The 144,179-nt window shown below is 37.7% G+C and overlaps 1 pseudogene; it reads right to left on the bottom strand.

Moving 5' to 3' along the window:
• Positions 1–24,873: 24,873 nt before the first annotated feature.
• Positions 24,874–123,816, bottom strand: LOC119536908 (annotated as a pseudogene).
• Positions 123,817–144,179: the final 20,363 nt, after the last annotated feature.

Genomic DNA, 144,179 nt, shown 5'->3' with positions numbered 1-144,179 from the left:
GATAGTCCAGAAGGTGGCAGGGACATTAATATAAGCAGACGCATTTAGAAATGCTCCAGTGCCCATATAGGCTTCGGGGGGATGATAGACTCCAAGGGCTGCGTCTTGCTCACTTTGCTTAGCTGCTTCCGCCTGGAAGTGAGCACGCCAGTCAACAAACTGACCGGGGTTAAGAATGGAACGGGCAAGCGAGGCCCAGTCTTGGGGGATGCAATAGTCCATGCCGAGATCCTGCAGTATTTGGGAAGCGTATGGGCTACCTAACCCGTCCTCCTTGACGGCCCTGCGAAGCTGCTTGATAGTATCTGAGTCAATGGGATACCAGTCATACAGTTTCTGTGGGGTGGGGGCAAGGTTAAGAGGAAAGCAGCGAAAAGCACGAGAGAAAGGAGGACGCGCTTGCAGAGGGCTTGGCGCGGGAGTGGGGGTAGGGGGAGCGTTGCCCCAAGGGTTGCCTTGAGGTGTAGAAGGCAGCCAGGGGTTGTTAGTCGGTGGGGTGGGAGGAGCGGCGGCAGCTGCCGGTAGCGGCTCCGAGGGGGAGCTCGCCGAAGGGGGAGGTGGGAGTGGGAGGCCCCAAGCGTCGCAAGATGGCGGCGCGGTGGGCGTGGCTAAGACACAAGATGGTGGATCAGCCCCGCCCTGTGAAAGGGCGGGGTTCAAGGCATAAGATGACGGACTAGCTCCGCCCTGTGGAAGGGCGGGGTAAAGCGTATGCGGTTTCCGGCTCAGCTTAGGGCTGATGTCATCGCCGGAGCATTTCCTCCCCTCGATGGAAGAAGAAGGAGGAAGTTCGCCATCTTGGCGTGGCGCAGTGTTATTTTGCTTTTTGGGAGTCACCTCGAGCGCGTTGTTAATCTGCTCGACTAAGGACTCCGTGTCCGAGTCATGATTTGAATTAGTATCGCTGTCTGAATCTGTTGGCTGGGTTGATAGGGCCTCCTTGGATTTAACGGGGCCTCTATCAGGGGGGAGGGAGCCCTGAAGGCAGGAGCGGATGGTTATCAAGGTGGGGAGCAAGCCGGGAGGGAAGCGCTTGCTCTCATGTTCCATGGCGTTAGTGACTCGATCAATAAGACGATCATAAGTAACAGGGTCCCAAAGATGGCAAGTGGTGAGCCATGGGTTAAAGGGCAGCAGGAGGTCCCAGTATACTTGCAGCTGCCGAACAGACACTTTGTAGCGATGAGTGTCTAGGAGACCCGCTAGAGCACGAACTTGAGGTGCCTGGCACATAGACAGACGATTACCCATAGCTGAGGGGGGAGGAGGGGGGGTTGTTTACCGAGCAGAGAGAATGAGATAACTGTGGCCTTGAGGCCGAAGGAGACGGCGAGAGCGGAAAGCAGGGCCCTTTGGCAACGGGAGCAGTCAGGGGGGGCGGTTGCAAAGAGGCACACGGCGCCAAATGAGGAAATAAAGATACAAAGAACTACAGCAAAGTAATGGAGGGGAAGAGGGAGAGCGTTAGGAGGAACGGGGGTCATAGAAGTGCGCATACAAGAGGACGAAGAGAGCGTGGGGGATACTCCTACTGGATGAAGAGAGCGTGGGGGAAGGGAGGAGCGGCCTCGGAGCGGTGAACCTCACACGGCTCCGGAAGCGGCGAAGGAGAGGCGGCCCTTACCTTGCAGGCGAGGAAACGGGAAGCTGGAGAGGTGTCCGGGCGAGCGAGCGACCTGCCAAACTGTTGTGTGGAGACGTCCCTCACACGGGGCACCAGTTGCGGTCGCGGTTACTGCTTCTAGGGGGAGGGGCGGCCGGTAGCTGAGCCCTCAGCTCTCGGGGCTGCTTAAAGGGTACCGGCGGCGGGGGGCTCTTTCCCGGAGGCGAGGGCGAGGCGGAGGACTTGGCCGGGTCCTCGGCGGGAGGCGTGCAAGGTGAGGAGGGCGGCGATAAGGACAAGACACTCTTCATCCAGTAGGAGTATGCGCCAAAGAGATTTATTCAGGGGTGATTACAGGTTATATAGGCTGGTAAGAAGGGCAGGGCTGGAAAGGAGGTGAAGCAGCCTTAAATGGCAATACTGAAGGGAGAGGGGCTAGGATTGGTTCTGAGAGGACGCAGGAGCCATTGCAGCGGGCGGGGGTTGTTCTGGCCACGGTGCATGCGCGCTGGCGGTGGCAGGAGTGGCCTTGGCACCAGGGAGTGAGTGGGTAAGATAAGGAAGTGGAGAAAGGGCGGTTGGAAGAAAGGCGTTTTCCTCCGGCAAGCCTCCCCTGCCCGTGACATTTTGGGTGAGGAAAAGGGAGCTGCCTTGACCTCGCTCCCCAGGCTCGGGGGGGCTGCAGAGGGCACTCACGCCCGTACCTACTACCCTCCCCAGGGGGTGATCAGGTCCCCTGGCCCAGGCCTGGCAAGCCGAGGTACAAGCTCAGTCACCCGCAATTCCCCTTTCTTTTCTAATTAGAGGAAGAGGCTTTACCGGAGAGGCCCACTACGGGTGAGGGAAGGGGGAGGTTAGGGAAGGGAAAATGGGGTTGATGGTGGCTCAGCGAGGCTGGAGCTCAGTGTTGGTATGGTGCCCGGGCGCTCGACAATGGCTTCGCTGCAGCGGGCTGGGCGAAGGTGAGGGGTTTAAAGTTCAGGGGTTCAGAGAAGCTGGAACTCGAGGTGAGAGCGATGTTCAGGTGATTGAGAAGGGCCTCGCGGTTGGCGAGTCGACCGGTGGCGTTGAGGTCGCGGAGGGTTGGCTGTCATCTTGGAGTGGGGGGCGTCAGAGGTGGCGAGTCGCTGATACTGGATTTGCACGAACGAGGAAAAAATGGCATCCGTTTGTTTTCTTACAAGCTGGACAATTTTGCGGATGATGCAGGGTCCTAAGATGAGAGCTAGAATAATTATTAATAGGGGGCCAAGAAAAGGAAGGATGTATGGGAGGATGGGAGTGAAAAAACTGGACCAATAACTGGTGGCTTCACGATCTCTTTTACGCTTTTCCAGTCCCTCTCGGACCCTTTTCAGGCTGTCCTCGACGAGACCTGTGGAATTGGCATAAACACAGCACTCTTCTCCTAGGGCGGCGCAGAGGCCTCCTTCTTTGAGGAGGAGAAGGTCAAGACCTCGGCGGTTTTGGAGCACTACCTCAGAGAGGGAATTGACAGAATTTTTTAGATGGTAAATAGCGTTTTGTAAGTGACGAATGTCCTCGTCAACAGCCGCCCTGAGGTGAGTTAGGGCGGAGTCTTGACTGGCTAGTGCAGCGATTCCGGTGCCAGCGCCGGCAAGACCTAGGAGGGAGGCAATTGTGAGGACGGTGATGGGCTCTCGCTTTTGCAGAAGGGCAGGAGCTGCAGTTCTTTCCAGACGGAGGAAGAAGTCTTCTTCGCTGTGGTATAAGACCCTAGGGATAAGGACAATTAGGAGGCAAGTTTCTTTATATTCACTGATGATATTCGTGCTGAGACAGGGGGTAAGTCCTGTAGAGGAGCAGAGCCATTGGGAGGAGTTATGAGGAATGAGAAATTTTGCCGAGCTGCTGGGAGATGAGTAGCTGGCACAGGCAGTGAGGTTGGGAGAGTTAATGGAGCGAGGGCGGACGCACTTTCCCGTATAGGAGACTGAATGAAAGGTCAGGGGGACGGCAGAGGTATTCCAAATGCATTCCAAGGGGCTGTTTTCTGTGCTTTCTGAAAAGGAGAGGTTGGAGGCAACGGGCTCGTACAGTGAGGAAGAGGTGGAGAGGCAGAGCCAGCAGGATGAGGTAAAATTGGGGTTGGAGGAATTTACTGAGGTGAAGGCCGCTTGGATAAGGCCGAGGAGGGGAGAGGAATAATGAGAAGGGGGCAGAGGAAGCTGGGGTGGTGGGGTTGGCGATACGTTGTTTGCAGCTGAGGTGCGGCTGGTTGGAGTTGAGGTGAGGCTGGAGAGCTGTGGAAAAAGGGGGTTAATGACTTTATTGGGACCTATGCCAGAGGGTGTTTTTAATGTAGTATTTTGGCCTGGTTGGTTTACAGCCTCCTTTTTTATAAGAATAAGTGATCCTCGGTCGGTTTCTTTTTTATAGATTCTGAAGCCTCAAGTTTGACCGAGTAACCAGGAGGGATTAGTGGGGAGCTGCACTGTAAGATTAAGATGTGTGCAGGATCTCTCACTTTCTTGGCCGAGCCAGTTAACAGTAGGGAGTTTGCACCCTGTAGGGGCCCACTTTAGGGTAAGGTAATGATCAGGAACAGGAGGCTTCCAATTAGTGGTTAGTGTTTCACACCCCCAGTATGCACAGTAGTACTCGTTGGGGGAATTACAGTACGATTTTCCAGGATTTGAGGATGGGCACATGTAATATTGGGCCTGGGGATCACTTACCTTTCGAGCGCAGGTTTCTTCGACTCTGGAGACAAAGGTGGCGAAAGGCTTACTCGGCTCCTGGAAGAGCTTGGTGAATTTATTAGGCCGACAGGCAGAGCAATTGGCAAACGCGCGTAAGGCGATGCCTCTGAGGATAGTCCAGAAGGTGGCAGGGACATTAATATAAGCAGACGCATTTAGAAATGCTCCAGTGCCCATATAGGCTTCGGGGGGATGATAGACTCCAAGGGCTGCGTCTTGCTCACTTTGCTTAGCTGCTTCCGCCTGGAAGTGAGCACGCCAGTCAACAAACTGACCGGGGTTAAGAATGGAACGGGCAAGCGAGGCCCAGTCTTGGGGGATGCAATAGTCCATGCCGAGATCCTGCAGTATTTGGGAAGCGTATGGGCTACCTAACCCGTCCTCCTTGACGGCCCTGCGAAGCTGCTTGATAGTATCTGAGTCAATGGGATACCAGTCATACGGTTTCTGTGGGGTGGGGGCAAGGTTAAGAGGAAAGCAGCGAAAAGCACGAGAGAAAGGAGGACGCGCTTGCAGAGGGCTTGGCGCGGGAGTGGGGGTTGGGGGAGCGTTGCCCCATGGGTGGCCTTGCGGTGTAGACGGCAGCCTGGGGTTGTTCGCCGGTGGGGGGGGGAGGCGCGGCGGCAGCTGCCGGTAGCGGCTCCGCGGGGGAGCTCGCCGAAGGGGGAGGTGGGAGTGGGAGGCCCCAAGCGTCGCAAGATGGCGGCGCGGTGGGCGTGGCTAAGACACAAGATGGTGGATCAGCCCCGCCCTGTGAAAGGGCGGGGTTCAAGGCATAAGATGACGGACTAGCTCCGCCCTGTGGAAGGGCGGGGTAAAGCGTATGCGGTTTCCGGCTCAGCTTAGGGCTGATGTCATCGCCGGAGCATTTCCTCCCCTCGATGGAAGAAGAAGGAGGAAGTTCGCCATCTTGGCGTGGCGCAGTGTTATTTTGCTTTTTGGGAGTCACCTCGAGCGCGTTGTTAATCTGCTCGACTAAGGACTCCGTGTCCGAGTCATGATTTGAATTAGTATCGCTGTCTGAATCTGTTGGCTGGGTTGATAGGGCCTCCTTGGATTTAACGGGGCCTCTATCAGGGGGGAGGGAGCCCTGAAGGCAGGAGCGGATGGTTATCAAGGTGGGGAGCAAGCCGGGAGGGAAGCGCTTGCTCTCATGTTCCATGGCGTTAGTGACTCGATCAATAAGACGATCATAAGTAACAGGGTCCCAAAGATGGCAAGTGGTGAGCCATGGGTTAAAGGGCAGCAGGAGGTCCCAGTATACTTGCAGCTGCCGAACAGACACTTTGTAGCGATGAGTGTCTAGGAGACCCGCTAGAGCACGAACTTGAGGTGCCTGGCACATAGACAGACGATTACCCATAGCTGAGGGGGGAGGAGGGGGGGTTGTTTACCGAGCAGAGAGAATGAGATAAACTGTGGCCTTGAGGCCGAAGGAGACGGCGAGAGCGGAAAGCAGTGCCCTTTGGCAACGGGAGCAGTCAGGGGGGGCGGTTGCAAAGAGGCACACGGCGCCAAATGAGGAAATAAAGATACAAAGAACTACAGCAAAGTAATGGAGGGGAAGAGGGAGAGCGTTAGGAGGAACGGGGGTCATAGAAGTGCGCATACAAGAGGACGAAGAGAGCGTGGGGGATACTCCTACTGGATGAAGAGAGCGTGGGGGAAGGGAGGAGCGGCCTCGGAGCGGTGAACCTCACACGGCTCCGGAAGCGGCGAAGGAGAGGCGGCCCTTACCTTGCAGGCGAGGAAACGGGAAGCTGGAGAGGCGTCCGGGCGAGCGGGCGACCTGCCAAACTGTTGTGCGGAGACGTCCCTCACACGGGGCACCAGTTGCGGTCGCGGTTACTGCTTCTAGGGGGAGGGGCGGCCGGTAGCTGAGCCCTCAGCTCTCGGGGCTGCTTAAAGGGTACCGGCGGCGGGGGCTCTTTCCCGGAGGCGAGGGCGAGGCGGAGGACTTGGCCGGGTCCTCGGCGGGAGGCGTGCAAGGTGAGGAGGGCGGCGATAAGGACAAGACACTCTTCATCCAGTAGGAGTATGCGCCAAAGAGATTTATTCAGGGGTGATTACAGGTTATATAGGCTGGTAAGAAGGGCAGGGCTGGAAAGGAGGTGAAGCAGCCTTAAATGGCAATACTGAAGGGAGAGGGGCTAGGATTGGTTCTGAGAGGACGCAGGAGCCATTGCAGCGGGCGGGGGTTGTTCTGGCCACGGTGCATGTGCGCTGGCGGTGGCAGGAGTGGCCTTGGCACCAGGGAGTGAGTGGGTAAGATAAGGAAGTGGAGAAAGGGCGGTTGGAAGAAAGGCGTTTTCCTCCGGCAAGCCTCCCCTGCCCGTGACATTTTGGGTGAGGAAAAGGGAGCTGCCTTGACCTCGCTCCCCAGGCTCGGGGGGGCTGCAGAGGGCACTCACGCCCGTACCTACTACCCTCCCCAGGGGGTGATCAGGTCCCCTGGCCCAGGCCTGGCAAGCCGAGGTACAAGCTCAGTCACCCGCAGTGTTAAAAATGGGGTGGTATTGGGGAAAAACAATCAATGCAAACTAGAAAGTATAGTTAACAGAAACATTGTGTTATGCTTCCTTTAATGTAACAAAGACAATATATCAAAGCTAAATGCCTGTAAGAAGAAGATATAAGGAGGGGTATGGGACTCTCGGCATTGGTGACGTTGTCTGACTCTTATTTTATTGTACTTTAGTTTAATTCTATCTTTCCTTTTGCTGCTTTTTAGCTGTCAGTTTTTTTCTTTCTTTTTCTTTTTCTTTTGTCTATCTACTTCTTTGATTCTTCTTCCTTCTTTGTGGAAGAAATGGAGATGTCCTTATATAGATAGTGGTGATGGTGGTAAATGGATAAATACTTGACTATATAGGGAACCATCAATTGTTTACTTAGGATGGAATGTATGGTAGGTGAACAAAATCATCTTAAAAAAAAACAGGTTGATGAAGAAACTTTGAGGGCACTATATTGAGTGAAATAAGTCAGATATATAAGGACAAATATTGTATGGTCTCACTGATATGAACAAATCATAATATGTAATCTCATAGACATGAAATATAAGTTACCAGGATGTATAATGAGGCTAAAGAATGGGGAGTGGTTGCTTATTATGAGCAAAATATTTAACTAGTTTGAACTTAAATGTTTGGAAATGGACAGAGGTGATGGTAGCACATTACTGTCAGAATAACTAACAGTGCTGAATGGTGAGTGAATGTGGTGGAAAGGGGAAGCTTAGAGTCACAAATGTCGCCTGAAGGAAAGTTGGAGGTTAAAATATGGGAATGTATAAAACAGTGAATCTTGTGGTGGATAATGGCTGTGATTACAAATATTCAAAATCTCTTTCATGAACTAGAATAAATGTATGGCACTATGACTAGAAGATAATAATAGAGGGGTATGTAGGGGAAAAATATACTCCTTGCAAACTACATACTACAGTTAGTAATACTTTAACATTCTTTTATCAACAGTAACAAATGTACTATATCAATACTATGAGTCAGTAATAGAGGGGGGTGGTTAAGGGTATGGGAGGATTTGAATTTTCTTTTTTTCTCTTTATTTCTTTTCCAGAGTAATGAAAATATTCTAAAAATTGAAAAAAAAATTACTGTGGTGATGGATGCACAGCTGTATGATAGTACTGTGGACAAATCATTGTGCACTTTGTATCTTTGGATGATTGTATGGTGTGTGAACAATCTCAATAAAATTAAAAAAAAAAGCAAAACAGTTATCAGAGATTAAGAAGGAAACTATATATTAATAAAAGAGGCAATCTGCCAAGAAGAAATAACAATCACAAAGTATTTAGGCACTTAACCACAGTGCCCCAAAATACATGAGACAAACACTGGCAACACAGAAGGGTGAAAAAGACACCTCTACAATGATAGTTGGAGACTTCAAAACACAACTCTCAACAATAGATAGAACATCTAGACAGAAGATCAATAAAGGTACAGAGAAATTGAATAATATGATAAATCATCTAGACCTAACATGTATATTCAGAACATTACAGGATATACATTCTTCTCAAGTGCACCTGGATCATTCTCCAGGGTAGATAATATGTTGTGTCACAAAATAGGTCTCAATAAATTTTAAAAGATTTAAATTATACACAGCATCTTCTCTACTGTGGAATGAAGCTGAAAATCAATAAAAGGCAGAGAACTAGAAAACTCATAAATATATGAAAGTTAAATAACACATGATAAAACAATCAGTAGGCCAAAGAAAAAAATTGCAAGAGAAATCAGTAAATATTTTGAGATGAATGGAAATAGGAATAGAATATTTCAAAACTATGGGGTTCAGCAATGGCAGTGCAGAGAAGGAAATTTATTGCCCTAAATGATTACATTAAATAAGAAGAAAGAGCTAAAATCAAAGGCCTAACTGCATACTTGAAGGAAACAGAAAAAGAACAAACTAATCCCAAAGCAAGCTGAAGAGGGGGTGGGGGGGAGATTAGAGAAGAAATAATTGAAATTGAGAATAAAAAGCTATGGAAAGAATTAACAAAATCAAAGTTGGTTCTCTGAAAAAAATCAATATAATTGACAAACACTTAGCTAGACTGAAAAGAAAAAAAGAGAGAAGAGACAAACAAGTAAAAACAGAAATGAGAGGTGGAACATTACTAGTGACTCTACAGAAATAAGAAGGATCAAAGAGGATACCATGAACAACTGTATACCAACAAATTAGAAAACTGAGATAAAATAGATAAATTCCCAGGAACATGCAAATAGCCTTCACTGACTCTAGAAGATATAGAAGGCCTCAACATATCAATTACAAATAACTAGATTGAATCAGTCATCAAAAACCTCCCAGCAAAGGTAAGCCCAAGACTAGACAGTTTCACAGATGAATTCTACCAATCATTTCAAACAATAATTAATACCAATCAATCCTGTTCAAAATCTTCTAAAATTTAAGAGGAGGGAACACTATCTAACTTATTCCAAGAGGCCAGCAACACCCTAATACCAAAGCCAGATAAAGATACTACAAGAAAAGAAAATTACAGACAAATTTCTGCAATGACTATAGGTGAAAAAATCCTCAACAAAATAATGCATCTCAAATCCAACAGCACATTAAAAAAATTATACACCATGATCAGGTGAGTTTTATCCCAGGTATTGTTACCATCAGAAATCATGGTCCTAAACAGTCAGGCCCACCTGATCCCACATCAAACAGAGAAATAAATCTCTTTGCTTTGGTGAGAAGGTGAGATTATTGATGATACATCACCAAGGAACTGGAGGGAAAAATAAAACAAAAACAAAAGGTTTCCAAAACCAGTTCAGAGTGGGAAGAGTGGTTTGGGCTTTTATAATGCCAAGGAGAGGAAGGAATGGCTAGGATCCAGAAAGCTGAAGGGAAAAAAAAAAACAGAAGAGAAAAAGCTGTTTGGTCAAAATCTCCTGTTATCTTGAAATGCTCCCCTCATTCAGGCTTGTTTTTCAAGAAGACACTGGTTATCAAACTATATGGTGCCTTTCCTTGCATTCTCCTGCAGGCAATGCTGGAAAAGTTCCTGGGAACAGAGAGTAAGTTTTTGTTGTTGTAGAGATTATTTTAACAAGGGCTTTTTACACTTAGAATAACTCAGTGGTGTTTGGGTGAAGTGATCTTAACGTAGGTTTTATGTTTGTTTGTTTTCTGTTTTTGTTTTGTTTTGTTTTTTTTGTTTTTTTTTTTTTTTAGGTACTGAAGACTATACTAAGCATTTTCCAGCCAAAGAATTATATTGCATATTTTTTCTACTTATCCTGCTATCAAATCCATCTTTTAATGTGATATTTTCTTATTCTTAAGAAGTGGTATCTTGTGACCATATCTTATACAAGGGAAAGTGAGTGAGACAAGTCTACCTGGTGTAACTGCTTCCTACTGAGCAAGGGCGAAGAGGTTGTTACGCTAATCTGGAAGATGCTCTGGACATAAACCCACGGATACAATACAGGCAACAATAAGACAAACGTACGGCAAGCAGAATAAAAGCCATGCCAATAAGGGCTATTTTCCATTTCATATGTAAATTAATTAACCGCTCAGAAAATGAGCCCAGTTTACTACAATCTTTACCATGATCAATATTATCCTGCATATGATTTAATACTGAAGAGATATTGTTATATTCATCTGGTATATATGTGCAGCACTTAATGCTAATGAACACACAAGTTTTTTCCTGAGCTGCATTGCATATTAAACTTACAATACTATGCATGCTGACCCCCATAGGAGCAGGCCTTAGTGTTAATTATGTATTTAGGTTTCAACCACATCACTCTGGTAATTATAGCTCCAGGAGGTATGTTCTTTGTACAGCTGTAGCATAACATCATTGGTACTCTGGAAAACAGAATGATGGGCTCCAAGGTTCCATCAGACTATTTCATAGTGCTCTCTGGCACCATGTAACAGAGCCAGTCTGGAGGCAGTGTTCCCTAAAGAGCCAAAGTGACTGAGTATTTTCTGGTGGGCAGAGTCAAAGGAGTCCATAGTAAAAGGTGTTTTCAGTAACAGCATGTTCCCATCTACTTCTGGAGCATGTCCATGTGATGTGGTTGAAACTATCATAGTTCTACGGACCAAAGAAACAGGTATGGCCAATAACTCAGATGGGGTGATACCATGCACAGTACAAGGAGCTTGGTTTTAACATGCGAGCACTTCAGTTAAAACAGAGGCTTAATTTTTTCTTTACATTTTTACTAGGGTTATGTTAGTTAATGGGTAGAACATAATTTATATACTTGCCTTGCTTCTTTTTAAAATTCTTTTTCATTGTTGTCAAAGATGAAGTTCTGACTTGTAGCTAACTGCAAGCACTTTCAGAGAAGCATCAGAGTAAATGTAACTGACAAGGAAATTTGGCTGTTTCTTTTAAAATAACTAAAACCATAACTAGCAGCAGTATGTTGTTGCTTAATGTTGTGCAGATTAGTAACCAACAGAAGGTCAGAATTTTTTTTAATTTTTATAAGACTGTCTAAACATTTCTTATGCAATTTAAAACATCAAATGAACTTAATCATTTTCAGCACTTCACTTTTTCAAGGTGAAAGAACAAATCCTTTGCTTACTGTTGGGAATAAAAAGATATCTTTTAGGGCCTGACCTTGAGAAAGCAAAACGTTAAACATTGTCAGGTTTGAAATAATATTTGGTTTTATATGTAACTAAAGTTAAGGAAAAGATTTAGCTCTTTCAAAAGTGAGAAGATTTAATAACCTTAAACTACCACCGGCATGAGAAAATTAACATAGAATACTAGAAGCTATCTTGATAAAACACAGATTTTCTGCCTTTTATACAGATTATTCAGAAAAAACAACTTTATACAACCTCTTCCTAAATCAGATTAATAATCCAAGGAAACTTTTTTTACTTTTAAAGAAAGAAAACTAAATTTTTGTTTCATTAAGTCTTAAAAATTTTTTAAGATGGACCCATCAAATCTTTCCTAGACAAAATTACTTTTTTTTTCTATCAATAAAAACACATTGTTAATATTTTATATTAAAAGTTACCAAAATGATTTTGGAAAACTTTTTCCAAGCAAAATTTCTTACAATGTACAATTACCATTAAAACAAACTTGTCAAAACAAGATAAATATTTAAAACACTTTTGTCAATGAATTTTCAAGCAGTAATAAACAATCTTTTGACAAAGATTAATGGAACATATAGGTATTACATTGTTCCTTCCCCAAAAAAACACAATGGTTTAATTTTGTATGAATTTTGAAATTCATGAAAGTATTCTGTCCTCACAGTTTTGTTAAATTCTTTAGACGCATATTGGCTGTATGTATATGTCCACTACTATAGGGTACTGAATGAGGGTGAAGCCAGGCATAGGCTTCACAGTCTTGTATAATGATTATTAAATTAGAGTATTTGAGGGGGATTCCTAATGTTCTTGTTACTTGCCACCCCATGGCTGTTCCTCTGTGCCCACCTTTTTTACGTATCCCAAGGCAGCCTCCTCAGCAGGTGTGGAACATATTAGGAGGATATGGGCTAAAGTATTTGCTTCTTGGTTATTAGGAGAAGTTTTCCCAATTTAATTAATTACCCAGCAGAGTATTCTTTTACTTTTTTAAATGTAGTTTGCTAATTTAATAGTAATTTAAACATTTGAGGTTTGTCGACAAATTGAAGTGAAGAAACTCAGTTTTTTTCCATATGCTCAAGGTTTACCACAGTAATTACCAAGTAATTGATGGATACATCTATTTGAGGCATGGATTGCTTAGAAAACAAATAATACCTTTATACACTCACAAAGTCTCATCTAATATACAATAAGTATACATAGAATAGATATATAGATGTTTAAACAATAGATAAAATTCAAAGAGGGATATATATAATGTTTACAGACTCTCACACAAGGGGGTAGTGTCATTAACTTTTTTAAATGACCAATTAACGGTGAAGAAATGAAATGATAACCTGTATCCACTCCTTTTGTAAGAGTATTCTCTTATAACCATAGTTTTATTTACTAGCCAAACAGAGCTGCTAAAGGGATTTTCTGCCAGTGTCATGGGTTTGTCTCTTTACACCTCAAACCTGTGATCTCCATTAGAAAAGGCCTGAGCCTTATCAGTTCATGGTTCAGCCAGTTTGGGCTTCATCAAGTATCCTCTCACTCAAATGAGAGTATAGAGACAGACAATAGTCTAAAAGTAAAGAGAACTCAAGACAAGAATTCAAATTCAACACATATTACTGAAAGAGCACTTAAGGTAAAAGGAAAAAGTTAACACTGCAAAAATAAACTGATACATTTCCAAGCCTGGGGACTTCTGTCCCTTCCAGATGTAGTTGGATATGAGACCAGAAGACCCTTCCTGTTAGTTATAGAGTATTTATAGAGCCTTGATTTAGGGTGCATTCAATTAAACCATATTCTATATTTAATGTTTGAACCATGGGTGATGAATTACATGTGGTGAACCACAGGTGAGTCAAAAATAAAGGAGGATACAATGGAATATTGAGCAAATATGAGAAGGAGTGACGCTGTGAGACACACAACGAGGTAAATGGATCCTGTACACAGTATTTGTGTGAAGTACGCCAGAAATAAAGGCAAACACGATAATGCCTCACCATATGGACTAACTACAATGTGTAAACTCAGAATTGAATCTTAGAACATAGCCTAACATGATTATTGTAATAGTCCCTAGATTGTAAGCTCTTACAGCAATCAACTCTATTCCTGAATTGTAATGCCTATCTCTAAACTTTGAGATGCTGATCCCTTAGGGTATGACCTGATTGGTCTCTGGAACAATGCGTACCTCTGAGACACCTGAAAATCAGAGCTAGAGCTCAGCAGATATGAATGTCAGTGTTAGCGCATACAGCAACTGTCAAAAAAAAAAAAAAAAAGCTGAAGAAGAGCCAAGACTTCAATTAGTGATATGAATGAAGCAGATCTGGTTAAGAATAGGGCAAACTGGGCCAAAGGGTAAAGGCCAAAACTGACTGTGTTTTAAAACTTCAACTTCCATGTGAGACCAAGGGAAGAGATGTCTATTTGGTGCAGGATCTATATTTTCTAAACAGTATGACTCTACAGTCGGTTTGTTCAAACACCACAATTACATGGAACTTTGAATAGGAAGTGAGATACAGTAGGTTAGTATAGGTTAGAGTGAAATAGTGACACATCCCAAAGTAATTTGGGCAGAGAATAAAAAATATATTTACAGCCTCTCACCACCACCCCCACACCGAGGAGCTGGGGGAAGGTGCAGAAGTGTTGGACTTCCTCACCTGGACTGGTGTTGATGTTGTCACAAACATTGGGACCGGCGGTATGATGTGCCGAGCCCTCTATCATGGGACTTGCCCTTATGAAGCTCGTTACTGCAAAGGAGAGGCTAAACTTGCATATAATTGTGCCTAAGAGTCTCCCCTTGAGTACCTCTTTGTTGCTCAGATATGGCCCTCTCTCCCTCTAACTGAGCCACCTCAGCAGGTGAACTTACTGCCCTCCCCACTATCTGGGACCTGACTCCCAGGGGTGTAAATCTCCCTGGCAACGCAGGATATGACTCCCGGGGATGAATCTGGACCTGGCATCGCGGGATTGAGAATATCTTCTTGACCAAAAGGGGGATGCAAAATGAGACAAAATAGTTTCAGTAGCTGAGAGATTTCAAATGGAGTCAAGAGGTCACTCCGGTGGTCATTCTTATGCACTATACAGATAACACCTCTTAGGTTTTAATGCATTGGAATAGCTAGAAGTATATACCTGAAACTACCAAACTCCAACCCAGTAGTCTGGACTCCTGAAGACAATTGTATAATAATGTAGATTACAAGGGGTGACAGTGTGATTGTGAAAACCTTGTAGATCACACACCCTTTATCTAGTGTATGGATGGATGAGTAGAAAAACGGAGATAAAAACTATATGACAAATAAGAGTGGGATGGGGGGATGGTTTGGGTGTTCTTTTTTTACCTTTATTTTTTTTACTCTTATTCTGATTCTTTCTGATGTAAGGAAAATGTTCAGAAATAGATTATGGTGATGAATGCATAACTATATGATCATACTGTGAACAGCTGATTGTATACCATGGATGATTGTATGGTATGTGAATATATTTCAATAAAACTGAATTTAAAAAATAAATAAATAAATAAAGGAGGGTATTTGCAGTGTTATCAGAGATTCAAACAAAGATTCAAACCTTGAATGTGTCGAAAACTTCACAGAAAACATATCTACTAATTAAGCCATAACTTCTGTAAGAGCAAAATAATACAACTTTTACTTATCTAAAAACTAAAATTTAGAATAGAGATTACTGTTACTTATTTCTAACTTATTAGTATAATTTTCTTATTTCATTATAATTATTTTAACCATTGCATTATGTTGATAAGTATACATTTGATCAAAACTGTATTCAGCCTTGTTTCATTACTTGTGATTTATTTATGATTGAAGTAATAGCTACAGCCCTGTTCTGTTTTGTTTTTTTTTTTTTTTTTCTTGACACAGAGGACAAGATGGTTACTTGTTATCTATAGGTAAGAAGGTTAAGAGGGGCTTTTTGCTTCCCCGAAAATATTCACAGCTTTTAACTGTTTAACTTCTCCCTCAGTACAATCTTCTAATACAGGACTCGAAGGATATGAATCATCCATCCCATTTATTATAGTAAGGCTTTTTGCTTTCTATCATTTGGAAATGGTAGTTGAGTGTTTCGGGGTAAAATTCTGTTAAATATGCTTCCATATCAGAAGGAATAACTGGTTTTTCACAATCAGAATAAAAAGCATCCGGTGGTATATAAGAGCAGCAAGGCTCCTCAGTTGTCTGATTCCTATCGAGAGAAGTAGTCAGCATTCTCATTTTCCAGTTCTTCAGTAGAGATATTATCCTGTGACACTGGTTTGACAATTTTCAGTTTTGTTAAATTTTAAATTTTAACAGTTACTTCTTGATGTCCTCATAGGGGTTTCAGGTTTTGGGAAGGACCCCTGTACTTAATTTATATTGTGGCCACATAGAGTTGCAATAATGTATTAACAGTTTCTTTTTTTAAATGAAGCTTTCTAAATTTAGACTAATTATTAAAAATAGTTCCCAAGGGAGATGTAGCCAGCACACATTGAGAGTTTCCCATGGCTGGGTAATACCAACAGAATTCACAAAGATAGCATATCACAGTAGGAGCTCCTCAAATACAACTGGCTCCCCACACAAATGCAAACTACTCATACTACACACATTCAAAAGGAGAACCACAAATCTGGGGTCACAGATACTGGGCTCAAACCCCCCAACTCTGCATGCACAACCCCTGGATCAACTGAATTAGCCTTTTCACACCACAGGCTAACTGAAACAAAAGATCACACACTTACCCAGCACAGGGAAAGTCTTAATTGCAAAGTCACCTTCACCCAAATGCGCCTGGGCACTGCCACGTGGATCCTCCAGTCCCGTTCCTCCAGGAAAAATTCCTGGGCAGCTACTAGGCACAGAGCCAAGGGGTCCAGGGGAGCCCTGCAGCTGATGAGACATGGATCAGGGCTGCATTAAAGGCAGTGGATGTCCTATCTGGGTCACCAATTGTTACCATCAGAAAATGTGGTCCTAAATAGGCCCACCTGGTCCTGCATCAAATTGAGAAACAACTCTCTTTGCTTTGGTGAGAATGAGTTTACTGAAGACACATCAAAAAGGAACTGGAGGGAAAACAACAAACAAAAAACAAAAACAAACAAACAAGCAAAAAACCTTTCCAAGATCAGTTCAGAGTGAGAAAAGCTTTTTTTTTTTTTTTTTTAATCCCCTTGCCTGGTGGTTCTCTCACCACTGCTGGCCCTGGAGGCCATCCTGGCTGAACAAATTCACCCTGTCCCTGAGGCACACTTCCTCTGCATTTTTGTCCGTGTCCCTACCATGGTTCCCTCTATGGCTGGTCACACCCTGAATCCATGGTCCCAGGCATCCTCTGGCCCCTCTCTAGTTTTCTTCAATGAGGAGAAGCCCACTCTGCCTCGCCGAATCTCCCATTTTCTCAGAAGTCTAATTTTAAGTATTTTAAAGCAAGCAGGACATGCAGTATAACCTTCATATCTAATGGAGCTTGGTATACCAGCAAAAGGTAGTGCCCACATGTGTTTAACCAATACCCATTTTAAACATAGGCTCTTCCTCCTTCTCCTCCAGGCTTTCTAAAGTGAAAGGCCATTTTTGGCACATCTTAAGCATACTTCCACCTATTTCTGAATTTTCTATTCTCAAGAGTGGTTTTTATAACCCCAAGCAGACAAAGGAATGGCTAGTACCAAGAAGAAAGCAGAAAGGGGGAAAAAAAAAAAATAGAAGAGAAAAAGATGTTTGGTCAGGATCTCCTGTTTTCTTGAAGTACTCCCCTCATTCAGGCTTGTTTTTCAAGAAGATATTGGTTATCAAACTATACGGTGATATCCCTTTTATTCTCCTGCAGGCAATGCTGGGGAAAGTTCTTGGGAATAGAGAGTAATTTTTTTTTTTTTGCAACAGCAAGTTACTTTAACAAGGGGTTTTTATGCTTAGAATAACTCAATGCTGTTTGAGCAAAGTAATCCTAACAAATATTTCTTTCTTTTTTTTCTTTTTTCTTTTTTCTTTTTTTTTGTTTGTTTGTTTGTTTTTTGCTACTGAAGAATATACTATGCATTTTCCAGCCCAAGAACTATAATGGGTATTTTTTTTCTACTTATCCTGCTGTCAGTATGCAAGGGTAGTTCAACATAAGAAAATTAATTAATGTAATACACCATATTTAAAAATGAAGAAAAAAACTACATATTCATCTCCATAGATGCAGAAAAGGCATGTGACAAAACCCAGCATCCTTTCTTGATAAAAATGCTTAGAAAAATAGGAATAGAAGGAAACTTTCTCAACATGATAAAGGGCATATATGAAAAAACCACAGCTAAAATCATACTGAATAGTGCAAAACTGAAAGCTTTTCCTCTAAGATACAGAACAAGACATGGATGCCCACTCTCATCACTGCTATTCAACACTGTACTGGAAAGTCTAGCCAGAGCAGTTAGGCAAGAAAAAGAATTAAAAGGCATTCATATTGGAAAGGAAGAAGTAAAACTTTCACTATTTGTAGATATATATAGAAAGTCCTGAAAAACTGCAAGTTCCATACTATCAACAGAAATTCCTGAAAAAAATCTACAACAAAGCTACTAGAGCAAATAAAATGAATTTGGCAGTGGCAGGATACAAGATTAGCAAACAAAAATCAGTGATGTTTCTTTATACTATAGTGAGCAATATGAGGAGGAAAACAAGAAAAAATTCCGTTTACAATAGGAACTAAAAGAATGAAATCTCTAGGCATAAATTTAACCAAGAATGCAAAGGATTTGTACACAGAAAACTACAAAACATTGCTAAAAGAAATCAAAGAAGGCCTAAATAGATGGAAGTACATTCCGTGTTCATGGACTGGAACTAAATATCATTAAGATGTCAATTCTACCCAAATTGATTTACAGATTCAATGCAATCCCAATCAAAATTCCAACAGCCTACTTTTCATAAATGGAAAATCCAATTACTGAATTCATTTTGAAAGGTAAGATGCCCCAAATAGCAAAACAATTTGAAAAAGAAAAAAAAAAGTTGGAGGACTTATGCTTTCTGATTTTAAAGTATATTACAAAGCTACAGTGTTCAAAACAGCATGCTACTGGCATAAGGACAGATATATTGACCAATGGAATCAAGCAGACTTCAGAAATAGATTCTCACATCCTTGGCCAATTGATTTTTGACAAGCTTGTCAAGTCCACTCAATTGGAAAAAAAAAAAAAAAAAAAGGTGTCTTTGACAAATAGTGCTGGCAGAATTGGATATCTGTATATGAAAAAGAATGAAAGAAGACATCTATCTCATACCATATAAAAATTAACTCAAAAGGTATTAAAGACCTAAATATAAGAACCAGGACTATAAATCTCCTAGAAGAAAATGTAGGGAAGCATCTTTAGAATCATGTGTTAGGCAATGGTTTCTTAAACTTTATACCAAAAGCACAATCAACAAAAGAATAAATATTTAAATGGGACCTCCTCATTATTAAAACTTCTGTGCATTAAGACTTTGTCATGGAAGTGAAAAGACAACCTACTCAATGAGAGAAGGTGTTTGGAAACCACATATCTAATAAAGGTTTAATATCCAGAATATATAACAAAATCCTACAGCTCAACAATAAAAAGAAAAACAACCCAATTAAAAAATGGGCTAAAGACTTGAACAGACATTGCTCCAAAGAGGATATACAGGTGGCTTAAAAACACATGAAAAGATGCTCAATATCACTTGCATTAGGGAAATGCAAATCAAAACCATGATGAGATATAATTTCACACCAACTAGAATGACTACTATTAAAAAAGACAGAAAACTGAAAGTGTTGGATTGCATGTGGAGAAACGGAAACACTCATTCATTGCCAGTGGCGATGTACAATGTGGCGGTTGCTGTGGAAAACACTTTGGCAGTTCCTCAGGAAGCTAAGTATAGAATTACCATAAGACCCCCTATTCCCTCTATGAGGTATATAGCCAGAAGAATTGAAAGCAGGGACTCATACAGATATTTGTACGCCAGTGTTCATAGTGTCATTATTTGCAATTGCCAAAAGAAGAAAGCATCCAAGTGTCCATCAACCAATGAGAAGGTAAACAAAATGTGGTATATGAATACAATGGCATATTATTTTGTTGTAAAAAGGAATAAATTCCTGATGCATGTGACAACATGGATGAACCTTGTTGAGTGAAACAAGTCAGACCCAAAAGGACAAATGTTGAATAATGTCACTGATAGGAACTAATTATAATAAGCAAACTCATAGGGTTAAAATCTAGAATATAGGTTCCCAGTTGATAGAATGGGGTTCAAGAATGGGGAGTTGATGCTTAATTTCTATTTAGGTTGATTGTAAATGTTTGGAAATTGATAGTGGTGATGGTAGTGCATTATTGTGAGTGTAATTTACCACACTGAATTATATAGGTGAATGTGATTAAAAGGGGAGAGTTTAGTTCATATATGTTACTAGCATAAAAATTAAAAGCATAGGACTTTATAACACAGTAAACCTATTGTAGATTGTGTTAATTAGGGTTCTCTAGGGAAACAGAACCAACAACAGATATCTGTAAATATAAGATTTTTAAAAAGTGTCTCATAGAACTGTGGAGATATTTGAGTGCAAATTCTGTAAGGCAGGATGCATGAGTCCAAATTCCATCGAGTAGGTAGTGAGTTGGCAACTTTGATGAAGGTCCTCAATGAACTACACAGGAGAGAATGGCTGGCTGCAGAAGAAGTAAAAGTTCTCTCTCTTCTCCCTTAAAATTCTTCAACTGATTGGATTAAATCCACCTGATTGCAGAAGACACTCCCTTTGTTGATGTAATCAGCCACAGATGTAGTCAATTGACTGATGATTTAATAAACCAGCCTTCTGATTTGTTAAGCAGCCACAAATGTCCTTGCAGTAACGGTTAAGCCAGTACTTGCTTGACCAGACATCTGGACACCATCACCTGGCCATGCTGACACATGAGCCTAACCGTCACATAGATGATGGGATATAGTTTATAGTACAATTATAAGAAAGTCCTTTCATGAATTATGACAAATGTATGACACTAATACAAGGTGTTAATAATCGGGTGGTATACATAAAAAATAAACCTAACGTAAACTACAGGTGATAGTTAATAGTACTATTTTAATAATTTTTCATCATTTGTAACAAAGGTAACTACTGTTAAAAAATTAGTCCTATTACAAAGAAGCACTATCATCAATTGTAACAAATGTTCCACACCAATACAAGGTCTTGGTGGTGGGGTGTGTATGGTAATCCTGTGTTTTATATATGATTGGTCTGTACACCCACAACTTCTCTAATCATTTTTTTAGTCATATCATCTAAACTTAACAATTGGTAAATTTTATTGTATATAAATTGGATCTCAATAAAACTGATTGAAAATTAATAAATAAAATAAAATTCAGTGCAACAATAGAGATACATGGTGTTAAAGGTTTTCAAATTTCTAATATTATCCAAAAAGTAGCAAATATAATTAATTTCTATTAGATTATAGTAAGTCAAGGATTCATGTCATAAGTCCTACCATTTATCACCTAAAGTATCATAAAAGATTTTATACTTAGCAAGTTAATTAAGCTAAATGGAGTAATAATATTTGATTAATACAAAAGCATGCAAAAGTGGTAAAACAAAGAATATAAAATTGGTTGGTCAAGTAGAAGAGAAATAGAGATAGTGGATATAAACTGTGTTAGTCCAGGTTTTCAGTCCTCTGAAAATCAATCGCTAAAACAGGATTAACTATGCAAGAAGTGTATTAAGAGTAATACCTGTGAGAGAAATTGGGGTAATGGGAGCTTGGAGAGTTTGTGAGAGTAACCAGCTCATGTAGCAAGCCTGATCCCAAGCGAAGAAGAAAGAGAAGGATAAAACTGCATCTATTGGGAAGCATCTTAGACTGAAAGTTGGGCAAGGCCATCAAGGAGTTCTCCAGCCAAGTCAATTGACACAGGAGTCCCACATCTCCCATGATTGGACCTGACTTAATATTTTTTCCAAACTCAGTCACTGGTCTGGAAAAGCTCATGGGAAATATGGGCTCAATGCAAACATGGCAAGTTCAGAGCACAGCAGCTGGGGCCTCGGTCAATTACACTCCCTAAAGTCAGAGTACTGAGAGGCATATTTTCATGGCCATGACATAAATTCAACTAAAACAGTTATTAATTAAATTTAAATTCATTAAGTGCTCCAATTAAAAGGCCAAGATTGTCAGTCTTATAATCAGATAAAATAGGACTATTTGATGCTTGTTCTAGTTTGCTAATGCTGCTGGAATGCAAAACACCAGAGATGGATTGGCTTTTATAAAAAGGGGGTTTATTTGGCTACAGAGTTACAGTCTTAAGGCCATATAGTGTCCAAGGTAACACATCAGTAATCAGGTACCTTCACTGGAGGATGGCCAATGGTGTCTGGAAAACCTCTGTTAGCTGGGAAGGCATATTGCTGGCATCTGCTCCAAAGTTCTGGTTTCAAAATGGCTTTCTCCCAGGATGTTCCTCTCTAGCAAGCTTGCTCCTCTTCAAAATGTCACTCACAGCTGCACTGAGTTCCCTCTCTTTGAGTCAGCTCATTTATATGGCTCCACTGATCAAGGCCCACCCTGAATGGGTGGGGCCATGCCTCCACGGGAATATCTCATCAGAGTCATCACCCACAGCTGGGTGGGGCACATTCCAAGCAAATCTAATCAGCACCAAAACATCTGCCCCACAAGACTCCATCAAAGATAATGGCGTTTGGGGGACACAATACATTCAAACTGGCACAATGCTTATGATAAATATACCTTAAATATTAGGACACACAGATGGTGAAAGTAACAGTAATGATAGTGATATACTATTCACAAACTAACCAAGAAAAAAGTTGGCATAGCAATATTTGACAAAACAGATATTAAGGCAAAATAATTAGAGAATTTCTAAGGACTTGACAGGATTACATAACATTGCCTTCATTTGCAGATAAGCATTATTGTATAAGTGGAAAACTTAAAATAATCAAAAACACACTATTAGAATTAACATGATTATAGCAATATCATTGGATAAAAGGTCCATGTAAAATAATTGTATGTTTATAAATTACTATTGCAAAAATAAGAAATATTTTATAAAAGTATCTAAATTATAATTATAAAATTATCTAAATTATCTAAATTACCTAATTATAAAATTAGCGAATGCCTAGGAATAAAACTAACAAAAATATGATAATTTTTCACTGAAAACTATGGTCACTTTAGAATTAAATTTAAAAAGGTATCAATGAATGGGATACATCATGTTTATGAATAGGAGTCTCAATATTATATCAATTTTCTCCAAATTTGTTTATGCATTCAACGTTAATACCTTTAGAATACCAGCAAATTTTGTAAATGTGTATGTGTACAAATTGACACAATGATTATAAAATTTATATGGAAATACAGAGGATCAAGAACAGCCAAAACAATATTGGAAAAAAAGCCAAACTGGAGGATTTATACACCATTTAACGAGATATATTTCAAATCTGTAATTATTAAGTCACTGAAGTATTGGCACAAGTGTAAAAAATACAATTTTGGAACAGAAGAAAGAATCCAGAAACAGATCTCCACACATATGCTTACCTTTTTCATTTTAATACAAGTCATACTTCAGTATGTATAAAGAATAGTTAATTGTAATTGAATGAGGCTGGGTCAATTGACTATCCATATGGTAGAAAATTTAAAATGAATCTAGAGCCTTATTTCATACCACACATAAAAATCAATGTCAGGTGGATTGTAGACCTAAATATAAAAGGTAAAATTATAAATCCCCTAGTATAAATCATAGGATGATATCTTCATGAACTTGGTCTAAGAAGAGACTTCTTAAACTTTTGTTTAACTGTTAAACGAGTAATTAAAGGAAAAGAAATTTTTAAAAACTGAACTACATCAAAATTAAGAATTTCTGTTAATAAAAAGATACAGTTGACATGATGTGGCATATTGTATTATTGTTCCCAATCCTTCATTTATCATGTGACTTTACATTTTCTCCTCTTAATAGCAAAATGTATTTCCAACACCATTAAAGCTAAACTTGACCTTTGACTTTTTTGCTAATTAAATGAGGTCATATGGGACACATCATTTACTCTCTTGCATTTCTGCCTCTGCCCTGAGAAGAGCAAGACCCAGGATTCCCCATGGTTCCCAAAAAATGATAGAAATTTGGAGCAAACCTAAGCCAATGTGAATCTTGAACACAAGCCTAGTAAAACCCTAGTTAGATACTTGAACTGCCAGCTGACCCAGTCATATGAGTAAGAATATATTGTTTTAAGCCCAGAATTTTGATTAGTTTCTTATGCAACATAATTACAGAAATATTAAGAAATGTGTGCCTGGAAGCATGATACTACCATAACAAAAAATACATAGCAATGGGCTTCGGGTTCAGGTGAGAGGTTGTACAGATACCACTACTGGGGTCTGGGAAAACAGAAAGCAACCTTTTATAAAAAGTACACAAACTTGAGACCCATGTTATTTAAAGAAAATCCATTTATAACTCTTGTCTGTGATAACTTGGAAGGCAGGCAATTTGCCTAATAAACTCATGATATTGTTCAAGGAGCGTTCTAACCAGAATGTCAAAAGTGTGAGATTTTGACCAAAATGTGTCTGCTAGCTATGATGAGGTGTTTAAAAATGAGAGAAGCTCAGAAAGCTAGTGGTTTGTAAACATAAGTAAGTGTCCACAGAGAGCCAAGAATTCCATGGACTTGCTAGGTTGGAAAATAAAATTGTTTCTCATCTCCGGGCTCTACAGACAGTGAGATTCTGAAAGTAAGATACATCCTAGGGTGGGAGATCAAATCAAAGGCATACCAGCTAAGATACAGCATGGGAGCATAAACCAGGCAAGGCCATGGCAATCACATCTTTTATTAACACTTCTGAGAGAATAAAGGCAGAACCTAGTAGATTTTCTCCAACAGGAAGATAAAGAGAAGCCTGATATTTCTGAAGTACCCTAAATGAATCCAAACAGAGGGGCATGATTTAATAATAACTGTAGATATAGTGTTTTTCTTTGTTTGTTTGTTTTTTTTTTTTTTTGCTTTGTTTTGTTTTGTTTTGCTTTTGGCTGGGTGTGCTTTATTGATGATACATGACAGAGTAGGGCTCTCAGGGAGTCTGGGATGCAAGCCGTGGAGGACAGATGACGCTTGGTGTCAGGGGATCGATTTGGGGCCAGAACTCCCCAGCAGCTGACAGCCTCTCTTCCTCTCATGCTGTCGCTGGGGCTGGTGGTCCAGGAGCTCTTACTCCTTGGAGGCCATGTGGACCATAAGGTCCACCACCCTGTTGCTGTAGACAAATTCATTGTCATACCAGGAAATGAGCTTGACAAAGTGGTCGTTGAGGGCAATGCCAGCCCCAGCATCAAAAGTGGAGGAGTGAGTGTCATTGTTAAATTCACAGGAGACAACCTGGTCCTCAGTGTAGCCCAGGATGACCTTCAGGGGGCCCTCTGATGCCTGCTTCACCACCTTCTTGATGTCATCGTATTTGGCCACTTTCTCCAGCTGGCAGGGCAGATCCACAATGGACACATTGGGGGTGGGGACACGGAAGGCCATGACAGAGAGCTTCCCATTCAGCTCTGGAATGACCTTGCCCACTGCCTTGGCAGCTCTGGTAGATGCAAGGATGATGTTCTGGGCAGCCCCATGGCTGTCACACCACAGTTTCCCAGAGGGGCCATCCACAGTCTCCTGGGTGTCAGTGATGGCATGGACGGTGGTCATGAGTCCCTTCACGATGCCAAAGTTGTCATAGATGACCTTGGCCAAGGGGGGCAGGCAGTTGGTGGTGCAGGAAGCATTGCTGATGATCTTGAGGGAGTTGTCATACTTCTCATGGTTCATGCCCACCACAAACATGGGGGCACTGGCTGAAGGGGCAGAGATGACTCTCTTAGCACCACACTTCAAGTGAGCCCCAGCCTTCTCCATGGTTCTGAAGACACCAGTGGACTCCACAACATATTCAGCACCAGCACCACCCCATTTGATGTTGGTGGGATCTCGCTCCTGGAAGATAGTAATTGGATTCCCATTGATGACAAGCTTCCTGTTCTCAACCTTGATGATGCCTTTGAATTTGCCAGGGTGGAATCGTACTGGAACATGTAGACCATGTAGTTGAGGTCAATGAAGGGATCGTTTATGGCCACAACCTGCACTTTGCTGGAGGTTATAGCAGCCCTGGTGACCAGGCACCCAAAACGGCCAAATCCATTTATTCCAACCTTCACCACTGTGTCTTAGAGATGTGGTTGGCACTGCATGAAAAGATGCGGCTGTCTGGCGAGCAGGCAGGAGCAGAGAGCTGTGGATGTAGTTTTGACATGTAAGTTGACTGGATTCAAATGTATAGAAACTACACAAATATTTTGAAAGAGTTTATTGGCAAAAGCATCCCTACTTTGGACTAAAAAAACTAAAGCCACTCAAGTTCTAAAAACACCTGTTGCCCCAAAATTTCTATAGGCAGGAAACAGCCTGAGAAACCATCTCAGCCTTCAAGAATAATATTTTCTATTGTGCCTATTCAGAGATGGCCAAGAGAAATGATGGGGGATGGGGGGGTTAAAAAAAAAAAAGATAAAAACGATCTCCAAGAGGTAGATCCAAGAGTCAAGGAGAACAATGGACTTGGGAACCACTCCGTATGAGCAAATCCAAAGCCCAATCAAGGAACATTCCATATCCCAAAAGAGCCAGACCTGACAACATTTGCCCACTGAGACCATAATTTCTAAGAAAGTGTGATTATAATGGGTCCCTTATGCGTCACTCTTCTCAATGGGAGTTTTTATTGTGATTATCCTGTCCCTGGTTAGGGATTTATGGTACAGACTTGTCTTTTTTTCTCAAAGATTTCAAACAAGAGAAAGAAAATCCTACTCTGACATATAATTCTTGTCTTTGAGCCTAATACCATAGTAGATAAGACTTCTGGAGCATCTTTGGGCATGAGTGTATTTTGTGTGTATGAGTGATATAAATAATTTTGATAAATGGTGCAAAGTGTGCTAGCTTGCATGTTCTTCCCAATTCTTCACTGCTCTCTGTATCCATGTTTGTCATGTGATTGCGTAGTTTTTTTCCATTAAAGATGCAGCATATAATGATGTTGGGCTTGACCATGTGACTTCATTTGTCCAGAGAAATATGGACGTGACAATGTACCAGTTCCTAGCCAAAGTCTTAAGAAACAACGTGTGTTTTTATTTTCCTCTCTTGCTCCTCTTCCATTATCATGAGAAAAAAAATGCTGTTGGGAGCCCACTGATCCAATAAGGAAGAAATATATGTACAACAAATCGGGACCAAACATTTAGCAACTGGAAATCTCAAAACTGTTGTTGCAAATGTAAATTGGTTCAACCACTTTTGAATGTCAGTATCTAATAACACTTACCATATGTATGCATAATATTTCTATTTCTAGGTTTAGTTCTCACAAATACAATGTTGAGCAAAAAATCCAAACTCAAGATAATTCATAATGAATAATTCCAAAAAGCTCAAAACAGGCAAAACTAATCTATGTTAATAGAAATAAGGGTAATGGTTACCCTTGGGGATATGACTGTAAGGAGAAGTGAGGGACTGCTGGTTTGCTTTGTTTTTTTTTTAATTCAGTTTTATTGAGATATATTCACATACCATATGATCATCCATGATGTTCAACCAATTGCTCACAATATCATCATATAGTTGTGCATTCATCATCAAAATCACTTTCTAAACATTTTCATTGTCCCCGAAAAAACATAAAAATAAGAATACAAGTAAAAAAGAACACACAAAACATCCCATCACCCCCATCCCCTATTATTCATTTAATTTTTGTTCCCGTTTATCTACTTATCTGTTCACACACTGGATAGAGGGAGCGTGAGCCACAAGGTTTTCACAATCAGTCACACCATGTAAGCTACATCATTATACAATCAACTTCAAGAATCAAGGCTACTGGGTTGCAGTTCAACAGCCTCAGGTGCTTCCTTCTAGATATTCCAATACACTAAAAACTAAAAAGGGATATCTATGTAATACATAAGAATAACCTCCAGAATGGCCTCTCGACTCCATTTGAAATCTCTCAGCCACTGAAACTGTAATTTGTTTAATTTCTTTTCCCCCTTTTGGTCAAGAAGACTTTCTCAATCCCACAGTGCCGGGTCCGGGCTCACCCCTGGGAGTCATGTCCCATGTTGCCAGAGAAATTTACACCCCAGAAGTCATGTCCCATGTAGGGGGAAGGGTGGTGAGTTTACCTAAGGCAATATTTCTTAATCTGGATCCTGATTTCTTGGTGTGTTCACTCTATGAAAATTCAATGAGCTGCAGACCTAGGATTTAATTATTTTCTGTATGTGTACAAGTCATAAAAAATTTTACAGTCAAAGTCTTGTGGGATGATTAGACACTTTATTTCATATGCTATCTCCCCTTTTGTTGCTACAATATATATTTTTACCTATACACTTTTAAAACAAATGGATTAGACCATTTTGTTTATTCTTGTGAAGAGCAAAGATTTGATACAGGTATCACATAGTTTACATGTGTGTTGAGCTTTGTAGGTAAGTCAGTGTTCATCTGATGTGGAGGTGGTACAGGAGAGAGGTGAAAGAGAACTTTTCTGAAAGAGAGGCAGCATTAGAAAAGATAAATTCTAAAACATATGTAATAAATAAGCATGATGGTATATGTGGCCGAAGTAGATTACACAAAGCCTGGAAATATAATGGCAATTAAAGATTTCATGAATGAATTAACAAATAATCAGTAGGAGATAAGTATGGTAAACCTTATTTGAGTCAGATTTAGGAGTTTCTACTTTACCAATCAGATGGTGGTGTGTTTCTGCAACTTTTAAAACCGATCACATCTTTGCTTTAGAAAGCTACCTCTGCCTGCCTAGAGGAGGAACTTTAGAGTAAAGAGATCAGAGGCACACAAACTAGTTAGATTATTGTAAATCATTAAGGCAAGGAATGTCAAATCCTATTCTTGATCAACTGAAGATAATTTTGTATGGTAGCTCTTTTAACACTCCTAAAACCATGTTATGCAACTATCTAGCCAAATCCACCTATTCATAGGACCAACCTTTACTAATAATTTATTAGAAAATAAAAGCAAATATATAATGTTTCCCTTTACTATATCATAGTAACTATAGTGTTGTTCAAACACTAGATAGACTCAGAGCCTCCATATGGGGTCAAAATGCCCTCCCTCTTAACATGGGCTTTCCTATGCTATCCAGTTTCTGCCACCACCCACCTCAGAGTAGAGTTCACTCAACAACAGATGCCCTACCATTAGGACTGTGATGGAGCAAAGCCTCTGGATATGGCCCACTGTAATAAAATCCCAGTTCTATTCCGTTTATGGAGTGTCACTTAGAAATGCTATTTTTTTTCCAAGAAGAAAAACTGAGCACATCTAGTCCTCTTAAAAAAAATGCTTAAAGTTAGTCTAGCAATTTACTTATATCTTTTCTATATAGCATGACAATTTAGGAAAAGATAAATATCACCTTTTTATCTATGGTATGAGGCATGTTGGTAAACTGTATAAATACATAGAAATCCATTTATAGACTTCTTGCTGGTCAGTTGGAATAGATACTTAGTTCATTAAAAGAGAATTACAGAAGCAAAGAATTGCTTTCAGTTCTTTCAATTCAAAGGACTTAGGGGCTATTTATTCAACACTTATATTTTACAGATGAGGAAAGTCAGGAATGTAAATTTTTTCCCTTACAATTTTACTGAGACATAGTCACATACCATCCAATGATCCAAAGTGTACAATCAATGTTGACAGTATCATCACATAGTTGTGAATTCAACACCACATTCAATTTTTGACCATTTTAATTACTCCAAAAAATAATAAAAATTAAAATAAGAATAAAAATAAAAGTAAAAAAGAACACCCAAAACAACCCATCTCCCCTATTATTCATTTACTTTTTTGTCCCCATTTTTCTACTCATCTGTCCACACACTGGATAAATGCAGTGTGAACCACAAGGTTTTCTACAATCACATGGTCACACAGTATAAGCTATACAATTATACACTTGTCTTCAAGAAACAAGGTACTGGATTGCAGTTCAACAAGGAATGGAAATTTTTATTTGTTCCAGATCACTCTGCTACTGATTAGCATCCTTTTGGTGTCAGAATCATTTTTTGAAATTAATTTAATTAGGCATTTGAGTATTCTCAGAGTCTTATATTACAAAGATCTAAGTCTTGGCTTTTTTACTTAGCAGCATGTATATAAATAATTGCATCACCAATGTGTGACTCCATAAGTTTTTTGGCATATACTTTTTTGGGGGTTGGCATGACAACATTAGTGAAAAATAAAAATAAAATACTGTTGCTTATAAATACCCATATATATTTGCAAACATATTTCAGCTATAAGGAGCAGGTAAGGTATATATTTAGTCAATTTAATATCTAGTTAATTATGAACTCTCTTATTAAAACCAGTACCTGGTGGAATAAATATAATTGCTGGGGTTCTGCCAAAAGGTTTGAGACCTCTGAAAAGTGTTCGAAGTTTATTAGCAATAAATGAGAAAACCTTTCTCAAGAAATTGTGTAGTGAAGAGTGTGACAGTGGAGTGTGATGGTGATGAAAGAGGTATAAAGAGAGGTACGAGGGTCACCTTCAAGGAAACACTTAGCTGCTTAAAAACACATGTTTCTAGGACTTGCTCAAAATTAGATACTCTGAAGTTGAACTGAAAATCTGTGCTACTTGTAAGATTCTCTATGATTCTTTTGAACAATAAAGTTTGAGAACTTCTATTTTAGAGGGTAGCCAGGATCAATCAAAGGAAGGTCTCACGTGGCTTAACCTAGCGTTTTGTCCTTGACCTCATTCTATTTAAAATGTTCTGAAATAAATTAAAAAGTAAGTAGACAATAATAAAATGTGCTTTGAATGACACTAACCTTTGATAGAAAAGACTAAATCAAGAGCTTTTTAAAATTAATAAAATAACCCCTAACCTTTGATAGAAAAGGCTAAATCAAGAGCTTTTTAAAATTAATAAAATAACCCTTCAAGACATGAAAGGCAACAAGAACATATGTAAACATCTGGATTTGCCCTTTAAAAATATTTCAAAATTTAGAACAGTGAAGAGTTTACTTGATGTAATTTATGTGACAAAAATCTAGTGGCTGAGATATTTGTTACTGGTACCAGGACTCCTTTTGGTAGACATGGGACTTAATTTTGGTAGACATGGCCTTGAAGTCAACAGATACTGAAATGAAAATTACAATCAATGACAAACAGAAATTGGTGTATTTATTGCCTTCATGAAAGTAATGTGCCACGTGGCAGCACAGCAATGTGACAACCAAATTTTGTCACAAAGTAGAACATTTCTGTCCAAAACTTAGAGAAGTTATAGAAATCCTACCACAAGGTAAAATTTTATGATCATCTGAAAATTTCAGCTCCCACCTAAATTATTAACATTATTTGTGCGAATATGAGTGAGACTGCATGTGTGCAAGTCTATTTTCATGGGTCGAGGATGGGTGTCCATACATTATGAAGGAAAACTAGAATTCACTCCTAATTCTAAGAGAGTTTTCCTCAGAAATCTTTTCCTGGTCTTTCCTTTAGGCTACTTTAAAAAAAAAAAAAATTTACATCTGCCCAAATGTCTTATGAAATTTGGACTTTACTAGTTGTGCCTGTTTGGATATATTATGTCCCCCAAAAGCCATGTTCTTTAATGCAATCTTGTGGGGGTAGATTGATTAATCTTTTTGATTAGGGTGTAACCTCTTGATTGAATGTTTCCATGGAGAATTGGCCCCACCCATTCAGCATAGATCTTGATTTGTTTAATGGAGTCCTTTAAAAAGAGCCTACACAGGCCCAGAAGCTTGCTGACACTTGGAGATCCTTAGAGATACTTGAAGATGTGGACAGAAGGATGTTTGGAGATGCTAACCTAAGAGATGAAGCCCAGAGTTTGCTCCAGAGAAGCTAAGAGAGGACAGAACGCCCCAAGAGCAGCTGAGAGAGACATGTTGGAGAGAAGCTAAGAGCTTACACTGAAACTGACACTTGGAGATGCTAGCCCAGAGTTTGCTCCAGAGAAGCTAAGAGAGACAAGCCCAGAGACATTTTGGAGAATGCCACTTTGAAACACAACCCAGGAGCAAAGGTTCAGCAGAAGCTAGCCATGTGCCTTCCCAGCTAACAAAGGTGTTCCAGATGCCATTGGCCATTCTTCAGTGAATGTATCCTCTTGTTGATGCCTTAGTCTGGAAACTTATGGCCTTGGAACTTTAAATTTGTACTTGAATAAATCCCCTTTATAAAAGTGAATCCATTTCTGGTATTTTGCGTAATGACAGCATTAGAAACCTTGAAGCACTAGGGTTCTTGGTGCTGCAGTTATAGCTTGGATTCTCAGTCCTATCCTGCATCAGTAGAAAAGATCAACAAATGTGTGTGTGTGTGTGTGTGTGTGTGTGTGTGTGTTTAGCAACTCATGGGAAATGGAAAACCATTCTAAGACCAACAGGGAGTTCAGATCATGTCTCTAGTCATGAGATCAGGAATGACAGAGGGGTAGAACTTCACTTAAAGAGAAATGGCCAGAAGCTCTAACATCTAATTCTGAATGAAGGGAGAGATATTTTAACCAGAGTTGATTTGAGTGCACATTTCTGCTTCTGAGGAAAATCCAAAACCAATCTATTTAATTTCTATCTATCTATCTATCTATCTATCTATCTATCTACCTATCTATCTATCTGCATAGGTATGTGTATGTGTGTTTGTGTGCATGCAAATCCAATATATACAAAACATAAGTCAATCCTGTGAAATGGTTACAAAATCAAGAAGACTGGACACTGCCTCTTTGGAGAAACTGGACCAGAGGAACTCTAAACTTTGGAATACCAGGCATTAGCAAGGGGTGGGGATCCATAGAGAAAACAAGGATATTAAAATTATGTTTATTAAACTGGGAAATCACATGTCCTTTCCTCTACTGAACTCAGATTCCAGAAGATTGGCAACCAAATTTTCATCCCTGAAGTGGGAAATTCAATATTTTTATCCAGGAAAGATGATCATCCCATGAAAAAGACTGGACATTAGGTAAGAAGCAAGAGAACACCATACCTTGAAGCGAATCACTCAACTTTTAAAGTGCAAAATGAATTTTATGAATAGTCAGTGATGGATCATTTAACATTTGAGGAAAAGCATCAAACACGAAGCAAACATCAAAACAAACAAATGTAAGCAATTTGGGGGCAACACAAACACTTCAGAACTGGGGGAGAAACTCCTCAGAAAAGTCATCATTAGCACTCTCATAAAGGCGAGATAAGATTGCTTCCATGTAAGCAAGAATAGGATACTAAATAAAAGAGATTCTCTGAATGTTCCTTTTATATAATATTCAGTGCTTGGAGACTCACTTTGTGGTAACTTGGGGAGATCCCTTATAGAGCTGCTTCTGGTCCTAGTCTCAGAGCATGCTATCTGGATAGGCAGATAATTTTTCAAGTTATTAATTGCTGGTTTCCTTGTGCTTAACAGTTCAATCCTCAGCTTATCCCTTTCATCTCCATTTGCTATAAGTTGCATGGAGAAACCAGCTGCACCTTCCAAACTTAGCTTGGAAATCTCCTCAGCTAATTATTCAAGTTCATCAGTTTAAAGCTCCACTTTTAATCCAACATCAGAACACAATTTTGTCAAGTTTTCTGGCCACTGTATAGCAAGGATCACCTTTCTTCTAATATCCAAGAACATAGTCATCATTTCCTTCTAAGGCCTCCTCAGAAATCCTTTAACATCCATATTTCAACCAACAATCTTTTCAATGAAATCTAGGCTTTTTTTTATGAAGTATCTCACAATTCTTCTAGCCTCTAACCTTTGACCAATTGCAAAACCGTTTCCACATCTGTACATATTGGTAATAGCAGCACTCCTACTTTCCAGTACAAAAATCTGTTTTAGTTTCCCATCTGCTAGTATAAAGATCACACAATGGATTAGCTTAAACAGGAATTTACTGGCTCACAGTTTTGAGACTAGGGGAAGTCCAAAATCAAAGTCTCATCAAGGCAATCATTTCTCCCTGAAGACTGTGACATTCTGGGACTGGCTACTTTGGTCTTTGGATTTTCCACTACATGGCAGTATATACAGCAGCATCGTCTCCTTTTCTCTTCCAGGTCCCATTGACTTCCAACTTCTAGCAGCTCCCTGTGGCTTTTCCATCTGATTGTTGATCTTCTTATAAAGGACACCAGATTAAAGCCCAACCTGATTTAGTTGGGCAATACCTTAACTGAAGTAACACCTTGAAGAGGTCTTATTTATGATGTCTCAAAGACAATTGTATAAAAATGTAGCTTATGAGGGGTGACAATGGGATTGGGAAAGCCATAAGGACCACACTCCACTTTGTCTAGTTTATGGATGGATGAGTAGAAAAATAGGGGAAGAAAACAAACAAACAAACAGACAAAGGTACCCAGTGTTCTTTTTTACTTCAATTGCTCTTTTTCACTTTAATTATTATTCTTGTTATTTGCGTGTGTGTGCTAATGAAGGTGTCAGGGATTGATTTAGGTGATGAATGTACAACTATGTAATGGTACTGTGAACAATCGAATGTACGATTTGTTTTGTATGACTGCGTGGTATGTGAATATATCTCAATGAAATGAAGATTAAAAAAAAAAAATTTCAGCTAAAATTTTAATGAATTGCCAAAGGTTTGCATGGTATTATAAAACTCATAGTTGGCACAAACACAAGTTTACATGCACCTGCAGGTCTTCTCCACAGAACTTCATCTGGCACTCTGGGGTCAGGGAGAGAGACCAGAGAAAGTGTCCCATGGTGATGGAGACATGGAGGAAGAGAGAGGACACTCCTGCAGGAAAGGCAGATATGAATTGGTCTCCCCTAGAAAACAGAAACCTTAGACTGCTGCAGAAAGGAGAGCAAGCCCTGTTGCTCCCAGGGCACAAGGGAAAACCCTTTATAGCTGGGAAAAGAAAACAAAAATCTTCTACTTCTAGAGGAGGTGCAGGAAATCATCCTGGTCCTAGAAGCCTCCTGCTGCTGGGCAAGGGGAAGATCACGCTGTGTCTCATTGCCAGGACACAGGGACATAGGCTCTGCCTAAGACTAAGGATGGTCCAGGATAAAACAGAACTTCCCTGCTCCAGGCTAGCACGTAATGAATAACAAATGACAGAAGTCTACAGTTGAGGTAAGGGCAAGGATGTGGAAAGGGCAGACAGGGAAGGAATAAATCTGAGAGTTGAAAAATATTCAGAAAATCTTTCTAGTAAACTAGCCACCAATGTAAGCAAACAAACAAACAAGCACAAAAAGCTAGAAGTATCTAAATGGTAGTGCACTGGAAAGTAACCATTGCAACAACAATATAACCAACACAGCTTGACTCCTGATTAGGTCAGCTAAATCTCCACAGTGATGATCCATCAGAAAAGTTATGTCCTTTTCCAAGGATAAACACTATTTACATCAGTCTTTACTGTCCTATATAAAAGGTACATCAATCAATAAAATAATTACAAGATATACATACATATATATATGATTTTATATACATATATAATACACATAGACACACACACACACACACACACACACACCATGTTATCAAGAGAAAAAGCAGTCAACAGAAAAAGACTTAGAGATTACCCAGATATTGAAACTAACAGACAATTTAAGTTACTTTGGTTATTATGTTAAACATGTTAAGGGCCCTAGTGGAAAAGGAGGAAAACATGCATGAACAGATGAGGAATTTCAGCAGAGAAATGAAAATGACAATAATTAGGTGAAACAAAAATGCCTGAAACAAAGAACATGGTAGGAGAGATGGATGCTGCCTTTTAGAGTCTTATCAGTAGAGCCAACACAGCAGAGCCAAGAATCGCTTAACTTGAAGATAGGTCAAGGGAATTTACCCAAACTAAAACACAAGAGCAAAAAAGAATGAAAGAAAATAACAGTACATCAAAGAGTTTAACAAAAACATCAAACAGTCAAAAATGTACTTGTAAGTGGAATTACAGCAGCAGCAGCAGCAGAAGAAATCAAGAATAGGGAAAAAGAAATATGTGAAGAAATGATGGTCGAGCGTTTTCCCAAAATAATGGACCACTTCAAACCAAAATTCAAGAAGCTCAGAGAACCCCAAGAAGTATAAATACTAAAAACACACACATATGTCCCTAGACATTTCCTATTTGAACTGCTTTCAACAAAATATAAAGAAAAAATATTGAAGGAAGCCAAGAAATAAAATATATTATATAGAGTAGAACAAAGATAAGACTTAAAGTTGATTTCTTCTTGGAAACTTCATAAGCAAGAAGTCAATGGATTGGCATTGCTAAAATATTGCAAGAAAAAAATTTATCAACCCAAACTTTATAATTAGTCACAATATACTGTAAAAATTAAAGAAAAGTTTCAATTAATAAAAGAATCCATTATCAAGAAATCTGCACTATGAAATGCAAATGAAATTTTCACAGGCAGAAATAAAATATCAGACAGAAACATGATTCTATAGAAAGAAATGAATATCTATGAAAATGGTTAAATTAAGGTAAATATAAAAACTTTCCTTCTTATCTTTAATTGCTCCAAAAGATACTGACTATCTAAAGCAAAAAGATTAAAAATGCAACAGCCTCACAAAAGATGGGAAGGAGTATTTGGCAGTATGTTGTACATTTCTTAAATAACATCTGAAGCAGCATACAATTATTTGAAGGTAAGAATAAAGACAACAGAATTTACAGTAACTTCAAAAAATGGAAATACTTAGGTATACATCTAACAAAAGCTGTAAAATACCCGAATTGATGCTGAAAACTACAAAACACTTATGAAAGAATTCAAAGATCTAAATAAATGGAAGACCTAATATAGCAAAGTTTCTATTCTCTCCAAATTTTTCTAAAATTTGGGATTAGAATCAATGGAATTCCAAACAAAATCTCAGCAGATCTTTTTATTAAAATTGGCAAGTTAATTCTAAAATATATACAGAAAAGTAAATGAAGTAAATTAGCCAAAACAAAGTAGAAAAAGAAAACTAAAGTTAGACAACTCACATTACTTGATTTCAGTACTTACTGTAAAACTAAGTAATTAATACCTTATGGCTTATTGATGAAAGGATAGCACACTGATTAATGGAGTATAACAGAATATCCAGAAATAGACCCAGAAAAAAAAAATATATATATATATTCAACTGATTTTCAACCAAGATTCAAAAGCAACTCAGTGGAGGAAGGAAAATCTTTTTAACAAACAGTGTTGAAAGAATTGGATGTCCATGTGTCCATGCACACAAAAAAATAAATTTCAACACAAACTTCATAAAGTATACAAAAACTAATTCAAAATGGATTATGGATCTAAATATAAAACCTAAAACTAAAAACTGAAAGTATAATTTCATAGCTGAAAACTAAAAACTAAAACTTTAAACACAAGAAGCAATCTTCATGATTTGGAGTTCAGCAAAGATTTCTTAGATAAGACACCAAATACATACTCCATCTTACAAAAAAATAAAAAATTAGACTTCATCAGAATTCAAAACTTTTCTTCAAAGGCATTGTTATAATGAAATCTCAACAGGTTTTTGCTAAAGACATAATTGGTAAAGGATTTGTAACCAGAATATATAAAGAACTTTTAAAACTCAACAATTAGAAAACATACTTGAACAAACATTTCACCAAAGAAAATATATAGGTATTAATTAAGCTCAGTATCACTATTCATTAGTGAAATACAGGTTAAAACCCTAATGAAATGAAGGAGATAAACAATCTAACTAACAGAACCAAGTACTGGGAAGGATCCAAATCTCAGAGGGAAGGACAGGGTCAAGGAATCTGCTGTTTTAAACAGCTTCCCAGGAGAGGTTCACTTCTTTTGTTTCATTTCTCTGTATTCCCTGACTCCTTATAGAATGGCCCCATTGGATTCCTAACAAATTAACTAGCTTTTAACCAAGTCTGTTTTTTTTCTCTCTACCACATACAGGGCCAGTAGTGTTTTTGCTGGTGTTGAATGTTTGTTTTCCTTTCACCTAAGGATCTCTTTTGCCGACATCCTTCTCTAGAGTTTTTTTTGTAAGTTCTCCCAATGTGAGCAATATGCATATTCTGCATCTGCCAACATCATTCATTGCTCAATTTTGACCAACTTTATTTGTCTAAGATGAACAATCCCACCCCGGAGATACTCTTTTAATATCTAGCCCATGGCTGGACTCCACCTATCATCTTGTTTGTGTCCTCTAAAGTATACCTCATCTTTGCTGTGCTTTCCATTAAGGCACTAATTTGTTACATTCATTTCTGGAGCATTTTCCCTCAGAGCACAATCGGCTCTACCACTATCTTCACCTACAAAGGTGGTATTGTACTGAATCTCTCAAAGTCATTCTTTGGGTTCTCATCTCAGTGGCCATCCTGTTTCCAAAACTACCTGGATTTTTCCTGCCTGTAGTGCTATATGAATCTGTGGGAAGTGATTTTTAATGATTCTTACTATAGAATCTCAATCTGCATCCTTAAAAAGACATCTCAAAATAGATTTCTGGTTCTTGGCTGCCTCTGAGCATTGCTTCTCCTTTGTTTGCCTGCAGTCACTGTGTCAGATCTAGTATCAGATCAGATCTAGTCCTGCCCTCATCTACTCTCCATTTCAGGAAGAGTTTAACTTGGGTGGTGCTTCTTTTTCCATGTGTATCTGTACATACAGGACTTTAAGTTCTCATTTCCCCCCTAAAATAGGTCTTATCTACCCACGAAATTTCTCACCGATCTTCTAAGGAAAATTTTCTCTTCAGTTTTATAAACCTGTCTTTGCTTTATTTGCACTCTCCCACTTTCCAGTTCCGATAGTAAAACAAATGACACTATTTTAAAAAAATTATAATTTCTGCTTAACATCTTGAGCAAACTCAATTCCTAGAGAAAAAATGATCCATGCATAGGACATCTTAGTTTCCCTTTTAGCTTTGTAGTAATTTTGGAGGTTTTTTGTTTTGGGTTTTTTTTTGTTTTGTTTTGTTTTGCTTTCCTGTTTCAACCAAAGAAAAGGCCATATCATCTTAACAATTTGTGGAATAATAAATACTCAAAATATTTTCTTTGTTCATTAATAAAATCTACCTACCTTCTGTGGATGAAACCACAATTTCAGTGTGAGAATTCTAAATATGTCAGAGCATTTATATCCAAACTGAGGCTGTGAATGACTCTTGAGCCTCCTGCAAACTACATGAATTTAAGGTTGGTTATTCCAAAGTTTACTTCCAAGGCTCTGACGGCAGTTCTGAATAACATTAAATATGAACAAAATTTTGAGCATACTCTTGTTGCCTTTCTAGGCCTGGAATCAACAATTTCCTGCAGAATTGGCTGGCAGACACCATAAGAACAGCCAGAGGTTTGTAAATGACCAGAGTTTCAAGTAAATTCTGCCTTTAGCCACTCAAGCTCAGAAAAAGCTGGGCCTGTATAATAAGCTGCAGCAGCCTGCTTCCTGAGGCAGCCTGTGCCTGATAAATGCCTTCTATTCTGTGCATTTGCAGAGTCTGTGTAGCTGGCTTGTGCTTATTAAACTCCTATCCACCTCTTCCAGGGTCCAAGCACCCCCTCACATTTGCCAAGGCCACCCAGCATGGTTTTACCAATGCCCGAGCAACTCTACGAAAGGCTCAACCTTCAGTTAAGTTCCCACTTCTACAAAAGCAGTTAATTGCCTTTGCACATAGATACCATATGCTGTACTTATTCACAAAGTTCACAATGTCTGGTGAACTTAAGCCTTAAATCCTCTTTATCACCATCAGATCCCCAAATGAAAGGCTGACTCTTTTATGCTTCCAACAACCACCACTAACACAAAACCCTGTTCACACAATGAAGTATGTGGAGGGCATCCAGCCACGAGTTAAGGTGAACTTAGTAGAAGGGGTCTGAAGATAAAGAAAAATGGTCAGATTTAAAATAAATGTTGAACAGTGAGAGCTAAGAAGAAGCAGAATATGATATAAAGAAAGGATTCATCAGGGTTTCCAGGTTTTGGACTTGAGCATTTACGTGAACGGAAATGACATTTATTGAGATGGGAAGACTAGGAGAACAGTTTTGAAGGATGGGAGGGAAGGATCAAAAGCTCACTTCTGGACATATTTGATGTTTAAATGTCTATTAAGTAGGGAATTTAGAGGCAAAATTGAGACTAAATACATAAGTTTATGAGGCATTAGCAGTAAGATGACATTGGCATGTGTAAAGGGTTGAATTATGTAGCCCCACAAATATATATGTTACTATGTATTCCTAAGAGTGTGACCCCTTAGAAAATAGAACATTTTTAGTTAAGGTATGATGAACTGAACCAGGATGGGCCTTAATACAGATTCCTGGAAGCTTTATAAAGAGAACTGAGAAGTCACAGAAGCAAGAAATGAGAAATCATTGCAATGTGATGGGAAGCAGATACACAAGCTAAGGATCCCCAAGGATTGCCAGTAGCTAGTACCAGAATGCTAGTCTTTGGAGAGAAAGCAAGGCTTGCCACTATCTTGATTTCAGACTTCTTTTAGCCTAAAACTGTAAGCCAATAAATTCTCATTGTTTAAAGCAAACCATTGTGTAGTACTTGTAATAGCAGCTCTGGCAGACTAAAACAGTATATAAAAATATGAGAATGGATGAGTTCACGTAGGGTAGACAGTTATTGTAGCTACAAATGAGGTTATGTACTAAGCCCTAGGTCAGTGATTCCTGACTTTGATGTGCACACAAAATGAGCATCTTGCTAAAACAGATTCTCACACAGTAGGTCTGAGGTAGGGCCTGGGATCCTGCACTTCTATCAAGTTTCCTGCAGCTGCTGCTGCTGCTACTGGAACACACTTCCAGTACAACTCTCTTTGGCATTCCAACCTTTAAAAGTAGGACAGAAGAGAAGGAGACAAGAAAACTGGGGAGGAAAGATGATGAGTTAAAAGAAAACCTTTACTTGATACAATTAGTTATTTTAATAGATCTTGATATTCCTGAAATAAATCCTTTGTCATAGTGTATATAATTATTTTGATAGTCTGCTGATTCTGTTCACTAATTTTTTAAAAATCATATTTGCATCTCAATTCACAAATGAGAAAAGTCTATGGCATTCATTTATCATTTCATCCTTATTGATTTTAGTATTAAATTTATATTGAACTTGTAAAAATTAATATTTTTATCTTTTTATATTCTGGAGGAGTTTAAGCTACATCTAAGTCTTCTTTCTTTAAAGCTTACCTAGAATTCAGCTAAGCCCATCAGTTTCAGCAACTTTTATATATAACAGTAGGAGCTTTTTAAAGTCAACTTTGTCAATTTATACTTTTTCTATGAAAGCACAAATTTCTAGATGATTTTCAAACATATTACTATACTGCTTCATATCTTTTGTTTCATAATATTGGTATCTTTCCATTTATCAAAATTGGTACAAACTTTCTTTAGTTTTGTTTTTTAAAATTTATCTTCAGTAAGGTTATACAATTGCTACTGAGTACAGTTGTTGCTAGGAACCATAGTTTGGCTGTAAAGTGTTTGTGTTTGTTTTTTTTTTCCTATTTTTTCTAGATAGCTTGAAATTTATCTTTTTAAATATGCTTTAATTCAGGGATTTCTGGGAACATATTTTTTAATTAAAATGGTTCAATTGTATTTTAAACTTTATTTGTTTATACTAATTATTTATATTTCTATTGGATTGTAACAGAATATGGCCTTTAAAATTTTCTACTGTTTTAAGCTCTACTCTATGGCCTAAAATGTATACAACTTTTGTGGAAATATGAGAAAAAATGTTAAATATCCAAGGGATGCAAATTCAAGTGTATTGATTGAGTTATTCAATGATTTTATTCAATTTAAAAGAAAAACAGTTTTATTCACACACCCTACAATCCATCTAAAATGTACAATCAATGGCCATCAGTGTAATCACAAAGTTGTGCATTCATTACCACAATCAATTTGAGAACATTCTCATTGTTCCGAATAAAAAAAAAAGGTCCCATACTCCTTAAGCCCCCTATTGTTGAGACTTAGCATAGTACTTGAGGTATAGTTACAATTCATGCAAGAATAATATAATGTTACTGTTAACTGTAGTCCATAGTTTGCATTAGTTGTATTTTTTCCCATGTAGCAGCCTTTTATTAACACCCTGTAATAGGGATGTGCATTTGTTCTAGTTCATGTAAAAATATTCTTATATTCGTACAATTAACCACAGTCATCAACCACAAGGTTCACTGTTTTATACAGTCCCATGTTTTATCTTCTAGCTTTCCTTCTAGTGGCACACACAACCCTAAACTTCCCCTTACAAACCATAATCACACCCATAATTCAGAACTGTAAATTACCCTTATAGTAATGTGCTACCATCACCTCTATCCCTTTCCAAGAATTTACAATAAACCTTATTAAAAATTCTGTACAAATTAAGCATTAGCTCCCCATTCTCTACCCTCTTTCTATCTCCTGGTAACCTATACTGTAGATTTTAGCTCCAAGAATTTGCTCATTGTAATTAATTCACATTAGTGAGACCATACAATATTTATCCTTCTGTGCCTGCCTTATTTCATCCAACATTATGTCCTCAAGGTTCATCCATTTTGCCACATGCAAAGAGGACTTCATTTCTTCTTCCAGCTGAATAATATTCCATTGTATGCATATGTATATACCACATTTTGTTTATCCAAACAAAATGGATATGTGGCTTCCAAATATTTTCTCCCGTTGAATAGGTTGGCTTTTCACTTTCTGGACAAAGTCCTTTGAAGCATAAAAGCATTCAGTTTTGAGGAGGTACCATTTATCTATTGCTTCTTTCATTGTTTGTGCTTAGGGTATAAAGTTAAGAAACCAACTCCAATCATCAGATCTTGAAGATGCTTCCCTATATTTTCTTCCAGGTTTTTATGGTCCTCAGTCTTATATTTAGGTCTTTGAGTTGATTTTTTTATAAAGTGTGGGAGAGGGGTCCTTTTTCATTCTTTTGGCTATGGCTGTCCAGTTTTCCCAACACCATATGTTGAAGAGAACGTGCCATCCCAGTTGAGGGGTTTGGCAGCCTTGTCAAAAATCAATTGATGATAGATGAGGGTCTACTTCTGAACTCTCAACTTAAATCCATTGGTCATTATAGCTATCTTTATGCCAGTTCCATGCTGTTTTAATGTAATAAAGTCAGGACATGTGAGTCCATTGACTTCATTTCTCTTTCTCAAGATATTTTCAGCTATTCAGGGCCACTTACCATTCCAAACAAATCTGATGATTGGCTATTCTATTTCTGCAAAGTAGGCTTTTGGAATTTTGACTGGGATTGTGTTGAATCTATAAATCAATTTGGGCTGAACTTACATCTTAACTATATTTAGTCTTCCAATCCATGAACATGAAATATTCTTCAATTTATTTAGATCTTGTTTGATTTCTTTTAGCAATGTTTTGTAATTTTCTGTGTATAGGTCCTCTATACCTGTATTAGTTAGGGTTCTCTAGGAAAACAGAACCAACAGGAGATATCTGTAAAGATGAGATTTTATAAAAGTGTCTCATGCAACTGTGGGGATACATGAGTCCAAATTCTGTAGGGCAGGCTGCAAGATGGGAACTCCCATGGAGGCTCCAATGAAGGTTTTCAAAAAACTCCCCAGGAAAGGCTGGCTGGCTGAAGCAGAGATGAAAATTTTCTCTTCTGCCTGCTGAAATCATCACCTCTATCTTTAAAGCCTTCAACTGATTGGATTAAATCTCTCACTGTGGAAGACACTCCCCTTCGCTGATTGTAGATGTAATCAGCCATAGATGCAATCAACTTACTGATGATTTAAGTCTATGAAATATCTTTGCAGTAGCAGCCAGGCCAGTGATTGCTTGACAAGACAACTGGGCACCAATACTGGCCAAGTTGACACATGAACCTGACCATCATAACACCCTTGGTTAAATTTATTCCTAGATGTTTGATTCTTTTAGTTGCTATTATAAATGGAATGCTTTTCTTGATTTCTTCCTCAGATTGCTCCTTATTAGTGTATAGAAATATTATTCCTTTTTGCATGTTGATCTTGTGTACTATCATTTTGCTGAACTCAATTATTAGATAAAGTAGCTTGGTTGTAGTTCTTCAGGACTTTCTATATATAGGATCATATCATCTGCAAATAGTGAAAGTTTTACTTCTCGCTTTCCAATATGGTTGCCTTTTATTTCTTTTTCTTCTCTTACTGCTCTAGCTAGAATTTGTAGCACAATGTTGAATAACAGTGGTAAAAGAGTGAGCATCCTTGTTTTGTCCCAGATCTGAGAGAAAAAGCTTTGTCATTCACCATTGAATGTAATGTTATCTGTGGGTTTTTCATACATGCCCTTTATGATGTTGAGGAAGTTTGCTTCTATTTCTAACTTTCAAAGTGTTTTTATCAAGAAAGGATGCTGGCTATTGTCACAGGCCTTTTCTGCATCAATTGAGATGATCATGTGGTTTTTTCCCCTTTTATTTGATATTGCGGTGTATTATATTAATTGATTTTCCTGTGTTGAACCACCCATGCAAACCTGGGATAAAACAAATTATGGTTTATATTTCTTTTAATGTGTTCTTGGATTTGATTTGCAAGTATTTTGTTGAGAATTTTTGCTTATATATTCATTAGAGAAATTGGCCGATCATTTTCTTTTCGTGTAGTATCTTTATTAGGCTTTGATAATAGGTGACTTTGGCTTCATAGAATGAGTCAGGTAGCTCCCCTCCTCTTCAATTTTTGGAAGAGTTTGACTCTCCTTGGATTTTTTTGGTAAACTTTATCTCTGTTTCCATCTTGTCCTGGGCTTTTACTAGTTGGGAATATTTGATGACCATTTCAATCCCTTTACTTGTGATTGGTTTGTTGAGGTCTTCTATTTCTTCAAGAGTCAGTGTAGGATTGTTCATGTGTATCTAGGAAGTAGTCCACTTAATTTAACTTGTCTAGATTGTTGGCATACAGTTCTTCATAGTATCCTCTTATGCTCTTTTTTTAAATTCTGTGGGATTGGTATAATTGACCCCTTTCATTTCTGATTTTATTTATTTGCATCTTGTCTCATTTGTTCTCTGATAGTCAAGATAACAGTTTGCCAATTTTATTGATTTTCTCAAAGAACCAACTTTTGGTTTTGTTGATACTCTCTATTGTTTTTTTTTTTAATTCTCAATTTAATTCTGCTCTTTATTTTTTCTTTCCTTCTTATTGCTTTGGGGTGAGTTTGCTGTTCTTTTTTCTAATTCCTCTAAGGGTAAAGTTAGGTCTTTGATTTTAGTTTTTTCTTCTTTTTTAATGTAGACATTTAGGGCTATCCATTTCATTCCCAGCATTGCATTCACTGCATCTCCTAAGTTTTGATATATTGTGTTGTTGTTTCAATTCATCTCCATGTCTCTACTTCTCCATTTCTTAGGAAAATGATGGACAACATGAAGCAAACAAATATGAGTCATTTGTTTCCCAGAAAAAGAAGAGAAGAGAAAAGGGCTAGGGAAGATTATTTGAGGAAATAGTCAGGGAAAACTTCCCAACCCTTATAAAAGATATAAATATGCAAGTCAAAGAAGCCCAATGAACTCCAAACAGAATAAATCCAAATAGTCCCACTCTGAGACACATACTAATCAGATTGTCAAGTGCTGAAGAGCAAAGGAGAAAGTCCTGAAAGCAGCAAGAAAGAAGCAATTCACCATATACAAGGAAAACCATATAAGACAAAGTACTGACTACTCAGTGGGCACCCTGCAGGAGAGAAGGCAATGGTGTGACATATTTAAGATTCCGAAAAAGAAAAATTGCCAGCCAAGAATTTGTATCCAGAAAAACTCTCCTTCAAAAGTGAGGAAGAGTTTAAAATTTTCACAAACAAATGCTGAGCAAATTTATTAACAAGTGACCTGCCCTGCAAGAAATACTAAAGGGAATTCTCCTGGCTGAGAAAAAAAGGAGAGAGAGGTCTGTAGAAGAGCACAGAATGGGAGAGTATTAGTAAGGGTAACTTAAAGGAAAAAAAAAAAAAAAAGAGAGAGAGAGTGGGGAAAAATAGACAGGACAAATAAAAACCAAAGGATAAGATAGTTGGTTCAAGAACTGCCTTTGCAGTAATAACTCTGAATGTGAATGGATTAACCTTGCCAATTAAAAATTACAGACTAGCAGAATGGATTAAAAAGTATGATCCAGTGATATGCTGTTTTCAAGAGACTCATATTAGGCCCTGTTCTAGTTTGCTAACACTGCCAAGATGCAAAACACCAGAAATGGGTTGGCTTTTATAAAAGGGGGTTTATTTGGTTACACAGTTACAGTCTTAAGGCCATAAAGTGTCTAAGGTAATACATCAGCAATCAGGTACCTTCATTGGAGGATGGCCAATAGGGTCTGGAAAACCTCTGTGAGCTGGGAAGGCATGTGGCTGGGGTCTGCTCTAAAGTTCTGGGTTCAAAATGACTTTCTCCGAGGACTTTCCTCTTTAGGCTGCAGTTCCTCAAAAAAAAAAAAAAAAAAAAAAACTCTCAGTTGCTCTTGGGGCATTTGTTCTCTCTTAGCTTCTCTGGAGCAAGAGTCTGTTTTTAATCATAGTCTTCAAAATGTCTTTGTAAGCTGAAGCTCCTCTCTCAGTTCCAGTGAATTCTTCAAAGTGTCCCTCTTGGCTGTAGCTCCTCTTCAAAATGTCACTCTCAGCTGCACTGAGTTCCTTCTGTTTCTCAGCTCATTTATATGGCTCCAGTGATTTAATTTAGACCCACCCTGAATGGGCAGGGGAACACCTCCATGGAAATTATCCAATCAGAGTCATCACCCACAGCTGGGTGGGGCACATCTCCATGGAAACACTCAAAGAATTACAATCTAATCAACACTGTTACCTCCACCCACACATGATTACATCAGAGATAATGGCATTTTGGGGGAAATAATACGTTCAAACCGACACAGACCCTGTGACACAAAGAGACTGAGAATGAAAGTATAGAAAAAAATATTCCACATATGCTGCAGCCAAAAGAAAGCAGGGATAGCTATACCTATATCAGAGAAAATAGACTTTAAATACAAAGATATCATAAGAGACAAAGAAGGACACTACATATTAATAAAAGGAACAATGCATCAAGAAGAAATAGCAATCATAAATGTTTATGCACCCAGTAAAGGAGCTCCTAAATACATGAGACAAACATAGGCAAAACTGAAGGGTACATATGATGGCATACTATGCAGCAGTAAGAAGGAACATCCTCCTGAAACATGACAACATGGACGAACATTGAGGACATAATACTGAATGAAATAATAGGAGAGAGATTATATATTATCACTAATATGAACTCCCTCAATAATGTGCCAGTACCATGTTGTTTTGACCACTGTAGCTTTTTAGTGGGCTTTAAAGTCAGGAAGTGTAAGTCTTCCCACTTTGTTCCTTTTTAGAACATTTTTGGCAACTTGAGGCCCCTTTCCCTTCCAAATAAATTTGATAACTGGCTTTTCTAAGTCTGCAAAGTAGGTTGCTGGAATTTTGATTGAAATTGCATTGAATCTGTAGATGATTTTAGGTAGAACTGACATCTTAATGTCATTTAGCCTTCCTATGCATGCACATGATGCATTTTTCCACCTATGTAGGTCCTCTTTGATTTCTTTTACTAAAGTTTTGTAATTTTATGTGTAGAAGTCTTTTACCTCCTTGGTTAAGTTTATTCCTAGATAACTGATTCTTTTAGTTGCTATTGTGAGTGGAACGTTTTCTTTTTTTGACTGCCCCTTCAGTTAGATCATTACTAGAGTATAGCAACATTACTGACTTCTGTTCATTAATCTTGAATTCCACCACTTTGTTGAAGTTTTCATCTGTTTCTCAGGATTTTCTAAATACAGGGCCATATCATCTGCAAATAATGGCAGTTTTACTTCTTTCTTTCCAATTTTGATGCCTTTTATTTCTTTTTCTTACCTTATCGCTCTAGCTAGAACTTCTAGCACAATGTTGAGTAATAATGCTGACAGTGGGCATCCTTGTCTCATTCCTGATCTTACAGGGAAGGCTTTCAGTCTCTCACCATTGAGTACTATGCTGGATATGGGTTTTTCATATATGCCTATTATCATATTGAGGAAGTTTCCTTCAATTCCTACCTTTTGAATGTTTTTATGAAAATAGGATGTTGAATTTTGTCAAATGCTTTTTCAGCATCCATCAAGATGATCATTTGATTTTTCCCTTTTGATTTGTTAATGTTTTGTATTACACTGATTGATTTTCTTGTGTTGAACCACCTTTGCATGCCAGGAATGAACCCCTCTTAGTCATGATGTATGACTTTTTTAATGTGTGTTTGGATTCAATTTGCAAGTATTTCACTGAGAATTTGTGCATCTATATTTGTTAGGGAGTTTGGGCTCTAGTTTTCCTTTCTTTAGTATCTTTATCTGGTTTTAGTATTATAGTGATGTTAGCTCATAAAATGGTTTGGTAGTGTTCCTCTTTCTTCACGTTTTGAAAGAGTTTAAGCAGGAATGGTGTCAGTTCCTTTTGGAATGTTTAGTTAAATTTCTGTGTGAAGCCATCTGGCCCTGGGTTTCTCTTTGTAGGAAGCTTTTAGATGACTGATTAGATCTCTTTGCTTGTAATTGGTTTGTTGAGGTCTTTTATTTCTTCTCAGGTTAGTCTAGGTTGTTCATGTTTTTCCAGGAAATTGTCCATTTCCTCTAAGTTGTCCGGTTTGTTGGCATACAGTTGTTCATAGTATCATCCTACAATTTTTTAAATTTCTTTGAGATCCATAGTAATGACACCCCTCCCCATTTCTGATTTTGTTTATTTGGGTCTTTTCCTTTTTTTACTTTTCAGTTTAGCTAAGGGTTTGTCAATCTTGCTGATCTTCTCAAAGAATCAATTTTTTTTTTTTAATTTTCTCTCTTGTTTATTTGTTCTCCAGGTCATTTATTTCTGCTTTAATCTTTGCTATTTCTTTTCTTCTCCTTACTGTAGCATTAGTTTGCTGTTCATTCTGTAGCTTCTTCAGTTGTTCAGTTAGGTCTTCAGTTTTGGTTATTTCTTCCATTTTAATGTTTGCATTTGGCAGTATAAATTTATTCTTCGGTGGTTACTGATTTCTAGCTGCTTTCAATTATGGTCATAGAATGTATTTTGAATAGTTGATATTTTTAAAATTTATTGAGACTTGTTTTGTGCCCCAGATGCGATCTATCCTGGAGAACATTCCATGAGTTCTTGAGAAGAATGTATCCTGGTGATTTGGGATATAACAATCTACATATGTCTGTTAAGTCTAATTCATTTATCACATTGTTTAGGTCTTAATTCCTTACTGGTCCTCTGTCTAGTTGTTCTATCTATAGAAGAGAGTAGTGTACTGAAGTCTCCCATTATTATTGTAGAAATGTCTATTGCTCCCCTCAATAATGTAAAATCAGTGTCTTAAAATGTAGAATATAGGGGTTTTAGAGACAGGCAGAAGCTAGAGAAGAGGGAATGATTACCAAGTATCTGCAGAACTGATAACAAGGTTGAACTTAAAAGTGTGGGAATGGACAGGGGTGATGGTAGTTCGTTAATGGGATTATAAGTTATCCGTGCCATATGATTAAAAGGGGTTGTTTAAAGACATGTATCACACAGATTAGCACTGCAAATATAAATAAGTACTTGCATGATCTATTTCTAAGATATGACACTGGTACAAAGAGTAAACAACAGAGTGGTATACGGGAAAAACTACCTATTGCATATCATGGACTACACTTAATGGGAATATCTTACTAATCCCACATGAATACTACGGATAAACAATTAGAGGGTGATAAGAGGGTTGGGGTGTTTTGGGTTATGACAGCTATTTAAAACTGAGAGTGATGACGATTGTACAACAAAGTGAAGATAATGTAAGGCATTGTTTGCTTATCTTGGACAGACATATGATATGTGAAATTAGAAACCCCCTACTTAATAATTTAAGACCTTGATCTCAAGGAATTGCTCTTGTGAAACTTTTAATTATAGGTGGGAGGCTAAGCCCACCTATAATTATGCCTATGAGTCACCTCCAGAGAACCTCCTTTGTTGCTCAGATGTGGCCTTTCTCTCTCTAAATCCAACTCTGCAAATAAATGCATTACCCTCCTCCTCTGTGGGACATGATTCCCAGGAGAGTGAGTCTCCCTCACGACATGGGACACAACTCCCAGGAATGAACATGCCCCTTGCATTGAGGGATTCAGAGTGCCTTCTTGATCAAAAGGAGGGAAAGAAAGGTGACAAAATAAGATTTTGGTGACTGAGATATTTCAAATAGAGTTCAGAGGTTATCCTGGAAGTTACTCTTATGCAAGCTTCAGCTAGGTATTCAAGATGGCCACAGAATGCCAAACCCCAATCAACAGATGTCCCAAGAATCATAAAGAATACCCATGTCCCTATCTGAAACTCTATAAAAGCTTCACTTACTTAGTTTAAGTTTATTTTTCAGAAACTTATATACTCCAGAGTGTTCCTAGGCCAGATTAGTCCCAAAACCCAGAGGCAACAGCCTCTTCAAGAACATCAATGAGATGAATCCCCCTTCCCCATAATGTCAACACCCCTTTTCAATATGAGCAAGCTAGGGTGGTCACTGCCCAGATATCCCTAAAGATAGAGACAGTGATCAAACGAGGGGGAGGAGTAGGAACAGACAAAATAGGATTTGACAAAAGATTATGTATATATTTGTATAAATATATATTTTTAAGTCTCTAGGGTACTAGAACAACTAGAAGGAAATAACTGAAATGCTGGAACTGTAACTCATAACATTCTTTGAAATTTGCTAAATAATTAGCAAATAGCTGTTTGGCTTTACCATTATTGTAATGAACACAATTAATTCAATAGGTAGACAGCAAGAAAACTAGGAATGAGGAATTAAGGAACACAACTTCTTTGGCTTAATAGTTAACAAAAAGTATGTGTATATTCCATGTATCTTTCTAATTAAGGAGTATTAAACTTTCTTTTATCAGAACTTTTTCTTCAAATGGCATCTGTGCTGGTTTGAGGTTGTTATGTACCCCAGAAAATGCCATGTTATTTTAATCCATTCCTGTGGGTAAAGACCTGTTATGGGTGGGACCTTTTGATTAGGTTGTTTCAATTGAGATGTGACCCACCCAATTCAAGGTGGGTCTTAATCTTTTACTGCAGTCCTTTATGAGAAGATAAAAGACAGAAAAAGCTGAGAGTGCTCAGAGAGAGAAAAACAGCCAGAGAGCTTGGAGAGAAATTCCCCTGAGGAGTTGACAGTGGGAGCTACTGAAGCCAAAAGCTGAAAGTAATGGAACCTGTGAAAGAAGGACTAGCAGACGCTGGCCATGTGCCTTGCTATCTGACAGAGGAACCCTGGATGCCAGCAGCCTGTCTTTAGAGTCCAGGTATCATCCTGTTGATGCCCTATTTGGAACATTTTCATGGCCTTAAAACTGTAAATTTGAAGTTAATAAATCCCCATTGTAAAAGCCAATCCATTTCTGGCATATTGCTTTCCAGCAGCTTTAGCAAACCAAAACAGCATCCTAACTCAGAAAGCCAATACAGAGAACCAATAAAAATAGGCCGGATTCAGTTGAATGAGGGAAAGGCCAAGCATAGCTGAACCCAAACCCACCTCAGCCCCCAAAACAACTACTAAAATGCCCCTGAGACCCTCTCATCTGCCTCAGCACAGTTTAAAAATAACTATTTAACACATTTTTTTAAACATTTAACTATTACACATTTTTACATATATGCATGGTATACCATTGCATGGGAAAATCATAGTTTCTTTTAATAATATGATGTTTTTGGACATTTCATTTGTTTTCACTTTTTCATTAAAGTAAGCAATATGGTGCTTAGCATTACAGCTAGGTCTGTGTGTGCATCTTTGACAATTTCTTCAGGGATATTTCCTAAAAAGAAAAGATTTTTAAATAATTATGTTAACACATTATGCTAAATTTTACACACACACACACGCACACACACACACACACCCCTAAAAAATTGTCTCAATTTATTCTTTTCCCAGTTTCATGTCATTTACCGCTTGGATTTTAGCTGTTTTATCACAGAACTCTATCTGTGAACTCCTGCATTTCAAGGTAGTGTCAGATGATTCTAAATGATTTTTATGTGAAAGAACCCCTACCCCATATGCAGAGCCCTTTCATACTTAAAATAGGATTGAGACAAGAAAGATTAAGCAGGAAAAGAGCCTCTAAGCATTGGACATGCTTGTTTGTTTGTTTTGTCTTGTTTTAAATTCTTTCAGTATGATAGTTGTACTTCTGTGGAGCCACAAGATGCTACTGATGTGTCTATCTCTACAAAGTTCATAGTTTGACTTATCATACAACACTGAAGTTACCAATGCCAATTCCCTCCTATCTATATGAAAAGCAATGATGATATAATCATCCATAAATTTAATTTTTTTCCAGCTTATAAATAATTAGGTGGTAAATGTATAGCTAAGGATGCAATGCATTGAAGAATATTGAGTTAATGACATTGAAACAAGAGTCTTCCCTCAAATAGTTTTGGGCACACACTTGGAAAAACAATGGGAGTGTTTGTGAACATCTGTAGCTGGTCTTAAGAATTACTGAAACATAAACTGGATAAGTAGGTGATAGTTTATAATCCACATCAAAGCTTACTTTTTTTTTTTTTTAAGAGATCACCAATATAATCTAGTCTGATGAACTGATCATTGGGCATCTGTGAGTAGATAATTGCATCTCCAATCCATCAACAATAATGATGAAGCACAGACTCTGGAATAAATTTTGAGGATCAATTAAGAAAGAAGGAATATCTTAACTCACCGAAGTCTTATGATATAATGTGAACAGTGAGAATAAAACAAACATGTATGTATATGTTACTGGGTTATCAAATAGGCTCTACTCAAAAGAGTTTAAACAGTTTAAAATAACTTCATTCTTTCTTTCATAGGCCCTTAAAATTCATTCTAGTTATTTTTGTTCTTGTGGATGAAATTTTGGGGTGGTTCGCAAGCTTTTCTGGTGTTTAGCTAATAAATAAATTGCCCTTTTATTTTGTTATATATGTTAGAAATGTTTAAATAAATGCCTGTTACTGGTAGAAACTAGTTTTGGCCCACTTCCTTTGCAAGGTCTTAATGGATGTTCTAGAACATCACTGTGGAATGCGTGAAATTGGCACGTGTTGTTTCGTTGATCTTTCATGTGTCCGTAAAAACCACAGAAAAGTTATATTTAGCATTCTGTGACTAATGCAGTAGAAACAAATACAAAACATACAGCATTTCTAAATGAAAAAGTGTTTTAAAGTAGAGAATCTACCTAGATTCAGTTAGACTAATAATGAAATAATATTCTATAAAGCACAGAGAATATACACTACATCTTTTAATCCTCACAATCCTATAAAAATTTAAAATAGAATTTATAATAAGTAATACTGCCTATGTTCAATTCCCTATCACAATTCACTTTCTGACCTTGGGAAAGTATTGAGTTTCTCTGATATTCATGTGTACAGTTTCTCTTTTGTAAAATGGAGATCATGATAATAATACTTAAGAAATCAATCTATGCCAGGCACTGTTTTATGTATTTTACATAGATTGTATAATTTAAAACTCACAATAACCTTATAACATAGATACAACCATAGTCACATCAACCTTGCTAATGACAGAAACAGATTAAGGTGGAAACGTAAGTAGTTGCCAAGATCTTAAAGATATTTGAACCTCAACAGTTTGCTTCTAGAACTCACAATCTTAAATATTATAACATATTCCTCACTGACCATGGGTGAGATGAAATGTGATAACACTTATAAAGAAATTGGGGCATAATAACTTCTTAATTAATAGCTATATTTAAGAATAGTGGTAGCAATAGTCAACCATAGCAAAATACAGGAAGACTGAAGAGTTCTCTTTAAGGAAAGATGACTGATTTATTTCCCATATTATCTTTTCCAAATCTTTTTCATACCAGCATGTGCCAGTTTGTATATATTATGTCCTCCAGAAAAAGCCGTATTCTTTAATGCAATCTTGTAAGGGCAGACGTAGTAGTGTTAAGTTGGAATCTTTGGATTAGGTTGTTTCCATGGAGACGTGACCCACCCAACTATAGGTGACTACTCTGATTAGATAATTTCCATGAAGCCATAGCCTTGCCCATTCAGCATGGGCCTTGATTAGTTTACTAGCATCCTATATAAGAAGCTCAGACAGAAGTTCAAAGCTGCAGCTGAGACAGACATTTAAAGACGGCCATTGAAGTTGATGCAGACATTTTGGAGAATGCCATTTTGAAACACAACCTGGGAGCAATCAGACACCAGCCATGTGCCTTCCCCGCTAACAGAGGTTTTCCGGATGCCAGTGGCCTTTCTCCAGTGAAGGTACCCTATTGTTGATGCCTTACCTTGGACACTTAATGGCCTTAAGACTGTAACTTTGTAACCAAATAAACCCCCTTTATAAAAGCCAATCCATTTCTAGTATTTTGCATTCCGGCAACATTAGCAAACTGGAACACAGTGTATGACAACCACTCTAGGTCATCAAATGACCTCTTTTTAGAGCAATGCATCTGTAGCCCCATCCCCTAAGAGTTGGATATTAATAGCCAAAGGAAGGAAATGTTCTCCCTGCTCCATCCTCAGTCCCCTTTGGAATTGGAAAATAGGCCTTGGGGTCAGCAGACCCAATCCCATGTGGTCTTTCCTAACAGCCATGCTATTTAAACTTGGTTTCTTTTGCTTTTAATGAGAGGAAACTCCTTCCTAATTTGAACGGCAGTTCTCCATTGGTCCTGCCTGCCAAGCAATGACAGCTAGACCTCACTCCAACTAGAAATGAGGAGCTAGCTGCCAGTGAAATTTCTGAGGGCTCTCAAGGTTATATTGGCATTGAGATTTAAAATGGTCACTGGCCTCCACTCTATAAAAAACGTAGGGTCCTTCGGGGAAAGCAGGGGGTTATGAGAAAGAGGGTAATCATTTTCACATGGTTTCTTATCCGTGAAACCAGCACTGATACGTGTTGATCCAACCACAGGAAGTCCCTGAGTCCATTTCTGAGAAATTACAACACCTTGGTTTTCAAAACCAAAAACTGTTATTCTCATACAAGCGATACAGCTTGACTAGGGAAAAATGTGGAAGAAAAGGTGTGTGCATATTATTGTATGATATGTCCTGTAGGTAAAATTAGAGATTTCTTATTCATACACTAAATGCTAAATAAGAGTAGAAATTTAAAATAGTGAGTTAATGTAAGACATTCAAGCACTGTAAAAGAATTTGGAATCATGACTGTAAAAAGAGACAATTTTGCGGTTATAGAACTTTTAATCAAGGTAATTCGGACACTAGCTGCCTTACAAATTGGTAGGCTAGGAATAAAGTTCTGAAAAATGGCGTTGTTTAGTCAGTCTGTAGTGTAAATGTATGTGTGTGCACACAGACATCAACACAAACCCAAGTTTAATGTACAGAAGCTGAGGCAGCTAAATTCTAAATACTGAATTTAGAATTAGAAGGCTTTGTTTGAGAATCAGTTTTATTCCTTATTATTAGCACTCAGAAAAAGCACTTAGTTATACAAGCCCTGTTGTATGTCAGATGGAGATTATATTGCCTACTTTGTTGTAATCAGTTCTACGAAATCAAAGACATAAAAGTACCTCATGTAGTATCTGGTTCACTGCGATGCTAATTAGTTTCCATATCCTTCCCTTGGAAAACAAGGGCCTGTGATCTATGAAGTCCTAAAAGACAAAAGAGGTCAAAGATTCATTGCAAATAAAAATCATTTCTTGAAAATTAGGAAAAAATAGGAAAACATAACAGACTGCACGGTGTGGTGGTTAAAATGTTTTGTGGACAATTCTTTGAAACCTTAACAACGTCTAACACTTATACAGCCCTCATGGCCTTGCAGGCAATATTCTAAGCCCTTCAAGTACATTCAACCCATAAAGTAACTTGGTGTCAATATATTCTTTTTATGGATCAAGGACACTGAGTCCTGAAGAGATAGAGTAACTTGCTCCCACCTAAGACCAGTCATGAGATCTTCCTCAGATCCTCAGAGTGTCTGTGAACTGGGTATAATAATAATAACAGCCCCATCTTCTAGGTGAAGAATAAATGAGAAAGTATATCTAAATTGTGTGGCATATGGTAAGCATTTAATAAGTATTAACACTTTTTACCAATTTTTAATATTATAAAAATAGCCAGAGGCTAGATTAGAATATCAATCTGAGATTATATTTGGCTGCAAGAAACAGAAACCTTTACCAATGACTGTTAAACAGTTGCTTTCTTTTTCCCGTATAATGAGGAGATCTGCAGCAAGTAGTCCAGGGCTGATGTGAAATTCAAGAAGTGAGGAACCAGAAGCCTGCCATTCTTCTTTCAGGGTGTGCTTTTCATCTCATGGTCACAAGATATCTACTAGGGTTCCAGGCATCAAGTTTTAAGTTCTGGGTAGGAAGAAGGAAACGATATGACACCTGGGCATGCCACATGTTTAAGATTTCCCAGAAGTCAAGTCTGTCTTCATTTTATTAATCAAAACTTTGTTGCAAGGCTAATACGTGATTCCATGAGTATGGAGGGGAGAGTGGTTATTGTTCAGGCAATGAGCAGTTACTGTCACTCAAAGTTAAAGGAATCAGTTTCAAAGTAAATTGCTAGTGAATGCCTCTCTAAAGTCAGTGGCATTAATATTACCCCAAATTTACAGGTTCCTTTAAAAATGTAAAGTCAAATTATTGATCAATGAATTTATTAGCATATATACATAATGAAAATATTGTAAAGTGCATCAATCATAATAAATTCCCTAAACATGTGTTTCAATCATAATATATTAAAAGAGAAGTCCCTATTTGCCAAGCATAGTTCTTTGGGCAGAAGTTTCAAAGACAAGTCAACTATAAACCCAAATGTGGGATAAGTATGCAAATTCCTTATTTCAATATAATATTAAAGACATTGGGATAGGAGTCAGCATATTTAGCACCAATGTGTCTAGTCTTTGAGTTTAGAAAAGATTCTGTGAATGAAACCTGTATTTGTTTCCTAGGTCTGCTATAACAAATTACCAAAACTGGGTGGCTTATGCCCAAAGAAATTTATCCTCTCACATTTTTGGAAGCCAGAAATCTGAAATCAAGGTGTCAGCAAGGTTGGCTCCTTCTGAAACTCTGAAAGAGAATTCATTCCATGCCATTCCCCTAGCTTCTGCTGGGAGCTGGCAATCTTTCTCATTGCTTGGCTTATAGATGTATCACTTCAATCTGTGCCAGAGTTTTCACATGGCCTTCCCTTCTGTGTCTTCTCCTATTCTGTCTCTTATAAGGACACCCATCACTGGACTTAGGGCCCACCCTAAATTCAGGATGATCTCATTGTGAAATCCTACATTTTCAATAACTCTTTTTCTAAATAAGGTCACATTCACAGGTACTGGGGTTAGGACTTGGACTGTCTTTTAGAGGCCACTATTCATACCAACACAAAGCCAATGGTCAGGGTGAAAGGGTGTTGGTCACATGCATAGAAAATCAAGATATAAATATCACAGACTGGAATAGTGTAGGGGTAGAGCAAAAGAAAAAAGGACACAAATCCACTGATAAGCAACATCTGGCAAAAACATTGTTTATACAACTCCTTCCAAGACAGAATATCTTATATCATTCCCCAAAGGACTGAAGGCTCAGTTGCCTACCAAGAGATTATGAGTTTTGTAGTTTGTTCAAGACCAGCAGAAACAGTGAACATCCATTTGTGTATTTTTTTTTTCCTTTCAGAAAAGTACTAAGCAGGCCTTGGCATCACCCCCTCAACATATCACTCGATTTTAGAAACTGTTTTGATAGAAACAATGAAGAAAATGTAATTATTATTTTTGGTTATATTTTTCTTTCCAATTGACAAATTCTTGTGGGATTCTGTACTAGGTGTTTGCAAATACAGTTGTTTAGAGGGACCAATGAAATGAGCTTTGCATAAAAAGCCAATGGCCTCCTCCATTTAATTTTTATTTTCTCATTTCTGATAGAAACATTGGTTCAAGAACTATTTGTATTTCCTCTTAAATGAACCAAAAGAGAAGCAATAGCCAAGTTCTATGAAAAAATGGCAAACCTATCCTAACCATTAGTGTCCCTGAGCTGATGGAGAGTAAGGGAATGTGACAAACTGTAAAGCCCTGTGCCTGTTCTAAGAAGGCAGGTATAACTCAGCTTCTGTTGATAATTGTCCTAAAGTAATGAGGGTTCTGAATAGCTAGAACTTTTAAATGTTTTTTCACCAGTAGCCAGAAATCTTAATTTTTATGTGATAATTTTCAATTCTAAAATATTGGCACTTAATTAAAAATACTTTCTATTTTAATGATCATTAAGCAGATTAACACTGTGCCAACCAAACAAAATATAATCAATTTGTAATCTTTGCACACACACTTACAAGTGAGTACACACAGACAAGTGTTTCTGGTAAAAGATCATAACTCTAAATTATAAACCTAGGCACATATACCTCAAGAGAAAATGGTATCACTTTCTTTAAGGAAACCTACGGCTTTGCATCTTTCTAAATTCTGCATAGCAAAGCCATTTCTTGCCAAAGTAGTATTTTTATTATCCTATCTTGCATGTTGATTTGTTTATAAGTGCCTTGTTGTTAGGTGTTTGCTTTAGAATTTTCTTTCACATCTGCAGTTTGATATTAAAATGAGTTGCATAAATCAGCCTGGGTGTTATTAAAGTTGCTTTGAAGGGCTTTCCTTATATTTTATATATTTTGTTGAAAAAACATTGCTATTGTCAAAGCCTCTAAGACTGAGTACAAGACCAAAGTTTTAAACAAGACTTCCTTTCATGTCCAACAAAGTTCCACACTCTATTTGGGGTCTCAGTGATGATATATTTTTCTTTGAATATTAGCCGACCCAAATTTTGGTGGTACAAATTTTCTCCTATGTCCAGAGTAAAATTTCTCACATTCCTTGTCAAAGTATTTGGACCTGTTTTGATTACCTTGAGGAAATGAAGAAAAACAATTCAAACTTTTTAAATCATAGTAAAATCTTACACTTGTGCCCGGTATTAAGAAGACGAATCTGCAATTCACCAACAAACAATGTTTTTATTGAATGACTAAGCCGTGTTCCGCTTGATGCTAGAGTCTAAGACATCATTTCTATTGTCAACTCTCAAGCTTCAAACCCTTGAGAGAGTATTTGAGAATTTCCCTGTTGGATCACGTGTTCCTCAGGGGTCTCTATTTACAACCTTATCACAATTTACCACAGAATTCAACATTCCCATCTCACTAACTCTGAATCCCTATACTTGCAAATTCTACAATTTAAACCCAAAGACCAGGGAAGATTGGTAGCTCCAAAAAGATCCTAGCCTGATGGTGCCCATGTCAGTTCAAACTTTTCAGAACTTTTCACATATACATTTGCATAGATGGCATGAAATTATTTTAAAGAAACAAACAGAATAGAACTCCATCACAACACTTGTTTAAGGGGCTAAAGGATTATCCACATTTATGAAGGAAGTTTGGAATTGGGATACTAGTAGAGGATATTACAGTAAGAAAGACTGGAAGGTCCAGATTCGTGCCCTGGGCTGTCTTGCTCCTCTCCCTCTTGAGGCTCCCAAGGAAGATAAAACACAAGAAATTAGAGCAAATGAATGTAAATTCACAAGTTGCCTTTCAACCCCATAAAAAACAATGCAAGGTTCCAGTGAACCAGATTAGACTAAGTAAATAAGCCTCAGGACAAAATCCAAATTTGAATCCAAGCATATCTACATGCCAGCTCCAGCAGAGGAAGATGCACAAACAGAAATCTCCTATTATGCACTTACCCTTTATAACCCAGTGAACTCAGACTTTCATAAACACAGCCTCAACAATTTCCTGGACTCACTCCCATCAAAATAGTGTGTGCTCCTCTTGAAGAGAAATGAAGACAGAATACATAAGGGAGAAATCTTGAAAGCACTTCGCTTCTTAGATATGAAAATCACTTCATAGACTTTCTAAGCTTTTCTAAGATATAAGATAAATGTACTATGTATACATATGCACATAATAAACATATACATGTATACATAATGGTCACATAGACTGTATATTCTAGGAAAGTCTAAATGTCATATAATTTTACTAATTATACTTTTTAATAAGAATGAGTCATGCAACATATGATTTCATGGGATTTCATATTTAAAAGCTGTACTTTTTTTCCTCAAAGAATCAAATGTTTAAATTTGACAAATCAATGTGCTTTTCAATAGAACACATATATAAATTTAAGAAAATGTGTTTCCCTAGGTATATGAGCAAATAATTTTACCACTGTGCCATCAGTGTAGGAACAGGGAAGTATTCAAATAAAGCAGCAGCACAGACGGAGGGATTAATTCTATGGACTGCGCAGAGGAGCCAATCCCAGCAGATCTCACTGAGAAGGCTCTATTTAGTTTGAAGGATAAAGAGGAATTCAGAAGAGAGATGAGAGAACAGAAAGGCTTTTCTGGCAGAGGAAACAACATGCTCAAAGGCTTAGAAGGGTACAACAGCATGATATATTTAGGTGAGAGCAAGTAGTTAATATATGTGACTTTATATCTTGATAAATGTGGGGAAGGAGGAGAGGGATTTATATAGTTCTATTGGAGAGCAAACCAAAGATTGTATATAGTACCTTCACAAAAATCTGTTTATTATATCATCTCTGCTCTGTACAATGATTTGCTTCTCCAAATACTCAGAAATGATTAGAAAGCAATGTCTTTCACGTGAGTACCTGATATTTTTGAATCAATTAACAACCTGCTTTTCATTGGAGAATATTCTTACAGGAACCAGTGAGGCTTAATCACCAGCAGGAGGGTGTTCTGTGGGTGGCTTACGCCTGCAGCTTTGCCATACTGAAAAGAAAGCGTATTGGGAAGTTAATTACTGGAAGGTAAGAAGTGACCAAGAGGCCCTGAGGCATGAAATGGAACCATGTTTGAACCACGTTTAGGTTCTTGGGGACAGTAGGAATCGCTCATCATTCATTATAGTTTGTTCCACCAGAATTTGCCCAGCACAGCTTGGTAGTGCTAACACTGAACATCAGGGGAACCAAACAAGCAGAATATATTAAGATGGCTACGATTATTACAATTCAGAACAAGTGTAAAGTCACCCCAGAACATTTTGCAATGTGTACCTTCTCCATGCACAAGATTAAAACAAATACCTTCCTTAGTCAGAGGAATTTTGGCATTAGATTTAGCACACTAAATATAGTAGCAATCAGATTATTATTCTACAACTTTTAAGTACTGATCCTATATCATAGAACATACATTTATTTTTGCTGCTATTGCAGTAGGTCATAATCTTTATTACTTGTTATTTTTAATTGAATTTTATTTGGCTGTTTCCAAAAGAAAACAGGAAACTGAAATGCAAGGATTCTTGTTCTCACCCATATGCTCTCCCTACATGTTTTTGTTTCTTGTGTATCCTTCCAGGTGTATTTTATGCATATATGAACAGTTAAAACTGCACATTCTTTTTTTCTCTTTTTATACAAATACTGGAATACTAAGTACACTTCTGTGAGACTTCTTTTTTCACTCAAAAATAGATGTTGCAGTAACAATACATAAAGAGCTTCATAATTTTTCATAGCTGTATAATATTCCATTCCAGCAATATAAAAAATGTACTTAACCTTTCTTATTGATAGTCATTTAAGATGTTTCCAAATTTTTGCCTTTACTAATAATGCTATAAGTAACTTTGTTCATATGTAATTTTGAATCTGTGCAAGTTCATCTACAGGATAAATTTAAGGAGTCTGACTATATGGTCAAGAGGGTTGTATGATTGCAAATTTAATAAATCTTTCCAGATTAACTCAATTTTTTTAAGGTAAAGTTATAGTCCTACTGTCAGTGAATGATGTGTCGACTTTGCAACACCTTATATCTCCAAATCTGGTAGGCAAAAATTGGTAATCCTTTTTCTTAATGCATTTCTCAATCAGAAGATAAAGGACAACTCTCTCATGCTCCCAGTGAAACCAAAATATACCACTTTAATATCAAAAAGTAAGTAACAGGTAGGCAGGGAAAAAGTCACAGTGAAACAACTGAGAGCAATTGTTGCATTATTGAGTTTTGAGAGACATTTCAGTTTCAGGTGATTGATTTCAAACCAATTATTAATCAAATAGATGTGCTAGAGACCCGCTGAACATTTCTAGAGCTTCCAACAACTTAGCTCCAGCAGGCCAAAACATCTCTTTAAGAATTTTCAAAAATAAGAAAAAAACTCTAATACTTACTTATTTTTCTTGTTCGTTTTTTATCTATGGGGAATAATGTTACCTGGGGTTCAGAATTCTGAATGTCAATTTGCATATTAGTCACTGAGTCAAAATGGAGATTTTGACTCAGTGAGTCTGGGCTGGGGCCAGAGATTCTGCTGTTTCAACCAACTCCCAGGTGCTGCTGCTGCTGCTGCTAATTTGTGAACCAAACTTACATAGCAAAGATTTAGAGGAGAGAAATATGACCCAAACTGGTAATAATTCAATCCCCGTCAAACTCCAAGTTTCTTTTTTTTTGCATACATATCCCCAGCCAGTTAAACCATAATCTGTGCCATTTTCATAAAAACAGCAGATAAAAGAAAAACACACTACATTACCGGGAAAACATCAGAAGAGAAAATGCAACATATCTTCCTACATAAAGGGCAAAACGTGATGGAGTTTTTCCCTAACTCTAACTTTTACCTGTAAAATGGAAAATTATACTATTGAGACAATGACCTAATCACATTTAGTAGGCATGGACAGAGAAGCAGGCATCATTCCACCAGATGATAATTATAAGGAGATATATTACTTATTTAGAATAAATATTGAAATAACCTGATCATTGGCAGGAAATGTAGCCAGGGGCAATCTAAGTGCATGAAAGTATAAACATGAGTTACATTTTTTTCATTAAGCCTCCATTAATCACTAGGTCTGTAACTTTTCACAAATTACTTAAATGCCTTAAGACTTAAACTCAGTCTGTAAAATGAGGTAAAATATTTTCTCAAAGGGTAGCCTGAGGCTTAAATTACCCAGTGTGGTAGATTGTATTATTGATCTCAATTGTACTAGTTGGGGTATAGCCAAGAGACAAAAACCACACCTGTAACTTGAACAGGGAAAATTTAGTAGACAAAACTGTACACTAGTAAAAGGTGGTTATAAAAAAGGGTAAAAGAGTACTCTTAAGGAGCACAGAAGTAACAAACGTGGGAAGCAGCCATTAACTCTATGGAAATGAGCATAAGAAGTAAAAATGCTTAAAAGAGACACATATGCATGCACATACACACACATACACACACACATCCTCCCAAGGCAGAGATTCAAACCTCTTTGGAGAGGGTGTGGTTGCCACAGGAATGTGCAACTTGCCGATGATGAAGAAGCCTGCCAGAGGGTCTGGTCTGGAGCTGATATGTAGAAAGGGCCCACCAGAGTGTAGAACAATTTGCCGGAAGGGAAAAACTGCAGCTGGCCGGTGACAGCCTCTGATGTGAAGGCTACCAGGCCTCCACACACTGGTCCTCTAACCACTGCCCCCCAAAAAAGATGCTCACTGGAACCAGGATAACTTGCCATACCAAATGCAAGATGACCAGTGAAATCTGAATTTCAGATACACAATGAATAATTTTGTAGTATAAGTATGTCCCCTGCCAATATTTGGTACATATTTAATCTAAAATAATTATTCATTGTTTATCTAGATTTCAAATTTCACTGGAGATCCTGTATTTTCTACTCTATTGCAGGGTTCAGAAAACTTTCTTGGGGAAGGGTCAGATAGTAAATATTTTAGGCTTTGTGGGACATACAAGGTCCCTGTCACAATTATTAAACTGTATTACAGTCATGCAAAAGAGAAATAGATAGTACAGAAATGCATAAGCATGGCTATGTTCCCATCAACTTTTATTTTCAAAAACAGGAGATTGGCTGCATTTGACCAGTAGGCCATTTTTGCTGATTCCTGCTCTAGTGGAACTGCTTCTGTTCTTACCCCTTGAGAAGCAATTCTCTACAGAAAAATCAGAGTAATCTATTTAAAATGTAAAACAGATCATGGCATTACCCTGATTAATAACTCCAATGTCTTTCCAACAAACTTAGACTAAAATCTCCATGTTGTACCATGGCCTCCAAGGTTCCACAAATTCTGCCCTTGCTTGATTTTCCTAAGCCATCCTGAATGTGATTCTCGCTGTAGTAAGTGACTTATACACCATTTCCAATATTTTTGGTCAGTTGTTCTCGCCACCAATGTGGATTCAAGCTGTCAGTGGGTCCTGACCGATTCACACAGGCCCCCAGTGTACCTCCCGACTCCTGCCCTGGGGCTTCTCCACTGATGCTGAAGCTTTGGAAGACAACACACCCACTTCATACCCAAATACACCCATCTCAGAAGTGCAGGGTATAAAACCCTGTGATACAGACCTTCTGACCAATGGGAAATGGAAGCTGGTGGGTCATAGTTCTCCCTTTCTCTCCTTGAGACAGAGTTTACATGACTTCTCAGAGATTATTCCTCAATAACAAGCCGTGACTCTGAGCAGCAGCCAGCCAGCTTGATAACATATCCTCACACTGGCTCTCCTGTCTTCTGTGCCCCACTTGCCTCCTGCTTCACATCTGCTGTCTGGGTTTGCATTTGTTAATAAATAAGGAGCACATAAACCTTTGCCACAGGGTTTGGTATTTGGAGAATAAAGGCTGAGGCACATCATCTCACTTACTCTTCTCCAGGCATACTTCCCTTTTATTTGTTGTTACAACTGCAAACCTGTTCCTATCCAAGGACATTTTCATCTGCTATTCTATCTGATCCCAGTTATTTTCACGAATTACTCTTTCATGTCATTCAGACTTCAGCTCAATATTATCACTTCAAAAAGGCCTCTTTTGATTACTTAATCTCAACAAATCCCCTATCACTCTGTACTATATTACCCAGTTTAATTTTTTTCATAGCACTAATAAGTGTATGGAAAATTCAAATTGTTGTAGTCAATTGTTTTTGTTTTTTTTTTCTTTAATCTCTCTTTCCCCACTGTCTCTTATCAACCTCAGGAGAATGTAAGTTTAATGGAAGTGGATGCACCCCTGCACCTGGAACAGTACTTGGCACCTAAAACATACCCAGTACATACTGTTTAATGAATAAGTACAGATACAAACTAGAGGAAAGCACTGTGGGTTGAAATCCTAGTACACTGGAAATGGGGAGAATCCTAGGCAAATAAAGCATATAAAATAGGTAGAAAATGAAGTTTAGCTTTGGAAAGCAGAACCATTATCTCTGAGAGTGGCACAAGTGCAGCTAAACCTAGGCAAAGCCCCCCAAAATGGCCAAAGAATATTTGGATTCCTAAATGATACGTGACTTTTTTTTAAAAAAAGTGGTTTTAAAGGGACTTGAGTCACCCATTGGAATTCCAATTTGTAAAGTTCATAACAGAAGGGGGGTCCATTGTGGTAAGGCTTCTGGAATTGAGTGAACAAAATAAACAGGGTAGGAGAAGGAGCTAAAATGTAACTCATTAAAGCTCTCTGGATCAATTAAAGATGTCCTGGTTTTTATACCTGCGAATATTGGATAAATGGTTGTAAAACTGACTCAAGCATTTGATCACTTTCAGAGAAGCACTGTAAGAACTTAATGCATTGCAGAGCACACATCCCTCTCCCTTTGAAAATGGTTGAGGTATGGACATACGCTTGTCAGGGCTTTGGTAAATGAAGTTTTAAAAAAGTGAGGATGATTAATTGCAACTCAGAATGGCAGAAGGGAATTTCCCCCTAAATCTGCTGCAGGATCACATACTTTATCCAAGATTTAGGCAGTGAAGGATGAGAGAGACACAACAGGTTGCCTACAAGTTTCAAGAACTAGGCAAAATAAAATCCAATGGAAATCAAAATCTTTAAATATATAGCTCCAGGCTGATTTAAAATAGTTTATATCAGAAACATTGGAGAATTGTCCCAGGAAATCACAACTATTATCAACAATAATATTCCTTTATTATCCTTGCTTCTTTATTTCCATCAAATCATACTGTCTTTACTCATAATTAGCTCCAGGTCTAGGATAGCATCTGGTACACAGTAGGCATTTAACAAATGTTTGTAAAATCAGGAATTAATTATCCAGTCAAAGATTTGATGTATCTCTTCTACCAAGGGACAGTTTGGGGATTGGCATGCTAATCCCCTCCCATAATATCATCTTTATGCATCACAGTACTATTTTAACTTCTTTCCAAAGACACATAAATGATTCCCTATAGCAAGGAATAAGCATATGACCATTTATGCACCAAAACATAAGCTTTTTGATTGCAGCTGTTACTGTGTCTTTTAAACGCCTTGAGATACTGAGAAGCCCTCTTTATTGCACACTGTATCACAAGTCCATCTGCTCTTAAAGACAATAGCAACCTGCCCAGAATCAAAGCTCAGTTTTATTAGCTGAGCTATCTACAGGACGTGAATCCATTGGAGAAATCCTGGAGACCACCCTTATTTATAAGAGACATTTTCCCCTCCTCTTTCTCCCTACTTTTTCTGACACTATTTAAACAGGATGTACATAAAAAATAAAAGATCTTTAAAGTATGAAGGTAGCGAAGGCTGTACTGAAAAGACTGTTTAGGTTCCAGAAACAGAGAAGTCATTTCCCAGCTAAGATCTCATTTCTGGTAACTCTGAGGGCAGGAAAGAACTTAGAACATGCAGAAAAAAACATCCTTTCCTGATATTTGGCCCTAATCTATCAAGATGCCAAAAAACTGTAAAGAAAGGGGGATGAATCAGTCATAATGCCCTTAAAAACTCTATCAGCTTTGAAAGTGAAAAAAAAGGCCATCTGAACCTAAACTCTTGAATGAAACTTGGCCGAGTTATAATGACCCAGCACAGCATGTGCTAAAAGCTAAAGCCCAAGATGGTCTCACACTAGAAACTGAAGAAAACGCTTCTGCCAAAATGCAGGAGTCATTCTTGGGTGTCACATTCTTTCTCCTCTAATAAATTCACATTGCCCCTTAAAGCAGAAACTTCATTTAACTTGCTGTCATGAGCACCCTGGCACCAGCTAGTTAAATAATGCCACCAGTCTTTCTTGCTAAAACTCTCTGTCACTGTGGAGAACTAGTCACTGAGATCAGTAGAGAAGTTTAATTAATTCCTAAATAATAAATCAACTTTGTGTGCCCTTTGTAATCTCAATGTAACACATTGCAATTCAAAGCCATTACACTACATTTATCTTTAATGAATAATAAATGGTACATTGGTATTGACTGAACAAGCGATTAAATATTCCATCAGTAGCAGAACACAGAAATATTTTTAAATAATTAATAAACCACAAGCTTTGCTTGTCAGGTACAATCATCTTTTGGTAGGGACAACTTATTCTCTTTATTATTATCATAAACAAGTGCCATCAAATGTAATGTCAAACCACTTCTGGTTGATGCTACAGTATAGGATCAACAACTTCTAGCCTCACATTTTATCAGTCATAAAGCACAATAGGTTTGGCAAAAGAACTATAAATATGTAGGAGGTGTCCAGTGGCGTTCAAGTAAAAAGCCAAGAAAGAGGATTAAAAACAGAATTATACCCTCTGATTTCCCTATACTGATCACAAAAAGTAAGTGTAAAAGGTAATTTTGAAATGTCATAAGGAGGCAAGTACAAAAAAACTACCAAGATTTAGAAAATAGGCTTATAATATACATGGAAGAGTTTATCCTGGTCAAAAGAAGAGAAATTAAAACCAGGAACTGAATATGGTGGCAAGCTTTTAAGAGAATGTAAGAGAAGAGAAAATATGATAACACTTGAGAAATATGATAAAAGTCACCCAATCAAACAGAACAGAACAGAAGGTCAACCATTTCCTAAGGTAATTGCCAGAGTTCAGATCTAACAGTGATGTGGCCACTTAGGAAGACATTCATTTGACACATATTTATTAAACTCCATTGGACTTTCAATACCTTAGAAGTATCAGACCATATGCTAGGAATTTTGTGATTTATAAAGATGAACAAGACACAGACTTTGCCCTCAAGTTTTTATAGTAATTTGGAAAGGAAAAAAAAAAGCATACAAATAACAACTAAATTATGAAATACATCTTTAGGTAAAATGAACTTGGTATATTCGTATTTGCATCTCTGTCATCTAACATAATAGATGTAACACAGTAAGAGAATATAAGTTTATTCCTTGAAGAAAAATTTACTAAATAGCTATTATATATTTCAGCAAAATACCACACATGCAAAGATAAATAAAATGTTGTTCTTGATATAAACTCACAGTCTAACAGAGGAATGAGAAGGTGAAGAAGGCAGGTTTCCAAAGTGCCCCTTGCATAATCACAACTCCTCAACTGAGAGCCCAGCACACTGGTGCAAATGGGTGATGACTGTTCTGATATATTGTTTGCCTCATTCCTTGGGACAGCCAAGCAGGGCCAAAGGCTATTTACTGACAAGCAGCCTATTCAGTTTATCCCAGGATGCCTTACACATATTATTACTTATGATGCTCTGTGATGGGCAAAAGATAGGTTAAACCCTTCAATAAATGGCATTCTAATTTTGGTCCCTGGGAAACTCCTGCAAGGATTATTAATTCCAGAGTCTGCACGTAATTGGGTAATAGATGAATGACCACTAAGGGTCAGCAAACATTCACTGGGAATGCTCACTCCCAAACAAATGGTTTCCTTTTGTTTTAACATTTAAATCAGAGACCTCAGATCAATTCTCCAGTAATATAATAGAGGTCAAGATGAGACAATAATCTCTAAATCTTAATGTAAGAGACCTAGATAAATTAATTAAACCTACATAGTATTTGTTAGTAAGTAAAGGTCAAGAAGTTGCATTCATTCTTTCAATCAACATTTTTTGAGCATTTAAAATATGCTGGTCATTGTTTCAGCTTCTGAGAGTATAGACCGTACTGCCTCTCATGGTGTGCACGCCTCTTCTGTGAAATACAAAATTTAAACATAATATCTTTCATAAGGCATCTTGCAATCAAGTAAAGAAAATAATATATGAACCCAATTAATTAAATTGTGAAGTAACATTAAAAAGTTATAAATGGCATACTGTGGGTATTCAGAGGTAAAGAAATTTCATCTGGTTGGGAAAAGAACTAGGTCATTTTTCAGGGAAGTGGCATTTGAACAGAGCCATAAGGAAGAAATAAGATTCCCCCATGTGGAGCTAGGAGAACACTCCAGGTAGTACTGCTCATGTCATTCACGGCATTTTCCTTTCAGAGGAAGCACATGCTTACCTGAGCCTGGGAAGTACCAGATCCTGCAGGGTTGAGAACCAAGTGATAAGGTCCGGTCAGCATTAGAAGCTGGGAAGACAAAATTGCTGCCTAGCTAGGGATTCGATTTAGTTCTGGTTCCTTGCGTGAAGAGGATGTGCCAGAACTTGTAGATTCACAGAATGAATGAGTACTAGACCCTGCTCCAAAGGCACCTCATCCATAAGCATTTAGATGACCCATAAGGCTGGCTTGCCAGGAAAGGTTCTAAACTGGCTCCCTCTGAGACATGATTTAGCAAATACAGAAAGGATGCACCAAATGGGAATGAGAGGACACAGTGGTGGACACTGAATCCAGAATTGAGGCAGAGATGGAGAGAGCAGTTTGATTTATAATGGTTTTTCCATTTCACTAAAGTCAAACTGAATCCATCAATTTATCTCCTTTTCATAAGATGGTTAAAGTAAGTTGCCACTTCTTGTAAGGGAAAGACCTACCTAACTCATAGAGGAAGAGAGCAATGCTAAGACAGAGAAAGGAAGGCTCCTGTGTACAGAGCAAAACATGCAGTTTAGCCTAAGCAGTGGGTAGGGATGCAATGTTCTGGTGGGCTATGGGTCACACACAAAAACATTCAGGAACATATGTATTTGCAGCAATACATTATAAGGTTGGATTTAGCTCCAAATATGTTTAACCAAGAATCCAAAATTTTGGAAGCAAAGAATCTACAAAGGCACGGCAGAAGCAGAAGCAGCAATGATCTCAGACAAACTTCCCTTGTTCTCCAAAGTTCCAAATGGAGACATGCAGCTGCTGGTGACACTATCCAGGAAAGGTAAATCTCCCCCCCCCCCACCCCCTGGATTGCTCAATACCTACTACAGCCCTGGTCTTTTATACCTAAAGATGACCATACTGTTCTGGAAAATCAGTAGTAGTTAAGAGCGGGGGCTGTACTAGTCCTTACTAGCTGTGTGAACATGCATGAGTTTCTTAATCTAGATCTGCCTGAGTTTCTTCATTCACAAAATAAGGAAAACACTAGTATCTACCTGATAAAAAATCTTCAAGTAGAAATGAGTATAAGCAAATGCTTATGGTAGTGTTTATAATATAATGAGTATACCATTAATATCTACATTTTAATAACACCAAAAAAATCCGTGTATTTCCTTCTAACGAAAGGTTGACTAACTTTGGACTCTCCATTGTAAACAAATATCACGTTAGTAAGGCCACATCCTTATCTGAAGGGACAAAACAGAGTCAAACTCCCTGGAGTTCCTGAAGAACATCTCCGCCAGAGCTATGAAAATTGTCAGGAGTCAAAAAAAAAAAAAAAAAAATCAAAAAAAAAAAAAAAAAAAAGCTGGGGGAAGCTGCAGGCTAGAAACAGCTGGTGCTAAGGCAATGTGTATTGCTGAGGTGCTGGGATGATGTTGCCAGGGACAAAGACAAAGGAAGGAGCAAGTCCTTTCTGCCCCCTCCTGCCTTCCAATTTCCTACTGGTGCTCCCTGTTGGCAGAAGCTTTAAGTAAGCCAGTTGGCAAAGGAGAAGTCCCAGGATCACCAAAATTGAGAGCTGGGAGACAATGGCTTAATAACTGACCCAACCTTGCATCTACCCTATACTTTTTAAAACAGAGACAAACATAAGCTTACATTTACTTTGTTCCCCAATGTTCATTTCAATTCTGACCTTTTTTTCTTCCTTAAATTGAAATGGCACTTTCACATATTTTGCCATATTGTTGCTCATAAGCAAACTGTAACACAGATATTATCCCCAGTACATGGATGAGGAATATGTAACTTGGAACGGTGCTTCTAATGCAAATAAATCACCTGAGAATCTTATTAATATGCAGATTCTTACTCAGTGGGTCTGTGTCGAGATCCGAGAGTTTGTATTTCTAACAATCCCAGAAACATCAATGTATCTGGGCTGCTGACTCAAGGGCTACACTTTGGATGAAATATGTAAAGAATAAGTGAATCACTCTCAGATCTTCTGATAATATGTAGCATTTGCTCTTCACAATAAATCACCATTCAGTTCACTTACTTATGCATACCACAAATTTTCATTAAAACAATCATTCTGTAATATTATTTTCTTAGACTCTATTTTAAGTAGCGTTGGGCATACAAATTTGAACAGCACATGGTCAATAACTTTTAGGAGCTTTTTATATACTATATACATGTAGTTCCTAGGCTCCTCTTTTATAGATAAAATAAGAGTTAATTTAAAGTTCATTGTCAGGTAACCATGGGATTTATGGATGCAACATCTTTTCTTAATATTTCCCTGTGGTTTTGATTCTCAGTTTTGACCTATGCTTAGAGAGCAGAAAGTTATGTCATTAAAATGCAGTTACGGTCTCAAAAGGGCCACTCTCCTATTTGTTCCAAAGTGGAGGTTAGTGCCACAATTGATGACTTTATCTACAAAAATACATTGTGATCCTGCTAGCTTTGCAAATTATAAAGAAAAATGGGATGGTTTCACTGAATTCCTTTCTGCATTAGAACTGTCATCAGAGTTCTGATGGCTGAATCTCTGCAGTCTGACCAAAGATTCCACATTGGTCAACTCCACTGTGAATTTGGGATCATGTGACTTAGGAAGACTAATTTTTTTTTTTTATTGCAAACTCTGCTCATTAAGGGTAGATGGATGCTTCTGATTAGATATAAACAGAGTCTATGTCATCATTTTTATTTGGATTTTTTAAGGCCAGAAAATGCATTTAAACACACATTTTAAAGTGATCAGTTACAATCTTTATTTAGCACTATCTAATGTAAATAATTTAGTGCATCGTGTTTATGCATTGTTAATTTGACTGCTGCCAATATAAGAAGCTTAGATAATTGGTTCATACTCCTTCTTATGGTTCAACATTGATACAAAATGGTATCAATAGGGTTATGTCCCTTTTTAGTTTTACATAATAAACAGAAAGTTCAAAACATTGCTTGTTGGCACAGCAGGTTTTACCAATATTCAACATTCTAAGGTAAATTAATTTGAAAACTATCAAGGATATCGGATAGCTGATCTTTATTCTTATTTTCAGATTTATATTTTCTAATAAAACATATCAAACTTATCTCTTCTAGTTTCCTGCTACTTGATGCCTGTTGCTATAGTATGTATTATTTCAGAAAAGAGGCCACTCCACATTCTCCAAATTTTAATCTGAAATCACTCTCTAGAATTATATCTCAAGCCATCATCTCATCTCACTCTTTTTATTCCATCCTGCCTTTCAAATCCTTTCCAAAATATCAACTTCTCTTTGACTCTATTTCGGAATGCCCTGTTGTGCCAGATATGTTTTCCATATCTTTTTTACTTTTTAAAAAAGTAACTTTTTCATTTTGACATAGTTATAGATTCACATGAAATTTCATGAAATAATACAGAGAGATCCTATATGCCCTTTACCGAGCTCCCCCAGTGATAACATCTTGCAAAATGATAGTGCAGTATCACGACCTATCACGTCAGAATATTGACATTAATATAGTCAAGATACAGAACATTTCCATCAGCACATGGACCCCACACACTGCCCTTTTATAACAATGCCTATTCCCCCCTTAAACCCTGGCAACCACCCATTGGTTCCCCATTGCTAAAGATTACAGCACTTCAAGAATGTTAAATACACTGATTCCCACAGTATGCAATCTTTTGGTATTGATTTTTTTTTTACCCCAAATAATTCTCTGGAAACTCATCCAAGTTTTGGCGTTTATCAATAGCTTGGTCCTTTTAATTGCTGAGTAGTAGTACCCCATGGTATATACCAAAATTTGTTTAAACAGTCACCAAAGGATGTCTGGGCTGTTTCCAGTTTTGGGCTATCAGGAATAAAGCTGCTATGACAGTGTGTACAAGTATTTGTGAGAATGTAAGTTTTCATGTCTCTGGGATATATGATCAGCAGTGCAATTGCTAGATCATATCATAGTTACATTTATAGTTTAAGAAACTGCCAAATGGTTTTTGCAAAGTGCCTGTACTATTTAAAATGCAGAAGTATCCAGTATCTCTCTATCCTCACCAGAATTTGGTGTTATTACCATTTTTTTTTTTTTATTTTAGCCACTCTGATAGCTGTTTATATAGTGATCCTATTGTGATTTTTAATTTGCATTTCCCTACTGGCTAAATGATTTTGACATCTTTCCATGTGAATTTTGGCCGTCTGTATATATTCTTTGGTGAAATATCTGTCCATGTCTTTGCCCATTTTCTGATTGGATTGTTTGCTTTTTTTTATTTTTGAGTTTTGAGAGTCCTTTATATATTCTATACACTAACTTCTTGTTAGATATGTGGTTTGCAAATATTTTCTCTGGGTCTATGGCAGGTCTTTAAATCCTCTAAACAGCTGTTCAAAGAGCAAAGTGTTAAATTTTTATGAAGTCCAATTTATCATTTTTTTCCTTTTATGGATCACGTTTTGGTATTAAATCTAAATTTCTTTTATAGTTTCCTTTTTTTTGTTTAGAAAACTTCATTTAGACATTCTTTAAATTAGGCCTGCTGATGATAAATTCTCTCAAGTTTTCCTTCACTTAAGAATGTCTTGATTTACCTTTCATACCTGAAGGATATTTTGCTGAATATAGAATTCTGGGCTAAGAATGTCTGAGTCGAAATTAAGCACTGGGTTCTTTAAGCACTTGAAAAATGTTTTTCCATTTCCTTCTGGTCTCCATGATTTATAATGAGAAATTTGGTGTCACTTGAACTTTTTCTCCCTACAAGTAAGGTATCATTTCTCTCTTGCTGCTTTAAAGATTATTTCTTTGTTTTATTGTTCAGAAGTTAGTCTATGATGTCTTACTGTGGATTTCTTTGGGTTTATCATATTTGGGGCTTGCCCAGCTTCTTTAATCTTTATGATTTTGTCTTTTGCCAAATTTTGAAAGTTTCTAGCCACTATTTCTTCAAGTTATTTTTCAGCTTCATCCTCCTTCTCTCTCAGAACTCTAGCAATACAAATGTTAGATCTTTTGTTATATTCCTACAAGACCCTCTGTTCCTTTTTATTTTCCTGTTTATTTTCTCTCTATTTTTCCAGTGGGTAATTCCTATTTTTCTATCTTCAAGTTCACTGATTCTTTCCGATGGCCCCTCCAGTCTGCTCTTGTGCCCATCCATCGCGTTATTTATTTTGGCAATTGTATTTTTTCAGTTCTAAATGTTCCATTTAGTTCTTCTACATATCATCTCTTTCTTTGCAGAGATTTTCCACTTATTTACCAGGTTTTTGTAATCTTGAATATGTTTCAAGTATGTTGATTATGGTTCAGTGAAGCATGTTTATGACAACTGTCTTTCTGGCATGCTTTTGTTGGGCATTGTTCTCTGTCACTATTTGTGCCATTTCTGGCTTCCAGCTTCTTCAGCTCCAAGTATGGGGTATATGAAACAGAAAGAAAACATAGGGAATTTACCACTGTGTCATTTCTTGGGTCCCAATTTCCCTTTCTATTCCCCTTTCAGACTATTCTTATGCTTGTTTTATATGTAATTGTAACATTGTCTAGGGTTTTCAGCTATACTTGGTGGGAGGAATATGGTAAAAGACATCTATTCCATCTTCCTGGAAGGAAAAGTCTCTATTTCCTGATATTTTAAGACTTGAATGTAAAGCCACTTCCTTTATGAAACTTCCCAACTGTGCCAATTTTAATGTATTATGTCCCCCAGAAAAAGCCATATTCTTTGATGCAATCTTGTGGGGCAGACATAATAGTGGGGATTAAGTTGGAATGTTTGGATTAGGTTGTTTGCATGGAGATGCGCCCCACCCAACTGTAGATGATAACTGATGGGATATTTCCATGGAGGCGTGGCCCCACCCATTCAGGGTGGGCCTTGATCAGTGGAGCCATATAAATGAGCTGACTCAAAGAGAAGGAACTCAGTGCAGCTGTGAGTGACGTTTTGAAGAAGAGCAAGCTTGCTAGAGAGGAACGTCCTGGGAGAAAGCCATTTTGAAACAAGAACTTTGGAGCAGACACCAGCCACGTGCCTTCCCAGCTAACAGAGGTTTTCTGGATGCCACTGGCCATCCTCCAGTGAAGGTACCCAATTACTGATGTGTTACCTTGGACACTTTATGGCCTTAAGACTGTAACTGTGTAGTCAAATAAGCCCCCTTTTTATAAAAGCCAATCCGTCTCTGGTTTTGCATTCTGCAGCATTAGCAAACTAGAACACCAACCAACCCACTTCCCTTGATGGAGGTGCTCATTTATCTGTAGACTCCCAGGATTTTTATTATAATTTATTTTGCTTTCATGGTTGTCTCCCTAAACCTAGCAAATTAGGTTAAGTAACTCCTGAGGTAAATTATTTGCTTTATTATTTTCTATGTTCTCCTGTGATTAACACAATGCTTTGCACATAGCAGCCAATGTCTCTTACATTAATGAAAGGATGATAGTATTCTTTAAGCTCTCAAGATTATTTTAAGACTTGGGCCCAACCCTTTCCAGAGAGCCTCCTATAAAATCTATAAACTGAGATAATACCCTACATAAAATACTCTCATGGTCTCTTATATCCCTCTAGCATTGTATCAGATAGTCATCTTTGTATTTGCTTCCCCAAGTAGACAGTGAAGACCAAACCCTCTCAAGTTTTTGGTGGAGACCCTTGGTCAGAGATTATAAATATGATGGAATTAGGGGACTGCTGGCTTTGACTCACAGCTCACAGGGCATTTAGCATAGCCCTCAAGTAAATAATAGATATGAAAAAATATTTTTTGAATAAATATACAAATAAAAATGAATAAAAAGATAATAGGGCCTAGAAATAAACCCACACAAATATGGTCAACCAATCTTTGACAAAGGAGCAAAGGCATTTCAATGAAGAAAGGGTAATCTTTTCAACAATGGTGTTGGAACAACTGCAAAAAATGAATCTAGACACAGCTGTTACACCTCTCACAAAAATCAACTCAAAATGGATCACAGACCTAAATTTAAACTGCAAAACCATAAAACTTCTAGAAGATAGCATAGGGTAAATTCTAGGTGACCTTGGGTTTGGCACAACCACAAAAGCATGACCCATGAAAGAAAAATATTAAGTTGGACTTCATTAAAATTAAAAACTTTTGCTCTGTGAAGGATATTCTTAAGAAAATGGAAAGACAAGCCACAGACTGGGGAAAATATTTGCAAAACACATATCTGACAAAGGACTTGTATCCTAAATATATAAAGAACTCTTAAAAATCAATAAGTGTGCCTAAGAGCCTCCTCTCGAATGCCTTTTGTTGCTCAGATGTGGCCCTCTCTATGGCAGGTGAAATCACTGTCCTCCCCACTACGTGGGATCAGACACCCAGGGGAGTGAATCTCCCTGGCAATGTGGAATATGACTCCTGGGGAGGAATTTAGACCCGGCATTGTGGAATGAAGAACATCTTCTTGACCAAAAGGGGGATGTGAAAGGAAATGAAATAAGCTTCAGTGGCAGAGAGATTCCAAAAGGAGCCGAGAGGTCACTCTGGTGGGTACTCTGACACACAATATAGACAGCCCTTTTTAGGTTCTAATGAATTGGAGTAGCTAGCAGTAAATACCTGAAACTATCAAACTACAACCCAGAGCCCATGAATCTTGAAGACGATTGTATAAAAATGTAGCCTATGATGGGTGACAATATGATTGGGAAAGCCATAAGGACCACACTCCACTTTGTCTAGTTTATGGATGGATGAGTAGATAAATGAGGGAAGGAAAACAAACAAACAAACAAAAAAAGGCATCCAGTGTTCTTTTTTACTTTAATTGCTTTTTTTCACTTTAATTTTTATTCTTGTTATTTTTGTGTGTGTGGTAATAAAGGTGTCAGCGATTGATTTCGGTGATGAATGCACAACTGTGGTGGTACTGTGAACAACTGAATGTATGCTTTATTTTGTATGACTGTATGGTATGTGAACATATCTCAATAAAATGAATAAAAAATAAAAAATATATAAAGGGATCATATTCAAATCATATTACTATCTGGTCTTCTAATTTTTCAATGTAACAATACCAGCATTTACTTGGGATGAAATACAGTGGAAGAACATCTTAAATTTTTCTTTTCCTCAGTTTAGGTATTTCAAAATGGATTATGATCTTTAATATTCTTGGCATGTATATAATATCTTTGCTTAGATGTATATATAATGAGTAAGGGATGTTTCATTTAGCACAATATGCTGAAAATATATTCAATATTAAATGAACTCACAATTAACCCAATAATTAATGAAAGGCATATAATAAGTAGTAAAGAAAGAAAATTAAAAGTAACTATGCTAAGCGATTAAAAAAAAAAAAACATACTATACTTTTCAGCCCTGTAATAACATTGGTGGGTGTATTAGAGTTCACTAGGGAAAAAAAAAAAATCAATAAGAAAACAAACCCAATTTAAAATGGCAGCAGATGTGAACACACATCACCAAAGAAGATATAGAGATAGCAAATAAGCATGTGCAAAGATGCTCAACATCATACATCATTACAGGAATACAAATTAAAACAATAGTGAGATACCACTGCATACCTATTGGAATGGCTAAATTCAATATACTGACAATACCAAATACTGGTGAAGATGTGGAGCAACAGGAAACTTCATTCATTGCTGGGTGGAATGCAAAATAGTACAGTCACTTTGCAAGATGGTTTTGGCAGCTTCTTACAAAGCTAAACATAGGTTTACCATATAATCTAGCAATTGTGCCCCTAGGTAATACCCAAAGAAGTTGGAAATTTATGTCTCCACAAAAACCTACATGTGAATGTTTATAGCAACTATATGTACAGTTGCCAAACTAAATGCAACCAAGATACTCTTCCATAGGTGAATGGGAAAACAAACTGTGGCATATCAATAAATGGACTATTATTCACTGATAAAAAGAAACAAACTATCAAGCCCTGAAAATCATGGAGGAGCCACAATTGCATAGTGCTAAGTGAAGGAAACCAGTCTTCTAAGGCTATATCCTATGTGATTCCACCTAGAAGACACTGTGGGAAAAGCAAAATTATATGGGTAGTAAAAAGATCAGTGGTTTCCACAGATTCAGGTGAGGTTGGGGGAAGGAACGAGTGTGTGGAGCACAAGGCATTTTTCGGTCAGTGAAAGGATTCTATATGATATAGTGGTGATGGATACATGAAATGTGGATTTGTAAAAACTCACAGAGTTGTACATACAAACAGCATACCCTAATGTAAACTGCAGACTTTAGTTATTGATAATGTATCAACATTAGTCCATCAATTATAATAAATGTACCACACTAATAAAAGATGTTAATAATAGGAGAAACTGTGTGTGAATGGGTATGTATGGGAGCTCTCTGTACCTTCTGTGCTATTTTTTGTAAACCCTAAAACTTGGTCTAAAAATACAGTTCATGATTTTAAAAATAGATAGTAGAGACTCAACATATTGTGAATGATTGCATGAATATGTTTCATACGTTACATGAAACATCTATCCAATTTGCCTTCCTAGAAATGTCAAACTTGTCTCTTTGGATCTCAACATTTATGAATTAGACATTTTTCTAATTATATTAACATTACTTTTGAGACACAAACATCTTCTAAACTATTTTGGAAACTGAAGGATAAACTCTGTGAGTTACCTACTTAAGGCTTTTTCTAAATGCCCTAAAGAACTTTATTGTGCATCTGTAATAATTTATGAGACAGCAAGCAATGGAAAGGGAGATAGCTTTTTCATGCACTAAGTGTCAGTAAACTGCACCTGAAGCACTCCATTGGAGTACAATCTGGATATATGGCTTTACTTACTATTCCTATAAAGGGACAAATCTATTGTTATTCTCTTAGTAACTCAATAACACTTCATAAATGACCTCTCAGTACTTTATCTTCAAGTCTGAAATTCATATCTAAAGCTCCAAATCTACACTAGTAAAAATATTCTAGAAGAGCTATTTTAAATGTTGTAAGATTCCCACATGAACACTCATTTTGCATAGTTACATTATTTAACCTCTTCTTTGCAAAACAGTTTGCTAAGTGTGGCTGACAAAGAGGCCACATGAGCTGCATGGCATGAATATGTTATCCTTACACAGACACACGCAGGAGAGACAGGGAATGATAAAATGTTGCAGAAGGAGAGGAAAAAGAGTTCTCTGAAATCACAGTCACAAAAATAGACACAAATTCTATTCCCCTAACGTAATCCATTGACAGTCATCCCATTATATGAAATTGAGGTTAGGCCTTGGTGTTTGGCATCTGCTCTGGAGGTTATATTTTAGAAACTCTAACTTAAACTCATAGGATGGGTGAAATATAGATGCCTTGATATTCCGTAATCTTTATAAAACCGATATCCTAGGGGGTTCCATGAATTTGAGAAGTATGAATCATATGTGATAAAAATGGCATCCCTCAATGAATCATTTATACAGAAGTAACATTCTATGTGAAATACAAAAGTTTATAGGAAAAAGGAGAAAGAAAGAAGAACTGTCTTGAAATTTATATTTTATGAGGACTGATGTGTAAAAGAATTGATGAAGAATGTCATCTAGCATTTAACAAGCAGAAACTATAGTCATAGCTTATATTCTGTAATGAAGACAAACACAAGGAAATTGAAACAAACTATTCTAAGCCAAACTATGTTGTTTACCTGTTTTTCAGTGGATCACGACTGCTTCTAATTGAAAGAACTGACAAGGACTACCAGTCCCTAATATATAAGTATCCTTTATATTATTCGTATTACAGTAAGTCCTTATTTGTTGACAGTTGCCTGTTAAAGGTAGCATGTTTTTCTACAAATAGTACACAGAATACTCAAGGGTGATTTAAAATGTATTCACCATGTATTTACCATCTTGAAATTGCAGCTTAAAGCTATAAACAAACAGGTACATGCATCACACTCATACCTCTGATAAAAGTGTGTACTACAACATGCTATAATCTTCTTGAGGCCCAGAGCCCTGTTTTATCCATTAATGGAATTCCCATATCTGACTCAGTACCAGGCAAAAAGTTGTTGCTCAATGAAAGCATTCTTAGTTGAACTAAATCACCACATATGGCTCTCTGACCTTGATGTGGTTCCATGAGGCCATCTACAGAATTAAAGAATTGGGTGGAATACAATGAAACATTTCATGTAATTCATGGATAATGCCTTGTCCCTACAACTTCTTCCTTGTTTCTGGAAAAATTCCCATTCGGTAAATCATAGGAGGGTCAACAAACCTATTATCTTCCCAATTCCAGGACTTTTGAGAACATTATTTGAGACTTGAAAAACTAGGTATTTGTGTATATGTATCTGCCTATACATATAAAATAAGGAGCCACTGCACAACCGATCTATTCAGGTACTACTTTCTGTAATCATCATGTTAAGCACACTGTAGTAGTTTTGAGTCAAACAATGAACATCAACCAGAAAAAAATAGCTGGGATTTTCCCCCACTGGTCATAAAACATTTGCACACTACCTTTTTCTTCCATTTACTATTTCTTCTCTAATCTAAATTGTCAGGTCCCCTAGACTATATGGAGACATCTTATTTTCTGTTTGTCTGTTTGTTTTAATTCCCTTGGCAACCATCCTCTTTAAGTCATCTTAGTCTCGATCTCTAGATGATTATAGACTACCATGGCTAAGTATTTAGTCTTTAATGTAGAAATGTTCACACAATCATATCACTCTGATCTACCTAAATTGCAAGAAGGTATCTTAGCCTCTCTCTCTTTGTTCACCATCATTGTGGGTACCTTTGACTGCCATCTTTGCCATGTCTTCTCATAAGACTTTTAGAATCAAGCGATTCCTGGCCAAGAAACAAAAACAGAATCGTCCCATTCCTCAGGGAATCTAATGAAAACTGGCAATAAAGTCTGGTACAACTCGAAGAGGAGACAATGGAGAATAATAAAGCTCGGTCTATGAGGAATGGCATGTGATGGCAAACATGTTGATTCTGTACCAAGTTCACTAGTACCTTCAAATTGAAAAAGTCCCCTTTCCTGAACAGTAGGACTTATTTTATTGGGGAAAAACCTGGCTTTTCTTTGCTTTTATACTTCTGCATAAATAAGTTGGTTCAGTAATAAATATGTGAGGCCTTTTGCTTGGGGGAAAAAAAACAAAAATGAAGGTATCTTAGGAAGTTCACCATCCACACTTTTTGTTGCCTAAGGTACAGTTTATTTACTATCCAAAAGGCAATATTTGAGGCTCCCAATTTGAGCCTGGTAATAATCAAATCTGTGAGCCACCAACATAAAATTTAGTAATAACTAATTCTCACCACAGCAAAGGGCTGCATTCTGCAAAAGAAAACTAGGAACAGAATATATCTAACAAAGTCTTTTCAATGGCATTCTTTCTTACTGAACTTTCTAATATTCATCCTTTTTCAGAAACTGGGCATTCCAGTCTAATTTCAGACAAAAATTCTAATTCAAATGCATTATTTCTTTTCTTCATAAGTTATTTAAAATTAAAAAGAAAGTGAAAACAAAACTGAGAAGAACATGAGTATTGCTTTCACATGGAAAGACCCATTCATCTTCACCATCTGGGTTTACTAAGCAACAGTGAAAGTCCCTGTCTAGAGGAGAAGGAAGTTTAGCACTCAAATGTAAAACAAAATCCAATCTCCAAGATCCTACTTTTGTCTAATTTATGCAAATAATCCATTTCAGGGTGATACCTCCCTGAAGGAGTACAAGTTCCTTTAGATGAGGCTCCTTGGAAAATCTCATTCAAGTCTAACCACTAAGGGTTATTTTATCTAAATTCTTAAGAAACACAGGAAATTCAGCTGGGATTTCTGTCCAGAGGTGTACAGCATTCACTACGCAGCCTGTCCTCTCTAGACTGGGTTCCAGGTTAGATTCCAGCTAAATATCTGAAAAGGAGTTATTTCCCAGAACAGTGCTTGGCTTTTGTTCCTAAAATGCAAGGAGCATTTGATTATATGAATTCATATGAGAGAAGTATTGGATTTCTCCACTGAACTCTCGCTCTCAGTTTCAGTGTTGAGAGAATCATCTGCCTCAATTAGGCTGGCAAAGAAATAACTCCTTACTTTGGAATCTGTCTTAAAAGAGGATGGGAAGGGGTGGGGCAAGATGGTGGAGTGGTGAGGTGCAGAATTTCATCTCTCCTCTAGAGCAGCTGATAATTACCCAAGAACTATATGAAACAGTGTTTTGGGGGTTTCCAGTAACCAGTCACACATCGGACACAAGTTTGAAATTGGAGGAAAAGCTGAGATTGCAGTGAACATTGTTAAGTTCCCCCAATCAGGCATCTGGCACCCCTCCCTATCCAGACCCCACAGACTGTCCTGCTGCTGGCTCCCTGAAAGGGAAAAAGAACAAAACAAAAACAACAGTCTGCTGAGGACAAGAAGGGGGGCTCAACCTAGCCTAAACTGCAGAATTAATTAACAAATTAATTAACTAATTTTTGGAGCTGCAGGTGCTAAAGAAGGTCTGGGCTCCGAGAAGGGAAAACATATAAAAGCGGGCACCCATTCCCAGGCTCCAAAAAAACCTTTTTTTGAAAACCCATACATTTTGCTCCTTCTGCCTTCTTACTGACTCCTTATCTTTTTGCATTTCGATAGCCCCCAGCAAAGGCAGAATTGAAGCTGTTGGAGAGTAATTATCAGACAATGGCCAAAAGTACATCTTTAAATGCTCTATTCTGAAACTGACAAAACTTCGAGGCTGGAGAAAACCTTTTAAAAGGGACTCCTTTTTTTCTTCTTTTTTTTTCCTTTTTTCTTTTTTCTTGTTTTTCTTTTCTAGTTTTTTAAATCTAAAAGTAACATATGTGGTTATTTTCTATCAAAAAGCCCAAAATGACGGACTAGGCTAGGCTTGAGGGGAGACAAAGTACCAAGAACTTCTTTGAATTCCAGATTCACTTCTGAAGAAGGTCTCCAACCAGTCTTTACTTGGCAACTCAGGCTGACCAAGGAATTTGGCTGAAGTTGTCCCAAAGAGGAGAGGGGAGAAGGGAATAGTGTCCCTGGGAGACTACTGGAGTTCCTAGAATTGGGGGAGTGGAGGAAGGTCCAGCTCAACTATCAGCCCTCCTTCTGGGAACTCAGACCCCAGGGGCTAGAATTCAGATTCCAGCTTCAGTCAGCCACATCCCTGACAGGATCAGGGTCGCCAGGAGAACTAAAGGCTCCACACCTCCTTACACTGTTGGGGTAGCTGTGGGCTGGCAAGCGCCACTTGCCAGACAGGAGAAGAAAAGCACCAATTCTAGAGGCCTCATAGGAGGGTCTTATTCTCAAGAAAATTCCATAACCTACCCATGAGACCTGGCCATTTGTAGACTGGGAAAATCTGACTGGGGTCGACCATATCTGAGGAGACTCTCTCACAAAAAGGTTACATAGAGGCAGGGAAACAAACAGAAAAAACAAGAGGTCAAAAATTCTGATCAACTGAATAGAACCAAAGTTAGAGGTCTAGAATAAGTTGAACTGAACAACAGAAGTCAGAAAACAAAACCAACCAACAAGAAACACCTAGGTAAAAGAGAGAAAATGAGCTCCAGAATAAACTAATCAAGAAAATCAGATGCCTAGACAACTTAAGATAACAAGCCATACTAGGAAACATGAAAATATGGACCAGCCAAAGGAACAAACTAATAGTTCAACTAAGATATAGTAGTTGAGGCAATTAATGCTAAAATCAATTCAATGAACTGAAGGAAGATATAGCAAAAGAGATGAAGGATATAAAGAAGACACTGGATGACAATAAAGAAGAATTCATAAGCTTGAAAAAAACAAATGGCAGAACTCATGGAAATGAAGGCCACAATGGAGGAAATGAAAAACACGATGGAGGGACACAACAGTAGATTTGAACAGGCAGAAGAAAGTATCAGTGAGCTGGAAGACAAGACATTTGAATTCATACACACAAAAGAACAGATGGTGAAAAAAATGGAAATATACGAGCAAAGTCTTAAGAGAGCTGATGAAAACATGAAATGAATGAATATATGTGTTATGGGTATCCTGGAAGGAGAAGAGAGGGGAAAGGGGCAGAAAGAATAATAGAAGAAATATTCACTGAAATATTCCCAACTCTTATAAAAGACAGAAAATTAGAGATTCAAGAAATACAGTGTACCCCAAACAGAATATATCCCAATAGACCTACTCCAAGACACTTACTGATCAGATTGTCCAATGTAAAAGACAAAGAGAGAATTCTGAAAGCAGCAAGAGAAAAGCAATCCATCACGTACAAGGGAAGCATGATAAGACTATGTACAGACTTCTCCGCAGAAACCATGGAGGTGAGAAGACAGTGGCACGATATATAAGATACTGAAGAGAAAAACTGCCAACCAAGAATTCTATATCCAACAAAACTGTCCTTCAAAAAAGAGGGAGAGATTAAAATATTTTCAGACAAAGAGACACTGAGAGAGTTTGTGAATAAGAGACCAGCACTACAAGAAATACTAAAGGGAGTGCTACAGGCTGACAGGAAAAGACAGAAGAGAGAGAGTTGGAAAAGAGTGCAGAAATGAAGATTATCAGGAAAGGTAAAAGGAGAGAGAAGAAAAAATAAGATACGACATATAAATTCCAAAAGACAAAATGGTAGAAGAAAAGTATGGCCCTTACGGTAATAACACTAACTGTAAATGGATTAAACTCCCCAATAAAAAGACACAGACTGGCAGAATGGATTAAAAAACAGGACCCATCTATCTGCTGTCTACAAGAAACTGCTTTTGGACACAAGGACAAAAATAGACTGAAAGTGAAAGGTTAGAAAAAGACATTTCATGCAAACAACAACCAGAAAAAAGTGGGAGTAGCTACATTAATATCAGACAAATTAGACTTCAAAAATAAAACAATTAAAAGGGCAAAGAAGGACACTATATATTAATAAAAGGCTCAATTCATCAAGAAAACATAACAACCATAAATATTTATGCAACAAACCAGAATGCCCCAAAATTCATGAGACAAACACTGAGATCAATGAAAGGAGAAGTAGACACCTCTACAATAATAGCTGGAGACTTCAATACACTATTCTTATCAATGGATAGAACATCTAGATGTAGGATCACTAAAGAAATGGTGATGTTGAATTGTATGATAAATGAACAAGACTTGACATTTATAGAACACTACATCCAACAGGAGGATACACTTTTTTCTCAAGTGCTCATGGAACATTCTCTAGGATAGACCACATGTTGGGTCACAAAGCAAGTCTCAACAAATCTAAAAATATTGGTACTATACAAAACACTTTCTCAGATCATAATGGAATGAAGTTGGAAATAAATAAAAGGCAAAGGTCATAAAATTCACAAACATATGGAGGCTAAACTTTCTTAGAAATCCAGTGGGTAAAGGAAGAAATTATAAGAGAAATTAGTAAATGCCTCAAGGCAAATGACAATGAAAACACAACATATTATGGGATGCAGCAAAGGCAGTGCTGAGAGGGAAACTTATTGCCCTAAATGCCTATCTTAAAAAAGAAGAGAGAGCAAAAATTGAAGAATTAACTGTTCACTTGGTGGAATTCAAGAAAGAACAGCAAACTAACCCCAAAGCAAACAGAAGGGAAGAAATAACCAAGATTACAGCAGTAATAAATGCAATTGAGAACAGGAAAACAATAGAAAGAATCAACAAAACCAGAAGTTGGTTCTTTGGGAAAATCAATAAAATTGATGGACCACTGGCTAGGCTAAAAAAAGAGAGAGAGAGAGAGAGAGAGAGAGAGAGAGAGAGAGAGAGGATGCAAATAAATGCAATCAGAAATGGGAAAGGAAACATAACTACTGACCCTGCAGAAATTAAGAGATAATGAGAAGATGCTATGAGAAACTATATGCTAATAAAGCAGACAACTTAGATGAAATGGACAGCTTCCTAGAAAAGTATAAACAACCAACATTGACTCAAGAAGAAATAGATGATGTCAACAAACCAATCAGAAGTAAAGAGATTGAGACAGTCATCAAAAAGCTCCAAAAAAGTAAAAGCCCAGGACCAGATAGCTTATACATGTGAATTCTACCAAGCATTCAAGAAAGAATTAGTACCAATCCTGCTCAAACTCTTCAAAAAAATTGAAGAAGAGGGAAAGCTACCTAACTCATTCTATGAAGCCAAAATCACCTTAATACCAAAATCAGACAAAGATACTACAAAAAAAAGAAAACTATAGACCAATCTCTTTAATGAATATAGCTGCAAAAATCCTCAACAAAATACTTGCAAATTGAATCCAGCAGACATTAAAAGAATTATACACCATGACCAGGTGGGATTTATTCTGGGTATGCAAGGCTGGTTCAACACAAGAAAATCAATTAATGTAATATACCACATCAATAAATCAAAGCAGAAGAACCATGTGATCATCTTGATTGATGCAGAAAAGGCATTTGACAAAATTCAACATCCTTTCCTGATGAAAACAGTTCAAAGGATGGGAATAGGAGGGAACTTTTTCAATATGATAAAGGCAATATATGAAAAACCCACAGCTAACATCGTACTCAATGGGGAGAGACTGAAAGCTTTCCCTCTAAGATCAGGAACAAGACAGGGATGCCCACTGTCACCATTGTTATTCAACACTCTGCTGGAAGTTCTAGCTAGAGCAATGAGGCAAGAAAAAGAAATTAAAGTCATCCAAATTGGAGAGGAAGTAGTAAAACTTTCACTATTTGCAGATGACATGGTTCTATATGTAGAAAATCCAGAAAAATCTACAGCAAAGCTACTGGAACTAGTCAATGAATACAGCAAAGTGGCAGGCTACAAGTTCAACACACAAAAATCTGTAGTGTTTCTATACACAAGTAATGTGCAACAAGAGGAGAAAATGAAGAAAAAAATCCCATTTACAATAGCAACCAAAAGAATCAAGTATTTAGGAATAAACCAAGGACACAAAAGACCTTTACACAGAAAGCTATAAGAAACAGCTAAAAGAAATTGAACAGGGCCTTAAAAATGGAAGAACATACCATGCTCATGGATTGGAAGACTAAATATAGTTAAGATGGCAATTTTACCTAAATTGATTTATAGATTCAATGCAACACCAATTAAAATCCAACAACTTACTTTACAGAAATAGAAAAACCAATAACCAAATTCATATGGAAGAGCAATGTGCCCTGAATAGCCAAAAATACCTTGAGAAAGAGGAATGAAGTGGGAGGTCTCACACTACCTGACTTTGAAACATATTACAAAACTACAGTGCTCTAAACAGCATGGCACTGGCATAAGGACAGAGATACCGACCAATGGAATCAAATTGAGTGTTCAGAAGTATACCCTCACACATCTATGGATAATTGATCTTTGATAAGGCAGTCAAGCCAAAGCAACTGGAACAGAGCAGCCTCTTCAATAAATGCTGTTTGGAGAACTGGATATCCATTTCCAAAAGAATAAAAGAGGTTACCTATCTCACACCTTATACAAAAATTAACTCGAAATGGATCAAAGACCTAAATATTAGCACCAAGACCATAAAACTCTTAGAAGAAAATGTAGGGCAATATCTTAAAGATCTTGTGATAGGAGGTGGTTTCTTAGACCTCACACCCAATGCGCAAGCAACCAAAGAACAAATAGACAAATGGGATCTCCTCAAAATTAAACACTTTTGTTTATCAAAGGACTTTGTCAGAAAAGTAAATGGGCAACCTACACAATGGGAGATGATATTTGGAAACCACATATCAGATAAGGGTTCAATATCCCGAATATATAAAGGGATCCTACAACTCAACAAAAGAAAGACAAACAATCCAATTAAAAAGTGGGCAAAAGGCATGGACAGACACTTTACTGAAGAGGAAATACAAATGGCTCAAAAACATATGAAAAAATGTTCAACTTCACTGGCTATTAGAGAAATGCAAATCAAAACCGCAATGAGATATCTCACACCTAACAGAATGACCATTATCCAAAAAAGAGAAAATTACAAGTGCTGGAGAGGATGTGGAGAAAGAGGAACACTTATTCAGTGTTGGTGGGAATGTAGAATGGTGTAGCCACTCTGGAAGACAGTGTGGAGGTGCTCAAGAAGCTAAGTACAGATTTGCCATATGATCAGCTAATCTATTGCTAGGTATATACTCAGAGGAAATGAAACTTAAGACACAAACGGACATTTGTAAACTAATATTTATTGCAGCATTATTCATGATTGCCAAGAGATGGAAACAGCCCAATTGTCAGTGGATGAGTGGATAAACAAACTGTGGTATATACACATGAAGGAATATTATGCAGTTGTAAGACAGAACAAAGACATGGATTATATAATAATATGGATGAACCTTGAGGACTTTTATGTTGAGTGAAGTTAGCCAGAAACAAAAGGACAGATACTGTATGGTCTCACTAATATGAACAAATATTAATGAACAAATTTTGAGAGTTAAAATCTGTCAACACAGGCTACCAGGAGACAGGAAGAGGGTAGAGATCAGGCATTTGATGCTGAATGACTACAGAATGTTTAGTGGGATTGATTGTATAGATCCAGAAATAGGCAGTAAAATACTGTGTAATGCACAGTATTGTAAGTATACTGAACAAAGATGTCTGTGAGTAAAGCTGAAAGAGTTAGGATAGGAGAATGTATGACACCAGAGGTAAAGATAGATGATAAAGACTGGGACTATATAACTTGGCAGAAACTGGAGTGGCCAATGACTGTTACCAAATGTACAAGTATAAAAATGTTTTTGCATGTGGGAGAGCAAATGAATGTCAACCATGCAAAGTGTTGAAAAAGGGATGGTGTTTGGGAAAAACATAATCAAAGCAAACTGTAGTCTATGGTTAACAGTAACATTGTAATATGCTTCCATTAAATGTAACAAAGGCAATATACCAATGCTAAGTGTGTATGAGAGGGGGGATAGAAGGGAGGGATATGGGCTTCTTGATAGTGGTGTTGTTTTCTGTCCTTACTATTATATTGTATGACATGTTATTTTTTTCATCTTTTTTTTTATTCACTAAAAAAACAATTTTTTGTAGTAATCAATATGTTCAAGTGCTGATTGTGGTGACAAATGTACAACTTTATGATGATACCATGAACAACTGACTGTACACTGTGGATAAATTTATGGTATGTGAATATATCTCTATAAAATTGTAGGAAAAATATATATATAGGACTAAAAGTATTGGAGAAAACATGGAAAGAGGGATGTAACTATCTACTGTTGATAAGCAGGCAGGATGGTGTAGCCTTTCTGTGGGTCAGTGTGCTGGTTCCACAAAAAACTAAGTATGTGGGCCGTAGGGTCCTGCAACCTCATTATGGGGTATGTCATTGGAAGATCTGAGAGCAGAGACATGAATGGACATTTGCACACTGGTGTTCATGGAGGTAATCTTCAAGATCTGCAATGGGTGGAGGTGGCCTAAGGGTAGATAGACTGAGGAACAGAATGGTGAACTATAGTGTACACATACAATGGAATATTGAACAACTATGAAAAAGAGTGAAGCTGTTTGAGACATGCAACGAGGTGAATGGATCACGTACACAGCATTTGAGTGAAGTACACCAGAAATAAAGGCAAACACTATAATGCTTCACCAATATGGACTAACTACAATGTGTAAACTCATAATTGAATCTTAGAACACAGTCTAATAGGGGAACAATTATTGTAATGGTCCCTAGGTTATCAGCTCTTACAGTAGTCAAATCTATTCCTGAATTGTAATGGCTATCTCCAACTCTGATATGCTGATCCCTTTATGTATAACCTCATTGGTCTCTGGAACATTGGATATCTCTGTGACACCTGAAACACAGAGCTAGAGCTCAGCAGATATGAATGTCAGTATTAGCACATACAGCAACTGTTAAAAAAAAAAAGCTAAAAAAGAGCCCAGACTTCAATTACTGGTATGAATAAAGCAGATCTGGTTAAGACTAGGGCAACCCAGGCCAAAGGGTAAAGGTCAAACTGACTGTGTTCTAAAACTTCAACTTCCATGTGAGACAAAGGGAAGAGATGTCTATTTGGTGCAGGATCTATATTTTCCAAACAGTATAATTCTACAGTCGGTTTGTTCAAACACCACAGTTACATGGAACTTTGAATAGGAAGTGAGATACGGTAGGTTAGTTTAGGTTAGAGTGGAATAGTGACACATCCCAAAGTAATGGGCAGAGAATAAAAATGCTTTACAGGACCCCCCCGAGGATCTAGGGGAAGGTGCGGATGTGTTGGACTTCCTCACCTGGACTGATGTTGATGTGTCACAAACATTGGAACTGGTGGTTTGACGTGTTGGGCCCTCTATCATGGGACTTGCCCTTGTGAAGCTTGTTGCTGCAAAGGAGAGGCTAAACTTGCATATAATTGTGCCTAATAGTCTCCCCCTGAGTACCTCTTTGTTGCTCAGATGTGGCCCTCTCTCTCTCTAACTGAGCCACCTCAGCAGGTAAACTCACTGCCCTCCCCCCTACATGGGACCCGACTCCCAGGGGTGTAAATCTCCCTGGCAACACAAGATATGACTCCTGGGGATGAATCTGGGCCCAGCATCGTGGGATTGAGTATATCTTCTTGACCAAAAGGGGGATGCAAAATGAGACGAAACAGTTTTAGTGGCTGAAAGATTTCAAATGGAGTCAAGAGGTCACTCAGGTGGACATGTTTATGTACTATAAAGGTAACACCTTTTAGGTTTTAAGGTATTGGCATAGCTAGAAGTAAATACTTGAAACTACCAAACTCCAACCCAGTAGTTTGGACTCCTGAAGACAAATGTATAACAATATAGGTTACAAGGGGTGGCAGTGTGATTGTAAAAACCTTGTGGATCTTACTCCCTTTATCTAGTGTATGGATAGATGAGTAGAAAAATGGGGACAAAAACTAAATGAAAAATAGGGTGGGATGGGGGGTTGATTTAAGTGTTCTTTTTTACTCTTATTTTTTATTCTTATTCTGATTCTTTCTGATGTAAGGTAAACGTTCAGAAATAGATTGTGGTGATGAATGCATGACTATATGATGGTACTTTGAACAGGTGACTGTACACCATGGATGATTGTATGGTATGTGAATATATTTCAATAAAACTGAATTTAATTAGAAAAAAAAAGAGGATGGGAAAAATTGGAAGATTAGCTCTAATATGCTTAACCATAAAGTATTGGTGGAATCTAAAAGATTATGCCTAATTTAGTGTCAAAACACAGACTGAACTTTTTTGTAGGTGGCAAAGGAACTAAGCATGTCAATAAACATGGTTTTGGTTTGCTAAAGCTGCCAAAATGCAATACACCAGAAATGGACTGGTTTTTAACAGTGTAGATTTATTAGCTTACAAGTTTATAAGTTTATAGTTCTAAGGCCATGAAAATGACCAAATTAAGGCATCAATAGGACAATACCTTCTCTGAATACAGGCTGCTGGCATCCAAGACACCTCCGTCACGTGGGAAGGTAAATGGCCAGTGTCAGCTTGTCCTTCACTCCCAGTTTCACTGCTTCCAGTTCTGGTTCCAAGTGGCTTCCTCTCTGAGCTTCTGCGGGTCCTCTTCTAGTTTCTCCAGTGCTTTTCTCTATGATCTTCTCTATGAGCATCATCTCTTCTATAAAGGACTCCAGTAAGTGGATTAAGACCCATTTTGAATGGGGTAGGTCACATCTTAATTGAAACAACCTAATCAAAAGTTTCCACCTTCAATAGGTCTTCACCCACCAGAATGGATTAAAAGAACATGGCCTTTTCTGGGATAAATAACAGCTTCAAACCACCACAAACATTTTTAATTCCTCCATGTTAAAAGAAATGATTCTCGTTTATTTTTACTCTTTGTCTGCCTTTTATTATTAAAGCAATATATATATATATATGTTCATAGTAGAAGTTTCGTAAGTTAAGAAAAGCAAAGGGAATGCTGTAAAACAATTATCTTCAAAATTACAGCACATTAGGTAATACTACTAGTATTTGGAGTATTTCCTTCTAATCTATTTCACCAGCCATGTTTTATATATTGAGCTCAAATTATATGTACAACATTTTGTCCTGCATTTTTTTCATTTAACACTATATGTTTAGCATTTCTCATATTATTAAAAAAATCTTTAAAAATATCATTTTAAGTTCTTCAGTTTTCTAATGCAGAACTGTATTAGCGCCCTAATAATCTAAAGACACAATAGTTTCACATAAATTATACTGTTAACTGAATTATTAGTAAGTGTTTTACATTATAAATCTCACAATCAAAATACAAATACATCAAGGAATATAAAATATATGGGATATATATTGTGTTTTTTATTGATATGAGAAAGCAAAGATAAAAAGCTACAATTCAGGGATTTTCAGACTAAGAAGATTTTTCATCTTTCTTCAGCAGTCCTAAAATCATGTGAAATGTTGTTAAAAGATAGCAGGTAAAATAATTTATTTTCACTCTGATGAGTGCTCAGTGGAAAGGCTGAAAAGTCAAGCACTCCCTCAAAAGTAATAGTCATTTTATTTGTGAAATGACTTCCATTCCAGTATAGCACTTTATTTTGCACATTTTATCAGGGCATTATTAGGCATTTCACAATCCACTTGACTCTGCCTGGCTCATTTCCCTGAATGGAATAGTATATCCATAAAGAGGCAACCATCATTTCTCAACTTCTTCTATTCAGAACTGAGGTGCAAATAAGACCCAGCTTCTCTTTGAGTTCTGTGGTTTTTCGTAGATGGAGCCCCTACCGTTCCATCTTTATCAGGTTAGGAATCTCTAAAATTGAAACACAGATCACTAGAAATGAAGAAAAATGCTGACTGGGAATCTGTTACTTTTGCCATGCCAGGCAGTCTCACGTGTATTAGTGCATTCCCTCATTTGTCTGTTGGGGGCAGTGAGGGGAGGCTTGTCGAGACAGCAATGCTCATATCCAGGTAACAGTGTGCAAGTTGAGTGACTCAATTCAAATAAAGCAAAAAAAAAAGAAGAGGAAAAAATATGAAGCAAAGCTGCCAGGGACCAAGGGTTCAAATTGCCCGAGGAGGATCTGAGTAGGTCAATGGAATGTAAGTCAGAAGGAATTTCTGGAGTCTTGAGGTGAGTTCATCAAGGCAGGTTTGTTCACAGTGCCTCAAGATTTTGATAGGAAACACAGGAGACTATTAAAAGGGCTAACAAGAACAGACCCCAAATAACCTACTGGCTATCTTTATATTTACTCATCGACTAAAATAAACCTTGACTGAGAAAGGTCATCAAGAGGCAACAGAGACATTTAGAAAGGAAGAGATATGAGAGTGTCAGATAAAAGAGCAAAGAAACAGGAAATGTGGCAGAAATCTAAGCACATCAGGGTGGAACAGAATTTGGGGCATGTTACAGAAATTTGATGTAGTGAAAATGCACATACGGGAATAACAATTTAATTAGGTTGCTCTTAACAAAATCTTTTACAACTCTACTGGCGCATCACAAAAGTAGTAACATCATGACTATTTAGCACACAAACTACCATCTACAGAAGACAGAGCAATAATGGATGAAAGCATTTCACCCCAGTAATGATGAACCAGCAAAGAGATCTTGCAAACTGTAGCACTTTTCCCCCAAGTAAATCCATTTTTTTCCCTGTGTTGGAAATAATTTTGTAAACAGAATTTAAAAGGGGAGGTCATGATTTCAGACTCAACTCCCCAACAACTGCATCATCATTTTCTTTCTTGGTGAAACATCCCCAATGCCTTTTTAAACTCTTTCAGTACTGAGAGTCATGAGGAGAGACAGAAAAGCTCAGAGCTTTTTGCTGTATACTTCAACCTCATGGTGTAAGATGATGAACCCTGAAATAAAAGGAGACATTGATTCAAAATATTGCTCGGCCCCTTTCTGCTCAAACTTGATCTCCGTAACCACTCTGCATCTCAGTTTTAAAAACAGTACCATTGAGGAAACATAAAAAGACTAAAGGCTTTTTTTAAAGTTTTTATTGAAGTACAATATTCATGAATAAAAGTCTACATATTCAACTTGATAACATGAAAAATATTTAAAAACTATAAACATCTGTGTAACTAGCACCTAGATCAAAAAGCACTGTCACTAGCACTCAGAAGCCCCCACTTCCAGTCACTCTTCCATTCCAAAGTAAACCATTTTACTAACTTCTCACAGAATACACTAGAGTTTTCTGAATTTGAACTTCATATAAATAAAATCATGAAGTGTGTGCTATTTTGAGTTTGACTTCTTTTGCTCAAATTATGTTTGTCAAATTTGCCAATAACTGTTGCAGTTGAAAGATTTTAATAATATAATTGTTGTGAGTGGCCTGGACAATGCTTTATATAGAAAAAAAACTAAATTTAATATTTTTTGCTATTGTTATAGAGATTGTTCTAATAATAATTAAAAAAAAAACAGTAATAGTAACAAGAGTTCAAGAATACCTGTGAAGAATGTAGAACTACTGAGCACAGCCCTGCCAAAATTCTCTAACTTCCAATCAGTGTTCTCTAAAAGTGTTATCCTCTGAGATTAGACTCTATTAACATTATGACTGTGCCTCCTTACACAGGTAAATAAATGCAAGTATTGCAGCATTCACACTGATGCATGGGCTCAGTCTACACTACGGGAATGCTCTGACATTTAAAGATAGAGTACACATCTATCACAATCGTCATTTGCCATTAATTTACATTCCCTTTATGCATCTGTTCAAAAAATAATTAGAATTTTATGCTGCAGTAAATATGGTTGTTCATCCATTAGTGCAAAGCAAAAGATTAATTGCATTACAATTGGAATCAGGACTACAGCCCTCCCAGCCACCATGATAACAGTGACAGCTGAGCTGGCCACAGTACTTTGCTCTGATAAGCTTCAAAAACAAGTGTAGCTGGGAAAATAATTAAGTCACTGACAAGGCGGTACCAGCCATATTTTCCCTCTTCTTGCATTCAGCTTACAATCACCAAACAAAAAGATTCTCACTTCAAATTAGAAAAGGGTCTTTTTTTTTTTTTTTTTTTCCCCATTCTCCAAACGCTCTAGTTTAGCATTAGCAATAAACTGGGTTGCTAAAGATCTCACTCTTATTTAACCCTCTGCCATTCAGTTTGGGAATTAATTCAGGATCTCAACAAGCTAAAGAAGAGAGCAGGGTTGACCTTATCCAGCCTCTTCAACTAGTAGCTAATGAGAACCAGATAGATAGGGTTGCTTCATGTATGTGCAGTCACACAGGGTCCTTTGCTTGTTTTATGCTCTGCTGTTGCCATCTTGAAATTCTTAATAATTTTGTAACATGGGGCCCCCATTTTCATTTTTACCAGGCTGCAAAAATTATGTTGTCAGTCATGCCAAGAGATGTAAGGTATATACATATGTACATATATATGCATATATGTATTAATATATGCACCCATATTTCTATATACTCACATATATGTCAGTGAATAAACACACACATAGACACACACATTATTATCAATGCTGAATCTCCCCAAAAGTAAACCAAAACAAACCTCAAAATGCTCTTACTTTTTCATGAATTTCCCTAGTCAATTAATAAAGTGGTGTTACCAAAAGGAAACAGATCATTTGGTTTTTTTTTTTTTTTTTGAGCAAACATATGAGAAAGAAGAGAAGTGCTATAAGTGAACTCCATTTTACTTGTACTCTGTCTCCTGACTACGAATACTTCTCTATGGTCCAAAATATACTTATCATTGTTTTAGCAACAATGGGAGCTAACAATGTTTTTAGCCTTGGGTGGGAGTTTATATCATTCAAGAAAACATCTGTGCAATGATTTGTATAATGAGCAAGTCTCACACCCCACACCCCCTAAAAAGTTATAGCAGAGCTCAACTCAAAACTTCACTCTTGGATGCCTAAGGTGGAAACCAAAAGCAGAGAATTCCTCCTAGCTCTGATATTCCCAAAATAAGAAATAACCGATGGCTGTGATTGTACCAAAATGTTTGGATAATCAAGTTTGATGAATTATTTGTCACGGCAACTCTTCTTATTGCAGTGACTTCTTTTGAGTCCCCTCAAAAGCTGGGCCATTAAGGAATTAGCTGGTGATATAACATATCTAAAATTCAACCAGAAAGTGACCAATTCTTACCCTACTACATGACTTTTAATCTTCCTTTTTAAAAAAGTCCTTGAATTTAAGTGTTATTAGTCTTATTTTTTCTTTTCCAAGTTGGAAAGCAAGAGAAGGACATTTGTTATTGATAGGGGCAAAGGGCCTCAAAAATAAGTCAGATACCACAATGGAACAAAACAGCCTGCTTAAGGGGAAGAGAAATACAGATTAACTACTGGAGGCCTGGGTATGTTTTAGCCCTGGCAGCAGCTGCTGAATAATTAGGGCCCAAAAGCCTTCATAAAGCTTATAAGTCTTGTTACTGTGGCTAACCAAATCTGCTTGAGTAATTTTCTTTTGCTATTGCAATTATGGAGTTTTAACTCACTAGGTAGCTGGTTCTGTGGCATGTACATATTTGATGTGTTGGGGAAAATGAGCTTCCAGTGCTCCCCTCTAGATCGCTTTAGAGCAATAATCATAAATCTTCACTAAAAGGAAACTGGTTCTTAGAAATCATAATTTTGGTTGTGGGAGTGAAGGGAGATATGGGAAAAAAGTGGACGAATATTTCGTAAGCAATGAATCTTCAAAACTGGATTGTAATAGAATACAACATAATAATATAACGTAATATAATGCAATATAAGGTAATACTGTGTGTTTTTATGTCATATAATGTACTTTCCATTTTTCTATTCTTATTGCAGATAAACATTCACACTGGATTTTCCTAGATCATGTTGTTACTCTTTAGATCCACTTTTTAAGGTAACTTCAACATGCCCCTCTCAGAGTTGTGAAACCGTGGTCATTACATCTTTTGCCTTTTCTTATATAGCCTCATCCACTGAATCTGAGTCTCCCTCTCATCGTCAATATTGTCTCCTCTTATCCTGAGACAACATCTGGTTATGATGGGCTAAGAGAAGTACTGGACTTGACTCCTGGTGGTAACATTTCAAATCTATGAATTGGAAAACATAATTTATACACAAGAACAACGGTGCCCTTATTTTTGAAATCAGAAATCACTACCTTCAAGAGGTTTACTTATGAATGTCAAATATAAAAAATTATGGTAAAGGCTTTTTTAAGCTTAAATATATTTGTCTGTCTATCAATTATCTCCCTCTCCAAAAATCTTCCAGCCATGTGTATATATCCATTTACTTTATATTGTCCTTAAAGAAAAGACAGACACATCAGCAGAGCTTAAACATTTCAATTCACATCTTTAAATAGAATGCATATCATATTTTTCAGTACAAATTTGATAACATATCAAAGTACTTAGACATTTAGTTGATAACAGAAAAAATAATTACAGAATATAGCTTTGATGTGGCCAAAAAATATTCTGTACCCAGCTGAGCATATAATGAGCCTAGGAATTGGATATGTTTTGGCACTTATATCATTGAAGGGCCATTGGTAAGTAAAAGTGTGTTTGCATTGCCACAGATTTTACATTTTATACCAAAGATCCTGATTCAGCAAATTCTTTCATTGCAGACAGGAGAAATCACTTTAAACAAATAATTGTTCTCCGACATAGATATTTAAGCAGAAGTGCAGAATTCATGAATGCATTAACTTTTTCCCTTCAAACCATGTATAGTCTTAATTTTTCTAAAGTGCACAACTGCCTCCTACGAAGCTTTTTTTTGGTTGGTGAAGCTTAAATTGCTTTATATTGATTAACAGAATGTCTCACTGTTGAAAGGAAACCTGGCCTAGGTAGTTAAGTTAGAACAGGATACAGATAGTCATCTGAAGGCTCAGGGAATGCTGGAAGTCAAAGATGGAGTCAGTGGCAGTGACAATTTAAAATCACAAATTCAACAGCCTTCTCCATCATGACCTGACATAAAGGGATCATAATAATAAACTTTTATGTGGACAATTAATATTTATGGGTGCTTATGTAAAGCATGAATTTTAAAATCTAAAGTTACTTTCATTCTGAAGAGGTGTACATACTGTGCAAATGCAGATTCAAGATGAGTTCTCTAGGCCCTGTCCCTTCCCAACAACCACTTGACATGAATGCTACTACTCAGTTCCTCCTATGTAGAATTTCAAATGCCAACCATTATGAGAAGCCAAAATGAAATCCATAGGAGAAAGACAGGTTCCCCATACCACAGAGAACTCACATGAATGCTGTATGTGAAGGGTTCTTTCATGGGAAGACAGCAAGGGAATGGTCCTGGGGAATCCATTACACAGTGTTTGGCACAGACATCTTACATTTACAGTTGGGCTGTAACATGTACAGTTAGTCTATCTTGGTGGAATGTTGGTAGTGATTGGGACAGGCTGGTTTAAACAGAGTCAGTTTCAGGGCATACAAGTAAAAGATCTGCATCATGTGATTCTCAACTAACATCTAATTGATTAAATATAGGATTGGGTTCATGACACCACTCTTGTGACAATGCTCTAAAAGTGGAAAAGCAATAAAGAATGACAGATAACAGTTAAAATATTAGTGATAGATAAGGACTCCAACCACTAATTAGTCAATTGACCTGAGCAAGTTACTTAATTTCTTTGAACCTCAGATAAAATCACCTCTAAAATGGAGGTAATCACAGAACAAACTCTTCATGTGAGGATGGAGAAAATACTCATAATATTCTTTACATAGTACTTGGTAAAAAATAATACTCCTTAATGTCAATTATATTATTGATGTTGTATTGCTGTAAGAAGAAAATTTTAAATATGGCACATAATCACAGTGATGCTAATGCTATAAAATTTGGGGCAGAACATTTTTAGCATTCTAGTCAAGTTTTCCATAAATGTTCGATATGAAATGGTGTAGACCAGGAGAGTAAGATCTACTCTTGGACACAGACACCTCTAGTGACTAACAGAATTAAAGACTCAGGATCAATTTCACCCACTTCTGACTTCTTTTTCCCAGCTAAAAAATTGGACATGTGTATGGATGCATTTGGTGACTGCTTCTTTATGAAACCTTCCCTGATAACTCTATTCAATCCTGATTTCTCACTTTGTTGACTGCCCATGGTATTAAATGTACATAATACCTTTTAGTACATTCAATTTCTCTCTTCATTGTGCTTTCTCTTTTTATCTCATGGGCATATTGCCTGATTAACACATCTATTAAATTCCTGGAGGCCTATATTTCTTCTTGGTCTCCCATTAGACATAATTAGCATTTCTAGAAACATTCTAAGTTATATTGACTCTGAATTCCTTTACAATTACCTCCTACTGCTTACTTTTGTTAGTATTCCCGGTTGAATTTCAACTACATCCTTGCAAAATACAGTTTGAATGACAGTATATGGTGCTCTAATAATGTTTTCATCAAGGCTAGTTCACAGTTACTGTTTATTCTATGCCTTTTCCTAAATTCCAGAGTCATGAAGTGTTTCTCTTTGCTATTTTTAAATTGCTAAACTCTTAGGAGCTCTTAATATTCATGAGCTATTCAGATTATGGTCCATTTTGATGTCTGTGTTTTAGCTTATCACAATGCATGCATACTATAAAAATTCCTTCTTGGATCATTTGGGGGATGTTTATGATTATTATTCAGGGAATATTTTGTTCATTTTTTCAGGAATTATCACATTTTAAAGTTAATCAAGGTTCTAAATCTTTATTTTTTGCCACATAAGCCTTAAATCCAACTTAATTAGTTATTTGACTATGCTAGTATTTCAAAAAACAGAGGCAGCATCCACAAGAAATGTATTTCCAAATGACATTAATTTTAATTTAGTTTTTTAGCTTATAACTTCTTTTTTTAATATTAAAGGAATTAAATGTTTATTGAAAAAATTTGGAAGAAAACAGGGAAGTAAATAAACGTAAATTAAAAAAATTCCAGGAAATCTCTTTTCGGAAATAACCATGGTTAATTTTTTTTAAGTTTTTATTTTAAACTAATTGTAGCCTTACAAAAAGTTGCCAAAAAAGTAGCTCAGAGAGTTTGAATACGATCCCTCAGTTCACTTTCCCCAGTGACAACATTTTTCATAAGCACAGTACAATTACCAGAACCAGAGAATAACAATTGGTAGAATATTACACAATTTTTGCTATTATCCTTTTTCCAAGTTACCATTATTTTTACAAACCATGTAAATATTTCCTCAGGCCACTTCAGACTGGAGATAAAAATGTCAAACTAACAATAACAAAACAGTATTATTCTGAATGAAAAGCCACCTACAGAGCTGAGATAACTCCTGGACCTGTCACATTTCTCATTCATTCACTCATTCATTCATTCATTCATTTAGTAACTATTTTCTTCCAACCTCCTAAGTGCCAGGCATTATTTATGCTCCAAAGATACTGCTGTAAGCAAAATGAAGACCCTCCCTCCATGGAGCTTTTATTCTACCAGCAAAGGCAGATAATAAGCTAGTAATTTATATTACCTTGTTAGAATGTGATGGGCATTATGAAAAAAATTGAGCAGAGTGATGGGATGGAAACTGACAATGATGGAGAAAGTTATTTTAAATGGTAAGGGTAGGGAAGTCCTTTCTGATCATGTAACATTTGAGAAGAGAGCTGAGTAAGTCTTGTGACTATCTAGGGGAACAGTTTCCCAGGCAGAAGTTGCAAAGCTCTCACAAAAGAACAAAATTTGACATGTTGGAGGAGCAAGAAGGCCCTTGTGAATAGACTAGAGTAAAGGGAAGCAAGGAAGGAAATGACATCACTGATGTGGCTAGGTATCAGACCAAGTAAATTCTCGTAAAAACACTCATCCCAATAAATTCCTCCTGACTTTTTGAGAAAATCCCCTGTGACCACTTAAACACAGTCCTCTGGGCTGCCAAGTAGATTGCACCAATTCCTCCCCTGTTCTGATTAATATAATGATAAACTTTGTCACTTCTCATTGTCCTATGGCCTTGGTTACATGTGTCTGTTCCAGATGGAATCTATATTAGTGGACTTCTGCTCAGGCTTTTATTCCAGGCAGTGCCTGTTCCGGTTTGCTAATGCTGCCATTATGCAAAATACTGGACATGGATTGGCTTTTATAAAAGGGATTTATTAGGTTACAAATTTACAGTTCTGAGGCCATACAAGTGACCAAACTAAGGCATCAGCAAGAGGATACCTTCACTAAAGAAAGGCTAATGGCACTGGAAAACCTCTGTTAGTTGGCAAGGCACAAGGCTGGTGTCTGCTGATCCTTTGCTCCTGGGTTCTGGTTTCAAAAAGGCTTTCTCCAAAATGTCTCTGGGCTTGTTTTTCTTAGCTTCTCTGGAGCAAACTCTGGGCTAGCATCTCCAAACATCTCCAAGCATCTGCTTTCAATGGTCATCTTCAAAATGTCTCTCCCAGCTGCTCTCGGGGAATTTTGTCCTCTCTGCTCTGTGTGACCTCTCTTTAAGGGACTCCAGTGATCTAATTAAGACCCATCCTGAATGGGCAGGGTCCACACCTCCATGGAAATAATGCAATCAGAGTTATCGCCCACAGTTGATTGAGTCACATCTCCATGAAAACACTCAATCAAAAGTTTCCACCCAACAAGATTAGGTCGAAAGATCATGGTTCTTTTAGGGGGATATAATATATCCTAACTGGCACAGTGCCCTTATGGGATACTCTGGCCATCTGAATACCACCTTTTTAAAACAAGGAAAATGCCTTCAACCTTCAAGTTCCATAGTAATAGATTAGCTCTAAATTCATATACATGTGTATAAGTTGAAAGCTGGCTTCCAGTCAACCAAGATGGCAGTGTAAGTTGTTCCACAGTGGTGGTCTCCCACAAAATCTTTGAACAACTAGAAAAACCTGGCACAGCTGTCTTCCTCAGAACCCCAGAAAATAGTCAGAGGGTTTTGGTAGCTGGGAAAGTCATGAATCTAGAAAATGCATCTTTTAAGAAAGGTAGGAGAAGCTCATGGGGTCCTTGCTTGTGCCTCCTCCATGCCCTTTGTGGTACAGTGTGGCAAACTTTTCTCCCATTGTGTCTTCCTGGCCCTGTTCCAGAGGGAGCAGAGTTACCCCCATATGCACACTATAGTGCCTGTATGTCCATGCCAACCTTTCAAGTGGCAGCCTGAAATACTGAACCAGGATAATCTTTTCTTCTTGCCCTCACAAAATGTGTCTTGCAGGTAGAAGCAGCTTGCTAACTTGCTAAAGCAGGGTAAGAACAGTTAAGTCAAAGAGACCTGGGACAAAGGAATACCTGCTTTTAGTCACATAACAGAGCACCCAGGAGAGGGAAAAAGTCTATATAGGGAGTAGAAGGAGCATTCAAATTCCTGTAAATTAGGGGATTCTTAAGGCTACGAGCAAGCACAAGCCCAGGGCAAGATGCAGGCTCAGAAAATATGTTTAAGATGCTGCATTTCACATTTGCCTCAGGCTGATCTTGACAGGAAAGCTAAACTCAAAAGAAGAACATTAGTCAATGGATAGCCAATTTTTAAAACTGTGAAAGGTGTTTTTTGCATTGGTTTGTTGTTTTTATTTAGTTCCTGACACTTGAGGAAATCTCTGGCATATCACTAGCTGTATAAAAATATAAGGAAAGCACAGATCAGGAACTAAACCCCAGAGTTAACATTTTAAAATATTAAAATGTACAGAGTGCAAAACAAGATTACAAGAGAAACAAAGGAACAAGATAAAAATCCAGAAACTGTAAATGAAGAGGACCAGACTTTGGACAAACCAGACAAAAGCTTAAAAAAAAAAAATCCTCAAAATGCCCAAGGAGATAAAGGAAAACACAGAAACAACTAAAGGATATCAGAAAACAAAGAATGAACAATATGAGAATCTCTGAGATTCTCAATAAGAACCAAACAGAAATACTAGAGTTAAAGACCACAATAACTGAAATGAAAAATTCCTTAGAGTATTTCAACAGCAGATTGGAGCTGGCAGAAGAAAGAATCAGTTAATTTAAAGGCAAGACAATTGAAATGAATCAGGATGAAGAGAAGAAATAAAAGAGAATGAAAACAGTGAACAGAGACAAAAAGGCCTATGGGACAACATAAAGAGCAACAATATGTGCATTATGGGAGTCTCAGAAGGAGAAAACATAAAATAGTCCAAGAGATAGTGACAGAAAACTTCCCAGATTAAAATGAAAGGCATAAATATTCACTTCTGGGAAGCCCAATGAACCCCAAACAGGATAACTCAAAGAGAATCATGCCCAGACACATAGTAGTCAAACTTTCCAATGCCACTGACATGGAGAGATTTCTGAAAACTGCAAGAGAAAAGCAGCGTGCTATAGACAAGGGAGTCCCAATAAGATCAAGTGAAGACTTCTCATCAGAAACCACAGAGGCAAGAAAGCAGTGGGATGATATACTTAAAGTACTGAAAGAAAACAACTGTCAACCAAGAATTTTATATCCAATGAAGCTGTCATTCAAAAATGAGGAAGAGATTGAGAAATTCCCCCAAAAGGCTGAAGGAGTTTGTCACCACTAGACCTGCCTTACGAGCAATGCTAAAGAGAGATCTTCAGACTGAAAGGAATCAGCATAAAGAAATAAAGACCTCTGATAAAAGTAAACATATGCATCATTGCATAGGCCAGAATTATTGTATTTTTTGGTATGTAACTCCACTTTTTAATTCTTACAAAATGCAAATGCATAAAAAGTAATGATAAAAACATGGGTTTGGACATACATTGTATATAGATATAATTTGTAACAAGTACAACAAAATGTGGGGGAATGGAGGGGTATAAGATCATGAATGTACATGCTATTGAAGTTAATGTTGGTATCAAATCAAACAATTGTTATAGATTTAGACTGTCATATTTAAGCTCCAAGATGACAACAGAAAAAATAAATGAAAATTAAATTAATGAATTATATATTTGAATGTGGTTAAAATGGGGAAATTTTAGGTTGCATATATATTACTAGAATAAAAAAATTAGTCTATTGAACTGTACAACACAAAGAGTGAACCTTAATGTTAAACTATGAACTATAGTGCTATTACAATTATTTGAATATTGCTTCAACAATTGCAACAAAGCTACCACACTAACACAAAGTGTTAATAGGGAAAACTGTGTCTGAGAGTGTATATGGGAATTCTGTATTTTCTGCATGATTTTTATGCTAACTTATGACTTTTGTAATAATAAACTTTTAAATTTAAAAATGATCCTTCCATCTTGTTCCACTAGTCTTAAGAAACAGACAAAAACCTTGCACATTGACCCACAAGAGTCTCCTTGCTCTAGCCCAACAGGACCTTCTGCACCATGCCATGCTCCTTCTCATATTCTGTGTATAAATAAAAAAAGCATCTTTTCTCTTTCTGCTTGCCATACTCCCTCCTTCCCCAGGGCTCTGGTACATACTGTTTCTTCTTCTTAGAATGTTCTTTCCTCCCTCTTTACATGTAATTTTCTTATACATGTCCTTCTGATATGTTTTTAGGAAAGCCTTTCCCAGCCTTATACCACCTCATATGTCCCCTTTCCAGAATTATAATTTTTATTTGTGTAAAAATGTGATAAATATTTATCTCTTCAATTAGACACTGAGCTTTATTGTGGCAAGTAATCATGGCTGTTTTTGTTCACCATTTTTTCTCCAGACTCTCGTGTAATGTCTGGCACATTTTGAATGTTCGAAATCATTTTTTTGACTGAAGAATGAATAATTAAGTAAATGAGATTTATGTCAACTTGAGCAGTGTTTCTCAAACCATACATTTTTAGTCAATCTTTTGTGAATCAATACTTGTATTACTTAGGGTTCTCTAGGGAAACAGAATCAATGAGAGGTGTCTCTGACTATCAAATTGTAAAAGTGACTCACGCAACTGTAGGTATGCACGAGTCCAAATTCTGTAGAGCAGTCAACAAACTGTCAACTCCAAGGAAGATGTCCGATGAACTCCTCAGGAAATGAACCAGCAACTTCGATGAACTCCTCAGGAAATGCTTCACTGGGCAGCCAAAGAAGAAGTGAAGGTCCTCTATCTGTCTTGCTTATAAGTCTTCAACTGATTAATTGGATTAAATCCAGCCAATTGCATTCTCTCATTGTGGAAGGCACGCCCTTTGGTGAGTCATCAGTCACAGCTGCAGTCCATTGACTGATGATTTAATTAACCAGCCTCAAACGTCCTCACAGCAATTGTTAGGCCAGTGTTTGCTTGACCAGACAGCTGGGTACTATCACCTGGCCAAGTTGACACATGAACCTAACCATCACATTACTTTTGTAAAATATATATCACAAAAATATCAAATAGCTCTAAAGATCTCTGAATGCTCTTACTTTCTTTTTTTAAACAGTTTTAGTCACACACCATACATTCTCTCCTAAGTAAACAAAGGTTCCCATTATAATTACATAGCTATGCACTTACCACCACAATCTATATGAGGACATTTCAATTTCTTCCACAAAGAAAGAGGAAAAGGAGACAGAAGGAAAAAGGAACAAACAAAAAAATTACAAAAAAAGAAAGAAAATGATGACACTTAAAAGGTCAGACAACAATTCCAATGCCAAGAATCTCATACCCCTCCCTTATAACCCTCTTTTATACACAGACATTTAGCTTTGGTATACTGCCTTTGTTACAATTAATGGAAGCATATTACAATGTTACTGTTAACTATAGATGCTAGTGTGCATTGAGTGTATTTTTCCCCTATATCATCCCATTTTCATCACCTTGCAAAGTTGACATTCATTTCCCTCATGTAAAAACATTCTTATATTTGTACATTTAATCACAATAATGACCATTCCTGGTTTCTTTAAGTTATACAGTCCCAGTCTTTATCTTCTGTCTTTCCTTTTCATGTATACATACCCCTAACCTTCCTCTTCCAACCATACTCATAGTCATCTTTGTTCAGTATATTTACAATATTGTGCTACCATCACACAGTACTGTGCTATCCATTTCTGGGTCTATACAGTCAATCCTGTTTACCTTTACATACTCCTTCAGCAACAAATGCATGATCTCTACCCTCTTTCTATCTCCTAATGTCTTCATTTCTACATTCTTCTGCAAACCTCTCTCTCCTGTTTTTTTTTTTTTCTATTTGCCTATAGTACTCTCTTTAGTATTTCTTATAGAGAAGGTCTACTGTTCATGAACTGTCTCAGTGTCTGTTTATCTGTAAATATTTTAAACTCTCCTTCATTTCTGAAGGACAGTTTTGCCAGATCTAGGATTCTTGGTTGGCAGATTTTCTGTTTCACTATCTTGAATATATCATACCACCACCTTCTCAGCTCCATGGTTTCTGCTGAGAGATCTGCACTTAATGTTATTGAGCTTACCTTGCTGCTTCCAGAATTCTGTCTTTCTTTGACATTTGAAATCTGATTAGTAAGTGTTTTGTAGTAGGTATATTTGAATCAATTCTGTTTGGGATACTTCTTGGACCTGTAATTTTATGTCTTTCATAAGAGTTGGGAAGTTTTCACTGATTATTTCCTCTATTTTTCTTTCTTCCCCTTTTCCCTTCTCTTCTCCTTCTGGGACATCTATGACATGTATACTCATGCACTTCATGTTGTCATTCAGTTTCCTTCTGGGACATCTATGACATGTATACTCAAGCACTTCATGTTGTCATTCAGTTCCCTGAGACCTTGCACATATTTTTCCACTCTTTTTACTGTCCATGCTTTTGTGTGTAGGATTTCAGATGTCCTGTCCTCTAGTTCACTGATACTTTCTTCTGCCTCTCCAAGTCTGCTGTTGTATGTCTCCACTGTGTTTTTCATCTCTTCAATGTGTCTTTCATTCCCATAATTTCTGTCATTTGTTTTTTTCAAGCTTACAAATTCTTCCTTATGGTCAGCCAGTCTGCTCTTTGTATCCTTCATTTCTTTTGTCACATTTTCTTTCAACTCATTGATTTGATTTAGAATATTTGTTTGAACATCTTTAAATAGTTGTTTCAACTCCTGAATCTCATTTGAGGTGTTAGTTTCTTCCTTTTCCTGGGTCATATCTTCATATTTCCTGGTGTGGCTCCTGAGTTTTTGCTGTCTAGGCCTCTGATTTTCTTGATTGGTTTATTTTGAAGGTTGTTTTCTCTCTTTTGCTTAGGGTTTACTTGCTGGTTTTCTTTTATCTACCTATGTCTTTGTTTCTCTTGCTGGCCAGTTGTCAGATTGGCTCTACCCCCTAGTCTTCCTCCCAAAATCAGGCTTGCACTGTGGCCTGCCACAGGGATGAGAAGTAGGCACTGAGCACCCCAGCAAGTTCACTGTGTTTGGCAATACATATCTGCTGGCTTCCAGTGGTGCTCTGTTTTCCACTGGCCAGCAAGACATGGGTTTGTTTTAGATCCCTGCTTTAACAGTTGGGTTTTCTTTATTTCTCAGCCAAGACAGGTCCAGGTTTCTGTACAGGTCATGTAAACCAGATCCTGTGGTATTAAGAAAAGCTCTGGAGCATCTTTTTAAAGGTGTTTCAGTTTCCTTGCACCTTCCAGACTGTTTGGTTACTTAATTGTCCTCAGACACTGCTTTACCTCCAAGTACAGGCTGCATCTACACAGGTGAGCTGAAACTGCAGGATTCCTATGCCTTCTCTTTGCAAGCCAAAATCTAGCTTGATATGGGGCTCCACCTGTAGCAAGGTATTCCCTCACTGACCCGGTACTCCAGCTGTCCCCAAGGCAAGTTAACAGCTGCTGGCTGCTGCTTCTCTCAAGGGTGTGGGAAGGGCTTTCTGACCCAGGGCTGGGCACAATCTATGTCCACATTTTCTCACTCTCTTTGTCCCTCACTGACCTGGGCATTGAAATGTCCACCCCTGTCCCCTGGGTCTTCAAACAGTGGGGGTACGTCTCATTACTGTGAGAGATTTTATAGTCTGTGTCCATGGTGGGAGGGGTCCCATCTGCTGATGTTGTGCCTTTCCCACACTGAGCCCAAGTGAGGAAGAGAAGAGAGGACTGGCTGCTCTGGGATGGAAGATTCCTACCTAATATTTCTTCTCTTTCTTCAATTCAGCATTTGCAGGGTCATTCTCTAGTCTATATCCTCTTCCAAAGTTTCAAACAATTCAGAATTGTCCTTTTGTTCATTGAGTGTCTGGAGAGAAGTTTTCAGTAGCTGTTTATGTCACCATGTTGATCTTAGTTTCTATACTTATATCATCATGGGCCAGTAGTCAGCAGTTAGCCACCTGGTGTTACTTTGAGTAGCAAGGATTCAGACATCTTCCCTAGCTTAGTGAGTCTGTCATTGTAAGGTTCAGAACTATACTGATCTCCTTCCAGAACAATGGACTTGTACAAATGATTGAAAACACACACACACATAGATATAATAAAGCATTGCCATTCAATTTAGTCAGTTGCTCAGGATGCTGCACCCTGAACCCTGAACAGTGTTCAGTTAAAGGTAAATACTGGTTGCTTACCCTATTCCACTCCCTCAGTGTTCTTTTTAGGGGAAGCACCCAAACATAAATTAAGGCCAGAGTAGTTATCTACCATTCGGAACACCTTAGCCTGTTAATATTTGTCTGGTTCAGCAAAGCTCAGCTACAGTGAGTTACAGTGCTCAAGCAGGTAGGCACTTCCTACCTGAAAACAGAGGTGATCAATGACCCCATCTCTCAGCTTGTCAAAGGTACTGATTGCCAAGCTAAAAGTAACTCTTCTAATCTCATTTCTATCAGGAAGGGATAAAAATCTAACTGACACATAGATCAATCTCTTTAGAAAGGGAAGCCTTTACCAGCCAAAACTCCAAATTACTAATAATGACTATAAAATACAGGATTTCAAATGTTAAGACTCTATTATATCTCATGAATAGTTATATATATATATATATATATATATATATATATATATATATATATATTTTGTTTTTACCTCATTTTCCTTTTATCAGGGCTTCTCTGAAACCAGAGATAATTTACCAGTCCATTGTGTAAGTAGTCTCTCTTTTGTGAACTGAGTCATACTAATATTTCTGACACATATTTTCTTTCTCAGGGAGGCCTTCTCATTTGGAAATATATCAGAATTATCTGCCTAGCACAAAATTACTTTTGCAGCAAGTGATGCATTATCCAAGACATATATGGTGATAGCTATTAGCTAAACTTCCAGACTCAGAAAAGACAAAAAGAGAAATTCTGTATGTATACCAAATTTCTAAATCTTAAAGTAAATCAAGATTTCTCCTGAGAAGATATTTCATCTGGACATTATATTAGCCATTGACTTCACTAATAAATATTCATTGCATTCCTGAGTTTTAAAATATACTAGGTGATAAATGATATATTAGCCAAGGCCCTGAAAAGAAAGAAATGATCCATTCTGCTATTGCCTGCCAAAGAGGGGCCCCATGCTTTAGACAGCCCTGCTCTTGCCCTCGTCTAGCCATGTCCTACCCCAGGGGCCAAAGATTCTATTTTCCATGGGGTTATGTCCTTTAGAATCTCATATCTCTTTCTAGACCATGCTTCCAGTAACCAGTACCCCTGTAATTTCCTGCCCAAATACCTCATGGCCCATTTGGATAGTCTAGGTAGGCCTTTTCAAAAGGTTAAATCTGCCAAAAGCATAACATAACACCTGTATGCAAACCCATAGTGTCAAGGGGTGGCCAAGAGATGGCTATTGGTGGGTTTGCAAATGGAGCTTGAAGGTGTAGGCTGGGTGTCTACACACATGTGCACAAGGACCCTCAAGGTGAATGATGGGGGTCTGAAAGAGAAGAGGGGGCCAACCCAATTCTAGCATGGAATTCCAAGGGGTCCAATAAAACTACATTTAAATCTGGCCCCCAAGCATTGTAATGGTGCATTCCTTAATGTAGGAGAACATAACATTCTCTGAATAGTTTGTTAGATTAATTTCAATCTCCTAAATATTTAGACACATGGGTATGTGGCTTCAATTTTATCCCTCCATGCTCCACATGTTAGGGAAGATCTTCAGAGGGCACACTCAAAACAGATGAGTGAAGAAAGTTGAAAGAATATTTAAAAAGTCATGAGGAAGGTTAAGAGAAAATAACATGGGATGGCAAAGCACTCTAAGGCTAGAAACAGCAGTAAGCCACTAAGTCTTTAGGCCCAAGAGCAAGAGGTTAGCAGTTGTTGCAGGAACCAGGAGAGAAATCAGTTCGAGAATGCTAACTCACAGAATGCAGTCACTCCCAACCCACAGCCTGGCATGGCAATAGATGGAAAAATGGATACCCTAAACCTCTCTCTTCTTCTGCCTTCTGATCTCTTGGTAAGGCCTCCTATTGGCTAAAATGAATTGGAAGCCAAGTCTGATTTATACAGTCCGTAGAGATCAGTGAAGTGTAGTGCAGGATTGAGAAGGGTAGAGAGACTTGAAAAGGCAAATGGAAATTATCAGGCATAGATGAGTATCATTCAAGATTTATATCTAAATTCTACCCCTTAATAGATACGTGGCCTTCAGCAAGTTATTTATTAATTCAAAGTCTCCATTTACTCATCTGTAAAATGGGTCTCTTAAAAATACATCCATTATGGAGATATAAGGATTAAACAAGAACATATGTAAAACACTTAGCATGGTATCAAACAAGTTAGCTTATATTAGGTGCTTGTGGAATTCTACAAGGTGATGTCAGTGCTCTCACTACTTTCAGTCAAACTATCTGTTATTCACTTATTGAACACATTTATTGAGTGCCTACTGTATGTACCAGCCACTGTGCTGGGCTGTGGGGTACATAAATGAACAAAACAACAAAAAATACTTGCTTTCTTGGAATGAATAAGAAAAATCACTGTTCTAATGCAGGTTATAAACTGGCTGGGGGTACAAACAAACACGTAGTTTCTATATAGGAAACTAAGCACAAAGACTGTTTGTTTAAGGATTCTAGAATTAGACATTTTAGGTTTGGATCTCAGATCTCCCACTTAGTTTTTAACCTTATGAAAGTTATTTAATGTTCCAGTTACAATTGCTGTGTAACAAATTACACCAAATCTTAGCAACTTAAAACCATTCTGTTACACTCACAGATTCTATGGATTAGGGATTTAGCACAATGATGACTTGTTTCTACTTCACATGTCCGGAACTTCATCTAAGAAGACACAAAAACTGGGGGTGACTGGATGGCTGGAAGCAGGCAGCATTGGAAGACATCTTCACTCACGTGTCTAGCAGATGATGCTGAAGCTCTGGCTGCGTTGTTGGCTGTTAGCCAGAACCCATCTATGGCCTGTCTGTGTGACCTCGGCTGCCTCACAGCTTGGTGGCCTCAGATTTCTTATCTGACTGCTCAGAGCTTCAAAAGCAAGTAGCCCAAGGAAACCAGCCTCAGAAGCCACAGAATATCACTTCTTCTGTAGTTATGGGGCCACCTAGATTCAAAGACAGACACAGACACCCATCTCCCAGTAAGAGAAGTGTTAAGGGCAAATTATAGTAAAGGTAGCAAGATGGGAAAGATTGTTGTGGCTATCTTTGGAAAATACAATCTGCCATATATAATCTCTCTGTAACTCAGTATCATCAACTATAAAATGGGTATAATGTTATTACCTATCCAATGAGATTATTATATTAAATAGGATGATACACATATGCATTAAATTGTCTGGTATACAGCATGTTCTCAATAAATATTAGATAATATTTTTAAGAACAATATACCATTGGGAGAGTATAGGTGAGGTCACTAAAACTTGGGGTTAGGAGTCAGTCAGGGAAGAGAGCGGAATTAGATGGGATTTTCTAGGGAAACAGAACTTACAGGAGATACACCCACCCACCCACACACATACATATATAATGTAAATGTTATGAGATTTATTATAGGAATTGGCTCATGTTACTGTGGTATTGGGCATGTACGAATTTCGTAGGGCAGTCAGAGAACTGGGAACTCCAATCAAGGCTGTTGATGAATTCTCAAGGAGAAACTGGCTGGTTGAAGAAGAGATGGAAATTCTTCCTTCTAACTGCTGAAATCATCAATTCTCCCTTTTTAAGGCCTTCAACTGATTGGATGTGACTTCTCTCAGTGCTGAAGGCAAAATCCTCAATTGATTGTAGATATAATCGGCCATAGATGTGATCAACTCACTGATGATTTAAATCCACAAATATCCTCAACGTTAACAAATCAGGCTAGTGTTTGCTTGACCAAACAATGAGACACCATAATCTAGCCAAGTTGACACACGAAATTAACCATCACAATAGCTAAACTTAGACATAGAGGACAGATAAGAGTTATACAAATAAGACATAGAGCAAGAAAAAGGAAGATTGTATCTTCCTAAACAAAGGCTGAGATACTATAACAAAACAATAACTTAAAAACAAAGATGTTTATCTCTTGTGGACATTTCCTAATGTGAATGTCCAGGTCTACAGCATAGTTCTGCTCCTCATTGCCAATTATGTAGCTGAGATCCTTTCAAGTCTTTGCGTCTCCACATTATTACACATAACTATTTTTTGCAAGTTCAAAGCTGGTTCTGAACAGTGGCAAAGGTGGACAGAACCTGAAAGAGGCATACCCATTCTCTGGAAGCAACACACATCATTTCTGTTTGCATTCTATTGGCAAGAATACGCCATGTAATTTGATTTAACTGCAGAGGCAGAGTGGTAGCCAGGTGCCCAGTAAGAAGACTGGAGTGGATTTTGTTGGACAACTAGCATTCTCTTACACAGAGATGAGAATAAAATAGCCCAGAGATAAGAGAGACTCTAGTGTATTCAAATAGCCACAACTAGATTAGGAAATGTGATAGTAGAGAGAATGTGATGAGGGGAGAAGTGAAACAAAGCTGAAGAGGTAGGAATGATTTGTAAGATTGTTGTCAACCAAGTTAAAGGATTTGTACTCTGCAGGCAATGGAGAGCCAGTGGAGAGCTCTAACAGAAGAGAAACATCATCAGACCAGTGATTTCAAAGAACACTCAAGAAAGAATGTAGAGGGTGGATTATGGAAGTTAATATTTAGTCATGAGAAAGAATTAAGAGGTTGTTTCAATGGCCAGAACTCCAACTTATCTTTTCTTAACGTGGCGTAGGAGAATATGTACGGGCATGGGTGTGCCTGCAAAACAAGGGCATTTTATACACATAGTAAGAAATATTAATCAAACAGTGTTCACATGTAAGAATTCATGGTCATATTTAAAAATTCAGTTATTTTCTTTGCTTTAAAAACATGCCTGCATTCTAATTTTAATGTTTGGCAGTACTATAACTGACACTAAATATAAGTTATGCAATCATTCTCCATGAGGTGACCTTCCAGAAACATGACTTTACTACAGAAAATAACATTCCATTTGACTGAAGTTTTTGCATATGAATAAGTCAATAGACTTCCTTCAGCCTGGAATGTCACACAGAATCCTTTTCATATTTTTCACTAACTTTCCTAAGCACCTGCAAACACTAACTCAAGTATTAAGTTCACAAATTATACTGTGACAACTATCAAAATGCAATATTTGTATATCAGGTAGCTGGAAAGAAAAATCTAGATTCGCTTATGGTGATAAAAGTGATAAACACTTGAAAAGAGCATACACCCAACTTACATTTGGAAATTGAGAAACATATCTAAGCTAAAAACTGAAGGTTACTACAAATTAGGTGCAAGTTTGGAAGCAGACATATCTGGGATTTTAACCCTAACTCTGCCACTTACTTAGCTTTGCTACTCTGAGAAAGTCATCTAACTTCTAAAAGCCTATTTTTTCTTCAATTTGATAATAATATTTATCTCATATGAAATAGGAATAACATGATGATTAGGTCAATTTTTACACACATAAAAATGAGTAACTAAATACGGGGTCCCAACAAGTGCTTCCTAGTGGAGGTCTCCACCCTCAGAGCAACTTTCCTGACACTTTATTGAAGCCAACCTCCTGTATCCAAAGAGAAACACTATAAAGTGTATCAAAATCTATCAGCAGTCAAAAGGTTGCGGATTCCATAATCACACCAATAGCAATGTGTCAAAGTGGGAAGAGAACACTACATAGAAATACAATGTCAAATGGCCTTTTAATTTATGAGAAAGTGATAATATAAAATAAGGTGATAAATAAAATTGAAAAATGATAATTCTGTATTTTAGGAAATACAATATGAACAAAATCAGTGATACATTGAAGCTCATTTATATAAATTTGTTAGAATAATAAATCTGCTAAAAGAATAAGTATAAGATGTGCTCAATGTTTTACTTCTCCTTCTAGAATGAATTCACTTTTAAATGAATATAGAATGGTACTCAAAATCTGTCCCCCAAACCTAAAGGATAACAGAAATGCTCTAATTGGAGACAGCAGGAAAGTCAAGGAATTTGGGGTTTAGCAATAAAATGTACTGGATCCAAGTGTTAGCATGTTTCAAAAAAAAATACATTCTTAAGTATTTAGTCATACTTTGGCATTAATGATAGTAAATGATACTATATAAGAATAGCATTCAACATGTTTAACAACTGACCCATATTTTCTAGGCCAATACAGTAGAGGGGGTAACAATTTTCCCTGAGGTACCTTCCATTTATTACAACAGTTAAATATAATAAACATTTATTGAATGAATATTATTTGAAAGGCATGAGTTTAGATGAATATTGAGGGGATACAGAGGTAAATAAATGCCATGCCTTCTTGTTCTTACAAGGGAGTTGGACCACAGACATATGTTAAGAAATGGTCTTTATTTTAAAATAAAGCACCACTGAAACCAATCTTTTCCGAATAATAAAATTTGTTTAAAAATAATAACTTTGGGGGAAAATGTGTTACACCAAGGAAGAAGATAATAATTTTGTAGTAAATGGAAAGAGTGTTCCTTGGAAAAGACAACACTTAATCTGGCCTTGAAAGATGGATATGAATTCAAGAGGCAGAGGTACTACACCAACAGAGAGAAAACTCCACAAATAAGGATATGAGGGAAATGGATTTTTAGGGGAAAATGAGTAGTTCTTTGTGATTATAGTATTAAGTATGTATGCTGAGATGAAGATTGGGGAACAGATTTTAAGAAAAATTCTGGAAAAAGGAGATTTTAAAAATAACACTATTGAGATAGAATTCATATACCATATAATTTACTCATTTAAAGTGCACAATTCAACTTTTTTTTTAGTATATTCACAGAGGTGTGCAACTATCACTACAATCAATTTTAGAACATTTTCATCATCCCAAAAAGAAACCCCATACCCATTAGCAGTCACTCCCAATTGCCTCCATTCTGGAAAAAGGAATTGGACCTATTTTGCAAAAGGTCTTAGGGCTTGACTGACTTACCAGGTTATGAGCACAAAACTTTCAAAGATTTTGCATAATATGGTAACATTATCACTGTTGTGTGTAAGGGAGATTATTCTGGTAGGATGTACAGTATGGAAAGGAAGTAAATCAATTTTATTGTCTTTTTCTTGTTCTGTAAGTCTCCCCTGATTCCCTATACACATAGAGACATTTTTACACTGATCTTTTCATTATATTCCATGGAAATACCTTCCTTTTTAACGCTTCAAGCAAACTTGTAAATATTTACTAAGCACCACATGCTCCCAGCTGGGTTACCTTCTTCTCTTTTGATGAAATTTGCTTCTCTTTAGAGCATAGTAATGATGTTCTGATATATTTCTCAGGGCTACCTGGGAGATTAATGTGGTAGGGATTACTATGCCTATTTTTAAAGTAAGAAAGCTCAGGGTCCAAAAATTTTAATGCTTTCTTCTGAGACACAATTAACAAACGTCAGAAACATGATGGATTATTGGTCTCATATCCTTAAGATCTGCCATTTTCTACCATATCCTGGCTACTTCCCAAGTTGTTTACCATGATCTCCCTTTAGTTAAGTCAGTAAAAATAAAAACTCTTCCCCCCACCCAGAAGTATGCTGGATCTACCTAATCTGGGAGGAATTAAGATATATGATGGTTATATCAAATTTCTTTAAATTTGTTTTATAGTGTTTTAGGACCTCAAATACAGATTTAAGAAATGGACTAGGAAATGGATTTTGTTGAAGAACTTGAAAGGTATGGATTTTTCTTAGAATCTATTTGACAAGAAAAACGTATGAGCAATATGCCACAACACATAACAATTCAAACCCTATGACAATACCAAGCAGTGCAGAGACTATCACCGATCTGGAAGCCCAAACTCTTAATGTGGTCATTCCAAATAATTTACTTTTAACTAGTAACCAACTCTATTATTCATATCACTACCAACTAATAAACTTTAACAGGTTATAAATGCCATTTCCATGCACCATCTGAGAGCGATTCTTACAGCAGCTTTGTGAGGTAGGGAACCGAGGCTAGGAAATGTACAAAGATTTGTCCATGTTATTGGAGTTACAGGTTATCTGAGTGCAAATAACAAGGACCCCTGAAAGAGCTAAAACACAAACAATTTTCTCATTCTCCTGGTATTCCAGTGGAAGATCTCTTCATCGAACTAGATTTAGACCAAGTTCTATTCCCAATGCAAGACTTTGGCATAGGGCCCTGACTGGTGGAGGCTTGAACCCCCAAAGGGGTGTTTGCTGTCTTTTAATGAGCCATACCCAATATAATTTAAAGGACATGAGGAGAAGCTATTTTTGCCTCCACCTGAACACCAGTCTCCCAGCTGCACCAATCATTTTGCATCATGGATGGATGATTCTTTTCTCTAACTTGCTGATTTTCATTAGGAGTCTAGGAATCCTGAAGCTTAATTCCTTTTTCATTTGAGCACTCACAGGAAGAGTAATTGTTAGGCAAACAATTCTATATCTCCAGGAGATATGGAAACCTCTAGATTTGAGTGGCTTCTTTCACTCCTTGACACTTCTTTATTTCAGTGCCACCCTGCTGGCTACAAAGTTTTGATAGTAATAGACCATGGAGTTTCACTAAATATCTTTTGAAGTGTTGCCAAGTATATATTACCAAACATATATCCAATCTAGAGAGAAAGTACCAAAATAAATATATGGGATTCAAAGGCAGGGAAGAATCTCTTTTGAGTGAGAAGATGCTCTAAAAAACCACATCACATTGATCTGGACATTAGCATCCATGCTGAATAATGCAGTCACCTGTTTGTACCATTAAAAGGAAGACAGCAGGGATGGGTTTCTCTAGGCACACCCCTAACAGTAGCAAGAGTACAAATGAAAAGCCATTTGCCATATGTCTAAAACATTTAAGAGATATAAATTGAACTAATTGTTCTGTCCCTTTACCCCTAATCTCATAATGTCCCAGAAAGTCAGGTTTGAATTTCGAATTCTTAGATCCCTCAGAGTTCTGTGCCAGATCTTGGCTGCAGGAGAAGGCTTGGCCTGGGCCTAGCATCCTCCTTTTTCCACATTTTGCTCCATGACAGGGGCTTCACATGCATTCAGAGGACATCTTAATCCATGGTCCCAAGCCCTATTCACACACTTCCTCCCAAACAGTCTTGTTTGAGGCCTAGAGATCAGCACACCACTCTTGGAGACAGATCCAGCCTTATAAGCCTTACTAGGGCCAATTAGGGCCAGGAATTCTTGTGTCCTAAGTATCCACAGTATGATCTACAAGTGGGCATGCACTAAATGTGTGGGCACATTTCTAGCACCCCACGGAATTCTTGGCTAGTGGGAAAGAACATGGCTAGACAAGAGTCATGGCAGACCTTTTAGGAGCAGGATACGAGGCTGGGACCCATCATGCCAAGTTCTGAAGGAAGTATTGAGCTTCTCCACCATTCATAAAACAAACATCAGCTGCCCACTTTGAAAGATCTGACATCAGCTTCTAGCAAAGATGGAATGGTAAAGATCTCGACTGAGCATCTTCCAAGTGCCATGCTCCTAACTGAGCATGAGGAATATAGGGATTTTAAGATGCCAACACTGCCCTCAATAAGCTCAGTCAACCAGAAAAGACAGTAACAGGGACATGCAATTATGTTCAAATTTAATATGATTATCAAGGCATAAAATAGTGACTGAAGGGGAGATAGCTCCTAAATTATCGATACATGAAGAAATAACTTACCTAATAATAGATGAAGAGACATGAATTCAGAGAAGTTAAGTAAATTGCCCAGTAGTAAGTGGAAGAGAAAAGATTCAGAGCTAGGTCTGCCTTTCTCCAAAACCACGTGTTCTTTCTACTTCTCAGAAACTATCTTTTGAGGTACGGAACTTCTATCATAGATACTTGCGTTTATCTTCCTTTTCTCCCCTTTTTTCCTTCAGACATACTTTTAGAGATCTCTTTTTAATGGAAAGCCTTCTCTCATATGCACTCCTCACTCCCTTTTTCCCTGGTCCTCTCAGAAACAGCCAGGATGACTTATTCCATTTCTGCTCCTTTTCCCTTTTGCTGCATCCTGTCAAGCCCCCACTGCCCACCTCTTATCCGCTTAGTACCATGTCTCAGTTTCCTAAGGTCACTGTTACAAAGCACCACAAATTTGGTGACTTGAAACAGAAACTTTTATTGTCTCATGGTTCTGGAGACTAGAAGTCGGTATCATGTCGGCAAAGCCATGCTCCCTCAGAAACCTGTAAGAGAGAATCCTCTCTTGCCTCGGTCTAGCTTCTGGCACTTTGCCAGCAGTCCTTGGCTTGTGGCTGTAGCACTTCAATCTCTGCTCCAATAGCCATTGGTCATTCTCTTCTGTCTTTGCATCCAAGTTTCCTCTTCTTGTGGGGATGCCAGTCATTTTGGACTAGGGGACACCTTAATCCAGTTTGGACTTATCTGAATTTATCATATCTTCAAAAACACCCTTTCCAAATAAGCTTGCACTCAAGGGACCAGGGGTTAGGATGTAAATTTATCTTTTGTGGGGGACACAATTCAGCCTCTAATACCCATGTCTTTACCAACTTCTCTGACTTCCAGAATTCTGATCCGTGAAGCTCAGTAAGGAGCACTGACTATCTAGGCATTTTAGACAAAGAGAGAAACTTCATTTGAAATGTCAACTCTGCTCCCCCTACATGCCTTACTTGCCTCATTAACGTTTTTTTAAAAAAGTCCTTTCTTGCAAGTTTCACAGTAGGTAAGAGGAAAAGACTTAAGTGATATGAATTTCTTAATCAGTTGCATCCTGAGAGGATCAGCAAGTTATAACAGAAACAGAATTTTAAGGAAATTAATGCCCTATTTAGTTTGAAACTTTCTCTTATTCCACCAGGCAGGCCTTGATATTCAACACCATCAGCAAAAATAAATAACAAATCAATGAATAAATAAAAGCACTAGCCAACCATCATATCTTTTCAAATACTAATTATCACAGGTTGTGGAATGGTAGCAGGATCCGCAGCCACTCTGGAACATTATGTCCTTAAAAAGATGATCTAAAATATCTCCAGTTTATAATGACCTACTGTGTTCCCGATTTTGTATTTATGATTTCTAATCTCTGCATTTCACTGTGAGCTAGTCTTCTCTTCATAAAACAGATGAGAAGAAAACATACTGAGAGGTAGAAAAACTTCACCAAGTTTACACAGCTTCTGAGAGGTAGAGTTGTGATTTGAAACCATCTGTGTCTGAGTCCATTTTGCTACTGGGACATTCTGCTCCTCAAGGTAACTCAGTGAAAGATGTTAACAGAAATGCATAACATTCCTAAAATCTCAAGGGCCAAGACTCCATCCCACCGCTGGAATAGTACCACCTTATTCTTTTCCCGTGGAACAGAAGTGTCTGTGGTTCCTGGTGTGATAGTCTAATATGGTAGAAAGGACAGGGTTCCTGTAGCAAGGAGGAACTGGGTTAGAATCTTGGCTCTGTCTTTAACTACATGTGAGACTTCAGACAAGTCAATAGCCCCAAATCTCTGATGATTTTTCTAGGAAAATTATATTGCTGATATGCATTCTATTCCACATTTAGGTATGCAAAAAAAAAAAAAAAAAAAGTAACTTTTTCTTCTATTCAACTTTCTATTTTTAGCTTTCCTTCCAAAATATATTATCAGTCAGTTAGCTGTCCCAACTCCCACTTTAATAGAATTTGAGAAAGTATACACAAGTATCAGTGGTGATCGGTAAAGATGAGTGATTCTAAACAATATCTGTCTGGACTGGCATCCACTAAGTCCACCATAGTTTTCAACTGTCTTTAGACTGGTGCATGAAAGTCAACATAGAGCAGTCTGCCTAATAACTTTTTTAGCTTCCTTCATACCATTATGGGGCACAGACTCCAAAACATGTTGGGGAAAGATACTCTGTGAGGCTAAGACCTCATCTGCCCAGACAGAGCAGTTGCCATTTCTCCGCTAGGGTCTTTTCTTAATACTGGGTTCTAACCTAACACTGTTGTCTCCCAGAGGGCTCATTCTTAAATGCACTCCTCCTCTATATGTCAAAATTATTTTCATTAATAATCAGGGAAATGCATGGATATAATAATGGTCAGAAAGGAAACAATGTCAGAAAATGGTCATAAACAATGGTTGCAGAGAGAGATAATTAAATAGAATTTTTTTGAGGTGATGGAAAAGTTTTAGTCATGGAAGGTGGTGAGGGCACCGTAACATTGTGAATGTGATTAATCCCAGTAAACGATATAATTGAAAGTACTTGAGATGGGAAAGTTTATGGTGTGTATATGTGTGTGTGTGTCACTCTGTGTGTATTCCTACAATAAAAAAAAGAGCAACTAAAAAGACAATGACAATTAAATGCACTACATGATCCCAGACAAGATCTAACTAGGAAAAAAAGATTATAAGGACATTATTGGGACATATGAAAAAATTGGTATATAAACTTTATAACAATGTTAAATTTCTTGAACTTGATAACTGCACTTAAAGTGGTTACATAAGTGAATATCCTTGGTCTTAGGAAATGGATAGGGCAGTATTAAGCGTTCAAGTACCATGACATATACAACATACACTCAAGTGTCCATAAAAAAGGTTGATAAAGAAATGTGGCTAGATAGATGGGTTGATAGATATAATGATACAGCAAATGTAGCAAAATGTTAAAATTGGATATGAGTATGTGGGGGGGCAAGGATATGTCTTCATGGGGCTGTATTATTTTTGTAACTGTGCTGTAAGTATGAAAGTATTTCAAAAGTTTTTTAAAAGTCAATTGTAATTGTGTTTCTGATGAGACAAGATATTCCCTGCCCTTAATGAGCACCTACATGAGTCAGGCCAATTGGATGATGGCTCATTTCATCTGTTCATCTCCCTGTGCCCTCATTTTAAAACAGACATCAACAACGGAACCCAAACCAAACCAAAATCCAGTCTGAAGTGGAAGTAACTGGGCAGAAGTCTGCCATGCATGATTGTCTAAGAATTTCTGTCCAGTAGCACACAGACCATATAAAAGTCTTGCATGCGTTAGTGTTCTCTTGTATTCAATGAAACACCTCTATTTTACTTAAAAAAATCAAAAACAAAAAAAAATTGCTAATACTTTAATGTTCTATGTTCTGGGTATACAGATCCCTTTCTCTTTTACTTTAAACTATTTATAACTCAGACCAGTATCACAGACTACAGTTTTATAAAGAAAAATGAAATATTTATCTTTTCCTCCCTGCCTGATCCCCCCAGAATTGGGAAACTCTTCAGTATTTTTATTTTCTTGGCAATATAGTTGCATAGGTTCAATCAGAATCTGTTCTTGTTAACAGGATATAATCATGAACATTGGCTGTATAATTAGGTTTTTAAGTATATAAGACCCTTTTATGGAACTAAGTTTGACTTTATGGAGCCACTGCTAACAAAGTCCTCTTGGGAAAACTGGCCTGGTTCTTGGCTTATTCCCCAGCCTTACGAGCAAGTAAAGGCCTCCTCCAGCAGGCCAAGGAACAATATGATTTTGGTGGGATCTCAAGGAGAGAAGAATTCACCCGTCCATAGTTTCTGCAGGTGAAATCTGGTAGTAAGTTCTTGGCTTAGCAGAGTTTCCTCATAAAAGCTTCCAAAAAAGCAAACAAACAAGGCCTATATGGTAAATTACTATTCTTGTTGCACCTATGTAAGTAAGTAGGCCAAATCTAATTAAACCACCCTTATTTTATAATCAAGAATAATCAAATAGAGGGTGACTGTACAGAGAAATTTTGTATTTTAATAGAAAACTACAGCATACTCCTGCAGGTTATCCAATTCTACTCCTGTTCATTATCTCTGAGCTATTTTATACCTCTTTATAAACTACAGGTAACTGACCTATCTATAAATTAGACTTGATCCTGTCATCTTACATATATTGTCAACCCTTACCAATTTTTCAAGTCTTACAGTTTCCTTCAATACCTGCCTAAAATTCTCTAAACTAACATTTTTAATTTTCCTTCCACCCTTCTGACTTGAAGTCACCAAAAACTAACACCTGACTGCCCAAACCCTCATTGAGGCTCTAGGTCATCTTGCAGCTGGCCTTTTCCCCAGGTTCTAGAGAAGCACTGCAGGCTAAACCTTGATACACACCCCCGAAGGACTCATTGCTTCAGCAGACCATGCATGACCTGGATTTCTCCCTGGACAAGCCAAGTCTAGTAAAATGCTTAAGCCATACATGTCCTTATATGAGAAATAACCATGGTTGTGAAGCACATCTAAACCTTAGCTTCAAGAAACTCAAGAAGCAGTGACACACAATCAAAAGATTTTCATCCACTGTCCTCTTAGACTTTAATGAAACCTTTTATATGATTCTTTTTCCTTTTAGACATTCCTCTTTTAAGATCCCTGAACCCTAAAACAACTGATCTTTTGCCACCACCTATCAAAAAATGATTCAACTTGTCCCCCACCAACAAGAAAAAAAACTGAGCCCATTGACTTAGTTCTTCAACAACAACAACAGGAAGGACGGACCAAGATCATTTTTCTTTACCTTGACCAAGCTGCCGGTGTTGTTCCCCGTGCACCCCTTTCAGATCCCTCCCCTTTCCTGACCATTTGAAACTGACCTTGCAGTTGTAGGACTGCAGAGAAAAACAACTCACACTGCAGAACAGCAACAACGACAACAAAAGGGGGAAGAGACAACCTCAGATACTAGCTATTCCAAGTTATTGAACTTGTCCCTGACCTCCACCCCCTCTTTCCCCAGGTGGACAACTGGTACTTTCCTTTTGCCCATGCCCTGACTATAAAACTCAAACACCTCCCTGCCTTCCTCGGAGTTGAGTTCTACTCTCCCCCTCACTATGATAGCTATGAAGAAAGTCATTCTCGCCTGGTTCACACTGCGTGGTGCAGTTTTTTCTTTGGCACAAACAATGGGTTGGTTTAACAATAGGAATTTATTGACTCAGTTTTAGAGGCAGATAGAAGTGCAAAAACAAGGCATGGGTAAGGAAACACTTTCTCTCCAAAGTCTGTAGTTTTCTGCGCTGGCTTGCCTCCCATCACATGACCCATCTCTCACTCCTTGTCTCTGCTATTCCGGTTTCCGCTAACTTCCGGTTCCTGGCGCCTTCCTTTGTTTTTCTCCCACCCCTGGCTTCCGGCTTCTTCTCAGTATAAGGACTGCAGTAAAATGGATTAAGACCTACCCTGATTCAGTTAGCCTCACTTTAACTAAAAATAAATCTTTTAAAGCTTATTTACAAATAAGCTCACATCCATAGGAACAAGGATTAAGAGTCTTTTGTTGGGGTACGTAATTCAGCTATCACATCTACAAGGATCTCATCTGGAGATCCTTAATGTATTATATATGCAATGAACCTTTTTTTTCCAAATAAGGTAACATTCACAGGTTTGAGGGATTAGGATGCGGACTTAGCTTCTTGGGGGTCCCAGGTGCCATTAGAATAACTGGGAGTTCTCTGAATAACTTCCATGTAGAATACAGTACTTATAACAGGATAAACTTTTTCAAAAGCATGTGCTAAAGGAGAGGCTAAACTTGCTTATAATTGTGCTTAAGAGTCTTCCCCTGAATATTTCTTTGTTGCTCAGATGTGGCCGTCTTTCTCTACCTAGGCCAACTCGGCAGGTGATCTCGCTGCCCTCCCCACCATGTGGGACCTGATTCCCAGGGGTGTAAATCTCCCTGGCAAAGCAGGATATGACTCCCAGGGAAGAATCTGGACCCGGCATCGTGGGATTGAGAACGTCTTCTTTACCAAAAGGGGGAAGCAGAATGAAACAAAATAAAGTTTTGGTGGCTGAGAGATTTCAAATGGAGTTGAGAGGTCACTCTGGTGGACATTCTTATGCACTATATAGATATCCCTTTCTAGGTTTTGGTGAGTTGGAATAGCTAGAATTAAATACCTGAAACTATCAAACTCCAACTCAGCGGCCTTGAATCTTGGGGATGGTTGTATCATTATGTAGCTTATAAAGAGTGGCAGTGTGATGATGGAAACCTTGTGGATCACATTCCCTTTACCAAATGTATGGATGGATGAGTAGAAAAATGGGGAGAGGGACTAAATGAAGATTGGGGTGGGATGAGGGGGATGATTTGGATGTTCTTTTCTACTTCTGTTTTTTATTCTTATTTTTATTCTTTCTGGTGGAAAGAAAATGTTCAAAACTGGATTGGGGTGATGAAGTCACAACTATATGATGGTACTATGAGCAGTTGAATGTACACCATGGATGATTGTATAGTATGTGAATATATCTCAATAAAACTGAATTTTAAAAAAGCATGTGCTAATTGGAAGTCTACATTTGTATTATTAAAACTCAACTGTAACTGCCACAATTATTCAGAATTTAGGCTAAGAAAGTATTTTTTATCAGGAATATGCATTTTATCCCTGGAATTATTTAGAATAGCTTGCACATGGTCATAATAAAAAGCATAAATTTAGTTGGTTTCATTGTTGTTTTTAAATTCTCAACTGATAATACACCTCTTTATCACCCACCCTCAGGGCAGATCCTGGGTCCTTCCCTGCCTTGCTGCCTTGTTACCCACTGCGGGGCACGAACTTCTCCATTCTCCAATCTGTTAAATGTACTTGATGTTTTGCGGCATCCTGGGACTTGGGCAGGAGTAGGGGTAAGAGGTTGGGAAGATACCTTCCTTTGGATTTACCTCCATCTCTATACTCACTATATTTTTTCTGATTCTCATTTTCTCTATCATCCTATGGAATCCTTTCTTAGCAAGAAGAATGGAGAGTAATGAGTAGATGAGGACAAGTGAGACTTAACCTTCTCATACTATTTCCCCCCAAGTTTTTCCTATATGCCAGCAATAAATTCCCTTAACAGCCAAAGTTTTTAAACCATGTTGTTATAAAAAGAATCTTGCTTGCTTGCTTTATCTTGCACATCCCTTCCCTTAGGCATACCACACTTTGGGAACACTGCTACAGAAAATAAAAAATCTTTATCTAGGACTCTTTTGGGTTAGCTGCAATGTTTCCCCACTAGCAGAAGTACAGACCCCCCCTTAAGGCTCACTCATTTCCCAAGCGTCTCACTTGACCAGAAGTTTAATATATTTTCCTTACAAAATATTTCCTTTTCCTTTAAAATATTCCTAAAAATATTTTAAAAATATTTTTCCTTAAATTTCATAATCTGTTTAGTTGTTAGCCTGAGGACAACATGGATGAAATCTAGTTTGCAAGTTGCCATTTAAGGGGTAGAGCAGAGGGTTATGATGTACAGGTTCCTAGTGTTGCTTCTACTCCAGCCAAGTGTCTTACACATGCTTGACTCTTTACATGTCACACCGCCACTGAAAAAAAATAGCTATGAAACCCAGCACAGTTCCTAAAGATGGTGGGTCAATACATCATTTTTGCATGCAAAAGAGAGCAAATAGCATGATTTAATCCTTAAATCTGGTAGACCAAAGGCCACTAAATTGCATTGTTTCCCACCCCTACCCCCACCCCATTAACATCTTAGCCACATTTTCATATTGAGGCTGTTAAACCAAAACACATGTTGTGTGTCCTATGCTATACTAAAATTTAAAACTTAAAGATCTCTTTAAAAAGTGAATATTTTTATTCAGGTAGACTTCACAAGAAACATCTATGCACTCTTGAAAAGCAAGTTATAAAAATTCTTCATTTGTTCATGTTTCATTAGTCATTCACTTCAGAAAACTAGATGAGGTCTAAATAAGAATTCTTTGTCTACCACTGAGTTTCCATTTGTCTTCCACAATTTCATTTCTTATATTTCTCACACAGCTGTAATTTCCCTCTTTCTACATTGAGGTTTATTATAAAGTTCTCTATTATCTTGGATACTGTATTTGCAAAATCTATTTGTGACAATTCTCATTCAAGATTTCTTTTATCTTACATGTGTTTTCTGGCAAGATCTAAATTTTGCTTTATAGGAGGAATGGAAAAATGAGTTTGCCCAAGGGTGGCCTTCTGTATTAAAATATATATATGGTTTTTTGGGGCTAGAACAAGAGGGGGGATATAACTGTCAGCATGGAGAACAATGAAGAGTGCGAGCAAGTACATCAGTTAGGACCATTAGAATTTCTTCCTAACATAGAGACGTTCATAATACTTCAAAATTCAGCAGGCAGTAGAAAAACTCATCTGGCAATTAATTTACTGAATTTAGTTGCATTTTGATAGAGGAAACAGAGAGAAAGGAAATTATGTGCAGCCCTTTATGTCAGCTGTTAATATATATTATCTCTTTTAATATTTGCAGTCATCCTGGCAAATAGTTATCATTATCACCTCTTTTTTACAGAGAAGTTTCTCTGACTAAGTTCCTTCTCTAACATGCTTTCCTTGATAATGTTAATCATAGATGAGACTGTATATTTGTTTGTTGACTCTTTAATTGATTCATGTTGTCTCCTCTATATTACGCTGTAAAATTAATGAAGCCAGGGACCATGCCTCTTGATTGTTTCTCTATTGTTCCACGAAGTGTTTGCAGGGCCTGACACATAGTAGGTATTTAATAAATATCTATTGAATGAATGTGCTGACTTAATGCATCAATATTCGAAAATGACAGTGAAAAATATGGGTTTTTTGCTCATTTACTTCTGACAATTGCTTCAAGTCTGCAAGATGGGCTTCTAGATGGTGTTGCCAAAGGAAATGATAATATACATCTGTTCTGAACTCTGGGCTATTTGACAGACTCTTAATGACGACATTTCCAACAATCCGAGGAATCCTGTCATTAATCATGTAGCACGTTCCAACGTTCACCTGCCGTATCTACAGTTTGTCATTATTACTCATTTATGTGCCTGATTTGGGTCACAATATTGAAACCCTGGAAACTTTAAAAGAGGCCTGCTTCTGCAATAATGGATATGCAGATTTCTCCCCCAGCACTATAAAATTGAATAGCTGTGGTAACAGATGCCTTCTAAATTTGACAGCAAAAAAAATATATAGCTATTTAAATATTTCATCAGGTGACCACAGTGGCTTAAAGGGCACTCCCATTATCTGAGGTCAAACAGCATGGGAGCTTAATAATTTCTGCCTGGTTGATCAATTCATATTAAAAGCCCTAAGATCCATCTTGCTTTGTTCACACACATACTCCTTCCTGCACAAAGCTGTGATGGTGTTCTAAACATTTCTGGAATTAACTGGGTCACATTATCACCCTTCTTCTAATCCTGCCTCTCCAGTTTTATACTCCAGCTTCTAGGGCTATCTACGTAGGGCTATCTATCCTTCCATCACAGAATAGACAGAAAAGGAATAAAAGAATACCTCCTTGATGAGAGATTTTCTTCCTCCTTAGATCCTTATTTTTAGCAAGTTAAGTGAATAAAAAATAAGTCAAATATGAGACTAATTTAAAATACATGTTTTTAATTATTATAAGGACACTTGTGGAAAATTCATGTAAAATAAGGTCCAAAGCTGGGATGTAATAGAAGATGAGGGCTGGTGGAAGAAAGATGGGCAACACTGGGGACCTATCCACATCCCTTCAGAGACAAACTAAATAACACTTTCATTCGCCTTAAATAACCCTCTCTTGGGGATGCTTGAAATGCTTTGTATAGATATATTGATGATACCTCCACACCTTTTGATAGAGTGTAGCAATGTACAGATGGATCAAATTTTAGAGCAATTGTAACTTTTGGGTCCATTGGACTAAGGTGGGAAGCACATTCATAACACAGTGCTACCAACATTGTTTGGAAACCATTTCCAGATACCAAAATACAGACAGAGTCCAGCTTCAGATTACCATTCTTCTAGGTCAAAGCTTTGAAAAAGAGTACATTTTAATTGGAAGGATTGCTGAGCTTACAGTGCTTAATCATTTCTCATAACCACATGAATCAATGAGGATAAGCTAGGTTATGCTTCAGTGACAATACCAAATATCACTGGCCCAAAACAACAAAGGTGTGTAACTCATTCTCTGGATGGCTGGGTTCTCACTCCACTAAGTGTCATTGCAATATATGTTGATGGAGCAGCCACTATCTGGAAAGAGATAGTTGTCGTAAAAGGAGGACAGAAAACGTTCTGTAGGGCCTTAAATTAAAGCCTCCTACTGGAAGTGAAGCATATTACTTTTGCTCACTACTCATTAGATAGAACTGTCACTTGCCCCAACCAAACATGGCAGGCCAAGAAATATAATGCTATCCAGTGACTAGAAAGAGACAAGGTAGAAATGGTTAACGAGCAGTATTAGGCTGCTTGAGGCTAATGCATGAGGCTTTTAAAGACTTGAATAGGAAGGGAGGATAAAGAGGTGAGCAGGCCTCAAAAGGGGGATTCCCCCATAGAATAAGGCTTAGCAGTACAAAACTTAGTCTGCCTATTGTTGAGCTTTCATTTTTCTAAACTCCTTTGTTTGTGTGTTTGTGTTTGTGTTTGTTTCCCTTTTTCATTATCTAACATTCCTAGTGATTTTTATAGGCTCTATGGTGATAAGGTATAGCTATATTTGTTTTGCCCATATTTGCTGTATATGATACAGGAAACACCCTTAGTGTTCTTCTTCTCTGCTGTCTTGGAAGATGAGGTGGGACCACATCTGATTCAAAGCAAAACCACTGGTGCCCCCAAATTAAAAGGATCCTGGTTAAAAAGATTATGTTATGCTGACTGGCCATTTTATATCAAGGTTCCATATAAAACATGACAAAAACACTTCGAAAATTAAGAGATTGAGCTATCTCTTCAGGTATCATGGATCCTAAGGGGAGAGAAATCACTATTATTGGAAAAGAGATCCACCCATATAAATTGGAAAGCTTGTATCTTTGAGTTGTATTTGAAAGTCTGTTTTCCCTCTTCCTATAATATTGGTCAAAAGCACAATCTAAAGGCATTTTCTAAGATTCTGCTAGTAAGAAGAAGATTGATCTTTGTTCTACAAATTATTGGGTCACTGCAAAGAGCTGATGGTTACTGAGAGGATTGGACATAAACAAAAAGAAAATAGAGAAAAGAGGAGAGGCAATAAAAAATGGGATAAAATAGAGGGGCAAAGAAAATACATAGAAGAAAGCATAGCAGATTAAATGTATTCCTTTCTTTTTAATTGGCACTGAGGAAAAAGACATTTATTACTTGGCTCTCCCACTGCCTCTCATAGTAAGTGCTGAGAGATGCCATTGCACCTCAGGCCCTCCATCACTGGTCTTTGCACCCAAGGCCCTGCATCCTTGGTCACTGCACCCAAGGCTCTCCATCTGTTATTTAGGCTCTCCCAGTCAGAAGGACAGGTAACGAGAACTGCTTAATCAATGTGGCTTTAAAGTTAGAATATATGGGAAATAAAAGAAGCCAAACAAACAAACAAACAAACAAACAAAATTGTTGATTTCCTGAAAGACCAGCCTTCATAGAAAACCAAAATGTTTCAGGAAACAATGCAACTGATTGTATTTACAAGACATTATCTTTTCTCCAACTTGGCAGCAAGAAGTTCTTCATTACTCTATTACAATCTACTTCTTCATTATGATTAACTCATGTGCATATCTACTTCTAGAAATCCTACTCTGTCAACTAAATTCTCTTGACTCTATTACATAGATGCTGCTTGTCTGTGCATCTATTTTATCACAACTGCTAGTCTCACGCATTCAGCTTACTGCATTTTTCTCTGAATCTTTTTGTTTTTGTCTCTGCTACCTAACTCTGTTATACTCTGTATGTTTTCCATGCAAAACTCTCTGACACAGGATCTGATTGAGGAACTATTCATACTGGAGAAGGCTCACCATGCCAAACCATCCCAAAGTGGTGGGCAGCTTTCCAACACTGTCCAATAAAAATATTGCACATAGGCAATTGAAAAAAATTTAGTAGTCATCTTTTTTAAAAGAAGGAAAAGAAACAGGTATAATATTGTATCTAAATTATATCTAAAATTTCTAAAAAATTAAAAATCATTTCAACATGTGGTACTAGCTACATATCAAGTACTTAATAGCCACATGTGACTGATGGCTACCATATTGGAGAGTACAAATTGATATGATAGTTGAATGCCAGGTAGAAACAGTGGTGAATTCCATACTCTCTTGTTGAGAAGAAACACGGAAACTGGTTATTAACAAAGGTACCCGAAACCAATGTAATTACTTATCATCAAATTTTAGCACTATCATTTATTAGCTGTATAGCCTTGGGAAAAAATATTTTATACTTCTAACCATCAGTTTCCTCACATGTAAAATAAGGCCTGCTATTGGTTTATGTATTTGTCATGGCCTTCACAAAAAGCAAATTCCGTACTCAGGAAATGCTAATAAAGGGACTATTTTCAGAAGGGATGGCAAGGTTCAGGGAATCAACAAAGAATGCTGATGCACTCACAGACTAGAAACAGCAAGAAGCTTTTACCACTCCATTTCCCATTCTGGACTTAAAGGTAATGTGTCACCCGAGCTGGGTTGAGAGTTTGGAGATTGGGACGAATGACCACCCCATCAGAACTGATAGAGCTCGCCCACTCCCAGAATGGTACTGAGCCCAGGAAGGAGAAGCATCCATGGAGGTGGGATTACATTGCAGAACTCCTTTCTCACTCTCCCATCTCCTAGCAGTGTTTCTCACTGGTCAAACCCTACTAGAAGTCAGGACAAGTGATGAAATCTGTATAAGTTAATGATCTACACAGAGCAGAGTGGAGCATGAATCTAGGTGGGGGGGCCCAAGGGACAAGAGTTAGCACAGTTTATTGTGAGGGGTAAATGAAAAAGAAATCTATGTAAAGCACCTAGCATGGTGTCTGGCACATAGTACACACTCAATGCATATTAACTATTACCATTACAAATAAAATCGCTTTGTTTAAGCTCCACACTCATCTTTGGTCCACTGTGATCAAGGTTGTGGGGCTGTGGGTAGGTTAGGTACTCAAGAGTGTGATGGCCTCTTCCCTGACATGAGCCCCAACCTCTTTATAACACTCTGAATTCTCCTTTCAGATACTAAATATCCCAACAAACTTTGTTCCCTCAACTTCTCTAATTATACAACTTTGCTTTTAAGCAGTCCAATTTGTGGAAAATCAATCCATTAAAAAAGCCTATTCCATTCACCAAAAGATCGATTTGTCAACATCCAATTTACCAAACTTCCAATTTGCCAAATTCACCAAATATGTTGATTCTCTAAAGACTTATTCTTTTCACCCCCAGTGTCGCCGCCTTCACCTTTGCTCAGTACTTTCCTTCTTCAGGGAGCAGTGGCTAAAGACTCAGCTGTGGACTAGGAGCTGATCCTCCTCTCTCTGCTACAGGTCCTTTGGCTTGCAGGACACATTGGGATGGAGAGAGGGACTGAGCATCAGAGAGGAAGAGACAAAAATTAGAGAGATGGAGGTGAGGGAATGGATAGAAGAAAGACTGAGGGGCAAAGGAATAGAAAGGAGGGCCAGTCTGATGTAAAGAAGGGTTGTGAGGAGAGCTGAAGAGCCACAGAGCCTTGCATCAATGGAATTCTGATAACCATAATCTCTGTCCTGCATCCATCCATTGAGAATTGTTAGAAACTCAATAATTAGCTTAATTCGTCCTTTAATTTAGTAAAATATTTGCTGAATTTATTTTCGACCACTTGACAAATTGTTTATTATGTTTTATTATTTTGCTTACTCTCCCTAGACTCTTCCTCTTCCTCCATCTTTCCTTCTGCAAACCTACCCATTAAAATCCAGACAGCTTAAATTCCCCCAGTGTCTCGAAACCTTCTGGGATTTTTTGGATATTGAACTTTTTAAGGTACATGTCTTAGTGCTCTATCTCCTTTACAGCAATTTACATGTCCGTTATACTTCATTTATTAGGTGGTGAGCTTGCTGAAGGTCTGAAATCCTGCCTTGGCCCTATTCGTATCTCTTGCAAGGGACATTCTAATTAAAAGGGGATAGTAAAGTATGTATTGAATCTAAGTAAATACCAGGTAATGATCATTAAATGAAGGTGTATGTGTATATTTCTGTATGGGTTTATTTCTGAATTCATCCTATCACTGTCCCTTCTGAGGCGTTTGTATGCCTTCCATAGCAGGCAGCATTAGAGAGAGAATTCTAATAATGCTGGAAAAACTCACTCTAACCTTCTGATCCCAAGATATGCTGAAAATGCACATTAATTGTCTGTTTTGCTGACATTTTATGGTCTGTTCTGCTGACATTTCTCTCAAAGTTGATGCCATTTTCTTCCAGAAAGGCTCTGTCAAAAGAAGAGGTAAAGCAAGGCAGGCTACATGAAAATACCAAGAGCATATTTTGGACAGAAGACAGAGACTCCAGAATTTTCCAGATGTCAGCCTGAGATATCTACCTGTGCAGGGAAAGTTGTGCCAGGACAGAGACCATGTGCTGAGCCAACAGGGAGGGTCCTTCAGAATCTGCTCCACTGTTTGTCATGACCAATAACTGATCTAAAGGAACGCTCCACTGGACAAAGTGTTTTTACATTGCTCATTAGCTCAAGTTACACCCCAAAGATACCGAGTGTAAATTATTTGCCCCTGAAATAACAAAGCCAGGACTGACACTCAGAACCTCTGAAACTCTAGGCCACAAATGCAAAAACAAATAAACCAAAAAAGAAACCCACAAGAAAAGTTTCAGAATTATAGGACTTCTTTGAAACTATTTTTTTTTTTTTTGAAAGCAGTACTGAAAGTTCTTTTGCTCCAGTTCTGATCATTAGAGCATTTGCTTACAATAAATAAGAAAACAGAAAATGTGCAATAGAAAGCCAATCACCTTAGAGAGTCTTGCAAATATGTTGGTCATTTGAAAAGATAAATCACTTCCAATAGCAAACCAGATTCATTGCAGAGGTAATCTCATTTGAAGCATTCTTATTACCAAAATAGTAATATATTGAGTTGCTTTGTTTGGAAATGTGGCCAGGAAGGCCTTGCTCAACATTCTATTCATGCAGTAAACACAGCCAAGCTTTTCAAGGTACTGATCCCTCTGGAACACTTTGCCTAGAATGAATGCAAATGCAGGAGATCCTTACCTCCAGTGGGAAAATAAAATCACCTTCTTTAAAGAAACATACTCTAAGCTTTCTTTCTACCTTGCTTTCTCCTTTCTTTGTCTTCCATTGAAATAGATTCACTTGATGAACAAAAAAGGTTTCTATATATTTAAATTTCAAGAATAAGTTAATTGAGATAAATGTTTAGTTCCTATTTAGGAAAGGAAGCCAGGAAATGCCACAATATGTCAGACAGTAGTTAGGTACATTATTACTTTTCGGGACCTGAAATTTCCTCTTATTCTTTAGCAATGGGCAATGGAAGGAGCCTGAAAAACCACTGCTCAACCCCGAACTCTGCTTCTTGATGGATGAGTTATCTCAGGCTAGTGGTTAACTTTGATGAACTTGATTCCTCTCTGTAAAAATGGATATAATAATGTCTACTATGCAGTGTCTTTTTTAAATATTAAAGTAGATAGCATATATAAAACACTTGTCATATTGAACTTTCAGTTAATTTGGGTCCTTTTCTTTTCCCTCTCTTTTTTCTTCCTAGGCACACACCTTCCCAACAACCAGTCATCAACTAATCCCCTCCAGGGGTTCTAGCTGATAATAGCTTCACATGCTGTATATCCTAGAGATAACTGTAATTTAACAGCCAAAGCTTTAAGGCACAAAAGCCCTTGAGGCAAAAACAATGGATTCTAATAGAAAACTTCAGGCTTTTTGATAGTCAATGAAGTTATTATTTTGAGTTGGATAACCTTACAGAAGACAATTAGATCACACCTAGAAGATTCCTGGCCTTCCTACCCACATGGTTAGCCATGCTTGGTAACAATTTCTTTCCAGAAACTCTATTCCTTATAGTTTCAATTATGTTGCTTTTTCTTGATGAACTCATTTATTCATCAATTATTCCATCATTAATTGATTCATTCGTTCATTCAATTTATTAAATAGATATTGTATGCAACACATTATGGAAATTACAATGATCAACTTCACTAAGCTAGTGCTTGCCTTCAAGGACCTTGTAGTCGAATAGAGAAGTCACACTCATAGACAATTAATACAATTCAGAAAGTTCTGAGATCAAGAGCTGAGTTATTTATTTTTTTATTCACTGCAGGACCTACCTAAGCAATCATTTAATTAATTACTTTATTTCTTTACTTTTTTCTTCTTGCCTTTGTTTCCCTCTCCCTCTCTCACTCTTATCTTTTTTTCCTTTCTTCTTTCCTTACTTTCTCTTTCCCTTTATTTTTCATTTATATGTTTATGAGTGTAAGAGCTGATGTTCCTGTAATAAGGCCATTTTTCATGTGTATGTATGTGTGTGTGACAATCTGTAACTGAGACTTGCTTTTTCTCCCATACTAGTATGAAATATTTATACCATTCCCACATCTGTATAGACCCACTGAACATTAATTTTAGTATTTCTCCATCATTAGAGAAAATTCATTTATTCAATCCACATTTACTGAGCAGGTCATATGTCAGGCATGTGAAGGGGTCTGGCTCCATTCTCAATTCCCTCCAATCCATGCAGCATATCTCTAACAAATTAATCTTTCTAAAACAGAATCTTTCTGTTTAAATGATTGCTGGGCTTTTATCCAATAAACCTGAATTTATTTGCCTCTATCTTATATACTTGTCAAATCCTAGAACAGTAATAGTAATAACAATAATTTAAAACAACGAACATTTATTGGGTGTTTACTTATGTAACAGACATGGTGATAAAACTCAAGGATACTTAGAGTACTATGTCAGAAATGCAAAAGGAAGTGTATTCAGTGTTTCAATTCTGATATAGGTCCTCAAACGCCATGCCAGAAATAATAGCTATGAAAGCCAAAGGATTTGATTTGCACAAAGTGGGTTGTTCTGAGAAAAGAAATGTCTTATGAAAATCAAAAGGGAAGGCCCTACAGCAACAAGATCTAGAGTCAATGCCTTAACAATCAATTGAAAAGCAAAAAAGAAAGAATTATATCCAAGGGAGACTAGATGAAATCAACCAGGAAGGGGGAGGAGAATGGGATATTAAAGGGCATGAATTTGGAGGTGTAGGACAAAGGGAGGAGACCCGGGTGGTATATAAAGGGGAGAGAGTCAGGATTTAGAGACAGCTAGATGCTGACGGTAATCATGATCAAAAGGTTGCAGAACTGCTGATCAGTGTCCTGTAATTTTAGTGAACACATGTTGCCATGTTAGCTCTTCAGCATGCTCCCATCTTTCTATAGTTGCTACAAGTCATCCATGTCTTTTTCAGCAGAAGTGACAACCATGTGTATTAGTTAGGATTCTCTAGGGAAACAGAATCAACAAGAGATATCTATAAACATAAGATTGTATAAAAGTGTCTCACGCAACTGTGGGTATGCATGAGTCCAAATTCCATAGGGCAAGCAGCAAACTGGCAACTCCAATGAAGATGATGGATGAATTCCTAAAGCAGCAAACTGGCAATTTCAGTGAAGGTGTTCGATGACTCCTCAGGAACCAACTGGCAACTTCGATGAACTCCTCAGGAAATGCTTTGCTGGTTAGCTGAAGAGAAGTGAAGTTCCTCTGTCTGTCTCAACTGATCGGATTAAATCCAGCTGATTGCATTCTCTCATGTGAAAGACCCACCCTTTGTTGATGTAATCAGTCACAGCTGCAGCCAATTGACTGATGGTTTAATAAACCAGCCTTTTGATTTATTCACCAGCTACAAATGTCCTTGTAGTAATGGTTAGGCCAGTGCTTGCTTGACCAGACACCTGGGTACCATCACCTGGCCAAGTTAACACATGAACCTAACCATCACACCTTGTGTGCCTTAAGACTTTGGAATCCCATCCAACTTGATCTGACATTTACTGAACCCCCCAAACACATCTGGAGCTATTAAGATACTGCAGAAGAGAAGATTTCAGTAACTATAATAAAACCAGACTGGGCCTAAGTAAAAATTCACCACTAAAAACCAACATTTGGTACACGCAGGAACATTACCTGGAGTATATTAAAATCTGAATTATCTGTATGTATTTCAGATGCATCATGAATACAGTAGCACACCCAGACTAGAGATAAACAAATCTCCCATACACATCAGCATCCTTCAAGTTGGGTAATATATTGCCAGAAGAATGGTGCTTTTAGGTACGGATTAGCCATCCCAAGCTGTTTAGTGATTATTTTAGTTTGCCTCAGATGCCACCACAAATTGGTTTTGGTTTAACATTAGGAAATTATTGGCTCACAGGTTCTGAAGCTAGAAGTCCAAAATCAATATATAGGCAAGGCTTGCTTTCTCTGAATACTGTAGTGTTCTGTTGTTGGTTGCCAGTCCCTTGGCTTTTTTCTCTTTTTCCTGCCACATGGCAATTCCTCTCCTTTCTTGGTTTGTGTGACTCCTGTAGGGCCTTCAATAATCTGGATTAAGAACCATAGTGGTTCAGTTTGCCACCCCTAACTAAAAACAACATCTTCAAAAGGTCCTATTTATAAGGGTTTTCACACCCACAGGGTTTAGATTAAAAATAAGAGCATGTGTTTGTTGGGATTCATAATCAGCTTAGGAGAGTGATAAAGATTCTAATGAGCTATGATAAGAATTAACCTTGAATCACACAATTTTCTTGGTGACTTCTAACTCCATTGGAGCATAATTGAGATCCCTTCTATCCCACAGTGGAAGGGAAAAAGATGAGATGCTTGTGGGGACTATAGTTTCCAAATATGGCACCAACAATGTCTTCTATCCTACATCTCTCCTGCTCTACCGCAATGTGACTTTTGCTTGCCTCCATAAAGAAGTAGCCTCTAATTCCTTCTCCTTGTAACGAAAAGAATATGGTGAAAGTGATGCTGTGTTACTTCCAAAGCTAGGTCATAAAAAGCTTGCAGTTCTTGGAATACAGATTTTCTGGACTGTCTCTGTCCCAGAACCCATCTGGGAAAAGGCTGAGCTACACAGAGAGAAGGTGAAAATGTTTGGGTGATGGTCCCTGCCATGATGGCACAGAGGTGTCTTGCTTATGTAGAACTGCCACACAAAGAAAAGGAGATGGTGAGGGAAAGAAAACCTAAAAGTTGATCATATAAACCAAGGAGATGGTTTTAAACCAGAAGAGACAGAATGATCCTTAAATTGACAATTTAAAGTTCTTGACATTATTGAAAGAGCTGGGCAAGATTGGCAATAGAATATAAGTGGGTTTGCTTTTCTTGGACATGTGATTTATGTTGCATGAAACTTTATAGTTGCTGCTTGTTTTCTCTTCTGTCCCCTAACAGTCATTCACCCTTTCATATATTCATTAAATAAACAAATTGTTGATGATGCACCATATTAGCTTGGAGGTGGTCAGTTGGATCTGGAAAAGGGGGAGCAAACCTGAGAGTACCCTAATGGAGCCTCTGCAGGGCTGAAAATGAATTGGAAGAATGCAATGCATTGTGGTAGGAATAGGTGCAAGGTGAGGTAGTAAAACAGAAGAGGAGTTCTCAAGCTAGAATTAGAGTCAGAAAAGGGAAATGGAGGCAATTAGATAGCATGATTATTTTTCCTTTTAGGACTAATAGTAACAAACTATAAAGCAGTATATTAGAGTGAAACAGCATTATTAACAGACCGTTCTCCTGTTTCTTTATGAATCACCACTATCTCCATGCTAAAGTCCAAACATTTCAGGTTGCCTCTACTTTCACTCTCAAAATTCATCTCCCTACAGCAGGGCTGAGTTTTACATAGTCAGAAAAAAATGTGCCATCCAATGACAACCTTCCACCCTATTAAGATGTGTTTCTCACTCTCAGATTCAGGAAACCAGTTATGTGAAAGAGCACATAGTAGGGAAAGGAGGTCTTCCCTAGACATGCAATATTAACCCTCTCTAAGTCAGAACACCCTTATCTAAAAATGGCCTTTGTGGACAAGATGATCCTTAAAGCCCTTTCTGCTCTAGAATTCTTTGAACTTATGAGGTATTTTTACTGAAAATACAGAATCTAATTAGACAAGGAAGAAGAGAAAGTATCTACTACATGTTTATCTTGCCAGGCTGATATCCATGGGAACATTTCTTAATTTCTCTGCACATCAGTTTTTTCTTTCTTTCTTCTTTTATTTCTAAGTTGGGGTTACTATAAATCTTACATGTTGTATCAGTATTGGTTGCAAATCACAGAAAAACAAATCTGCTTATGATAGGCAGAAAGGTAATTTGTTGAAAGTACAACAGGTAACTAGTAAAATGAAGAATGGTCAGGCACTATGATATCCAATTAGTCAGGAGAGCAAGAATGGAGAGAATTCCGAGGAAGCCAAAGGGATTCAAACTCTATCTAGAATCACACCACAGCAACAGCACGATTAAAACTAGGAGCTTCCCCTATCTCCAATGCCACAGCCACCATGTATGCCGGGAGTATCTTTGCAACCTTCATTGCCCAGGTTTCTTCACCTTACTGGCTCCAGCTTCAAAGGGACAGGAAGAAATATTGAGTTGGCTAAGCCTAACTCACATGCCTGTACTACAGCTATAGGGGATGGGGAAAGTGAGTATCAGGAATTCTTGACTTCTCTAGTGGAGGGTTGTGTTTTGCCAAGTCTCCCACATTTTGGACTTACCTTACAAAAATAAGTCAACTTTGCACTGGTGACTCCTTATGAGGACAGGCACTTCCAGAAGTCAAATGTAGTTTGTCATGTCTGGTGCATAATAAGTACTCAGTTCTTGGGTGCTATATTTAGAAACTGAGCTCCCCTCTGCCCAGTCATCCCGTAAGTGGGGCATTGAAGTCTCCAAGTTCACCAAGGATGCTAATGAGGCCTGAAGCATGCAAAGCAAGAAAAGCAAACAAAGCCAACCTCCTGAGCTCAGCACTGGCCAGCATGAGTTGTGGCTCAAAGTTTTAATAGCAATATCTGCAAAAGCTGCAGCTTTTGATATGCTAGTCCCTGGTGGGGACTCTGCCAGGTAATCCTCCTCTCTCCAAAGCCTGTCAGCAGAATCCATATCAGAGATAGGGAGCAGCTGTGAGGCTGAGCTCTCTTGCCATTGGGGTGAAAGCTCTGCTTAATTGTTCTTCGTAATTGCCACCTCTAGGGAGCTGGCCTTAAGAAGTTGTTCATTTCCTCCACTGATAATATTCTGTTTACAACTTCATTGAAAATGCTTAGTTTGAAAAGGGAAGAAGTTTCTTTCTACCCATTAGGGATAGCAGATAGCAGCTGTCCCTTTAAAGTGGCATCTATAGCTTTTTAGAATTTAGGAAACTCTTAAATATACATTACCTCACTTCAACATAATATCATGTGGAGAAGCTGATGCTCAGAGAGAGGTAGGAATTTGTACAAGCCTACTTAAATGGATTAAAAACACAGGGTTGTGTGATTCTATAAGCCTTGATATTTTTCACTTCTATACCTCTTTCTAAATCTGCCACAGTGCAGAGCATATGGAAGTCACAATAAATGTGTGTAGAAGATCCATGTAAAAGAGGAATTCAGAGGCGGGGCATTTCTTGATTGAGTTAGCAAGGGTTTGGGAAAGTCCTTGGAAAGTATATAATTTTTCCATAAAATCATCTAAATACAAAGGCCATCTTTAAAAGTCTCAGTAACATGCTGAGATTAATGCAGGAAAATTTGCATTTTTGGAGCTGTATATTTCTTTATGGAGACTGAATGCACAGAATCTGGAATCTGAGGTCTAATTTGGGATCCTGGATCAGCCACTCCTCTGCTTTCTCAACCACCTGAAGCTTCAGGGGTCCTCATCTGTAAAGTCTACATCTTGGTTCTGCCAGGGTACATCCTTCTTTTCATGGCAAGTCTTCCTCCCATTCTGCCTTCTGGTCTCTGGGTTCCTGGGGAAGTTTATTATTAACCCCCCAATTACCTGCATTACACAAAGCAGCCTGGCTTCCACCCCAGTGGGTACAGAGGTGATTGATTTCTTTCTGATTTTGATCCTAAATTCAATCAAATCAAAGCAGCTCAGCAACCTTAGAAAGTTGGAGGAATTAGCCTGGAAGCTAGATCTCAGGGGATTCCTTCTCCTTGTCCATTGTCTGAAGTACAGTCAAGCAGCAACATTGTCAGCCTTCATTTTATTTACATAAGATGTAGGAGTTCTCTTTATGTTTATTTGGTATTAACTTCCAAAGCTACAGAATGTTTCTGTAAGGCTACAAGAGTGGGACCATAGAGGAAGATTCAAAGATAGAGCAAGCCCTATTGGAGGGTCCTGGCATGTCACTGGCTTTGATTTTACTAGACTGAATATCATTTGAAGGTTTTTGAACTTCAAAGGCTGGTGGGACTTCCCATTATCAGTTGAACATTTTAGAGAAATTCATGGGAATTTAGAGTGTTTTGATAAGCTAACACAGCCTATCTGTTTCCTGGAATGTCACATTGGACAAAACTAAAGTCAAGACATGCTTCTTGCATTTATTAATTCATTGCTTTATTTTGGTGCCTGAACTTGAGGTGCTTATTGCCTAAGATAGAAAAGAAGTGAGTAAATATATAGGAAAAGCACAATGATAGAGATGAAGATATCTTGGTTTGGCAGCAAAGAGGAATTAAAAAAGCTCATGTTCTAATGATCTCAAGCTACCGGCTTGGAGTTCAGCCTTTGTCATAAACTAGGCTGAGAAAAAGTTATCATTCCAGGCCCCTTTTAAACTATGGGAAACTTCACAAAGGGTAGAGTAGAATCTTCAAGGACAAGTTTGTTTGCCAGTAAAGGATGAGGAAAAATTACAATCAGAGGAAACAACAAAGGGATATGAAAATATATACTGCAGACTATCAACTAATAATGGAGTATAGGGCAATTAACAGAGAATGATAGAAAATGATGCTCAGCAATATTAATAATTCAACTCATAAATAATATCTTAGTCTTAAGATGTGTCATGTCTAGACCTCAGCATAATAAGAGACATGGTATACTTAACTTTTGATTAGTGCCTTGTATTTATCTTTGACTTATTCTACTGATCAAAAAGTTTTAGGTATCCATGGTGTTATACTTGGATGATTAATTATGAACTCACACTTGAAAGGAACTGATGGTCTAAGAATCACACATATATACCATGCAGCATGAATACTGTAGAATCCTTAGTAGGGAAATATTGATGTATCAAGGGCTATAGACTAGTGCAGTGGTTCTCAAATCATGAATCAGCAGTGGACCAGATGGTGGACCACCAACATCTAACTGGGATCATGTTAGAAATTCAAATTCTTGGGTCCTACCTCAAACCTACTAAATCAGAAATTCTGAGGATGGTGCCCAAGGTTCTTTACAAGCCCTCCAAGAGATTGTGATGTGTGCTCAAGTTTGAGAACCACTAGCCTACAGATTGAGAATGCAGAATTCCTCAGTTAAAATTATAGCTCTGCTTTTAAGAGCTGGGTGGCATTAGACAAAATAATCACTCTGTGACTGTTTCTTCATCTATTAAATGCGGATAATATTTTAATACCTTCCTCAGAGATTCATTGTAAGGATGAAATATGTCAACATTCCTTGGCCCCCACTAAAAACCATATAAATGATAGCTTTTGCCTCAAGGGGTGGAAACTACATCATTCTTTAACTCTGTTGCAGCCTTTGGACCTTGGAAACATTGCTTTTGGGACTGTTTAGCTATTTGCACTTATAAAATGTGAGCAACAAATTGCCATTACCTTCCTGTAAAGTTTGAAATGGATTTTCCGATCAGGAGCTGCTTTTGTGTCTCTAATTGAAAGAAAAATACCCCTTACATTCCTATGCTGAAAAAATACCCATTACATCTGATCTACTCTCACCATAAGCCTCAGGACACATGTTTCCAAAGTGAATTACAAGAGACACAGGCAGCAACTATTGCTTTTCAAGCAGCTCAATAATCCATCACTCCACCTTCACTTACTCCCCTGCAATTTACCTGGATGCAAAGAGGTTTGCTCTTAATCTTTATGGAAACTTTAGGAATTCAGGCTTCACGCTAAATCCTTGCCTTAATTTTGTTTAATATTTTGAAGAATCTGACTCTTTAGTATTGACTGACTCTCCTGGTGGGCAATCGAAAGGCTTAATCAGTAACAGTCATCATTTTGCTGCTGTGTTATCCTTCCAGAGCAAAAGGTGCTTAACCTCCCTTGACTTCTCTTTGAATTAATTCCAGCCTTTATTAACAAGCCTCTTACAAGCTTCCAAAGCTCTGCAACATTGCATCTCTCAAGAAGAAACTCCGCCCACTTTGAGCTCTCCTGAAATCAATAAGAGTGAAGCAAAAGCTGCAGCAAGCAAAGCTAGGAGGGGACATGGGGACAGAGGGACTCCTGTTAGCTGACCGGGCACCTGACAGACGGAAATCCAGACCTTGAGGTAGATCCCTTCAGAATGTCCCCACCTCTGCTATTTCGCTCCGGGAGGAATACGGGGATGACTAATTGGTATTGCTTCCGACTTCACTGCTTTTGCCCAGAAGCAGAAGTCATTGGAATTGGAAAAAGACATTTGGGTTCCCAGAAGGAGCACCTGTTATGCTGTGTAGGGTCTGAACTAGATGTTGAGAGAATCGACTGCCAATGATAAGAATATATCACTTTTCCAAGTTGATTCCACTGCATGGGCCTTAGTTCCTTTATCATCACTCAAATGACAGGATCTTACTGGATGGTCTCTTGGGTTCCCTCCACCTTTAAACATCTACAGTTATCCATCTCTCAGAGCCACATCTCTCACTGCAGACATGATCAACAGGGCAAGATTTGGGTAGGTCTGTGTTCTCTGGTCAAATGCCAGTTCTTATCCTATATGAACTGTTCCCTAACACATTCCAGATGTGGCACACAGATGACCATATGTGCCTTTCTCTAGTAAATAAAAATATGTTCAAGTTGCAAGTATTGAAAACTTAGCTTACTATATTTAATTCTTTAATTTAGAACATTTTTGGACAAATTAGAAGGAAGATTAAAATAAAAAGTTAACGTTTTGTGAAAGTAATTTCAAGTACTTTTTTTTAAGTTATAAAAAGATATACAATACAGATGAAGTTGAAATTTGCTTTGCTTCATCTCCAGATCCATCCCAGCAAAATTCCTTCCCACCTCCAGAGTATGCCTAATTTTTGTGTTTAATGTTCTACTCCATTTAAAAATATTCTAG

The sequence above is a fragment of the Choloepus didactylus genome, chromosome 6 (genome assembly GCF_015220235.1).
Source record: "Choloepus didactylus isolate mChoDid1 chromosome 6, mChoDid1.pri, whole genome shotgun sequence".
Classification (NCBI taxonomy): Eukaryota; Metazoa; Chordata; class Mammalia; order Pilosa; family Megalonychidae; genus Choloepus; species Choloepus didactylus.
Note: the sequence above shows the minus strand (reverse complement) of the source record. Positions and strands in the feature narration are given on the sequence as shown.